The sequence below is a fragment of the Crinia signifera genome, chromosome 5, assembly GCF_055691185.1.
Source record: "Crinia signifera chromosome 5, ASM5569118v1, whole genome shotgun sequence".
In the NCBI taxonomy this organism is placed as follows: domain Eukaryota; kingdom Metazoa; phylum Chordata; class Amphibia; order Anura; family Myobatrachidae; genus Crinia; species Crinia signifera.
Genome location: NC_139221.1, coordinates 73,855,269 through 73,999,447, shown reverse-complemented (window position 1 = coordinate 73,999,447; position 144,179 = coordinate 73,855,269). Strand labels below are relative to the sequence as shown.

Sequence of the window (144,179 nt, the reverse complement as noted above, 5' to 3'; positions counted from 1 at the left end):
ACCCCTTCACGACATTGCCTTTTAAGGTAATTTTTTTTTTTTTTTCCTCCTTGCGTTCAAATAAGCGTAACTTTTTTAATTTTCCGGCTATATAGACACATGAGGGCTTTTTTTTTGCGGGACAAGTTGTACTTTGTAATGGTACCATTTACTGTACCGTATAATATTCTGGGGAATCAGGAAATAATTCAATGTGGGGTAAAAAAAAAAAAACCGCCATTGCACAATTTTGCGCTGGTTACGGTTTTTTTGGAGTTCATAGTTCGTTTAAAATGATGGGTTATCTTTATTCTATGGGTCGTTACGATTCTGGCGATACCAAACTTATATAGTTTTCGTTATGTTTTACCACTAAAAAAAAAAATCGCAACTTTTACGGTTTTTCTAATTTGCGTTGCGTCGCCATGTTCTGCGGCTTATAACTTTTTTATTTTTCCACCTACGGACCTGGGTGAGGGCTCATTTTTTGCGGGCTGAAGTGTACTTTTTAATTAATACCATTATGGGATATGGGCGACTTTCTGATCTCTTTTAGTTATTTTTTTTTGGGTACGCGATGCGACCAAAAAACGTAGTTTTGGCGTTGGGGATTATTTTCCGTTTACGCCTTTAACCGTGCGGGATAACTAATGTTATATTTTAATAGATCGGACTTTTAGGAACGCGGCGATACCAAATATGTTTATTTTTTTTATTTTTTATTTATTTTTATTTGGGAAATGGGGAAAGGGGGGTGATTTGAACTTTTAATATTTTTTTATTTTTTTTTTATTTTTAAACTTTATTTTTTTTTTTTTTTTACTTTTACTACAAGGCCCCCTAGTGTACTTGACCACTAGGGGGCGCGATCGCCTGTACTAGGTTCAGCCATAGAGCTCTATGGCTGAACGTAGTGATTTTATGCACTTCCTATTACATCCTGCCTGAGGCAGGATGTAATAGGTATGCATACACGGCCAGCACAGGGGTCTACATTAGACCCCTGGCTACCATGGCAACCGATCGGCACCCTCCGATCTCGCTGCGGGGGGCCCCGATCGGCGCCGGAGGGGGGCGCCCCCCCTCCGATCAGCTATTTAAGCACTGCGGGCGCTTTGCCCGCGGTGCTTAAAGGGTTAAACGGCCACGATCGGCGAACTCGCCGCTCGTGGCCGTGAGAGCAGGGACCTGGCTGTAATATACAGCCATTACCTGCTCTCTTTCAAGCCAGCTCACTCCGTGAGCTGGCTTGATTCCCCCGCAACGGACATATGACGTATATATACGTCATATGTCGTGAAGGGGTTAATAGGATGAGAGATTCAGAAAGTGAGAGATTTTGTGAGAAATCTCCAGTTTTTTTTAAAGCGGCAATCATTTACACTGCAACACCAGTTTGATTTTGCAGTGTAAATGATTGTCGCTTTAAAAAACCTGGAGATTTCTCACCAAATCTCTCACTTTCTGAATCTCTCATCCTATTAAATCTCACCCATGATGAGGCTGCTGCTGTTCTCCACGGGCTTGAGAAGCATGCAATGAGCTCCACCAATCAGAGCTCAGCACAAGTCTCTCAGCCTCTGACCTCTTGCGCAAAGTCTCATGGGACTTAGTCAACTCCCAGTAATGCACTGCACATTTGTGCAGTCAGTGTGCCTTGGCTCCCGATGGTCAGCAACATTAATCATTGGCACATTGGCAGATACAGTAGGTAAAGCTGCAGTACTACCCTACTGCCATTCACAAAATTGTAACACTGTAGGGGAACTGGATGCCTTTTCCTGGGGTAGAAGGCAGCAAGCAGCAGCTGAGGAATCATACAAGTCCAGTCTTTGAGGTGAAACTGGCCGCAACCAGTTTTATTAAGCAGAAAATAAACATCAAAAGAAAATACCTTGTTTGTCAAGCACTAACTAAACACAGGACATTCCTAACTGTCTCTAAACAAAACACAAAGTTGTTCAGTCACTACTGATGGCTTACTTGCAGAGGCGGAACTACTGGCGGTGCAGATGGTGCAGTGCACCGGGGCCCAAGCCATTTCATGGGGCCCCGGTTTCCATCCCTTTTTTTTTTTACTTAAAGTTCGGTGACCGGCGTATGTGCGGGGGCCAGCGAATCCCGCACGGGGAGGGGAATAGATATAGTGCATCTCAGGGGGAGGTTTGCGGATCGGATCTCTGCTGTGGATCCGATCCGCGTCATTGCTCCCCCCCAGCCGTCGGCGCTATAGAATCAGTGCTGCTGTGACGGCTATCTTATCTTCTGAGTCTGACCTCAGCTGTGATAGTGCAGCCTGCATGCGCCGAGAGTGCGCAGGCTGCAGGAAGGAGAAGAGAGACGCTGCCCACGGCAACTAACTCCATCCTGCCCGGGTCCCCTATGTGTTGGTGAGTTTTTAAGGGAACCAGTATAAGAAAAATAAAGGGCGTCATGTGGGATGTAAAAGGTGGGGGGGATTATGTGTATGTTGGGAACAGTCAGTCTAAGTAGGGTGTGTAATTGGAGTAGAGAGTAGGATTATGTGCTGGGTGGAATAGGGTGTGTGTGGCTAGGATAGAGGGTTATGGGGTGTATGTTGGGGAACAGGAACTGAAGTGCGGGATGTGTTGTGGTAACAGTATATGGATTATATGAAGGAGATAGGGGGAGTAGGGTATGTTGGAGGTATGGGGTGCATGTGGTAAGACATGGGCAGCCTAGATGCTAGGTCCTGGGGGAAGCAGCGCATGGCCACTCACCACCCATGATTCTAGGTGGTGTGCGCTCAACTCCTTGGCTGCTAAGCGGCTCAAACCAGCACTGACAGACATTTGAAATATGGCACCTGCCCACCAGCCTATCAGAGTTCACGGACCGGCAACCACAATTAGTAATTGATTGCCGGACTGCAAGCTCTAATTGGTTCACTAGCCTGCGCCATATTTCAAATGTCTGCCGGCGATTGTATGAGCTGCTCAGCAGCATAGGAGCTGAGCGCACACCACATAGGCAGTGAGTTCTCTCCTCCCCATTTATATATCACTAATATGGGAAGTTAGTAAGGGGCACTAATGTGGACATTCTTTAAGGGGCACTACTGTGGGAATTATGTGTAAGGAACATTACTGGGGGCATAATATGTAATGGACATTACGTGTGTCGCATAATGTGTAATAGGCATTATGGTGTGCGCCAATGTGTAATGGGCATTACAGTGTGCAACAATATACAATGGGCATTACGATGTGTGTGGCATAAGGTTTAATGGGCACTACAGTGTGCAGCATAATGTGTAATGGGTACTGCAGTGTGTAAGGGGCTCTTTCAGATTGATATCCCCGGTTGGATCCCATATTTTGATCCTGGGTCCTACCCTTTTGCACTAAATCCCTGTCACTCATTATACACTGGGCCACCCTGGTTTAACCCTTCTTATAACCCGGGTTGGTTGGCCTGGTGATTCAGTGTGGCGCTTTGAAATCGCAGCTTTATCCGGCAATAATCAGGGTGAAAAATGTGATCTGAAAGGGGTATCAGGGGCTCTGCCTAGAGCAATGGGCATAAGTGGTGCTACTATGTGGTGTAATGTGAATCACGGACACTATAGTACTTTGAAACTATTATGTGTCCACGCCACTTTCCCACAAGCTATGCCCTAAATTTTTGGCACGCTGTTCGTATTTTGAGTATAAGGGGGGGGGGGGGGGGGGGGCTGAAGCATATTTGTGCACCTGGGCCCACAACTCACTAGTTCCACCTCTGCTTAGTTGCATAAGAAAGCTTGTTTCTCTCACAGAAATGCTGCACTCTGCCCAGGCAGTCTGTACACACTGGTCAGTCTAGCAGCTCTATAAGGCCCTTTGCACAGCTGCAAGCTCTGATTAGCCCTCTGTGAGGCCAAACACCTGAACTGGGCCTTTACTCAGCTTTAACCAAAAAGAAACACTCTCATGGAAGTTTTCCTGTTTCTGAAATGTGTAAGACAAGAACCTGGGACAAACACTATTCCAGTGTTCTTGTCACAATATACATTAAATACATGCCGATCACAGGGGGGCCAATATAGAGGGGTGCCCGGGGGTACTGACCTCCTGAGGGCCCCCCACCCTTAAACCGGCTCTGGGGCCACTTATCGGTATCGCAAGCCTCCTAAACAGTGTGTGATTTTGGCTAACTTACAATACTATTTTTATCCTATTTTGACTATAAAGAAGTGATTCCCAAAGTTTTTTTAAATCATGGTGTCCTATGGTATAAGATTTTTTGGTACTTGTTTCCTAGCACGGCGCCCGTCGTGGTAGATCGCATACCTTAAGTTAAGGTAATTTAAGGTATGCGATCGACGCGATTTTCTGCTAATTAAGTGGCTTTATTGCCGGCAAAGAGAAAATTGCGTTGATCACGTCCATCGCATGCCATTATAATGGCATGCGATGCGACCGACGCGATCAACGCGATTTTACATAGGGCTCAATGTTAAATTACCTTTCAATGTTAAAATCGCGTTGATCGCGTCCATCACATGCCATTATAATGGCATGCGATGCGATCTACGCGATTTTACATAGGGAACATATACCTGTGAAGTTATGCGCGTGCGCTCGCCACGCTTCGGGCTCGGTGGCTCGCTGCGCTCGCCACACTTTATAAAATCAACTCCACGCCGACGTGGATAGTGGGGGTATGAAAAGGTTGGAGGACGCGCACCGCTGCCCCTCACGGGCTCGCTGCGCTCGCCACGCTTTGGGTTGGCAATTATAGTGGGGTGGCGTTAACAATGGGGGGGCATTTTAGCCATGAGGGGGGTATGCAATTAAAATTGGGGTTTCGGGGGCTTTTTACATTGGGCCCAATGTAAAATTGGGTCTCAGGGACCATTTTACATTGATTCCAATGTAAAAATCGCGTTGATCGCATCGCATGCAATTTGATTGCATGCGATGCAATCAACGCGATTTTTTTAGGTCCCGATGCTTAAGATAAAAATCGCTGGCGCCGTGCTAGGAAACAAGTACCGATTTTTTTCAAGGCACCCCTAGGTCAAGAGTTTCTTATTGAAAAATAAAAATAAAATGTAAATGAAGTAAATTGACTTTATATGTGACCCTCAGGTTCTGTTATGTGGAGATAATTCACTTTTGCGTGTCCATATATTTCATCATTGGAGGCCAGAAGCACTGGTTTTATCTGTTAATCCTTTGAGTGCCAAATTATTATGTCAAAATAGGTGTGAAAATTGACAAGCAAACATTTTTATTCAACATAATGACCTGTTTATTATTTATTTATTTATTAACAGTTTCTTATATAGCGCATACAAATTCCGCAGCGCTGTACAGAGCATAGTTATGAGCAAACACAAAACAAAATTACATTACAAGACAGTTTAGGACAAGTACATGGTTAATACAGATAGTTACATCAGGGGACAGGACACTGAAGCAATTATCAGGGTGGCAGTGGTTTATATATTCTAAGAAAGGCACATGAGGAGAGAGGGCCCTGCCCGTGAGAGCTTACATTCTAAAGGACCTGTATCCCTCATTTAGAAAATATACTATTTTTTATTGAACCTTTTTTAATTTGATTTTATATTATAAATTTGAGTGACACTGCCATTTTTAGCAAATACTTTGCACATCTCTCACAGATATGTTGGCATTCAAAGGGTTAAAATGACCATAAATAATTTTAATTGGTCCTGGACCACCATCCAAAAGGTAATCCTGCAAGTGGCCTAAGGCGGCCCAGGGTGCGTCAGACCACTCACAACTAAAGCAAACCGATTGCCAATGGAATAAAAATGCATCCTTATAACAAACAATGTAAAAAAAATACCTACTGGCTACTGACCAAAACCAAATACAACAAAAAATTCTAAATAAGCAAAGGAATACTGTATCTGAGATTATGATAACTTGTTATTTATTTCTAAATGAATAACAAATAAATTGTTACTGTGTGGTAGCTCTGGCTTGGTAACTATAGGATAATTGAAGTCAGCGGTAATAACTGCCAATTATTCTGACATCCCTTTATCAATATGGCCTATTTTCCGCTTTGTTTATCTGGATGCATAGCAAGATGTTTCTATAAATATTGTAGAGATATTATTGTTTATCTTTATCGGTTAGGGATTTTTTACTTTTTGAATGAATGGTGAAAATTTGAATGAACAATGTTGAGATTCCTGGGCTCAGTTCGGCTCTAGATGTAATTGTGTGACCTATTGTCCATGGGATGGTTTCTTGATTCTCTTTGAATTCCAATGCATTTAGTTTTAGTCTCTTAGATGCATTCCCTTTCTACTATGTAGCATAACAGCAAAGAGGAAGGCTTGTAGAATTTGTTTATGTTGCAGTAGCTCATTACTGTTGAATGAGCAACTTGTACTGTGTAATACAAGGCCCATAGATACGCACTTTTGTACTGCAAGTATGCACTTACTAAACTGAAAGACAAAAACTAAAGGGTTATACAGTATTATCTAGATTGCCATCCAGCAATAAAAGTTAAAAATATAGATTGTCATTTAGGGCCTTATTCTAGTTCACTCTTAAAGGCAAATTCCTTCTCAAATGGACAAAACCATGTGCACTGCAGGTGGGGCAGATATAACATTTGCAGAGAGAATTAGATTTGGGTGGGGTTTTTCTTAAAAGTGAGATCTATATTGCAGTGTAAAAATAAAGCAGTCAGTATTTTCCCTGCACAGAAACAAAATAACTCACCCAAATCGAATTATCTCTGCACCTGTTACATCCGCCCCCCTGCAGTGCACATGGTTTTGAGAAGGAATTTGCCTCTAAGAGTGAACTAGAATAAGGCCCTAGTAATAAAAATATATATTATAAACAATATAGTGTCATATTACTGACTAGTGAGAACACTAAAACATGTGCACGAATCATTAACAACCAAATACATCCCAAAAGGCAATAAAGGTAAATTCAATAAGAAAAAGCCACCATGGTTGGACAAAAATATAAGGACAGCAATCAACAATAAGACAAGAACATTTATATTTTAATAACGTGAATGAGGAGGAATTCAACAAATACAAATAATTAAATAAAATTTGTAAAGGGTTATCAAAGTAGCTAAAAGGGAAAATAAGGAGTGCATAGCCACTGAGAGCAAAACCAATCCCAAGAAGTTTTTCAAACACATCAATAGTAAAGGAATAATTAAAGAGAACATAGGCCCATTAACCAATACTGATGGTAAAAGCTTTACAGAGGATAAGGGAAAAGCAGAACTGTTAAATGAGATCTTCTCATCCGTGTTTACTAGGGGAGAGCAGACTGTGGAACTTACAGGTACCACAAATGGGATGAGCAAGCCAGATCTTAATATTGCTTTCACGACAGACGAGATAAAAATGCGGCTCAGCAAAATCAAATCAAACAATTCACCAGGTGGGATTCATCCTAGGGTACTAATGGAATTAAGGGAGGAATTAGCAACCCCTCTGTATTACATTTTTGATAACTCACTTTCCTCAGGTAAGGTACCAAAAGACTGGAGAATAGCAGAGGTAGTGCCAATATTCAAAAAAGGAAAAAGGGAGGACCCCGCTAATTACAGGCCTGTGAGCTTAAAATCAATAGTGGCCAAATTATTTGAGGGATTTTTAAGGGATGGTATCCAGAAATATTTAGATCTTCATAGTTTAATAAGTATCAACCACCATGGGTTTGTGAAAAATCGCTCATGCCAAACAAATTTACTAGGCTTCTATGAGGATGTCAGCAACAATCTTGATAATGGAAACACCATAGATGTGGTCTTCCTAGATTTTGCTAAGGACCTGGGACTAGGTTTAAGAATTTGTAGATGGGTAGGGAACTGGCGGTGTAATAGAGAACAGAGAATTTGTCACAAACCGCGGTGCGCAGCCCCATTTGCGACCGCGTCCCCTACCTTCCATGTGCCCCCATGGGCAGTTGGTGATGCCCCTTGCCAGTTTCATGCTGGGCCCATGCAGTATGGGCACCGCCATGACACCTGTGGTCAGCTGACTGTGTAGGCCAATCACACTGCCCACTGGCCTGAACTGTGACCTGTACACCTGTAGCAGAATGAAGGTGTACACCATGGGTCTTCAACCTGTGGCCCTCCAGATGTTGTGAAACTACATGTTCCAACATGCATTGCCACATTTTTTCCTATAAGAGCATGCCAAAAAACCTCAGGGCATGCTGGGACATGTAGTTCCACAACATCTGGAGGGCCACAGGTTGAAGACATGTGGTGTACACTGACACTTCCTGGTTCTGATTGATTCTGCGGCTTGCAGCCAATCATGAACAGACAAGGGGGATATAGTTCAGGCATTGGGCCTAACTTCCTTGTCTTGAACAATTGCTCTTATCTGTTCCCTGAGTGTACTCCTATGTCAGAGAAGTTCCCAAGGCTCCTGGCTATCCAGTCTTACCAGTGATACCATCTCCACATGCCCTGCTGCTGCTGCTACTTACCTGGTTCCATACATCTTCCAGAGACTGCAAGAAAATATACCTAGGTATCTGTAAGGGGCGCCAATATGTGTATGCTCTGTCAAGCTGCAACCTGAAAAAGGGGAGTCACACCCTTACAGAGAAAAAGAGAAATGTGGGGTGGTTGCGCTAAGCAGTTAAGTTCAATAATACATGGTTTAAAACATGGTTATTTATTAATATAAAAATAGAAAAATAAAATATCAATGAAAAGTATACAGTTACACAAGATTTTGTTGGTGCACACTTATTATGCCTACGGCTTAAAAATAGTAATTAAAGAGTATGATTGCATACTAATAACATGTAAAAACTACAAGAGATTGGTGCTGCTGTATTTTGTAAATGGGGATGAAAGTCCCAAAAAAAGTCACCTCAATTCAGTTGTGTCCTGTCCTCTTTTGGGCCCAAAAGGAAATGGTACCTTACTGTTGGGTTAGTGGTGGGATCGGATTGATATTCCACTGTATTGGCTCCATGATGGTTTTGAAACGGAGTTTCCCAAAAGATGGTTTAGGATGTGGGGTCCTGGTTCGGCAATGTTAGAGAGGTGACGTTCCTCCACAAAGGTGTTGTTGCCCGTCCTAGGGTCCCGCACTCCAGAGGGTATTTTTGTGGTAGTCCCAGTAGGGATAAGGTTTTGGAATCTCTGTCGGTCGACACTAACCGAGAAGGACAGCAGGAAACCCCTGTTTTCCAGGAATGAATGGAGAGGGGATTTAGGATTTGTGATCTTCCAGAGACTCCTGCTAATTCCACTTCTGCAGTTGAGTGAGCAAGTTATCCCCAGCAGAGGACACCGCTGGCACTGGCTAGCAATCCCTCACTAGCTTCCAGGTTAGACTCCCGTAGCTCCCAGGCCACATTGCTTTTACCATCAGTGACTTTCTCCATCTCAGTCCTGATCTGTCGACAGGCACTGTCAACATCCAGGTTGACTCTCAGCTACTGCCGTCTCCTAGTGGCCAATACCACCTGTGTCCTCTCCGACGACTATCAGTTGCTGTGCCACAGTATTTGTCGCATCCCATCTATACTGCCGACATCCCTGGTCTGCACTGATGTACTCCCAGAGACTTTACCAAACTTCCCTCTGGATACCGACATCTACACCTTCGGCTCCCAGGCCGTCCCGCAGCTCCCAGGCTGCCCACTGTCATCCCCGGCTCCCAGGCCGTCTCTCAGCTCCCAGGCTGCTCACTGTCATCTCCGGCTCCCAGGCCGCGTCAAGACATACCCTCAAGTCTCCCGTGTCCTCAGTCCCAGCCTGCGTCCAGAGGACCAGGGCAGGGGGCCGCGACCTGCTTGTCAGACGCAGCTAAGTCTATAGTTCCTTGCGGGGCTTCCTGGTGAATACTCCGTGCCCCTGCTTCTGGTCTCTGCCAACCCTCTGGTTCGCTGTGCCCTGGTTACCCATGCATGTCATATATCAAGCCTCCTGCTTTCTGCTTTCCAGCGCCCTCCACTGGTCCACCACGGTCACAGCCAGGAACACAAGAAACCCCGGTGCTGACAGAATGGTTGTGAACGGCGCAGTATCAAATATGATACCAGTACTAAGTAGAGTGCCACAGGGGTCAGTACTAGGGCCCATTTTATTTAACATATTTATTAACTATATTGAGATGGGAATACTCAGCAAAGTTTCCATCTTTGCTGATGACACAAAACTGAGCAGAGTAATTACATCAACCGAGGATGTTTCCGCGCTTCAGAACGATATTAATAAACTAGATGAGTGGGCAAAAAAAGTGGAAAATGAGATTCAATGTGGATGAATGCAAGGTTATGCAACTTGGGAGACATAACCAATGTGCTAGTTATAACCTAAGTGGGGAGGCATTGGGTAATTCAGAACCTGAAAAGGATCTATGAGTCCAAATAAATAACACACTGGGGTGAAGCACTCAATGTCATATAGCAGCAAATAAGGCAAACAGAATACTACCATGTATAAAAAGGGGTATGTACACTAGGGACTCAAAAGTAATTATACCACTGTGCAAAGCATTGGTTAGACCACATCTTGAATATGGAGTACAATTCTGGGCCCCACACTTTCAAAAGGACATCATAGAACTGAAAAAAATCCAAAGAAGAGCAACAAGGTAATAATGGGAATGGAGAATTTAAGCTATGAGGACAGATTGAACAAATTGGGATTGTTTATGCTAGAGAAGAGACGTTTACATGCTTAACATGTACAAATATTTCAGGGGCCAATTTATAGAACTATCAAGCACCCTTTTTACTGCAAGGAAGGACTCTAGGACACGTTGGCACAAGTTTAGATTAGAACAAAAAATATTTTGTTCCCTTAGAAGCTCTGGAAGAAGGAAAACTTTTTTCACAGTCAGGGCAGCCAAACTGGAACTCTCTTCCTGGTGAGTTGGTGTTGGCAGGCACAATAAGTATGTTTAAAATAAGGTTGGACAAACATTTATTGGTTAAAAACATCCAGGGGAACAAATAAGAATAATGTTTAAGCTAATAAAAGGGTTAAGCTAATAAACCAAGGTTGAACTCAATGGACACAAGTCTTTATTCAGCCTTAACTACTATGTAACTATGTAATCTCTGTTCCTCTATATTGACCTTCAGTATATGTAGAGGTCAATTTACATCACAATTTTATATTAAGAGTCTTGCAACCCTTTGGCTTTAAGGATATTATAAGGTTTATTTCAGAGTTGCCTGCCCTCCCGGAATGGCCAGGAGGCTCCTGAAAATTGGGTCCCCCTCCCGGCCCCCCGGAAAGGTGGGCAACTTTCCCATGATACCAGAGGGCCTCCCCTCCCACATCTCCTACGCGGCAGCATTAATTTACGGCAATTCACGGATTTTCAGGGTAGGACGTGGGGCTAAAGATAAAAATTGTTTCATTTATCCCCGCTCTCTCCTCAAAGACCCGCTAATTGCATGATTTCCAGTACTGGGTGGCAGGGCTTGATGAAGTCTACATCAGGCCCTGCCCCCAAAAGTGCTGCTGAAAGTCTCCTCTTTGGGCTTCTCCCGGGGAGGAGACTTTAAATGTAGGCAACCCTGGTTTTCTTCTGTAGAAGATGCTGTGTTTGCTTGTAATGTCCGGTCAAATAGTTAACAAGAGAGGGGAAAGAAGACTCTTTATTGTTGGGGCATTCTTTTGTTAAAAACAAATAGACAAAACAATAAAAAATAAAAATGTAATCCTGGTAAAATATGTCTTTATGCACCTACAAAAAGTTGTTGAGAATATGTATTTAATTTTTTTTTCATATGTTAAAAAAAAATGGTGAGATGGAATGTTGCTTTGGGCAACCAATCAGATACAATGTATTATCTTCTAGAATATGCTAAATAAATAAAAAGTAGATTGTGATTGGTTGCCCATAGCAACATCCCATGTGAAATAGATCTCCCATCTTAGTAAATTTCCCCCATATGGAGTTGATGCATCTGCACCCAACCAATAGCAGGAAATGACACACATGAATCAGGCCCAAAGTGTATGATGAGTATGTGCGAAATGACATCAGGATCAGGAAGTGTATTATAGAGAAAGCACAAAGATGTAGCCTGATTGTTAGTTGTAAGCAAGTCTCATTGGTTCCAGTTGATAAGACGAAAGTAATTAGGTAAACAGTCAATAGGTCAACGTGCACTAGGTCGACATTGACAAAAGGTCAAGACAAAGGCAATAAGTAGGTCGACATTGCAATGTTCGAGACATGAAAAGGTTTATATGGGTTTTTCATGATTTTTTTTCATCCAGCTAACTACAATTGGGAACGGTAAAGTGTGCTGAGCAAAGCAAAGCAAGGATCCACATTACACTAATTGGGGGCCATGTCAACAGATGGCAACAAACACACACACAAAAAACTTGAAAACCTCATGTAAACCATTTCTTGTGTCCACCATTTCCATGTTGACTTTCTGCTTGTGTCGACCATTTCTCCATGTCCACCTAGTGTATGTAGGCCTTTCTCATGTGTTGACCTTTTCACTGTTGACCTTTTCACCAAACTTCTTGGTGTCTATCTAATAATCCATACACAGTCCCATTACACTAGGGCCCTTATTATGATTGGCTCACAAGGCTGCAAATTTCTACTAGTCGCCACCCGCACAGCCGCCCCACCCGCCCTCGCACGGCACAAGTACCCGCAGGCATGCAAATGGATGACTTGCATAATCATCCATTTGAAGCCTTGTGGGCGGGCACAAAATCATTCGATGGTCGCCGACCATCGAATAATTTTTCAAGCGCTCACAAATCTAAGACACCTCTTTGGAGCTGCATTACCTCATATGGGAAATCACGGCGCACACAGGTACTGCTCCAGGAGTCTCGCAAGTGTCCAGCTGCTTTTATATCCAGCAGTAAGGAGTGCTATTGTGGACATCGAAACCTGCATCCCCATGCTCCTGGTGCCTCAACACACATAAAGGAACATCCACAGATACCCCACATGTGTGTAAGAGCTGATTTATACCAATTTATTATACAGCGGTAATTTGGACTCCAGTTTATGGATTAAAACATCTCTCCAAGTGGAACCGCCTTTAGAGAATTAGGTCTGGTCTGCAGTTACCCCTGGGTGGTTTGTTAAATTTTTTTTAGCTTATAATGTTTTTGAGCCATATACATATATACAGATAGCTCGTAGTCTTATTTTTAACTCTAAGTGTTGTAGTATATTTGTGATTTGTTTTTAATACATTCTAATTCTTATTAAATTGTTTCCTCATATATGCACTAAGCGCCCAATGGTATTGTTCTCTTACATCTGCGAGTGCCTGTACGGGAAGCGGGTGGGCAGTGTCAGCCACCCACACTCGCATCGTCGGGTATTTACCATGAGAACGCCCATGAGAAAAGCCCGGGCCCGGATGGATAGTATAAGCTATTATAAAACATATAGTGCTTCCCTCCTCCCCCTTCTCGTGAAGGCTTGCAATGCAGTTTCAGACAACGTAGGGTTTTTCCCCTCAATCCCTCGAAGCTCACATTACAATAATCCCCAAAAAAGGTAAGGACACTACCCAATGTGCTAGCTATAGGCCTATCTCTCTCCTAAATAATGATGTTAAACTGTCTGCCAAATTACTGTCCAATAGATTGGGTTCCCTTCTCCCTGACTTGATACACAACGACCAGGTGGGTTTTGTAAAGGGGCGGCAGGCTAAGGACAATACTTCCAAACTCATAGATCTGATCCATCATATCAAGGGAGGGAAACAACATGCAATTTTCTTGTCTACTGACGCGGAGAAGGGCTTTGATAGGATCGACTGGCAGTTTAAGGAAAGTTTTCTCCGTAGTAGTTGGACTGAGACTTCATTCTCTACATTGTATACTTGCCCTATACCTCTCCCCTTCTGCAAGAGTCTGCATTAATGGGGCTCTCTCATCTCCTTTCATAATACGCAATGCCACACATCAAGGTTGCCCTCTCTCTCCAGCTATTTCTGTCCTATGTATGGAGGCCTTAACACAGGCGATCCGAGCCAATGGGGATATTAAGGGGGTACAGGTGGGGGACCGTGAATATAAGTTAGCTTTGTTTGCTGATGACCTCCTCGCCTTGCTTACTGAACCCGTGACAACCCTCCCTGCTCTTATGCATGAGTTTCACAGATTCAGCCTTCTATCCAATTTCAAAATGAATTACTCTAAATCAATTGCCCTTAATGTTTCCACTCCTGCCAACAGTGTGGAAGGTCTCAGAGACTCTTACCAATTCCTTTGGCATCCATCCCACATAAAATATTTGGGGGTGTTGCTTTTGCCAACATTAATAACCTCTTCAAACGTAACTTTCTCCCCCTCCTAGCAAAGTTTAAAATTGATCTCCGGAAGTGGTCTTTTTTGAGACTTTCCTGGTTTGGCAGGATTAACACGGTAAAAATGAACATCCTCCTCAAGACATTGTACCTACAGTCTACAGACTCTACCAATTTCAATTCCGATCTTCTACTTCACATTGTTACAGGGCCTAATAGGGAAATTTATCTGGGGTACCAGCAAGGCCAGCCTTTCCCAAGCGACTCTAGTTCAAACCCGAACTAGGGGAGGATTACAACTCCCTCAGTTCTTAAATTATTACTATACAGTACATGGGGCTAGAATAGTCGAGATGTCCAGAATCCCTTCTACTAAACAGTGGGTTCACATCTTAAACCATGCCACTGCTGTACCTTCATACATTCTCCCCTGGATTACTAAATTACCCCATTTCTCACATCAACGCTGGGCCCTACTATTAAGTGCTGGCAGAAATGTAAACAATGTACTCTATTTAGAATTAGACTTTCACTTCCTAAACTCCTTTTTGGCAATCCTGACTTCCCTTCCCATAGCTGGAGTCTCCCGCATTTACCATTTAATGTCCAACTCAGGCTTACGTTCCTTCACAGACCTCCACCAGACATATTCCTTGCCTGCAAGGTCATTCTGGGCATACTTATAATTCCGACATTACACTCAGTCTTTTCACACTACTTCGTCTAGAAGGACCCCAACCAAATTTGTTCAGTTATGCCTAGATGACACAAAACCTAAACATCTGGTATCTATCATTTATCAACTGTGCTCAGAGGCCATATCTCCTGATCTCCCTCCCTTTGTTAAGGCATGACACTCTGAGTTGACAATTAATATACCAGATGATCAGTGGCCTACGATATTCCAATATATATTTGCCACCTCATCTTCAACTCAGATCCTTGAGACCCAATATAAAATCCTCCCCAGGTGGTGCAGGTGCCTGGTGCACATACACAGGATGTTCCCAACTATCCTTGATACATGTTGGCGATGTCAACGTTCCCAGGGCTCCCCATTACACATTTGGTGGCTGTGCCCTGAGCTGACTGACTTTTGGACGACGATTAGAAGATTATCCATGTTGATTACCGGTATTCCCTTACCACACACTCCGGAGTTCTGGCTGATCAACTACATGGATATCCCTATTTCTAAGTTCAAGAAATCTCTACTCCGACACTTAATGAATGCCGCAAGAGCAACTGTACCCTGTTTCTGGAGATCACAAACACACCCCCCGATATCCCACTGGTTCTTAAGACTTGACCACTACATGCTTATGGAGGACCTCACGTCCTCTTCCAAATTACCCTCTAATACATTTACCACCACTTGGTCCCCATGGTTGAATTTTAAAGAAAGCAACGACTATGCTTCATATGTTAATACGCCTTCACCGGTAACTGCCCCACAACCCTAACATGACACTGGGTGAACACCCCCTATTCCTTTCATTTCTATTCTCCTTCTTTCCTTTTCTCTCTACGTTCTTCTATTACTATATATATCAGTGGCGTGCAGTGGGCTGAGGCAGATGAGGCACATCCTTTCCTGTCATACTAGCGTATATGCCAGTGTTTTGAATTGATAAAGTATGTAAAAAAAAATTATAATAATTTATTTTAAAAAATCTTATTTTTATTATTCTAATAATTTTTATAGTCAAAACTGTGGAGTAAAAAGTCTATGGAAGTCGCCTGGCTATCTTTTCTGCACATCTCTTATCAAAACTCAGCAAATCTCCAGCAGTATACTGTATACTGCTGCACATGTGTATAATGCTGGCAGGTACCCCATGGCTCATATACTGTATTGTGTGCATATCTGGCTCTGATACTTGCCAGGGACACCAGGTACTGAGCTAGGAGAAGTCTCCCATATAGAACAGTGCGGCAGGGTGTCAACACTCACAGGTCTCTCATCAACAGAAAATACGATACACAGACAAGGCAGTTTTTTAGTTAAGCAACGTTTCGTGCTTTATTGCACATCCTCAGGATCACAATACAAAGATACAATGACTCACCTAAATAACCCCCCATCACCGTGCTGCGGGATTGCTGGCTGCCGTCCTCCATCCGGTCATGTCTGAAGTCACTGCTTTGCGACGCGCTCCAGCCGGAGCGCACGGACTTCCGGATGGGTAACCAAGCAACCCCTGTAAACAAAGAAGTGAAAAAACACATATTTGTAAAAGATACATGCGTTGAATGCCTGCTGAATTAATGTAAATACACTGGGTAATGCAAGTAACTTAATAAGAAAATCAGGTTATATAAACATACATAATAGACCTGAAATGTCTATGACAGAAAATGAAATGCACGTATATCCTGCAGGGTATTTACAAGAAACAAGAAAAACTACAATGCTCATTCAGGCCCAGGGGATGTACCGTGTTTAGACGGTGTATCCACCTAGTTTCCAACTGGAGTAAGAGTTTACCACGATCTCCCCCCCTGACGCTAGATGGGACTTGATCTATGATTTTGTAACGGAGTGCAGCCAAACTATGGCTATTTTCTCTGAAGTGTCGGGGGACAGGTTGTTCATTGAGTACTTTTTTGCCCTCAAGAGATTGCCTTATGGTCGACCTGTGTGTAGCCATTCTTTCCTTAAACTGTCTGGTGGTCTTCCCCACGTAGAGGAGACCACATGGACACTTTATAGTGTACACAACGTAGGTGCTTGAACAGGTTAGTACATGTTTAATGGGGATTTTTTCCCCCGAGTGGGTATGAGAAATGTAGCTTTCCATTTCTAGAAATCGACAAGTCATGCAATGAATGCACTTGTAACATCCGCATGCAAACATCTGAACGCAAAGTACAGATCTGGGCAGCGGCGCGGCACTCAGGACGGTGTAGAAATGAATCAATACGTAGCCAAACTAGATTAGTTGACGTTTCAGCCTTGCGGCTTTTATCAAAACAGCTAATATGCCTGAGTGTGGGTGTATTCATTTACTTTCTGTCAAATGCCGCCATCCCCCCATCACTGATATATACTGTATATATATATATATGTATATATATATATATATATATATGTTTTGTGTATTGTACTTACCTCAAAGTGTGTTATCTTTCCTAGTTTGTGATGTCTATACATACGTATTACTAACATTCACAGTTGGGACTGTATGTTATTGATACCTTCTTTATTCATTGTTGTCCCTATGGACCTGTTTACATTGCAATGTATATCTGTTGTTTTATCTTAATAAACACTGATTGTGTAAAAAAAAAAATTATAGACATTACAGCGTGTGGCATTATGGGGGCTATTCTGGTAGATTCGCTCGGATGCAGGAACTCTCCAACACATTCTAGGTGGAAACTCTCACTCTATCAGGGAGGCACTGAGTCATCAGTCTCCATCTCCCAGATACTCCAGCACTAGAGGGTAAACACTAGTGGGTGCGCACCCAGTGTAATGCATACACAGGAGACAGGGCACTTTTCTCTTTAATAAAATATACATGTGTCATTCTTGTGGCATATCAATAAGAGTCATGAAATATCAGTAGCCACTGATTGATTCCACCTCCAATAAACCACATACAGATGGAGCACCTCTCAGCCAGCGCAGGGAATCGCCAGCTGCACGTCTCCCTGAAGCGGAGTGGGGGTAGCTGGCGGGAGATGCAGGGGACCGGCAGCGAGCAGTGTAGGGCTCCGACAGAACGGGGCACACAAGCATCTCATGCATGAGCGCCCTTTTCCCTTGTGGATTCTATCATCAGGAGTAGCTGCAACGGGAGCTGCTCCATCTATACGTCAGTGTGCACTAGAGATAGTGGTGTCTCTGCTCTATTAACTGACTTTTGGAAATGGTTTGCGAGTCTACTTTCCTTTAATATAACTCTCACACACAGGTCTTTCAGCGTTACTGCTGATCCCTTTAAGTTACTGCTGATCCCTTTAAGTTTTACCATCCCATTTAGCAGTTTCTGGATGTTATTATATCCATGTACTTGTGCTACAGCTTCATTGATTGGTTTGCATCAATAGCCGTCATTGCAAAACACTCCTCAGTGTCCAGGACATATAGTTGGTTGCACCAGGTTGCTGAAGCAATTACAGTCCCTCTATTGTTTTGCACCATACACTGGCCGTTTGCAAAATTGACCTTTTTCCTCTAGGAAGCAGATTGCAATGAGATTACTTCCCAAATCTGGTACGAATAATACATCTTGGGTACAACTGAATACACCATCGATAGATCTCGGCCATATACTGTATGGCCATAAAGTTCTATTCTAATTTACAATCATTTGTACTTCTGAATTCAGCTATGATTTCAGCAGTAAAAAGGACTGGAAAATAGACCTAATTTTCCAGGCATATTTTGCCGACGCCTGCATGGATCAGTTAAATCTGTGCTGGCTTCTCTGTGAAAAAATAAGAAAAATAAAAAGTAACTAAAAACTGCATGGTGAGCACGGTCCTGGTTGCACAAATACGGGGGAAAACATTTGTTGTGTTCCCAATAAAGGGGTCACTTACTTTATGGAACCCTGGCCTGGGCTGAAGCCCAGGGCTGTCCCTGCGACCCCTGGGCTGTGGGTGGTGGGCTGATGTTGAAAAAAGTGTAAAAATAAAATTGGTAAAATTAGATATTGGGATCTGTAGTAGAATTACTGGGCCCAGCAAGTCTCCTCCACTTGCTGGGACTTGGAGAACCACAAGTCCCAGCATGCAGGGCATTACTGGGCCTGCTGGGTCATGTAGTCCTACTACCGAGCCAATACCCCAAGAACATATCATGGGCGTCATGGATGGTGTAATGGTTAGCATATTACTGCCTCACAGCGCTGAGGTTATGGATTTTATTCCCACCATAGCCCTAACTGTGCGGAGTTTGTATATTCTCCCCGTGCTTGCGTGGATTTACACCCGGTACTCCGGTTTCCTCCCACAATCCAAAAATATACTGGTAGGTTAGTTGGCTTCCAACAAAATTAACCCAAGAGTGAATGTGCGTTTGTGTTTACATGGGATAGGGAATATAGAATTTCACTGGGGCAGGGACTGATGTGAATGTATAAATATTCTAAAGTGCTGCGGAATATGTGTACGCTATATAAGAAAATGTTAATAAATAAACATACATACGCACCTGGAAAAATACAATTTTAATACATAATTACCTATAGGGTCCAACATAGGCCTGTCCTCTTGTCCAGTAGAATCCTCATCAGTACCTTTGAATAAAAATCATACACACCACCTCATCCAGCGAAGTGCATGTTCTCTTTGGTCCAAGTAGCATCCAGTCATAAAAACACCTCAGTCTAGCGGACCGATAGGATGCTTGTTTACACAAGCAGCCCCTCCCCGAGAATGAGAGAATTCCCAGTGATGTTTTTTTTTTTTTCAAAACAATTTTCTTTATTTTATAAATAGAAAACATCCAGCATTTACAGAATATATATGAGCATACTTATTTGGATTGAGCACATAGAAACAGAAACACAAAGGACATTGTATGAGAGTGGACAATACAGAGCATTTCCTGTGCATGTACCTCTATGACCCCCCCAATATTATCAATCAACTTGTTGGGTTGTACATAAAGTGACCAATAAACCTCTTTTAAATTGAAACAACTGAGTCTGTCGTATTATGTTATGGCTGTCATTTTCCTGGGAAAGTCATCATAGTAACACCATAAATATCAAGTATTATATTATTACTTCCCAATCGGACATTTCTATCTTTATTTGACTAACTTATTTCTAATAGACTAAACCAACACCCTCCCCCCTCCCCTCCTGCCCTCCCCAACTTGTGCTGAACGGCTCAGCATATATCCTACGTTGCCAGTGACCTATTCAGATACCAAGTTGTACCCTCGAACACCTTATAGATATGAGTTTGTGTGTCAGAATCCACCTAATCTATATACACCCCCATTTCTTATAGAATTTTCCGACCCCTTTTTCAATATCAACCAACGGTGCCTTCCTATCCATATATAGAAATTGTAACAGTGTCGCCTTTAGGGCAGATATAAACGGTGGTGTTGACGATGTCCAGCATCTTAGGATAATTTTCTTCGAGACCGTGACCATAATGGTCAGGAAGGGGGTCAATACCGTCTTTCTGCCTTGTAAATTCCAGTTAGAGAAATTAGCTAATAACATTGCTAACGGATCTTTCTGCAACTGCAGGTGACACACTTCATTAATCAGCATTGTTGTTACTTTATCCCAGAATTTACGAAGTCTCCCACAGTCCCACATATTATGGTAAAAGGAGGAAAACATGCTCTTGCATTTCAAGCATAAGCCCAAGTCTCCTGGGACAAAATATTTCCTCTGTGACTGGGATATGTAGGCCCTATGGAGCGTCTTTATGTGGACCTCCTGGAGCATTGCTGAGTGCAGTGTTTTGAGCGTCTGCTCTAAGTGTTTTGTGAGTACCTTGTGGGAGTCCACTTGTGGGATGTCTTGGGCCCATTTGGCAGCAGCTGCCGTCCAGATGGTTTCATTTGACACTGGCAGTAAATCTGGGTATAAGTATCTAAGGCGGTAGGGTCCCGTTCCACTGAGGACAAATATTGAATGCAATGGGTCTGGGGCCGCAGCCTGGGTCATAGGTGTGGGCATGGTCTGGGCATAGTGCCTAGCCTGAAGATACATAAAGAACTCCTTATTTGGTAAAGAGAACTTCTCTGCTATATCTCGGAATGTGAGTAGGGTTCCCCCGGGATCAAATATGTCTCTAATCGCTACAATCCCCTTTGTTCTCCATCACAGATACCCCGAGTTGGACAACCCTGGTTGGAACTTGGGGTTTCCCCAAAAGGTTGCGAATTTTGTGCTCTGGTGATTTCTCCCCAGTTTCATATTGATTGTTAACCATGCCTGATACGTATCTGCAAACAATACATTTCCCTGAATCTCCCTAGGGAGTGTGGCCTTTGGGACATGCATCAGGGCTGCGGGTGAATAAGGGGCAAACATATCTACCTCCATTGCTTTATGAGTGTAGAGCTCAGTCCCCTGGAACCAATCAAGAATATAACGCATAAATACAGTCTGGGTGAATGCATATAAATTGGGGATTCCCAGACCCCCTTCTGCCTTCCTAGCATACAACTTATGTCTAGCAATGCGTGGTTTCTTGCCTTGCCACAGGAATGCAAAAAACCCCTTGGTGACCCTGGCCATGTCTGTCTTGCCATCTGTATGGGAAGCATTTGAATACAGTATGACACCTTTGGGAAGGCCACAGATTGCAAGACTGCTGCCCTTCCTAACAATGAGAGGGGGAGGGTTTTCCAGGTCTCCAATTGAGTTAGCATTTTGCTCACGGCTGGGACAAAGTTGGACGAGTACAGTTTTGATAGGCTAGAAGGGATGGTCACCCCCAGGTATTTAATTGATTGAGTTTGTATTTTAAATTGTGACAGTAGGGGGCAGTCGGTGACAGACAATTGTCCCCCCTGAATCTGGAGAATCTCCGATTTTTGTGTGTTGATTTTGTAGCCAGCAAATGCACCAAATTGCTGCAAGATGTTCATTATTGCTGGGAGGGATGTCTGCATGTTTGACACAAAAAGCAACATGTCGTCGGCAAAGAGACAAATCTTTAGTGTTGTATTTCCCACTGTAATGCCCGTAAACAGACTGCTTTTCCTCAAAACTATGGCCAAGGGCTCCAGGGCAAGGGCGAATAGCAGGGTCGACAAAGGGCACCCCTGTCTTGTGCCCTTCTGAATCTCAAAAGGGGAAGATATATGGCCGTTACATGCCACCTGGGTCATTGGTTTGTTGTATAGTTTTTTAAGCAAAGCCACAAATGACTCGGGAAAGCCAAACCTCGTTAGGGTCTCAAACAGGTGGTCCCAGGTGACCAGGTCAAACGCCTTCTCAGCATCCATGGAGACGATGCCCTGGCCACCCGGGCAACCACCTCCCTCCAAAGTCTGCACCGCTGCCAAGACCTTACGTACATTTATTACAGAGTGACGCCATGGATGAACCCTGTTTGGTCTGGGTCTATTATTTTGGGCATAGCAAATTTCAGTCTGTCAGCCAGTATTTTTGTTAAAATTTTATAATCGACATTAAGAAGCGAGATGGGCCGAAAGGAGCCCGGGTCTTCTGGGTCACGACCTGGTTTAGGGAGAACTTTCACCACCGCCTAGTTAAAGTGGGGGGGGTATACCTGAGCCTGTCAACAGTTGGTTGAACACGGCTGCCAGTGGGTCGCTAATTTTTTCGACTAGGATCTTGTAGAATTCCCCTGAGTAGCCATCAGGTCCCGGGGCTTTAAAGGGGTTTAAGTTTTGCTATTGCCGATTTTATCTCCTCGGCATCTATAGGTGTCATAAGATGTTCCACAGTATTGGATGGCAATTGGGGTAGTGTTAGATCCGCCCAGAATTGGGTTTTGTAATTCCTGTCTATTGTATCCTGCGTGTATAAAGTTTTATAGTAGTTCTGGAATACCTATATAATATCCCTGCCCTTATGTACTTTAGTTCCGTTAGGCCCACTCAGAGTGGCAACAAATGCTGAGGGGCGGTTACCTCTAATTAAGTTTGATAATAGTCTGCCATTTTTGTTACCGTGGCGGTTGAATTGGAAATTTGCGTTGTTAATGTATTGGGTTGTCTGATTTTCTAAAAGCGAGTCAAAGTGTGTTTTTGCCTGGTTGTATTCTGATTTAGTGGTAGGGGATGGCGAGTTTTTGAAAGCAGCATATGCTGTTGTTAATATCGACTGTGCCGACAGGACATTGGCTGATCTGTCTTTCTTAAGTTTACTGACATAAGACATTATTTCTCCCCTTAGTACTGCTTTTGCCGTCTGCCATAGTAGGGAGGGGTTATCTGTGTGTTCTCGGTTGTCATAGGCAAATTCGACCCATCTCGCCTCCAGTGCCTGTCTAAATCTCTGTGAGTTGGCCAAATAAGCGGGGAATCTCCACTGTCTGTGTGTACCTATGTCTATGGTCGTGGTCAGTGTGCACCAGATTAGTGCATGGTCAGAGATACATATAGGTTGAATTTGGGCATCTATTAATTTAGGAAAAAGAGATTCGGCTGGGAGCAGGTAGTCTATACGTGATAACGACCCGTGAGCTGCCGAGAGGCACGTATAGTCCCTGTCAGTGGGGTGGAGAACTCTCCAGCAATCTATCAAACCAAGTTGTGCTGTTATCTGGGGAATACCTACAGTCGGCACCACAGGGGGTCGTTTATGAGTCGTGGATTTGTCCATAGCAGGCATTGCCACAATGTTAAAGTCTCCTCCCACCAGCAAGTTGGAGGCAGAGTAGGGAAATAGCCTTGAGACCCAACGTCCCATAAATCTTTGGGAGTAGTTGTTAGGGGCATAGATGTTACAGATGACATAAGTCTCTTTTAGTATGGAGATCTTGACAATGACACATCTCCCTCCCGGATCAGTATAAATCAATCAATTATTGGGGCTAATCTATTTCTGACTAGGACCGCTACCCCCCGAGCTTTTGAAGTAAAGGAGGCAGAAGCCGCCACCATATATCCCATTTGACCTAGCTTTACATGCTCTGTTTGCGTTAGGTGTGTCTCTTGGAGGAGCACGATGTCTGCCTCCTGTTTTTTCAAGTATAAGAGGATCTTTTTACGTTTTATGGGGGAGTTAATCCCTCCCACATTCCATGAGCATATCTTAACCTGTGCCATGGGTTACATACAGTATGATGACAGGATATAACATTCCCCTAAGCCGTTCACCCACCCTCCACCCCCGAACCCCCCCCCCCCTTTCCCAACTCCCCTGACCTCTCAACGGACTCAGCAGGAAGCCCTGGAGAGCCAGCAGGGAGGCCAGGAAAAACACAAAAACATAAAAACAAAACTAACAGTAAAACAGTCAGAGAACTAGCTTCTCCGAAGCAATGCATTGCTTAAACTATCAACTTCCGCTATGAAGTAGGTGTTTACCACCCACTGTGATTGTACTCCATAGGCCTCACAATCGGGTCGGCACCCCTACAATCATGATATGTCTGGTATCAGGCTGTAAGATATGGAATCAAACTTTGATCTGTGGGTAGGATCACGGGTCTTTCAGCAGGAAAGGCTCCTGCTACTATCTTGCCTTCCCCTCAGGGGTCGACTTGTCCCGCCATTTCAAAGTTACGTCGGTAGAGAGTCTGCTATCACAAGACTTAGTAGCTTTCCCCTTCAGGTCCAGCAAATCGGTAAGGCATTAAAACCCATTCCCCCCGCAATCCCCCCTCCCAAAAGCAGTCATAAACCACCTCTCACCCCCCTATTTAATGCTCAGGCCTTGTCTGGCGGCATCTCAGGTGGCAATTGGAGATAGGCCTGGGCATCTGCTGCTGAAGAGAAATCTTTGGGCATGTCCCCTTCAAAGAGGCGCAGCCGCGCCGGGTACATTAGGGCGAATTTGCGGTTATCTGCAATCAACTTGGCACAAATGGGTGAGAATTCCTTCCGGGCTCTAGTCACCTCGGCGGAATAGTCCTGGAAGAGGTGTAGCCTGTGTGATTCCCACATTATGGTTTTCTGTTTCCTGGAGGCATTCCAAATGAGCTCCTTGTGGAGATAATTTAGGCACCGGAATATGGTGACTCTGGGGCGGGCATTTTGCTCCTTGCGATCAGGGCCTATGCGATGGGCCCGTTCTATCACCATGTCGGCGCAATCTTCATCTATCTGTAATAGGCCAGGCAAAGTGTTTCTTATAAAGTGGTTTAGAGCTGCTCCTTTAACTGTCTCAGGTAGTCCCACCAGTCTCAAGTTATTTCGTCGGGATCTGTTTTCCAGATCGTCGACTTTATTGGTCAGGGAATACACTGCTTTTTGCAGAGTGACATTCTCAGCTTGCAGCACATTAACATCATGAAACACAGCCCCCATCCTAGATTCAGTCTGTGAGACCCTTGTGGTGAGTTGCGATAAGTGATCCTTTAGTTCTGTGATAGAACTTTTAAAGGTATCTGCCTGTTGCTGGAACATAGGTTCTATAGTGTCTCTGATGGCTTGTACCATCGCTTGGTACGTGCCTGTGTCCTGAGAGTGCATCTGGGTGTGTGCCAGGGGGTCTGCGGGGCTTGCAGGGGAAAGGTGACTAACCTCTGGTGTTCCTAGCAGGGAAGACTGTGTGTGCTGCGTCGGGCTTGCTGCCTTGTGAGACGCGGTCGCCATCTTGGATTTCACTGTCTGCGGCGTCTTTGCTGTTACTCCCCGGCGCTTTGACATAGGGGAGAGATAATTCTCCCTGCTGCGTGGGACGATGCCTGGGGGTCCGGTGGTGGGTCACTGCCTGGTTAGACCGCGATGCGGTGAGTCTGGGGTGCCGCCCGAATCACGCGCCATGGAGCTCTCCTAACCCCTGACTGCTCCCATGGAACCCGGAACCGGAAGTCCTCCGAATTCCCAGTGATGTTAGTCACCAAGCCTTTCCTCAGCCAATCAGGAGCGGGATCCAGGGAAGCTCCATGCCTGATGGGCTTCTATGGAGCAGCGCAGAGCCTATGTTATGAATTTAACATACAGATGGGGCCGGTTTTATCTTTGCTGGCGAACCGCCAGCAGCATGCTGCTGGCGATCCGCCAGCAACACGGCGCTCCATCTGACTGAGACGCGCGTGTGTCCCCCACGCACGCACGTCTCAGTATCCGGGCGGTGAGGCGGATGCAATACTGTCCGCCTCCCGCTCAAGGGGGCCGGGGGGGACTTCTGGCCACTGCGGGGGGGGTGCGGTCGCCCGGTGTGGGCACCGGGCGACCGAGGGCAGCACCGTCGGAAGGGGGCGCTCGCACACCTTGTGCGCGCGCGTCCCCTTCCGGCATACAGATGGCGGCGGGGCAGGGGATGGCGATGGCGATGCCATCGCCATCACCTGCAAAGATGAATCCCGCTACATCTGTAGGTGTCTATGGTGGGAACCCAGCAAGCTGACATCACTCTGTCAACCATGGTTTTGGAATATCTAAACTGTTGTGTTGACAGTGTGACTGTTAAGAAACAGATATGTTCATTTCCTAACGACAAACCTTGGATAAACGGAGAAGTTCACTCTCTCTTGGTAGAGAGGGATAATGCTTTTAGATATGGTGACCCAATTACTTTTAGGGCTGCCCGTTTAAGATGAAAAAAGGGAATTGTCAGAGCAGAAAAAGTTTTTTTCTGAAAAATTAGAAAATGTGAGATGTATGTGGAGAGGTATCCAAAATATTTGGCTCCTGCTCCATTGCTGATCGCAAAACCCTTCAGAGGGTGGTATCTGTGGCTAGTAAAATAATCGGGGTTTCCTTACCAAGTATACAACACGTATATGAAAACCAGCTTCTCAAAAAGACTAAAAGTATTTTGAGGAACCACTCCCACCCCCCTCCCACCCTAGTAGTGATTTGTTTTCCTTACTTCCTTCAAACAAGCAATATCGTTTGGTTTTGTGTAAGACTAAACGATACAGAGAGTTTCTTTCCGACAGCAATCCGTGTCTTAAACACCTAGTGGGAATACTGAATTATGCATAAATCTTGTACCCAATGCTACTTTCTTATATTGTCTTTTATTCTGTATTGTTTACACCTGAATTTCATTTAATGTTCATGTACGTGAGCATTTTATGAAAATAAAGATATTATTATTATTATTATTATTATTATTATTAACAGGAGTAGTCGGTAGTAACAGGGTACTAATGCTAAGTGCGTCAAGTCTGCAATTTAATGGTAACTGAATTGCATCCCTTTTCTTCTTGTATACATTATTAATTGGGATCTAGACACTCCCCGGAACAGCTGCTTCATGACAGCACCCTGTAGTCATTTCTAGTTTTGTGTTCCAAAGATGTACCTGCTTCACAAACTTACAACCCACACTACAGAATGTTTTTAAAAACTTAAGACTTTATTCATTTAATAACTTACAACTTTAGTCATTAATTGAATGTTGAATGATGCTCCTAAACACTTAGAAATACCATTTTATTCAAATAAAGCAAATTGATATTACTAACTTCAATTAATCCAAAATAATTGCCATGTTTTGGTAAGTATCAAAATCACATGGTATAAAACTAAGGTGGATATTTAAGGGTGTATTGTTTAATAAGACAGAAGGGTGCGTACTTCATATACAATACTCTCAGAGCATAGCTTGTATGACTGAGAGAGACACACCCAATAAGCCAAGCTACCATGAGAAACATTCACAGACGGATGGAAATGCTGTAACTCAGCACTTTCCAGGTGCTGAACCAGAGCCACCTACTCAGCATATGTCACTCACAAGCTTTCTCTAATTATATTGCCTTATAAAACAAGTTCATCTGTATTAATTCAGAATTTGAAAATGGGTTGATTGATGAATTAAGATTGAGTATAAGAACAAGTTTTAAAAATTCTCTGTATGATGCATTTATGTATAATGGAGGAAGTGATAAATGGTATTTCACTCTGATTTGCATCAATACCACAGTTGCTGATTTTGCTATCTGCCAGCATAGAAACTTAGAATTTGACGGCAGATAAGAACCACTTGGCCCATCTAGTCTGCCCCTTTTTTAAACATGTTACCTCAAACCCTATTTGATCCTTATTTTTTTGTAAGGATATCAATATGCCTATCCCAAGCATGTTTAAACTGTACTACTGTATTTGCCTCTACCACCTCTGATGGGAGGCTATTCCATTTATCTACTACTCTTTCTGTGAAGTAATTCTTCCTCAAATTTCCCCTGAATCTTCTCTAGTTTCAGTGCATGTCCTCGTGTTCTGTGTCTCCTCTTCCTGTGAAGAATGTCTCCCACCTGTACCTTGTTAAAACCCTATATATATTTGAAAGTTTCTATCATGTCCCCCCTTTCCCGTATCTGCTCTAAAGTATACATACAGTATTAAGATCTTTTAGTCTTTCCTGGTACGTTTTGTGATGTAGGCCATGCTCCATTTAAGTTGCCCTTCTTTGTACAGTCTCTAATGTATTTATATCCTTCTGGAGATATGGCCTCCAGAACTGAACACAATACTCTAGGTGAGGTCGTACCAATGACCTATACAGCGGCATTATTACTTCTTTCTTTCTACTGCTGATACCTCTCCCTATGCAACCAAGCATTTGACTTGCCTTCTTCATTGCTTTGTTACATTGCCTACCTGCTTTTAAGTCCCCTGAAATAGTGGCACCTAGATCCATCTCTTCCTCAGTAGTTTCCATTATAGTGCCATTTATACTATATTTAGTCTTTGGATTTTTGAGACCCAAGTGCATGATTTTGCATTTTTTGGCATTAAACTGTAGTTGCCATGCTCTTGACCATTCCTCTAATCTACCTAGATCATCAGTCATTTGTTTTACCCCTCCTGGTGTGTCTACCCTGTTGCATACCTTTGTGTCATCTGCATCTGTTTTCTGTCCTGCAACCATGCTCTTATCCATTCAACTATCTTAGAATCCAATCCCAAGCTTTCAAGTTTATTTAACAGTCTGCGATGTGGGACAGTGTCAAAAGCTTTACTAAAGTCTAGATAAGCTACATCTACAGCCCCACCTTGATCTATTACTCCTTCCTCAGGGCATGGACAATAGCTCCAATGGATGTAGTCATCAACAGGGACTCACTGTTTATGTCTACATCCGTTGGAGCTGTTGTCCATGCCCTGAGGAAGGATCGGAGGTTCCAAAAGTACTTGGCAATGTGGAGCTTTTGATTACAGCATTTATTGTATGTACCTGTGTGGAGTGCCTTCATTTGGAGCATTTATATATATATATATATATATATATATATATATATATATATATATAGAAGCGTGGTGAAGTGGCACTCGGGCGGATTTGTCAAAAGAAGTCAGACTACACAGGTGTACCAACGTTTCGGAGTTTAATCCGTCTTCAAGGTGAGAACAAAATAATGAATAAAACACACCTACATTTATCACCGTGGACCGGAACCGACCTGGTGATGATCTCCCCGTCAGACACTATTCAGAGCTTAGACTTCCTGGTTGTTCACGTGACTCAGACGCAGCGTCTGACGTCATTCGGGATTCCCTTGGAAGCGTCCGTCACTAGGATACAGTGTTGCTGGGTGGAATCAAGCCGCTTGGTGGACGCACATTCAAGGAACGCATTGCTCTTCATCGCACTGCCATCCGTGCGGCCCTACTCAATAAACCTGCAGAACAACCAGTAGCCAAACATTTTCTGGCTGCCAAACATAATCTGGCCAACCTGCGTTACACTATCATCAACCACGTCCCTGATGATATGCGTGGTGGAGATCGAGGCAGACGCCTACTCCAGATCGAGACACAATGGATCTACAAATTAGATACTGTGAACCACAGAGGACTGAATGAGCAGTTAACATTCAATATGTTCTTGTGATCATTGTTGTCTTGCTTTGGTGGACATGTGTCAACTGTGCCCATTGACATGTTTTCCCTTTTCTGTCCCCCTCCCCTGTCCTCGTGTGTCTTGTCTCTTGTTTATCCCCCCAGGTGACACGCATAACTGTTTTGGCTGTTTATTTGTAGGTGTTCCTAATCCGCTACCACCAAGCGGCTTGATTCTACCCAGCAGCACTGTATCCTAGCGACGGATGCTTCCAAGGGAATCCCGAATGACGTCAGACGCTGCGTCTGAGTCACGTGAACAACCAGGAAGTCTAAGCTCTGAAAAGTGTCTGACGGGGAGATCATCGCCAGGTCGGTTCCGGTCCACGGTGATAAATGTAAGTGTGTTTTATTCATTATTTTGTTCTCACCTTGAAGACGGATTAAACTCCGAAACGTCGGTACACCTGTGTAGTCTGACTTTTGACAAATCCGCCCGAGTGCCACTTCACCACGCTTCTATCTTGAAACCCTCAGTGCTGCACCACGGTCATTGTTTGCTTGCTTCTGGAGTGCCTATCAACGTACCTGCTATATATACATATATATATGTATATATATATATATATATATATATATATGTATCCAGAAGACCAGCACGATCCACAGCACCTAAGCAGATGATGGTGGCTGGGTGCCTGCACGAATGAATGGTATACTTGCTGGGGTTGGAGCGGCACTCACAGCAGAATGAAGAAACAGGTACACTTGTAACTAAAGTGTACCTGTTTCTTCATTCTACTGTGAGTGCCGCTCCAACCCCAGCAAGTATATATATATATCATACTTGCCGACTTTTCAATGTCCCTCTCTGGGAGAAGCCCGGAGAGGACAACAAAATGTGCAGGTCGAGGGACAAGGCTGACGTATCAAATCCCCGCAAGTCCGCGAGTAGGGGACAGGGCTAAAATGATGTGAAATTACGTGATTCGTGTCATTTTAGTCCCGCCTCCTGCCCCGGACCCGCGATTTACGGCACTTCTTTCCTCAGCTCCGGGGGGAATGCGGAGGTCAGGAGGGGAACACGATTTTCGGGAGACTCCCGGCCATTCCGGGAGGGTAGGCAAGTATGATATATATGTATATATCCTGGTTTAGGGCAGCACTCGCTAATACTATTTAATGCTGGGGTGTAAACTCAGGATTCCTTGTTTATCGGTATCCAAATTCAAAACACTGGGCATTCCTCTGGGAACGCAGGCGGTCAAAGCCTGCTCAGTGCGGATGGCTGATGTCACATGATGTCAAGCTAGGGAGGGGATGCAGTCGTTCGGTGGTGCGGCAGGTGGAGCTTACCTGTTTGATAGGCTGTGAGTATACACAGCCTAGCGAACAGGCCCAAATCAGGCCCCTTATCTTTTTAAGGGCGGGGTGTATTAATATACATCGCCGCCCAGCCGCCGCGATGCTACCGCATATGTACTAACATATGCAGCTAGCATTGGGGTGCGGTGATGGAGACCCCCGCGATACCTGTAATGTGGTGTGCGGGGTCTCTGTCACATCCCGGCGGCTGTCAGTGTCCCCGGCGTCTCCTCCTCCTCCCTGCAGCCGGATGTCCTCCCGGCTGTGACACCTGCTGGGGGAGGAGGAGATCGATGGAGGACGGGAGGGGGGACGCGCGGATGGCGGGCAGCGGGCGGCGATAGAAGCCCATAGGCTTCTATAGGGTATCACCACCCAGAGGTGGCGATACCCTGCCCGGCGGAGACGGGGCGGACGGGTAATGGTACATAGGAAAATGCGGTAAAACCCCTGTTTTACCGCATTTTCCCTTCAGTACATCCCGCCCTATGTGATTAAATGAACTGTTTTCAGCTGAGAAACACTCAGTCCTCTGTAATTGTTATGGGACTATACCATGCGGGATTCATATAAAACAAAGCATAATCTTATCCACAATAATAGTTGCTGGACTTCGTACCAGGTTTCTACACTAAACTTCTCTGTTTTATGATAAGAATAGTTTGTTGCCGGGTAACAATCAGACTGGTTTATGAGTCACAACATATACAGTTCACAATCTCGCTGCTCTTGTGTGACAGCCCTGTGGATTTCTGTGCATTTGGTATGTTCAGTGCTAGATTTTACAACTCACAATACAAAAGTGCTTTTTGTTGAAAGTGTGAAAGTGTCCTTAGAGAAAAGGGAGTGATCAGTGGCTCGGATCCAAGCAGAGCTAAAACAATCATTTTGAACGTCTGCCTTGTACACACCCAGTAGAAAACAGAAGCTCAGTTTGATATTTTGATCAGTGTTTTGTGTCCTTATATGTTCACAAACAGGTATACGTGCCAACATTTTTAAAGCTGGGCAGATTGCCCAAAACATGTTACACCTCATGGCTCATACGTAACAGTGTGCGAGCTGAAGGAACCAGGGCAATTTAGCCCACTGGGTTAAAGAGCCAATTAGATTGAAAATGCAAAACCAACCTGTTACATTTCCCATAACCCGCAGATTACTGTATTTGCACCCATGTCATATAGACGGACAGTGTTCTATGCCTTAAATAACATGTTATCCTGCAACAGTTTCAAATAAATCGTATACAGCTAACAAAATAAGACACAAATAGTGAGGGGGGGAATTAAGTTGCTTTTTGGGCACGAAATACATGACAGATATTTAATTGTGGTGCTTGTGTATTAGCACGGCGCCCAATTTGCATACGTACAGCACCGTAGCACAGCGTTTTTTTGCGTGCAATGCGATTTTCCTATGTAGTTTATTCACTTCTCTCTGCACCGCACGCAAAATCACATGTGATTGCATGCAATGTTATAGCTTGAGATGCCATTTACTTTACTATACACTTCTATGCGATGCAATGGGATTTAGCACCCCCCACTATCCACGCCACCCCAAAGCGTGGCGAGCGAACGCGAAACGCATCCTCCTGAACTTTTCATACCCCCCCCCCCCCCCCACTATCCACGTCGGCATGGAGTTGATTTTATATAGTGTGGCGAGTGCAGCGATCCACCGAGCCCGAAGCGTGGCGAGCGCACACGGATTGCGTTACATGTATTCCGCTGCGCTCGCCGCACTATATAAAATCAACTCCACACCGGCGTGGATAGTGGGGGTATGAAAAGTTCCGCCTCCGCTCTCCACGCTTCGGGGTGGCGTGGATAGTGGGGTGCCTAAAACTCATTGCATCTCATAGAAGTGTATAGTAAAGTAAATGGCATCGCACCCTATAAAATCGTATGCGATCGTATGCGATTTTGCATGTGGTGCGATCGCATGCATCGCACCGTCCATGGCCAGAAAGCAGTGAATAAATGACATAGGAAAATTGCATCGCATGTGATCGTGTCGCATGCAAAAAAACGAATGCGATGCGATTTTATTACGCAGAATCGCCCACTAAGCAATTTGCTTAGTGGGAGCCGTGCTAATACACAAGTACCTTAATTGTTGCCCCATTATTTCTGCCCACATGACACCTCGTATTTGCAGGTGACATGATAGCAAACAATCTTCATTAAAAGAAGTATGAATACACTTTGACATGATCAAACTTTGATTACAAGCTCAAATAATTAGATTAATTTGATTGATTGATTGATTGATTGATTGATTGGTGACTTCAATTGTTATATATTTTCACTAAATAATCATACAACTGTTTTTATGTAATCATACATGAAATATACTACACATTAAATAACAATGCACAGAAACAAAATCACTTACCGAAATCCTATGATGTGTACACACAGTGCGATTCAGGGTAATTTTCTATTAAATTAGAACTATATAGTCAGGGCCGGCGCCACCACTAGGCAGCTTTAGGCATCGGAGGGCGGTAGTTGGGAGCAGTGACCCCGCTGGATGGAAGTGAGTGGCTGTCACTCCTCTCACCCCCCCCCCCCTCCCAGTGACAAGGCAGCCGCATCGCCCCCCCCCCCCCCTGTGGAGTGAGGCGGGACGGGGTAGAACTGAGTTACACCACCTCTAATGGTGAGGTGGAACATTTTTACCCCCACATTGGCCCTGCACAGTAATTCCCACAGAAAAGCATTCCAGTTTGCAGGGGGATGCCAAAATTCCTACCACTGGCCCTGTCTCTGCCTAATGGGGGGGGGGGGGGGCAGGGGGTTATTAGGTGGCATAGAGAAAAGAGTTCCCCCACCTCTGCATGGCCACTTTATGCCCTGGTCCACGTCTTCAGTCTATTCACTGATCAACCACTTAGGGGGAAATTTACTAAGATGTGTATTCTACTTCCCATGTGATGTTGCTCTGGGCAGCCAATCAGATCCTGTCTACTATTTTCTAGAGGGTGTTAAATAAATAAGAAGTAGATTCTGATTGGTTGCCCATAGCAACATCAGATGTGAAGTAGAATACACATCTTAGTAAATGTCCCCTTTAATCTTTAGGGTTCCTTGTGCATCCTCAAGCATTAGATGACAAGTTCTAAACATATAAGTATACTTGGAACCTGCAAACTCATGTCCAACATTATTTAATATATAAAAACAACAGTTGGTGTTAGACAAACTTTAACATTGCAAAAAGCTCTTCCGTGTGTCCTTGTATGTAGTGGAAACCGTCACCTCCCAAGCCCCTCCCTCAGCACAACTTTGCTGATGAATGAGTCATTGCTGATGCAGCAATACAATGCTGCCGTGCTAGAAAGGTGCGGCCGCTCTCAGAAACTAAACCCGATGAAAGCATAGAAACAGACTGCCTCAGCTTCTAGGGAGGAAAAACAAAACAAAAACTTTGCAGTAACATGTACATTTTCACAATAAATTGTTTGGGCAGGCACAATGATTGTGAATAATATAGGATGACTATTTGTGATATCATATTATATATTTAAACTAAAAATCTTTTTTTGTATTTGTTAGGTATACTCTGTAATTGACTCCCAACCAGTGAATATGTGACATCATGTTTAGCAATTACGAGAACATATAGAACACTGCACACATTGAAATGAATGTATCATACCTTCTAAAGAGTGAAGCATTGGGCAAGTGGCAAAGGTGTCCATAGCAACAAAACAACTAATACTGTACCTATCGTTCTATAGAATATACTCATTGTAATTGCTAGCTAGAATCCAGCTGGTTGTTAGCCTTCCACTTCCCCTCTCTTAGCTCACTTTGCTCACCATGGGCCTTATTCTAGTTCACTCTTTCTGACAAAATACTTCTTAGATGGACAAAATCATGTGCACTGCAGGGGGGGCAGATGTAAAATGTACAGAGATAATTAGATTTGGGTGAGATATTTTGTTTCTGTGCAGGGTAAATACTGGTTGCTTTATTTTTACACTAGAATATAGATTTCATTTTGAAGTAAAACCCCACCCATATCTAATTCTCTCTGCACAAGTTACATCTGCCCCACCTGCAGTGCACATGGTTTTGTCCATCTAAGAAGGATTTTGTCAGAAAGAGTGAACTAGAATAAGGCCCCATGATTCAGGCTAGGTGACTCGCTCACCAGTGTATCTTATATATATTGTGCCACAGCGCCAGCTGGGCAACCTAAAGCCTGGGGGCCAGATTCTCTAAGCTTCAAAAGTGATAAAATAGAGAGTGATAAACAGCCAGCTAATCAACTCCTGCCTGACATTTTTCAAACACAGTCTTTGACATGGCAGGTAGGAGCTGATTGGCTGGCTGTTTATCACTCTCCATTGTATCAATTTTGAAGCTTAGAGAATCTGGCCCAAAGTCTCCTTCAGTTTTATAACCTTTGTTACATGCACATGGGCAGTATGACTGGTGAGTCCCTGAGCACCCATGCATGTGTGTTTGCAGCATTACAAGAGGAGCTACATGTGTATTAGCCTAGGGGACCTGGAACCTTAAATCAGTCCCTGCCCAGGACTCAGCATTTGTCTTCACTCTCCTTCTAGGCCTACCGCCAGGCTCCTATTGGTTAGTTTTCCAAGTGTCTGCACGGCTTAGAAGAGTGAGACATTTCCCAGGTCCTGCAATACAGACAGGGCTGCTTACCCCCGGAATAACCAGTCAGCACATTAAACAAATATGACTCATTCCATTAGGTACAAAGGGATAGATGTATGAAGCAGTGATAAAGAGCCTGGTACTTTATCACCGGCCAATCAGCTCCTGCCACACCAACATGTGTGATATGAATAAGATACACTATATGTCTCTGAAGTGTCTCAGTCACACCAGACATTTTACTCCATATGGCGTATAGACACAAGATGTATGAGCACAAAACTGTTTGCCTCAAGAGAGTGACTTTTATAACATCATATGCCTTGCGAAACAACCAGAATAACCCCATTGTGTAAGGCCAGTGCTATTTTTCATCAGGAACCATCATCAGGAACTGAAAATGCACTTTTCATAAGATACGTTTTATTTGAAAGTCACCTGTGAGTGCCCTTGTTTCTAAATACCATTTATACATATTGCTCGCTCGCTCTCTCTCTCTCTCTCTCTCTCTCTCTCTCTCTCTCACCTGTCCATGTCCGCTGGTGGCTGGCTTGTGTGCAGCTGCTCCCGGGGGTTGGCAGCAGGCGACAGGGGTGGCAGGCGGTAGAGGGCAGCAGAGGGAGCAAGGCGAACAGTCTAAAGGCGGATTAATATCTGGCAGCGCTGGGAAGCCGGCACCGCCATCTTTGGTTTGGGCAAAAGGGTTTTTAGGCCAGGTTAGGAGTTCTTCCTGTTCCCTGACTTTCCAGTCAATGGCATCCTTCCCCTAGGTATATAGGGGAGCTGCCTAGGCTGATCCATGTCAGTACAAAAAGTCTTCTGTGCATGCTGTGCCTCTAAGAGTGCTCCTTACTGTCCTAGTGCCTGCTGCTATCCCTAGCCTAACTATCTCATGCTTCCAGTCTTCCCTGCTACCGACTCTGTCCAACCCAGTCTACTCCTGCTGGTCCAGTCTGATTTCAGTTCCATTTCCTGAGTCTCCAGCTTCAATTCCACTTCAGTCTTCTCCATTCTTCAACTATTGGATCCAGTTGCTTCCTCTGCCAGTCACAGTTTTTTACAGTACACCGTCATCTTCTTCCTCCATCATCCCCGCAAGAACTTATTGCTTCATATTTAATTTGAACCTTCGTTTACCCGCAAAGAAGTATTTGAGTGCCTTTTTGTTTGTTTCCATTTATGAAAAAATCATTCATAAAACCTGCTCGTTTTAATCCTACCTCCTCCAACTCATCTGCTGTTCCTATGACCCACATGACACATCTAATCCATCACCCGTGACCAGTGGCAGTTTTTACCTGGTAAAATCCGCCACTGTCTCTGCCTATATTGAAGCCAGATGCAGTCTGTGAGACGGCTCTGGCTTCACTGTAACTGGCAGTGACTTCCTATTGGAAGTCTGACCTGCCAGTCACTCAAGTCATCCCATCGGGAGGTGTTCCCTCCCTCCGGGATCCCTCTCTCTACGCAAATGCGCGGCAGCCTTCAAAACGGGTTCTGGGCATGTGCAGTACCGAAGAACATACTGCGCATGCGCTGGAACCCGGGAACCCGATCAAGCCTCCGGGGGCTGCTGCAAAGGCAGCCCCCGGAGGCTTGGGCCAGCACATGCACAGGGGGTGCACGCGGCATCTGTGGGCGTCGGCAGTGACCAGGGGCAGCAGCGGAGGGGGAGCCCACAATGCGGCAGCCCCCCCTTCCATAATGGTAAGAGCCACCACTGCCTGTGACACCTATTTTTCCAGAAAAAGAGTACCATAGGCCATTATTGGGGTGCGAGCTGCATCACCCCATTTGGTGTAGGTACCCTGCAGGCTAGCGAGCAATTGCAAAGCCTCCTGGGTGCTCAGTTACTTTCTAGCAGCCGTGCTCCCTTATTGTGACATTATATGGAGAATCTCTCTTTTACTGAACATTTGTCTTAATGGAGATTTGCCCTAAGTGGTGAAAAACACATGGATCTGTGAATTAGCCAACGATTTACGTGTCTTCACCACATTGCCAGCAATGTTGCAAAGGTTTTCTATGCTTTTTAAAGCATGTCTTTTTCTTATAAAAAAAAATGAAGAGGCATTGTGGCAAAAAATGCCTTCAACAGCAGCAATAATGGGGGTTAGATTAGGCGGAAAAACAGAACTAATAGAATACCCCCTAAACCGAAAACACCAGGGAAGTTAATGACAATAATGATGTGCAAAAATACGCCAGTATACAATTGTAAAAAACACAACAAAAAAACAATGCCTGTAAAATTTAACCAGACAAAAAAAAGTTAAGTTAAGAAAATGCTGGCACAAGACAAACATTCTGTAATCCAGTCCATTTACAATAATCCATTAATCTGTCCTCTCCCTGCTCTCTCATCAAACTTTAACTTCCGCAACCCATATCAACTAATGGACAGTGCCAGTAACCAGTGCAGTGATGCCCTTGGGATATCCCCAGAATCTCTTGGATGCAGTGGCGTAACTATGGTGTGGTAGCCCCAGCTGTGGCTTGGGGGAGCCAGCAGTCTCGGGGTGCACTCAAAAATACCCGCTGTCCTGTACGATTACAGTTTGCTGTCACTCAGTAGTAGTGGGTGGCAGTGGCTGTGTACTGCAGCTGCGTACCGTATCCCTTGCCACCCTCCCCAGTCTCCTCGCCTCCTCTGCACCTGGGGGCAGCCAGTGTCATTACCCGCACACACTTCCGCTAGTATCCCCGGTCGGTCCTTGGAAGCTGAGGCTGGTGACGGAAGGTGACAGTATGTCAGCAGATAGGATGTTCTCCCTGTTATGCTGCATGGGCGAACGTCACTACTGAGGAGCTGCAGCACAGGTATCCAGTCTGCACCATTGTCATGTATTACTAAAGAGGGGGGGGGGGTGCGCCACAATTTTTTTGGCAGGGGGAGATAAATTTATAGTTACGCCACTGCCTGTAGGGCCTGTATACTGAACCTTTACATTTAAGAGTCATGAGGAAAGCATAGGCAGATATGCTTCTAGTGTGTGTTAGCACAATGACATCGGAATGTATTTAACATAAAGGGTAACTAGCCATTTCCATACGAGTGACTGACTGCAGAAAAGAGCGGGAACATGGCAGAACAAAGGCCATCGCCAGCAACAAGTGGTTTAACAGCAAACAGCTTTTATTCCCTAATTGTTTTTTTTATTCATTACCAGAAAGTGTAAAAATGTGTTTACCAGCATAAAAATTTTTCCTACATAGGCCAATATCCAATTACCACTGAAAAATTACTGCATGCCAAAATAGTGGCCCTTATTCAGATCTGATCGCAGTACAAATTTGTTCTCAAAATGGGCAAAACCATGTACACTGCAGGTGGGGCAGATGTAACATGTGCAGAGAGAGTTACATTTGGGTGGGGTGTGTTGAAACTGAAATCTAAATTGCAGTGTAAAAATAATGCAGACAGTATTTACCCTGCACAGAAACAAAATACCTCACACAAATCTAACTCTCTCTGCACATGTTACATCTGCCCCACCTGCAGTGCACATGGTTTTGCCCATTTTGAGAACAAACTTGTACTGTGATCAGATCTGAATAAGGGCCAGTATTATCGATCTTTCCAATTATTGTGTGGGAAATAACCATTTATCTGCAATGTCAAGTCAATTGCTACATCCCAAAACCGCCTGTATCTGAATAGGATGGGATCCACGGGATCCAGGATAAGTCCATGGACCTATGTGTTATCATGGGGGGAAAAACAGGTCTCGTAGGGCTGCTTATAATAATGTGTCCTGTTAAGTGCTACTTATCGGGGCTAATTGGATAGCCCCGTGCCGATCCATTAGCTGCAGTAAATTACCACAGCCAGCTACATACCGGCAGGACACTATAATAAAGTATAATACAGCAAAATAAGAAAAATGTACCTTGTGGGGAAAAATGTACTTTACAAAGCAGAATGTATGTTATCTTTGCATTGCTAAAACATTACCGAACTGGCAAGGGAGCTTGTCAAATGTAATTTCTATTAAAGCAATAAAGATTAAGGGCCCACTTCAGATCTAAACGCAGGCCTTGCCTATAAGCATACGACCAACATGTTAGGCTGTGCGCATGCAAAAGCTGTCTGTCCAAAGGCAGCCAGCAATGGCTAACTATCGCTGGCTGCTCGCAAGGTGGTTGACACCATGTGGCCTTTTGGGGCGGTAACCCTGCATTTTCTGGGCGTGCCAGGGTGCCACGGCACACAGTTTGGAAACCACTGTTCTAGTGGTTCAATTTCATAACAATATTTTAAACAAAAATCCCCATTGCACAATACATATATAAAAAATTTAGCCAGCAAATATTCCCATCTGCCCTGCCCATGGTTAAGGCACATGGCAGGATCAAAGCTGATTTGGGTCTGCACTAGGGTGGCCAATCCCGGGATCGGGATCGGCGGGATCCCGGGATTTGGCCCCAAAATTGCCTTGATTTGAATCCCGGGATTGGAGCTTCCAATCCCGGGATTAAACTAGTCTAATGCTGGGCAGCGTCTGAGCACTCGCTCAGACGCTGCCCAGCTACACCTAACTTCTGGCTGTGCACTGCAGTTCAGACGCGCAGCGTGGTCAGAGGTCATGCTGCGCGTCATGCTGTGCAGCCAACGGAACACGCCCCCCGCACCACCGCGCTCTGTACTACCTGTCCCAGAGCTCCAGTCTTCACGAAGATGTCGCCTCCTGCCACTGTGACCAGGAGTGACTGTGTGTGTCCAGGAGAGGTCAGGCGGCGAGCGAGTTGTTGTGACACCGGAGGTGGAGAGCTGCGGCCTGCACAGCGTGACCGATGTGTCACGCTGCACAGGCCGCAGCACTGAACACGCTCGCCGCCTGACTGTTCCCTGCTGCACAGTCCAGAGTGTCACTGTGACAAACCTAGGGCACCTCCGGCGTCACACCAGCAGCCTCCGTCCATTCTACTGCCACCCGCGCCGCTCAAAGTAGGACAATGTGGGAGAGACGGGGGTGGTTTTCCTATATACATAAATCTGAATGTAATACCTTCTCTTCCAAAAACGAGTCTTTGATCTATACCCAGACACTGTTGGTGAATCCTGAACTACATGTATGTTCTTCATATGTGCCTGTATAGTCCGTGTTCCTTTAGTCACTATTAGAACAAACACTCCATCAGGCTATTTACATTGTCACATAGATAAATGTGCATTCCTAATTCTATGGTGTACTAGTCCTAACTAGGGATGCCAATCCCGGGATCCCGGGAATCCCGGGATTGAGCATTTTTCAATCCCGATTCCCGGGATTGAAAAAATGCCTCAGGATTGGCATCCCTAGTCTGCACAACAGATGATTTACCCCTCATATATTAAGTTCACTAAATTCTGCAACAGTTCAAATGTCCAAACTAGAACAATGGTGATTCATGTAAACACATTATTGTGTGGTAGGCATGCATCCAACATTTGGAAGCCTTGTCAAACGTGTGGATACTTCTGGAATGTGGATGCTATTGCTTTAACCTCCAGCGACAGACAGACACATTTAGAAGCCAATGAATACACCGATATACACCAGCCCCAAAGGGTACCTTTGTAACTTTGATTTCTATGTACAGTAATATAAATTTCTTCTGCGGGCTAGATATACCTGTAATTGCCTGTTCCCAAATCATAAAATAAAGCAGTAGTGTTACTGTACCAGCCATATATGGTAAAGTTGGCCACATTTCTGTGCCTTTTAGCATTATCAAGTCTGTTAGTAAATGTTTACGTATGTTATGGACCACTATCACCAGTCTAGGGCACAGGAGAAACTCCCAATGGGCCACACCACCTGGGGGCCCACCTCCTCCTCTAAGGATCAGAACCCAGACTGGGCACTTGGATTATACAGTGTGCATACGTTACCATATACAGCACAGCACTATGGAGTATTCATATTCAGTACAGCACATTGCTGGTATTAATCTGGAACATCACCATGCATGCACTAGCATCAATGAGTAGTATATATATATATTTATATACTGTGTATATATATATATATATATCTTTATCAAGGAGCCCAGCCCATGTAATTTCTAATGATTAGCAAAACCTCTGTGGTGGATAGCACCACCCCCTCTGGCCACACCCCCAAACATGTGCCTCTACCATTGGATTTAACCAATGGGTCCTTCATTCCCCAGACCAATGCTGGCTCCTACCTATCATCATTGCATGATGACCCCATTCTTATTCAAACCCAATATGGTTAGGAGGATTATATTGTGGTCACTGTATAATTATAAAATGTACTTTTATAATAAACACATAGTTGCATACCCTCCTGCATCCTGCAGGAGACTCTCTTGCCCCTTTCCCACTGCAGCCTTAAAACGGTATGTTGCCGATTTTGGAGGGCAAAATACTGTTTAAGGCTGCAGTGGGAAAGCGCCAGAGTTGAAATACCGTTTAAAGTTAAATGGTATTTCAACCCGTTTTCAAAGCAGTGTTTTAAACGGTAATCTACCGTTTAAGAGGCAATGGGAATGCATCTTAAACGGTATTCTTAATGTAAACAGGCTACAATTCAAGCGATTGGTTGTTGCCTGTGTTGTGACACTCCCCACAACCCTAAAAAGCCCATTCAAGTCACAGGCACTCATTTGTGCTGTAAAAACGTTTTGAAGAGCTAAAACGTTTTACCTGCAATGGGAATGGTACTTAAATAGCATTTAAAACTGTAATCTGCTGCAGTGGGAATGCTAAATACCGTTTAAGATTACCTGTAACTTAAAATGGGTCTGCAGTGGGAAAGCAGCATCTGAAATAGCTGCAATCTCCCTCTCTCCCTCATTAGTCTAGCAATCTCCCTCATTTCACCTAGCCCACATTATACTGTTACATTTTGGTGGAAAAAGGAATGTAAGATAGATACATTTACATTGAATAATCAGCATAATTTCCCAGCACTTTACCAAGTATAGTAGCTCTTACTAACTGCTTTGGGGCTCATCTACATTTGGATATAAGTAATTTTAAAAGATTCCTCTTAGATGTAGCAGTACACACCCACGCTTCTAGGTGCCACGTTCACAATCTCTTTGCACATTCTCTCCATATATGGAACTAGACACGCTCTTTGGATGGAGCATGACACGCCCCCTCAATGGGGCACTGTGCAAAATTCTACTACCAACTATAATCTCCCTGAAACTAGTTTTCAAAAGTAGGCAAGTATGAATAAACATAGATACAGACTAAATATTCAACAAATATGGGTTTTACCTAACTTTTGCTTTAGATAAATTAGCATCTCTACAATATAAACTGCTTCTCATATATATGCAAAACAGATATGTTCCTGTAGGCAAATGTATGTATTCTAGGCTAGCAGCATATTAACAGAAAGTAGGCAAACATCAAGCTTGGAATCTTATCTAGTACAGTGTAGAGCATTTATACTCAGCGGTGTGTGACTACAATAGACCTGTTCTCTGCTCACTTAGGAGTAGTTTGTCTTTCCTGGGTGGAAGCATAGTTTCTCACTGTGCACAATGTTGATATTAAAGCCACACCTGTCTCCTCCCAACATTCTCCCTTGTTGTGTTCACATGCGGGTCTGTTTCCACTATGCTCAGATAATTGGCCAAGGAAGCAGACCAGTATCTGAAAATAAATGATACTGTGACACAAGTGTTTTATTGATTCCTGAGTTGTACAAACATGTAACACGGAATGAATCCTTCTTCCTATTTTCTTTTATTATGAGATTAATAAGTGCAGTAATCATTTAGTCATATGGAGGTCATATTGTGCATGTATTAAATGAAGTATGAGTCTACAAACAGCCAGAGTAATGGATAATTAAATACTTCAAAGAGAGCTTATACATTTTTATATTTATGTCCCTCAATTGATAATAAAGTAATCAGCAAATTATTATTATTATTATTATTATTATTATTATTATTATTATTATTATATTAGCATTACTATTAGCTTGTTTGCTGCCTGTTCCTGAAAAATATATCATATATTAAAATGATGCTGTACAAAGCGTGAGACAATGGTACTATTTATCCATTGTTATTTGTAGGATAATCAGTGTTTCCCGGTAATAGCCAGGGCCGTATAAACAGCATAGTAGGTTCATGCACACGCAGCACAGGGGTTCATGCACACACAGACACGTGAACCAATTATAAGGAAATTATAACATGTTCCCTACTGTGGTCCTGTGCTGTCTCTCCATATGCTTCCATACAGTGAATGGCTGCACTCTGATTGGTGGATAGCTCCAGCTATATACCAATCAGCATTCTGACAGCCATTCACTGTTTGTCTGTAGGCTGGGTGGCAGGTAGAGGATATTGCCTCGTTACTCTGATCGTGTGGCACCACCCGTGACCCACCCTGCTTGGAGGCTCCTCGAAATGTGGGAACAGAAGAGGGATCTGGTAGAGGGACCTATTGGAGCCCCTGCCCATGCACTTGTATATCCTGAAAGGAGTTAAGGCCCATACACACTGGGCGATTTTGAGCTGAAAGCAGCTCAATTTTGTCGGTTGAGCTGCTTTCAGCTCAAAAGCCGCCTAGTGTGTACAGCGTGGTGATGAGCGCTCCCACATCATCACCGGTGGCCGCCACTTATCTGCTGGTATTACCAGACCTACTACGGAAAGTCATCCACCCCGGGGGGAAATCGCTTAGACAGGTGAAAATCGCTCAGTGTTTATGTACCTCTACTAACTTGTTGCCATGAATAGTGGTGATACGTAATTATAATTACCAGGTCTAGGACAGAGTAATTAGTAAATATGCCACAAAAGGTTAAAGCCCCAGAAAAGTGATAATATGTGAACATAATGGACATATACTGTATGTTGTAAATGTTATTATGGAATTATGCGCTATTCAGTATAATCTGTGTAAATGTTGATATTGAAAGTTCTCATTTTACAGTTCTTTACAATAGGACCTGGCAGACGGCCACTGTTTTCCAGATGCCTAGAGGAAACATTGGACATTACTACTAGTTTCCCTACTGAAACAATGACACTGGGTTATGAGGGCTTAGTGCTTAGTGCTGCAGTCAGATTATTTAAATATTGATTTTCAACAATAAGACTGCAGAAACATGAAGACACATGGGCCCTTATTCTGGTTCACTCGCAAAGGCAAATTCCTTCTCAAATGGACAAAACCATAAGGCAGATGTAACATGTGCGGAGAGATTTTGATTTGGGTGAATTATTTTGTTTCTGCCCCACTGGCAGTGCACCTGGTTTTGTCCATTTCAGAAGAATTTGCCTTTGCGTGTAAACCAGAATAAGTGCCATGGGCCTCCTTTCTTTCTGCAAAGGAAGAATCGATGCTTCTCCATTTTCTAAAATATCACAGTTCAGAGGCTTAAGTTCCTCCCACTCGCCCGGAGGCAGGTTGGAGTTTGGTGCCCCCCTTATATCTAAAATACAGCTACGCTGTGTGACAATGGCCAGTGGGTTAGTCCGACTCAAGAGATTCAGCCATTTTGAATGAGTGTTCACCATCTCACAGTCCAGCAGCAGCAGAGGATGCGCTGTCGCTTGTTTCCTTAGTGCAGATGGCACACCGGTACTTGAGATGCCGCCTGGACTTAACCTTCAGGCAGCAGGAATTCATATATAAATAGGTAAGAGACCACAGATGGATATGGACAAGTGAACAAAGACTCACGCAACTAATAAAACAATATTGAGAGCTAGTCCAAAAGCCTGAATATGACTGGACCGAAGTAGGAGTGGACTCTAGTGGCACACAGAGCAGATTTCTCTGGTGTGCCCAGACCCTAAATGTGAAAGAGACTAAGGGGGTAATTCAGACTTGCTCGCTAGGCTGCATATATTCGCTGCCTAGCGAGCAGGTAAATGCCACCACACCACCTTGCCAAATGCATGCCCCTGTCACCTGACTCCCAATGCCACCTTATGAGCGGATGTGTACACTTACACATCCACTTGCATGTGTCCATACAGAGAGGAAGTCATTTGATGGTTACTCACCATGAAATGATTTCTCCTCTGACCATAAAGAATAGTAAGCTATACTTATTTTTCTCACGGATAGTTCCCAATGAATTGGGGGCATGCACTGATGTCATGTGATGTCAGCCAACCGCCCCAAGCAGGAATGGGAATTTCTGCATTCGCAAGGGAACGTCCAGCGTTTCTATGCACCCATCTTTTTCGTGGGCACACCCTTGAAACGCAGGGCATACCCCAGTGACTGCCCTCCTGGCTGCCAATCATTCTGCAAACACCCTGGCGAGTGTGAAACTCGCCCAAACCATTCACTCCAGGGGTTTGCCTATGTGCATGTGCAGTGAACATGGTTTTGTCCATTTGAGAAGGAATTTGCCAGGAGGAGTGAACTAGAATAACCCCCTAAGTTATTTCCTACTGACAAATTGTACTGTTTAAAAATCAAAGTAAAACATTGACTTTTGCACAGTAAGCTCCACCCCTTCACCTTCCCGCTGCCCTGGATATGCTCAGTGTATGAAAAACATGGCGGATTCCACACGTTAATAAGACTAGCAGCACTAGTACATTACCGCCAGTGCTGCTACCAGAGCACTGTGTCGTCTCTGCCCCCCCCCATGACACCTAAAACAGAGATCACTCAGCTACTAAGATATAATGCAGCTCAGCCTTTCTGCAAGATGTGCGCATGCGACACACACGGCCCCAGTCGGAAGCCGGACATCGCCACTGCATCCAGTTCAGCAACAGAGCCCCGGAGCTCCGTGCAGCTGTAGCAGGATGAGTGCACGCGGACCTCACTACAAATCAGAGAACCGTCTGCCCATGCCACATCCCTGCTTACAAAGCGGAGGCTGGGGACTAAGTGTTGGGGCATGCAAAGGCAGCGGGAAGAAAGGCTGCTTATACTGAATTCTTTAGCATCTCCCCGTGTGTAGGCCCCTTAAGATGATTGTTTTTGGTGATGAGTTTTGTTTGGTTATTCAAACTGGCTACAAAGGAACCGACTCTTCTTTCACCTTACTACAAACCACCAATCTTGCTATAAAATTTATTGTATTCTATTTGCATGCAAAATTTTAGCACCAGCCACCTAGTCAGAATATAATATAAATGCAACTGGAAGCCTTGCAGTAGATGGAATAAAATGCAGCAAGAACTTATCTTATGGAGGCTGGATCTCTGCCTTATAGTGAATGGACACACTGGCCCGTTGCCTAGCCCAGCCGTGTCCAACTCTTCTTATCAGCGGCCACGTCCCCCAGCACATGCATCACCGAGCGTGTGCGTCATGTGGTGTACATATTACACTTCTGAGGAAGGACTGAGGTCTGAAACACATTAAGTGTGTTCACCTTCATGTGTCCTGTGTGACCTTTGCTGCTGCTACCATTGCACAAGATCCCTCGGCCGCCTTCCGATGTGAGGACAGCCTAGCAGTATTTGCCACTGCAGTTTTGTTTCTTTCTTATTTTTACATCTCAAGATTGGAAGAGCAATTTGTGGTACTTGTGTATTATCTTGGCACCCAATTTTCTTCATCGCACCTAAAAATCGCGTTGTATCGCATCGCATACAATCATATTGCATGCGATGCTACGCGATTTGACGCGATTTTAATATTTAAAGGCACCCGGATGCCCGTTTCATATGTGAAATGGCCCCCCAGACCCCATTTTTAATTGTATACCCACCCTGATGGCTAAATGCCCCCCATTGTTAACGTCACCCCACCATCAACGGCAACCCGAAGCGGGCGAGCGCATCGTGCCTGCGAGGGGCGGCGGTACGAGTCCTCCGACCTTTTCATACACTATCCACGTCGGCGTGGAGTTGATTTTATATAGTGTGGCGAGCTAGGCGAGCCACCGAGCACAAAGCGTGGCGAGGGGACGCGAATTACATGTGAAGTAATACGCGGCCCCTCGCGGGGTGTGCTGCGCTCGCCACACTTCGGGCTTGGTGGCTCGCTGCGCTCGCCACACTATATAAAATCAGCTTCAAGCCGACGTGGATAGTGGGGGTATGAAAAGTTCGGAGGACGCGTACCACCGCCCCTCGCGGGCTCGCTGCACTCGCCACGCTTTGGGTTGGCGTTGATAGTAGGGTGGCGTTATCAATAGGGGGCATTTAGCCATCAGGGTGGGTATACAATTAAAAATGGGGTCTGGGGGGCCATTTCACATATGAAACAGGCATCTGGGTGCATGTACATATTAAATTCGCATCAAATCGCATCAAATCGCATCGCATGCAATACAATAGCATACAATGCAACGCGATTTTCTCTTCAAGGGAATTTCAAGGGAAATCGCGTCAAATCGCGTCGCATCGCATGCTTAAGGTAGTGGCATACAATTTCAACATTGGGCGCCCAGATAATACACAAGTACCCAATATGTTATTAAATTCCTTTGTGTAACTAAAGGTACTGCACCAATCCTGTGTTCTGTTTGCCGCCAATCACCTCCCTACTTTGGGGTGTGAAGACATTTCCCATTCCAGGCATAAAAGTTCCTGGTTCCATGGATGATACAATTTTTTTATCATTGGATGAATGCCTATTGCTTTAGGTTATTACTGTATAGCTACTGAGTGCCATCGCTATTAAGTGCAAAGGTGATAATGTGTTAAAAAGGTAGTGCTGTGTGTTGCACAATAACATTTTCTATTGCACATGTGTAGGCCAAAGTCTATACATGTGCACTAGGGCTTCCGCATTATACACAGGTAACACATAGCTGTTATCAGGAGACCTGTCCTTTCCATCAATAATCACAATTATTCATGCATAAGAGATGAATAAGTGACAGGCTGTATTGCCTTTACTACAGTGACACGTGACACGCGATACAAGCTCCGCATAGGGTTGCCATATTAATGTTGTTTGGATATCTTTACATTTCACAAACAAAAACCAGTGGTGGCAAATAAGGATTATTTCTTAATAAAACATTTTGGGAGACAGAATTTTTGGAAAAAATCTAAATGGAGCACTGCTACTAAATTGGGTATTTCCCACATTACCTTTTTTTTTTGCTTTTTCTGAGGATTTCTGAGGATGCTTCCCATATATACAACATAAACTGACATCCATGAACAATTGTCCATTATTTGTAAAGTTTACTATCATGCTCTTTTATTGGGTGTGGTATAATAGCCCGACACTCGGGATCCCGACAGTCATTAGCCCAACGTCGGGATCCCGACTGCCCAGACTCAGACAGCAGGGGGAGCGAAACGAAGCCCCCTATTTTATTCTCCCTCTATGGGGGGTTGTGGACCCCCACGAGGGAAAATAGCCGGTGGCCGTCGGGATCCCGAGTGTCAGGCTAATGACTGTCGGGATCCCAACTGTCGGGACCCCATCTGGCACCCCTTTTAATTACTTGCCTGGTTTTTAATAAGAAAATTCAATGTCCACATTTTAAAAAATTTACATTTACTGTAGGACGGCAATCTGCTATAATCTTATAGCATCTAAGACCACAGTCTGTGACATGTCAGATAGGAGCTGATTGGCTGGCTGTTTATCACTCTCCAATTTATCACTTTTGAAGCTTAGAGAATCTGGCCCCATGTCTTTGTACAGATTCAGATATAGGGCAACATGTACTAAGAACTGAAAAGTGATAAAATGGAGAGTGATAAACCACCAACCAATCAGCTAACTGCCATTTTTCAAACACAGCCTGTAGCATAAGTTAGGAGCTAATTGGCTGGTACTTTATCACTTTCAATTTTATCACTTTCAAGCTTAGTACATCTGGCCCATTAACACGTGTATTTGTTTTTTTAGGATCTCTTGATTACACATCATTACTAAAAACACATTAATGCAGAGCTGAGTCCTATTTATTATGGTTGTTACCAACCAGGGAGAAATGGTGTCACTAGGAAACGTGACCCAGCTTAAGAATCCACCCACGTTGTAGCTTAATATGAAAACCTAATAAATCTTTCTCACTGGACCGGTGTAATAATAGTAATTTATAATCATGAAACTGAGACTGAGCCTACCCATAGTTACAGACGATCTCACTTTCACTTGTGTTAACTTTAAATTATAACTTATACATAAGAAACTGCAGTAATAAAACTTAACATAGAGCAGCACACACTGGGTGGAGCACACAGGCAGACATCACTATACTGTATGAACCATTGCTTAAACCAGCCAATTGTTATCACGGGGCTATGGTTGGAGATCACTCTTGAAAAAGGTTGTTTCTTTCTTATTTCCCCATATAAGCAAAATACTTCAACTGCAGCAAAGGTAGTTATGGTATAAATTAGAGATGAACGGGTCCGGATCTCCGGGATCCGACAGATCCGAATATGGTGATCCGAGTCAGGATCCGAGTCGGCTTGGGAGTTCCCACCTGAATTCCGGACCGAAAATGAGGCAAAACGTCATCATCCCGCTGTCGGATTCTCGCGGGATCTGGATTCTATATAAGAAGGGTGGTTTTGCCAAAACCAATCCAGATCCAAAACCAAAACTCGAAAAAGTGCCCGCCGCTCATCTCTAGTATAAATGGGCAACAGTTTCTAGGTTGACAGTCAAAAGGGCAACACCAAATAATCAACACGCACAAGGTTGACAAAAGCAATATGTTGACATTGAAATAGTGGGTCACATGATAAGGTCAACATTATTTGGGGTGAAATTTTGTAGATGTCATTACATATATGGAGCGCCTGTCCGCCAGCGCAGGGAATCGCCAGATTCCCTTAGCTGGCGCAGGCTGGCGGAGAGGCCCCATCTGACAAGGATGCGTGAGCGGCTCACACGCACATGCGTTCCCGTCAGCGTGGTGCAGTACGGCAGCAGGGAGCGCATTCCCTGGCAGTTTCCGCTTCAGGGAGACGTGCAGGGAGTGAGCGGGGCGGCGCGGGCTGCGGGGACATGCAGGGGACTGTCACGGACACGCGCCCTTCCGTTGGCTGGTGGCAGATGGCGATTCTATCACCAGGAGCAGCTCTGACGGGAGCTGCTCCATCTGTATGTGGAATCCAGATTAGGGGTAAATTTACTAAGGTGAGAGTTCTAGAGGTAGTGGAGATGGGATGTTGCCCATAGCAACCAATCAGATTCTAGCTATTATCTTCTAGAAGGTTCAAAATAAATAATAAGTAGAATGTGATTGGTTGCTATGGGCAACATTTTTTTCTTCAACTCCCACCTTAGTAAATTTACCCCTTAGTGTACCATGTCTCCATGTATGGCTCACAATCAGAGTTCACGTGGATAGTACAGTAAGAAAAAGTCATAAAAAAAATTCTAAAAAGAATGTCAGCCTTTTCATGTGTCAACCATTCTCATGTCAATCATTTGCTTGTGTCAATCTTTTGTCTATTATAACTTTGTCCATGTTGACCATAGGTTGTTGATCTACTGACTGTCAACCTAGACACTATGGAAAAATTTAGAAATTATGGGGAAAATGCAGAATCGGTGGATCATTTGTTTTTATTTTATAATTGCCAACGTATGGGCCCCATTAGTCTATTGTAGAGATGTGCGGCGGCCACTTTTTCGGGTTTTGGTTTTGGTTTTGGATCTGGATCTCCCTTTGTGTTTTGGATCTGGATTGGTTTTGGATCTGGATTTTTATGAAAAAATGCTAAAAATGGCTAAAATAACAGAATTTGGGCCTGTTTTTGCCCGTAAAGTATTATTGACCTCAATAACATTAGTTACCACTCATTTCTAGTCAATTTTGATCACTTCACAGCTTGTTTTAATTTACTGTAGTTGGGCCAAAAGGGTATACCGAGGTAGCTGGATGACTAAGCTAAGCAACAGCAGTGGGCATTACATACATGTGGACCTTACACTTCCAACCTGGCACATCTTGGAAGCAGAGCGGCACTGCAGGGGCAGACAGGGTGGCAGTTTAATAAACTATCCCAAAAAAAAGAGAAATGCTCCAAAGAGCAAAAAATACAAAGAGGTATCGGCCTTGTCATGACTGGTGGTAGCAGCTTCAGCACTTCTATCAGGTTGCTGATCTCCCACTATTTCCTCCTCCATCATCCTCCAAAAATGTGTTTTTATTTTATTTATTACTTTTATTTATTTTTCTTACTTTACACTGGACACAGCCTGTCACACTGGACACAGCACCTTGGACACTGGACACTGCCCCTGGACACAGCCCTTGGACACTGCCCCTGGACACAGCCCGTCACCCTGGACACAGCACACAGCTCCTGTACACTGGACACAACCCCTGTATACTGGACACAGCCCCTGTACACAGCCCCTGTACACTGGACACAAACCCTGTATACTGGACACAGACCCTGTCACACTGTACACAGGCCCTGTCACACTGTACACAGGCCCTGTCACACTGGACACAAGCCCTGTCACACTGAACACAGCCCCTGTACAGCCCCTTGTACACTGGCCACTGCAGCCCCTGTACACTGGACTTGTGTACAGCAGCCCCTGCAGACCCTAATCGAGTGAGCCTCGTTTTCGGTCCGGAATTTAGGCGGGAACTCCCGAGTCGGCTCGGATCCAGACTCGGATCGCGATATTCTGATCTGTCGGATCCCGGAGATCCGGACCCGCTCATCTCTAGTCTATTGTGTAGTTTTGGTAATCATGTAGCCCAAACCATGGGTACGTGTTCAGATGTCGCAGCCCCAGCGCCGGATTGGTGGTCCAGGACAAATAGTTGAGGTGGATGAGAGCCTCTTTGTACAGAGAAAAAAAGTAATGTTGGAAGCGTGCTGCCTCAACAATGGCAGTTTGGAGGCATATCCAGAGACACCGGTGACTGTTTTGTTACGCCTGTTGACAGACGTGACGCCAGCACCCTGTGACCGCCATAAACAAATATATAGAACCGTGGACAACTATATACTCGGATTGCTGGCATGCATATAACACCGAGCAGCTGGAACAGGCAGGGTACCACCATGCACGGGTGAACCACCGCTACAATTTTGTTGATCCGGACACTGGGGTTCACACCCAAAATATTGAACGCCTTTGGGGATCATGTAAGTGGTGCAACAAAAGGCAATGGGGCACTCTCGCTCCAACGCGTTTTGCTGTCTCTAAGGGGCAGCTTTTTCAAGGACAAAGCTGCCCCTTAGAGACAGCGAAACGCATTGGTGTTCATTGGGACCTGATCTGTTTTCACTTCTTCACCTGCTCAATCATCTGGACGATTCAACGAACGAGATTCCCCATCTTTGGAGTAATTGTGGACTGCACTTCCACACATTGGAGCATGGACTGAGAACCCCTTGTGGTTATCCAGCCCCTCACTGTATGTGAGCGTCTCTAGTGGTCATCCTATCATACCGTAGAGGGAACATTGCGGAAAACATCTATCTACACCAAGTGGGACAACCACAGTGACTTCCTGGCCCACCCGGGCACATTTGGATTACAATTGGACTCCATTCCGGGAATTTGAACGGTTCAGAGCAGGTTTACCCCACCCATACCCATTCAGGTCCCAATGTTTTAATCAAATTATTGCTTTTAAAGTGTTTTGTGTTTTTATGTTATAATTAAATGCTTTTTATTGAAAATATTGCTTCATACCTTTGCTATGGAAACCGCATAATAATCTAAAAAAACAATGTGACCATTATGTGATCAGTGCATGATGGATAAACAGTTAAAATACAATACATTTGAAATCTGATCATAGGTACTGTAATCAGGGCCGTTTCTAGAGGCGGACAAGCCGTGCAGCTGCCCCGGGCGCCGCACGGCTTGTCCGCCTCTATTAAATAGCAGGGGCGCCTGGCAGCTCCCCCCTTCCTCCTCTTATAACTGTGCCGTGCCCCGCCCCCACCACAGCATATATCGTTCGGAGGGGAGGGGAGCGCATCACGCGTCTCACTCTCTCCTTCCCCTGACTTCACTCACTGACAGAACTCGCGGGCTGGCAGCCAATCAGGAGCCAGCCCGCGAGATATGATTGTCTGTCGGCACAATCACAGAGTCTGGGACGTCCGACATAGTGAAGTGAAGGGGAAGGAGAGACGCGCTGCGTGATGCGCTCCCCTCCCCTTTCCTCCCCTGGCAAGCAGCAGCGGCGATGGAGGCGGCGGGGGACCCGGAGACCTGAACTGTGCTCTCCCCGGCAGCAGCAACAACAACAACAACAACAACAGTGAGTTGTGCTGCTGCTGGGATAATATGTTCTGGCACTGGGGGCACATATATGTCTGGCACTGGGGGCGCATATATGTCTGGTACTGTGGGGGCATGTCTGTCACTGGGCATATATGTGGCACTGTGGGGGCATATATGTGGCACTGTGGGGGCATATATGTGGCACTGTGGGCATATGTGGCACTGTTGGGGTATATATGTGTGGCACTGTGGGGGCATATCTGGCACTGGGGGGCATATATGTCTGACACTGTTGGGGTATATATGTCTGGCACTGTGGGGGCATGTTTGTCACTTGGCATATATGTGGCACTGTGGGGGCATATGTAGCACTGTTGGGGTATATATGTGTGGCACTGGGGGGGCATATATCTCTGGCACTGTTGGGGCATATATGTCTGGCATGTTTATCACTGCGCATATATGTGGCACTGTGGGGGCATGTGTGTGGCACTGTGGGGGCATATATGTGGCACTGGGGGCATATATGTGGCACTGTGGGGGCATATATGTGGCACCATATATGTGTGGCACTGTGGCGGCATGTTTGTCACTGCACATATATGTGGCACTGTGGGGGCATATGTGTGGCACTGTGGGGGCATATATGTCTGGCACTGTTGGGGCATATATGTCTGGCACTGTGGCGGCATGTTTGTCACTGCCCATATATGCGGCACTGTGGGGGCATATATGCGGCACTGTGGGGGCATATGTGTGGCACTGTGGGGGCATATATGTGGCACTGTGGGGGTATATATGTGTGTCACTGTGGGAGCATATCTGGCACTGGGGGGCATACCTTGCACTATAGAGGCATATATGTGTGGCATATCTGACACTGTGGGGGCATATCTGGCACTAGTAATCGGCATCAGTTGTGGGGCATAATGTGTAATGGGCATTACGGTGTGTGGGGAGTATTGTGTAATTGCCATCACGGTGTGGGGTCTAATGGGCATCATGGTGTGCGGTATAATGCGTAATTGTCATCACGGTGTGCAGCGTAATATGTAATTGTCATCACGGTGTGCAGCGTAATATGTAATTGTCATCACGGTGTGCAGCGTAATATGTAATTGTCATCATGGTGTGCAGCGTAATGTGTAATTGTCATCATGGTGTGCGACGTAATATGTAATTGTCATCATGGTGTGCGGCGTAATATGTAATTGTCATCATGGTGTGTGGCGTAATGTGTAATTGGCATCATGGATAAACAGTGTATAATGATTTAAGTAGTCTGTCATTGTTTGGCCTTGATCTGTGAGTTGTACTAGGTCACTGTGTGGGCCTTTATATTTTTAGCCCGCCAACTTAAGTGCGGAAGGACAATGACAATTCCTGCAGTAACCAATGTCTGGTCATGCAGGTTGCAAAAGTGAGATGTAAGGTGATTGTTTTCCTGCTAGACCACACCCCTTTTTAACATTAAGCCACGCCTGTTTTGTTAAGCCCCACCCCTATTTCGCCGCGCGCAATTTATTCGCTAACATTTTCTAGGGAGGGGAGGGGGGGCGCATTTTTTTCTTCTTCGCCCTGGAAGCAAAATTGTCTAGAAACAGCCCTGACTGTAATTGTATAATCATAAAAGCTTATTAATACACAATAATATCAATAATAAATACCTTTTTTTTTTTTCAATTCTCAGTAATTTTATGAAATACTATTCCCTGCTTATTGTAGATCCCCGGCATCTAAAGATCTGCCGATTTAGCGTGCATATTACTGTAACTACAATCTGAACTGGCTTTTTTTATGATGGGCAACAGATGCCAGTTCAGATTCATCTGCGGTGTCTAGAACCGCCTTGTTTGGTACATGATTTCTGTCTATACTGTATATATATATAATTATACTGCACAACTGGTAGCACCCCATGAATTTTACGGCACACTTGGCGGCCCCTTGTCACAGTAGCCCCTTGTCACGCTGCCCTTTGTCACAGCAGCCCCTTGTTAGCAGCCCCTATTTCAAAGCAGCCTATTGTCACACAGGGGGTCAGTCTAAATCATTCAGACAGAGATAAATTTGGCCCCGTTCCGATGTTTGGGGTTGTGTGCATGCGCATGGCCTTTGTGCGCATGTGCAGCTCCCCTTTGCAAATGGCTTCGGGGACTTACAAAAAAGGAAGAAGTTAATCGCACAGGAGAGTGATTGGTATATGTATAGAAGGTGGACCCCAAGGTATTAATTCAAGGATTGGTAGAGAACCTTTAATGAGTGGGGTGTGCTACCACTGCACATACATTTTAGGCAGAGAAATTATGCAAGAGCAAATAAAGAAATGTCTCTATGTGGTGCACCTAAGAACTGATGTAATACCCATAATGCAATGTATATAGGAGTTATAGACCTATGGGGTCATGTGTTTGAGGCCCCATAGGGGCTACTGCAGATTTGATGCCTTGTAAATTCCCATAGGGAAAAATTTGAGATGATAGACATTGGAACGTGTATCATACAGTACCTTCACAGAAGGCAATTGGGACTTTTCCGGGAAAGTACAATGAAACCCCTCGTGGAGGGGAAGATGGACTGAGCCACTCGGACCAACCTGCTAGCGGACCCTTTCAAATGCCCCGTCCAAGGGGTTAACGGGGATTTGGTGAAAGCAGGGTTAAATAAAGCTTTGGGGCTCGCGCTAAAAGCGGGCAACAGTGAGCGCGAGGAGCAGGAGATATGAGAGACAGCCGTTGAAGCGTGTGGCGCAGTTGTTCCGGGGAGAGGATTGAGAGTGGAAGCTGCGCTGCTGCAGGCGGTATAACACCGTGCTGAGGAAAAAGAGTTGGAGAGCCGCTGGGACAGTGGTACCGTAGTCCATTCGGGTGGACTGGCTGGGTGACACATTCCGACGAAGTCCGGTGACGAGTGGAGGGAGGCGGCTTGCGACGTCATCGGTGAAGTCGCTTCTGTCAGGGGCTGAAGGCCGGAGGGAGGCGTCAGTGGAGAGGCGGCGCCCGGCTCTGTAACAGAAAACCAGGGAGTGGTGAGTAGTTACCCTGCCCATTACACACTCCCATAACGCCCACAGACCAGCCCCTGGGTATTTGTATAACGCAGATACGCCTCCTGTCAGCGGAATAGCTACATTTAAGCCTTCAGTCGCTACATGAGAGACAGTGTCAGCATATTCATCCCTATACCCTGTGAGGAACTATACACTGCCTAGTGAATAGGGGATAGACTGAACTCCGTAGCAGGAGAAGTGAACCCCTTAACATTATATTGGATATCGAGAAATAGACTTATACTCAAACTGGATAAAGGGCTACACCCGGCTTAAGAAGGGGCCAGGGGACGCCTGAAAGAATAGTACCAGATACTACCCGCAGTCTAGGGAGAGGGCTAAACCCGGCTCAAGAAGGGGCCAGGGGACGCCTGCAAGCCATATCTCAGTCACTACCTACAGTTGAGGGAATGGGCTAAACCCGGCTAAAGAAGGGGCCAGGGGACGCCCAGAGAAAAAAAGAGGATATAACTAGACAAATACAGGAATACAGGAATAGGTGGTACTGCAGAAAGACCGGTTATCGATACAGTAGTAAGTCCAAACGCCTGAAAAGTCAGAACTATTCTCAGCCTGCATACAGTGCAACGCAGCTAGTTACCCTGACAGGTTACTTTACCGTTTCTAACATATCACCTTGTTATCAAGGAAATCCATACGCCCGTCACTCAACACAGAGAAAGATACATTTGCCCTAGCCTAGATAAGGAGAGAGAGGGGTAAACTATCGGATGTCGTATGGAGAAAGACTAGAAAGTAGTGCTGATTAACTATACTACACTTACATTTGCCTGTGCTGTAAACATTCCGGAGTTGTCTGAGGTTTCGCTGGACTGTGGCCACAGGGTAAAACTCTGTAAGGGAATAAAAGCGCTTAGTTTAGAAAGTCAGAGATAAGAAATTAGTGTAAAATATATTATTGCGCAATAATAGGGTGGCAATAAGCTTCACCCACGTAGCCAATGTGCATAGTAAATGAAACGCTTGACTTGAGTTAATTGAAATATTCGTTTATACTTACCTTGTTTGTTGTCACTTAAGAGGTTGTGTTAACGATATCCGTTAGTTGCAGTGAATACGGTAAGGTGTTATGGTAATGTGTTAACGGGGACCCTGGCGGAAAGAGGACAGTGGGAGTCGAATGCAGGTTCCAGTGCAATAAAAGCTTTTGGTGTATTGTATTACTTACCCACTGTCATATCTTGTTCTTTTATGTATTGATGATTCTGTGATGTTATGCTTTTGAATGTATAAGAAGCTAACCCCTTTTAAATAATAAAGGAAAAAGTTGTAAACCGTCTGTGATCTCCTGTGGAAAATAAAACCTACTTACCTACTTGGAGTTCGAATCTGTCGCCGGTGCGAGGTGAAGAATCTGCAAATACCCGAAGGTTTACATTTGGCGTCATTGAACAGGATCCGATCAAGAAAATGGCGGACGAAGTGGTAGAAAATGAAAAGGCATCAGGAAGTCAGGCACAACCGGAGCAGTCAGTCGTGGCCAGCTCCTCGCCTGGCCCTTTACCCGGTCAAAGTGGTGTAACGGGTGGAAGTGTGATTACCATGCCATACTACTTTGGCACCCCTTGGTTACCGACGTTTTCAGGAGAGTACCCAAGGAAGGAAACCACCACGTTTACGGACTTCCAGAAGAAGATGCGGTTGACATTTAAAATTTATCCTCTAACAGTGGAGCAACAAATAGAGATACTGATTGGCCAGCTAAAAGGATCGGCATTACGAGAAGTACTATCATGGCCTGATACAGAGAAGGAAACCGTAGAACACATCTTCAAAAGGTTAGGCACCACCTTCGACGTTTCTACGTTGTCAGAATTAAAGTCCAGATTCTATGCCAGGAAGCAGCGGCCTCACGAGACCTTGAGAGACTTTGCTTTAAGTATATTGGAGTCATATCAAGATATTAAAGCGATTAGTAGCACAGAAATTGTGGATGTCGAGAACACCTTGATCAGTCGACTCATCGAGGGGGTCCACTGCGGTAACATCAAATCACAACTGAAATTACTGAGACTGCAAAAGACCAGAGTCTCCTTTTTGGACTTCAAAGAGGCAGCAATTAAGTTGTTCGGATCTTTACAGAAGACAGAGGCAGAGGTATCGTTCCCAGAATTACCTGGATACCAAGAACAGGACTCAGCGGGGGAAGGAGAGTATATGGGGGCAGTGGGAGTCTCCAGGAATCTGCCTACTGTGACTCAGCATGTCCAAGCACCCACCCCAGACCTCCCATCCTTATTGAAGGGACAAATGGAGGAGCTATCGTCCGAAATGGCCAACATGAGAAGGGATCTGCAAAAATTGGTGAATCAGGGGCCGTCGGGAAGACAGGAAAGTGGCTGGCGCTCCGGACCTCGCAGGTCCAGAAATGAATGGCAGAATCGGGCCCAAGGACAGGGCCGAAGAGCCTCCGACCAGTTTGATTCTCAGGGCCGGCCTATCTGCCGAGGATGTGGACGGGCTGGGCATATCGAGCGATTCTGTCGTGAAGATGAGCCTTTAAACCTGAGAACCCCGAGGACCGAGACCGACCCTCGGGGGCCATCACCCCAATAGGTCACGAACCCGACGGCTGGTGTGGAAAATATGTTGGACCATGCCCCATCATACCAGTCAAAATCGGGGAAATCGAATTCTTCGCTACATTAGATACCGGCTCCCAGGTGTCAACTATTCAACGCAGCATCTATCAACAGTGTTGGGGTACGAGCCACCCCTCTCCTCCTCCCCCAACTTGGATGAGACTACTGGCCGGCAACGGTCTCGATATCCAATGCACAGGGTATTGTGAATTCGATTTTCAAGTGGGACCGGCTACCTTTGCCAAACAGGGTTTCATCATTACAGAGGTCAGTGATGTGTCAGTCCCGGCCATCATCATTGGCATGAACATCTTAGCCCATTGTCCCGAAGCCTTGATTGAAGCATTGACCTTTGAGGTCCGGCAAGCGGCCCCAATGCTGAAGCGACCGCTACAAAAGGTCATCCGTGTCCTGCAAGCTCAACAGTGCTTTCAAAACCTGGATGGAGGAGTTGGGAGAGTCCAGACAACCGACCGAAAGGCTATCCTTTTACAGCCTAACTCCGAGACTATTGTCTGGGGGAAGACCAGATGTGGACCCGCCGGGAAACCTTATGAGGCCATTGTAGAACCCTGTCATGTCTCCAGCAGAACCGATGTGATTGTGGCACGGGCCTTAGTGACTGTACATGATGGTCGAGTTCCTGTCAGAATTCTAAATCCGCACGACTATGTGGTGCAACTACACCGAAACTATGTTCTGGCCAAGCTATCGTGGGTCACATTTCAAGACATCTACGATTCACTGACCCTGAGAATAATCCAAGCTGAACAGACCTCGTCCGGCGAGTCAACAGAGCAAAAATGGTGGGACGAAATTCACATTGGGGAGGAACAAACCCCGGTAGAACTCAAGGAAGGCATCCTGAGGGTCGTGAAAGAGAATGCCAGTACGTTCAGCCAGCACGCGACTGACTTTGGGAAGGTCGAGACAATGCGTCATCACATATCTACCGGGGATGCCCCCCCATCAAGGAACGATATCGTCCCATAGCACCCACTCTGTATCAGCCTGTTCGAAAGTTGCTGGAAGAGATGAAGGCCGCGGGCGTGGTGCGTGAGAGTCATAGTCCGTGGGCCGCGCCCATTGTAATAGTAAAAAAGAAGGACGGGAATTTGAGGTTCTGCGTGGACTACCGCAAATTAAATCAAATTACCCATAAGGACGCATATCCGTTACCCCGTATTGAGGAGGCCCTTACAGCCCTGAAGGCAGCCGCTTATTTCTCGACATTGGATCTTACGTCGGGTTACTGGCAAATACAAATGGCCGAGGGCGACAGAGAAAAGACAGCTTTCACTACGCCCATGGGGCTATACAAATTTGATAGGATGCCCTTTGGCTTATGTAATGCCCTGGGGACATTTCAGAGAGCAATGGAACATTGCCTGGGATACCGAAATTTCGATATGGTCTTACTTTATCTGGATGACATCATCGTTTTTTCAGAGACATATCACGAGCACTTGGCCCATCTAGACGAAGTCTTTAAACGCCTCGCCACCTACGGATTGAAAGTTAAACCCTCCAAGTGCCATTTATTGAAGGAGAGCGTAAAGTACTTAGGGCATGTCGTGAGTGCGACCGGAGTTGTCCCAGATCCAGAGAAAATTGAGGCCATTCAAAATTGGCCGGTGCCCACAAATGTGAAAGAAGTCCGTAGTTTCCTGGGGTTTGTGGGCTACTATCGTAGATTCATACAGAACTTTGCCCAGGTAGTGAACCCTATTCACGAGCTGCTGCGTGGAGTCAGCAAAAAGGTTAGCGGCAAGAACTCCTCGATACAGTGGACCGAGCGTCAACAGAAGGCCTTCGAAACATTAAAGAAGCTCATGACCGAAACCCCGGTGCTAGCCTATCCCGACTTTAGTCAGCCATTTCAATTATACACTGACGCCAGCTATTTCAGATTAGGGGCTGTGTTATCGCAACGACAGCATGGACAAGAACGAATCATTGCCTGTGCGAGTAGGAGCTTGAAAAAGACCGAAAGAAACGACGCTAATTATAGCGCTTTTAAATTAGAACTGTTGGCGCTAGTGTGGGCCGTTACCGAGAAATTCAAACATTATCTCGCCTCAACGCCATTTGTGGCCTACACTGACAATAATCCTGTCGCACACTTGTCCACCGCACAGCTTGGGGCATTAGAGCAGCGCTGGTGCTCCCGGCTAGCTAATTATGACTTTACCATTAAATACCGCAGTGGGAGGAGTAACAGCAATGCCGATGCCTTGTCCCGACTCGCTGAGAGACAGGGCTTAGCGGAAAGAGAGGAAGACCTCTGGGAGGATCTGGAAATGCCAGCCTTCTATACCTTACTCACCTGTCGTCGCGATCCACGGCCTTGCCGACAGTTGACCTGCTCTAAAAACAGAGTCCCTGGTGATGAGCCCGGTTCAGAGACTAAGTGGGAACAAATTCAACATGGTAGCCCCGTGCTAAGAGAATTAAAGACACTGCTATCCTCTCCACAGGGCTGGGGCAAAGAGGAACGTCAGAAAGCAGAGCCTGAGCTGACCAAGTTGTGGCGACAACGTGATAAACTCCGGTACAAAAATGGGCTGCTCGTCCGTGCCACCATCAACGCGAAAACCCATCTACCCGTACTACAAATTGTCATACCTCGTCAAGAAAGGGGTGACCTGCTTCGTGCGTACCACGATTGTTCCGGGCATTTCGGTACCGACAAAATGGAGGCCATTATCCGTCGACGGTTCTATTGGGTCGGCATGAGACAAGACATAGGGGAATGGTGTCTCCAATGCCCTACCTGTGCCATAAAGAGGCAACCCTCGGGGACACAGAAGGCCCCCCTTCATTCAATCCACAGTGGTCAGCCATTGGAACTGGTCTCAATTGACCATGTTAAGCTGGAGCCTAGCCCAAGTGGCTACCAATATGCGGTGACAATTATCGATCATTTCACTAAGTATGCGGTAGCCTTGCCTGTAAAGAACTTAGCAGCTGAAACTACCGCTGAGATTGTTTGGAGAGCCTTTGTCCGGCCTTACGGCTACCCACAACGGATTCTGACGGATCAAGGACCTGCCTTTGAGTCCAGACTCTTTCAGGAGCTATGCCGACTCTACGGATGTAAAAAGTTACGCACTACAGCATATCATCCGCAGGGGAATGGAGCCTGCGAGAGAATGAACCGATCCTTAATCAGTATCCTGCGAGCTCTACCCGATGTAGAGAGGAAGAATTGGCCCACCCTGTTGCTGGAAATAACCTTCATTTATAACAACACTGAACACAGCACCACTGGGTTCACCCCTTACTACCTGCTTTTCGGCCGAGAAGGAAAATTGCCTGCCGATCTTCAGTTGGACGTTCCTTGTGAATCGAATTCGGAAGAATTACCAAGGAGTGACTGGGTGCTGGAACATCAGAAAAGGTTACAAGCCGCCTATAAAATCGTGGAACAGTCAACCAAACAATCACAACACCAACAGACCAAATACTATAATGAGACCGCCAAAGCAGACCCCCTGGAGGCCGGTGACTTAGTATGGAAGAGAAATAATCGACGCCACAGTAAATTGGACTCCTTCTGGGAAAAAACTCCATACCAAATCATAGACAGTTTAAAAGCTGACGTAGATGTCTATCGAGTGCTCCGAGTGGGCGAAACTACGGCTAGTAATGTTCATCGAAATCAACTTAAGAAATGCTATCAGTCCGATTCCGATGCGCCAAGAAGTTCACCAGCAGTCAGCGAGAGTTCGGCATCCACCAAAACCAATGAGAGTCAACAATTCTTTCATGAAATGCTGAAAATGTTCTGGCCTATCCATGGGAACTTGCTCGTAACTTATCCAAAGGCTAGTTCAGAGCCTGTGGTTGAAGTGGTCGATGTGAATACATGCGGAGAAGCTGTGGTGCCCCTGAATGAGTCTGCTGTCTTGTCTTCCGGACCCGAAGCGGATCAGATAAGGGGACCCGAGGATGAGACAGTCGACAAACCAGTTGAGTTAAGAAAGTCCATTCGAACCACCAAGGGGGTTCTGCCCCGTCGGTACTGTGATTAATCATACAGTGTATATGTGTGTATATAATAGATTTTATATGTAACGTTTATAAGTAATGTTGTAATTCTTGTGGTGTGCACAAGTGTGCTGGAGGACCAGCAAAATTTAGCGGGGGAATGTGTAATACCCATAATGCAATGTATATAGGAGTTATAGACCTATGGGTTCATGTGTTTGAGGCCCCATAGGGGCTACTGCAGATTTGATGCCTTGTAAATTCCCATAGGGAAAAATTAGAGATGATAGACATTGGAACGTGTATCATACAGTACCTTCACAGAAGGCAATTGGGACTTTTCCGGGAAAGTACAATGAAACCCCTTGTGGAGGGGAAGATGGACTGAGCCACTCGGACCAACCTGCTAGCGGACCCTTTCAAATGCCCCGTCCAAGGGGTTAACGGGGATTTGGTGAAAGCACGGTTAAATAAAGCTTTGGGGCTCGCGCTAAAAGTGGGCAACAGTGAGCGCGAGGAGCAGGAGATATGAGAGACAGCCGTTGAAGCGTGTGGCGCAGTTGTTCCGGGGAGAGGATTGAGAGTGGAAGCTGCGCTGCTGCGGGCGGTATAACACCGTGCTGAGGAAAAAGAAATAGGATTACCGGAAGAGTTGGAGAGCCGCTGGAAAAGTGGTACCGTAGTCCATTCGGGTGGACTGGCTGGGTGACACATTCCGACGAAGTCCGGTGACGAGTGGAGGGAGGCGGCTTGCGACGTCATCGGTGAAGTCGCTTCTGTCAGGGGCTGAAGGCCGGAGGGAGGCGTCAGTGGAGAGGCGGCGCCCGGCTCTGTAACAGAAAACCAGGGAGTGGTGAGTAGTTACCCTGCCCATTACACACTCCCATAACGCCCACAGACCAGCCCCTGGGTATTTGTATAACGCAGATACGCCTCCTGTCAGCGGAATAGCTACATTTAAGCCTTCAGTCGCTACATGAGAGACAGTGTCAGCATATTCATCCCTATACCCTGTGAGGAACTATACACTGCCTAGTGAATAGGGGATAGACTGAACTCCGTAGCAGGAGAAGTGAACCCCTTAACATTATATCGGATATCGAGAAATAGACTTATACTCAAACTGGATAAAGGGCTACACCCGGCTTAAGAAGGGGCCAGGGGACGCCTGAAAGAATAGTACCAGATACTACCCGCAGTCTAGGGAGAGGGCTAAACCCGGCTCAAGAAGGGGCCAGGGGACGCCTGCAAGCCATATCTCAGTCACTACCTACAGTTGAGGGAACGGGCTAAACCCGGCTAAAGAAGGGGCCAGGGGACGCCCAGAGAAAAAAAGAGGATATAACTAGACAAATACAGGAATACAGGAATAGGTGGTACTGCAGAAAGACCGGTTGTCGATACAGTAGTAAGTCCAAACGCCTGAAAAGTCAGAACTATTCTCAGCCTGCATACAGTGCAACGCAGCTAGTTACCCTGACAGGTTACTTTACCGTTTCTAACGTATCACCTTGTTATCAAGGAAATCCATACGCCCGTCACTCAACACAGAGAAAGATACATTTGCCCTAGCCTAGATAAGGAGAGAGAGGGGTAAACTATCGGATGTCGTATGGAGAAAGACTAGAAAGTAGTGCTGATTAACTATACTACACTTACATTTGCCTATGCTGTAAACATTCCGGAGTTGTCTGAGGTTTCGCTGGACTGTGGCCACGGGGTAAAACTCTGTAAGGGAATAAAAGCGCTTAGTTTAGAAAGTTAGAGATAAGAAATTAGTGTAAAATATATTATTGCGCAATAATAGGGTGGCAATAAGCTTCACCCAAGTAGCCAATGTGCATGGTAAATGAAACGCTTGACTTGAGTTAATTGAAATATTCGTTTATACTTACCTTGTTTGTTGTCACTTAAGAGGTTGTGTTAACCATATCCGTTAGTTGCAGTGAATACGGTAAGGTGTTATGGTAATGTGTTAACGGGGACCCTGGCGGAAAGAGGACCGTGGGAGTCGAATGCAGGTTCCAGTGCAATAAAAGCTTTTGGTGTATTGTATTACTTACCCACTGTCATATCTTGTTCTTTTATGTATTGATGATTCTGTGATGTTATGCTTTTGAATGTATAAGAAGCTAACCCCTTTTAAATAATAAAGGAAAAAGTTGTAAACCGTCTGTGATCTCCTGTGGAAAATAAAACCTACTTACCTACTTGGAGTTCGAATCTGACGCCGGTGCGAGGTGAAGAATCTGCAAATACCCGAAGGTTTACACTGACACATTAATACGTAACTTTTAATTATATTTGTATTAAAACTTTAGCGAAATAAAATACACAAGGTACATACAAAACATTCAGACACTGACATATTTTTAAAAAGGATAATGTATCCTCACAACGTGGGGCTCCAAACCCAAATATATTTATTCAGAGTTATTTATATTAGTGTAAATATAATGCTTTTTGACTATAGTGATCACAATAAACTTCCCACAGGTGGTGTATTCTCCTACATGTTGCAGAGTCAAATCGGATATGATGTCCGATATTTCAGCTGTTATTAGAATGGCAGGTTGGTAGATTGGAGCGATCTTCTAGTAAATCAAGATAAGAATATGCGTATGTTGCATATAATGGAGACCCTTCATGTGTCAGTACTAATAACTCTGACCCGACCCGCTAAGTGTAGCGTGAGTACGGGAGAGCCGGCAGCTCTGGGTAGCAGTGTCACTCGCTGCGCCCGGGGGGGTTGCTGATTGTGGCTACTTGTGGTGCTACACATGCACCCGCTTGTCCGGGGCTGAATAGTCACGGTGTGTTTGATAGCACACCGTGATTGCTAGCGGCAGGACTCACAGATTATGAGCCTGCCGGAACGCACCTCTGCTGAAATAGAAAGTTTTTACACTAAACAGATCAAAATGCATAGATATGTGGGGAGGGGATGGAGCACACACACGAGGTGTACGGTCTTTATTTGCTCGTGCATAATTTCCCGGCTTCGGGGACTTGCATAGTCGCCGAGCCATTCGCAAGGTTCAGTGTGGGATGGGGGCAGATGGTGGCGGGGACGAGGGTCGGCCATGGGAACACCCAGCGTTTTATGGGCGTCCCCATTAAAACTCTGGGCATTCCCTTGGCTAGGAGGGTGGTCTGATTTGTGCTGGGGGTGGGTGGCTGACATCACAGGACATCAGACGTCCCCCTGTCTTTGTCCTGGTACATGCAAATAAAAGCATTTCTCTACTGACTTTTATTTGCGAAGCCGGGAGAAATCATTCGATGGCTGGTGACCATCGAATAATTTCTTGTGCAGCCGAAACATGCGTGGGGATGTGTCTTTGGTACACATCCCCTCGCATAGTAGTGAGGGGAATCGGCAGTAGGGAAGGGGGCAGATTTTCGGTGTGGCGGGCTATATGGCACTTGGTAAGCTTCAATCAGAATGAGGCCGACAACACGTTGTCACAGCAGCCCCTTGTCACACTGCCGCTTGTCATAGCAGCCCCCACAGCAGAGACAGCATGGACACATCTGTGCTGTCTGAAATCCACAGCCGTAATTAAGATGGCTCAAATCACCAGAATTTATATAGAGTTTAAGTCTCCTGAGAATCCAACAGCAGGATGATGACATTTGGCCTCATTCTGGATCTGGAAAACGGTGCAGGTTTTGTGGGTTTGGTACTCTCAGAACTGAAACAGCTCATCGCTAAGCAGCAAACATCTAGGGGGAAATTTACTAAGAATACGAATACGATATTTCATATTCGTATTCTTAATACGAATGAATAAGAATGCATACGGCTGAAACAGCCGTATTCAAATTCGTGTTCTGACGTGTAATTTACAAAGCAGTCAAATACGACTGCGTGGTAAACCTCCGATGGCGTATTCACTCGTATTAGCGCCCGTATATACGGCTGCTAATACGAATTTGTCTAGGCAGTCTGCACAGATCAGTCAGATCCGTGCAGGCTGCAGTGTGTAAAAAAAAAATAGAAAAATAAATAAATAAATGAAAACGGCGTGGGGTCCCCCCCCCCACAGCCGTAACCAGCACCAGGCTGAAAGAGCCAGGGCTGGTATTAAAAAAATCATGAAACCATTCAAGTAGGGCTTCGCTGTATTTTTTAAAACCAGCCCCAGGGCCGGGGCTGGTTCCCAAAATATGGGGGACAAAATGACTAGGGGTCCCCCGTATTTTAAGAACCAGCCCCAGGTCCAACCAGCCAGCAGGGTAATGCCACAGCCTGGGGGAGACTTTTTATACAAGTCCCCCCGACCAAAGCATTCAGCCCTACCAACCGGTCAGCCTGGTCAGGGGTCCTGGGGAGTGAGACCGGACAATAAAATAAAAGATTAATATGGGCAAAAGAACACAGACAATGGACAGAGGAAGATTGGAAAAGTTTAAGGTGTATGGATCACACAGAAGAACATTTGTGAGACGCAGAACAAGTGGTAAGATGCAGGAAGAGTGCCTGACACCATGGTGGAGGTAATGTGATGGTCTGGGCCTGCTTTGGTGCTGGTAAAGTGGGAGATTTGTACAAGGTAAAAGAAAGGCTATAATTCCATTTTGCAATACTATACCATACCCTGTGAAGTGTGCACAGCACTTGATTGGAGCCAGTTTCCACCTCCAACAGGACAATGACCCAAAGCACACCTCCAAATTATGCAAGAACTATTTAGGGAAGAAGCAGGCAGCTGGTATTCCAGCACAGTCACCAGATCTCAACTCCATCGAGCTGTTGTTGGAGCAGTATGGTGCTTCAGGAAGCATGGGATGAAATTTCTTCAGATCGCCCCAACAATTTAACAGCTAGAATGCCAAAGTTCTGCAATGCTGTAATTGCTGCAAAAGGAGCATTCTTTGGCAAAAGCAAAGTCTGAAGAACAACATTTTTATTTAAAATAAAAATCATTATTTCTAACCTTGCCAATGTCTTGATTATATGTTCTATTCATTTTGCAACTCATTTGGTAAACTCATTTGATAAATATAAGTCAGTTTTCCTGTAATAAATGGAATAAAGGTGCACCTGATGGTGTACCTGCATGTACCTGGGTTGCCGCTGAAGCTTCATCCACTTACTTTTCACAAACTCTCCTCCCCCTTATGGAGTCGAGCGCACGGTACTCCACTGACGGCGCACTCCAGGCAGACGCAGTGTCACTGATGCTGCCTACCCGGAAGTAGCGCTAGCTCAGGGTGTAGCACCGTGGAACAACAGCCACCAGTGCTGCATTGCCTGCAGATCCTGGCAGAAGAATCGGGACGGAAGCGCTGAGGGACGGTCGTAGAGGAAGCTCAGCGGGAACCCAGGTACGTGCAGGTGCACCATCAGAGGATAGGGACGCCAGCCTCTGGTGCCACCCGTGCACCACCACCCATTATTGACTTTTACTTGAGACCCCCCCTTCCCCCTACATTACCATCTGCTCACCTTTCAACCCATTCGCCCTTGCAACCATTTGCAGTACACTGAGGGCGGGATGTTGTAACATCCGCGGCCCCCGGTTACCGCAATTTTAATACTGGCATATGCTGTAACATATGCCGTTATTAATGCAAGGGACAGCTCTTGCGATAAGAGCTGTCCCTTGCGATACGGTGCCTGCACTGGACTTCCGGGTCTGTGACCCGGGAGTCCATCTGCGCATGCGCAGACCCCGGCGCCGGCCGCAGGGCACGCTGGGAGGGATCTGTGACGGATCCCTCAAACAGCGCTGCGGTAAGAAGCCCATAGGCTTCTGCAGGGAATCGCCAGCTTTTGCTGGCGATTCCCTCCGCAGCGCTAACACTGCGGTGGGCTAATACAGCATACAGAAATGCGGTAAAAACCCAGATAACGGGGTTTTTACCGCATTTCTGTGTTACAGATTCGCCCCCTGAGTGCCCAATACACGAGCGGATATCCTGTTTAATACTGCTTACCACGTGCATGCACGGATGGGGGAATTGTGAAGAGATACAGACTCAAGCGCTGGCTGGTACCCACAACATACGGTACCCACCCAGCACACCACAGAATTAGACCGCAGACATCCTTTTGGTGCAGCGGTAACTGTGAGACTTCTATCATTTCCCTTTTTTTTTGCAATTTCACTTGTACTTTACTGACATTGTGACCAATAAAGTTTTTTTGCACTAAGACATTATTGTCCTACATCCATTGTAGCCTATAGATTCTGATAGTGTTATACTATCACACACACAAATGTCCATCAAGTGCAGGTCTCCAGGTTTTTAAGCATAAAAACTCGCAACTCGTACCCTGCTTTTCAGCAGTGTGGTCTAGAATATTACATGATATTAAAGATCATCCACCGTCGGCCCGCTGCTCAGGTGCCACTGCCGACAAGAACGGGACCTCCTTCAGTCACCACCTTGTCAAGGTATATAAGGTAAGTTGTTTTATTTCACCATGAACACCTGATAAAGGGGTTTGTTAACCCCAAAATGTTGGACACTTTGGGGGAAATTTACTAAGATGTCTACGTCACATGTGATGTTGCTATGAGCAACCAATATCAGATATATATATATCAGATTGTTATCATCCCGTTAATCTCGCTCAAAGTCATGTAGTGATACTTTCTCATCAACAGGGTTCCACTGGGCCTTAGTCTCTGTGATGGGATGGATCAGTGGCTGCAGTAGCTCTCCTGGATGCAAGCTTCGGTATTATCTGGTCTCCAGCTCAGGTGATGCATCAACTGCTGACACTTGTTAATGGTATGTCATGTAACTAGTTCCTGTGGCAATGGGAAGTAACGGCCTAGGATTAACAGTTAAGGTGGTCTGGAGGTCACTGCAGCTATGACCTTTAAGAGCCGGCCTTGGGCTGTCAGGGGTAAGTACACCCGGGGGCACTCCTGAACATTGCCATGGATACACAACACCCTGACAAGAGGCAGGACCTGGTCAACTCTCAGAGGAACCACATTGGCAAAGACAATGGTAAGCTGACTGCCGATGTCGACTAGGGTCCAAATCTCCTTGCCTTCCAGCTGTACCATGACATGAAATAGGGTGGACTATGCATGGTATGTGTCCCCAGCAACCATGCTGACCACTAGCCGATCTGTTTTTGCCACACTGCAATCCATCGGCTCTCCCTGTTTTGGCAGTCCCACCGTACATGACCAGGCTTGCCACATTCAAAGCACACAGTGCGAGGCAGAGCCTTTGACTTGACAACTGTGAACTGGGTTCTGGGCTTTGGTATTTGGTCAAATCCTGGCCTGGCTGTATTTATTTTCCCACTCATTCAACACTGGCTCAATCACCACTACCAACTCCTCAAAAGTTCAAGGGTCAGCCTGAAGGGCCCACTGTTGCAGCGTGTGGTCTGACACCCATAATAGCCTGGTTCAGTGTGACCATTTCCACAATTTGTGCTGCAGAGTTTTTATGCGGCTGCTACCAGGCTTTAAGGCTTTAGCAAACCAGGCTAGTTTGGTCAGCTGAAACCTTAGAGGCATCCAGCCATCAGTCATGAACTTCTTGGGCTTTGCTGGAGCCCGTCCTGATGAGTATCGGCAACCATCGAATGATTTCTCCTGCAGCGGTGGCATGTGTCTTCATTATACATCTCTGTGCATGATTGCGAGGGGAAAAGATGGCGAGGGGCCGGGGAGGCAGGCCGTGCTCTCTGGTGCTTGGTAAGCTGTGATCTTCGCAGCTTCCAGAGCCAACCAGAATCAGGCCCTGTATGCACAGGATCTGTAACATGTTACATCTGTAACAAGAAAAAATAAAAATAAAACAGCTACATAAACATAAGTAATAACTTATGTTTTTATTATGTTTTTATTAATTTGTTCATTTTATACTTTTTACTTGCTAAAGATGCTGCAAAGTTCTCAAATTTCACAGTGCCTGGACCAAAAGCAAGGCCACACACACAGATAAACAAAGAGACACAGAGGAAAAAGGGAATTTGTATTTATTATATTTATTATGTAGAAAATTATGTATAAAAAATGTATTACTATGTATTAGTTGTAAAATATCTATTTCAGAATGCCTGTCATCTCTGTGCCTCTGTCATTGGTCATTGCTGCAAGGATCTACCCGCATGCCTAACAACTGCATCCACCACCAGCACTCCACCCCCCCCCCCCCACACACGGAATCGGGACATCTGTCAGAATGAACTTAGGTCTACAGTCATTAGGTCGACCCCACTAGGTCGACTGGCAGGAAGGTCGACCTGACTTAAGGTTGACATGGGCCAAGGTCGACATGACTTAAGGTCGAATTTGCATAATACGACAGGAAAATACACCCTGATGTTCCTGTCGTATTTGGCTTAAGCCTGCATGGATCAGTCAGATCCGTGCAGACTTTAGTGTAAAAAAAAATAGAAAAATTAATTAAATTAAAAAAAAAACAGTAGGAAATCCTACTCACCTGGTCCTGTGCTGAAGAAGTCTTGTCTTGGTCCGACGTAGTCCAGGTAATCTTCGTGCTGTCGCTGGTCCCCGCACTCTCTGCATCGCACTGAGGAGAGATGCAGAGATATTTCATACTCGGCGCCTCTCCTCAGAATGATTCCATTGGCCGCCTAGCGGCCAATCAGGAGCCGACTTTCTTGGCTCCTGATTGGCTGCTAGGTGGCCAATAGAAGTCATCCTGAGGAGAGGCGCCGAGTATGAAATATCTCTGCATCTCTCTTCAGTGCGATGCGGAGAGTGCGGGGACCTGCGACAGCTTCAAGATTACCTGGACTACGTCGGACCAAGACAAGACTTCTTCAGCACAGGACCAGGTGAGTAGGATTTCCTTCCACAGCTCCAACATGGATTTCTTCGGACCCGGACACCGCCATGGACCTGGAGGACGACACGGACCGCCGACATGGACCTGGAGGACGACACAGGACACCAGGACAGAGGGCTACCTACGGGATCAAGAAAGGTAAGTATCAGTGTGTGTGTAATGGATGTATTAAACTTTTATTTTTCAGGTGTCAGTGTGTATTTATTTCACTATTTTTTTACTGTGGAACTACAAGACCCAGCGGGCCCTTTAATGCCCCACAGGCTGGGACATGTGGTTCTCCAAGTCCCAGCTTGCAGGGGAGGCTTGCTGGGACTCATAATTCCACAGTTTAAAACAATAGTTTATTCATCTTTTTTTTTACACCAAGATCAGCCCGGTGACCACAGCCTAGGGTCACCGGGGACAGCACCAGGCTTCAGCCTGGTCAGGTAAGTCCTGGAGGGGGGGGGACCCCTTATTGGGTGGGTCCCCACTCCCCCAGGGCCCCTGGCCAGGCTGACCGGTCAGGGGGTTAATGTTTTGGCCGCGGGACCTTATATCATAAGTGTCCCCCGGCTGTGACATTACCCTGCTGGTTGGTTGTGCCTGGGGCTGGTTCTTAAAATACGGGGGACCCCTATTCATTTTGTCCCCCATATTTTGGGAACCAGCCCCGGACCTGGAGCCTGGGGCTGGTTGTTAAAAAATCAGGGAACCCCTATTTGTCGGGTTCCCTGATTTTTAATTACCGGCTCTTTCAGCCTGGTGCTGGTTACAGCTGTGGGGGGGACCCCACGCTGTTTTTTTTATTTAGTAAATAGTTTTTCATATTAGTAAATTTCCCCCTTTATCTCATTCACAGGTGAGATGGTCGTTGGGGACAAAAAGTTGAGATGCCCTAAAACACTCATTTTATGCTTACTGTAATATGATACACATGTTCTGATGGATTTGTACATTTGTCATAATACATTTCTTGGGATGGTTTCATAGCAGTAAGATGCAAGGTGTGTCTGAATAGTCAATTATCCAGCTACAATAATGATGTTGTCATGTGTTTCAGGTGAGACCAGCCCAATATTATGGGTGGAGAAAAGGACTGTGGAGTACAGCATCTTCGCTCATCCCTCAGAGGAAGAAAGACACCTCTAACATCTACCTGCAAGTGCAGCCAGGAACAAGCATTCCTGTAGCCCAACTGTGAAGGTGGGGAAGGAGCTATAGGGACTGTGCCTGTTAGCACAGGAACAAGACACAATGGACTGGAAATTGTGTGTACAGATTGGTGTCTTCCTTATTTTACTGGTAAGTATAATTTTATGCAGAAAGAATTGTATTCTGCAACAGATTATAATCTAGAAGAAAGTGTGCAATTATTGAATATACAGAATTGGAGTACAATATAATGCCTTACATTCGTAGACAATTACTAAATTCTGTTAAACTTTTGAGATTTTTTTTAAATATACATCTTGTTGAGAAATTGTGAGTCCATTGGATCTTTAAATTTTAATTTGAGTTCTATATTTTTATTTTATTATTTACTTTACATTTTGTTTATACTGCAGTTTGTGTATGCTTTGTTCTGATTTGGCTGTAGACCTTTGTTTTATGTTTGCTATGGAACATGCAGCATTTCTACACAACAGGTTGTCCCATGTACTACTCTTGTCTGGTTAGTACTCATAGCACCTCATAGTGCTGTATGCTTTTTAGTTATTTCGGTATATGACTTATTATAATATACAAAGGGACCATTCAATTACTTTATATTAATAGCTTACAGAGATCGACAATGCTTTTGGAAACCTGATACCATACTACATTGTTTAAATGAGATGCTATGTTATATTGTACTGCTTTCAATGTTTCTGCTACTTTACCTCTAGCCTTGGTCCAGAGCCATCCTACCCTTACCTCCTTATCTATAGTCTGGTGAGGCAACAATACCTTATTACTGTGGTTAATATTGCACATGACCAACACTGCAGCATGTGATGGTTGGTTATGAAATTATAATTGTGCCATGTGTGTGTTTGGAATTTCTATGAACTATGAACATGTTTCTTGGATTACTATCCACTGTTCTAACTATTGCTTAAGGGCCCAGCTCTGGGTCAAGCGAAAAAAGACAATTTGGAGTAGAATTGTATATTGGGCCTTTTTATATACAATATTCTACTCAGATGTTTCATCTCATGATAAACCGCTCTGTGATGCTATACAGCAATGGATATAGGGTCATATATATTGGTTTAAGGCAGGGGTGGCCAAACCAGTCATTGAGATCTACCAACAGTTCATGTATCCAAACAACCGGTGGATCTGTAGAATGTGTGGGTTAGGAATTAATTCAGAACATGTTTTAAAATGTGAGTTGGTAATGACTACTCCTGTGCACCAGCTAGGAGGTCTGGGAAACATGAACCGAGGACCGGATTGGTAGGCACTGGTTTAAGGCCTCAATCTGATGAATCCTTATCAACCATGTGCAAACATTTTGGCAGACAGGAAAGGGATTTATTTTTCCAATAATTCAAATGATGCAAATAAAAATTTACTCGGCCACACAATATGTTTTTTTTGTAAGAATCAGCTTCCCTTTCTGGAGACATTTAGCACTTGTGGAAGCATTTGCAGGAATGATATTTGCTTTCTCATTTTCTGTTCCACAAAAATCTAGAATAAAATAAAGTAAAACTCTTCAGCCTCCACATTTAGGACCATAATCCATAGAATGCGGTTTTGCTTCTCATATAACTGCAGTAGCTAAATCATGTGAGAGATGTCTATTACCAACTATGAACTAGACATAACTCATATGTACTGATTCTTACCTTCATGGAGCGAATAAAAGTACATTGTTGTTTTTAAACTTAAAATATAAATGTTGTTTAGAACATCACAATAGTATCATCTAATACGTCAGGGATACACAGTAACTAATCGGTTTGCAAAGCGAAACAATGTTTAAAAAAGACATTCTGCTTGGAAAACAATTGATTACAAAATGCAATGCAATTAATGGGCATGTTAAGAACTGATTTGAGTTACACCCAAGATATACAGCATAATTGCAGTTCAGATTGATTTACAAGGCTCACCAAGAAGAGGATGACGATACTGTATGTCCACAAATCTGGAATCGGTGGGTCTCATGGCCCATATGACGTTTGTCTGCATTGACACATTAGATGCTATGACAATTAATCACGAGTGATCCCTTTCATTAGAAGCATTCTTACATGGTTTCCCTGTCCCAGTTTTCCTACGTACACGCATTGCAACGATATGCGTACTTGACAGATAGGGATTAAAATTAATAGTCTCTAAAAATTCTTATGTGTCATAGCTTTGTCAGTGAAGACAATTCACAATTTATATGTTAACAGTTTTCTAAAAAGTGCAGCAAATTCCATTGCGCTTCACAATTGGAAACAGTGATGGAACAACCTGGGTATTTATTTACAGACAGTCCAAAAGGTAGGAGGGCCCTGCTCGCAAGGTTATAATCTATGTATATTTGCATACATGTTGGAAAAGTGATCTCTCCTATGTTATCAACAGCAATGACGGTAGTATCTTACATAGGAATATGTATTTAGGGATATTACCTAGGTTTAGCTCCTCTGCTTAAAAGGAAGCAATCTTGGGCATTTAGGGGGTTATTTAGATCCCATTGCAACTGCTATGAGATGCGCAAAGTACCAATTATTGGTACTTTGTGCATGCGAAGGACATGTTCTTCCTGTGTCCAATCAGGTCCTGATGATGGAAGCAGGTTGGCAGCAGACTGACAGTGACTGACAGTCAACTGGTGTTTGTGGGGCGGGGAGTGGGTGGCACTTAAAGTGGCCAGGGATCTCCATCAATGGATGAAGGTTTCCTGGCCTTTGCAATGGGCCATGGGTGCCGCAAGCTGCCCGATGGTGAATGATAGATCTGATGCAGGTTGGATCACTACTGCATGGGGAGGCATCTGTTTATCATAGATGCCTCCTCCTGCATTACCATACAGCACTATCAATGCCACTTCCAATAAAAGCAGCAGTGATAGCAACTCCAGGCACATCTAAATAAGGCCTTTAGATCTTAAAATATAATACAAATATCTTTATAGACAATACATATCTCAATACGGATTCAGTATGAAATCTCGGCGGTCGGGATCCCGGCGTTCAAAATCCCGACGCCGGAATCCCGACCGCCGAAATCCCAACAAGGGGGGGACGTGGATCGCCCCCCGCCTTGCAGGCTCGCTGCGCTCGCCACACAGCGGGCCCGGTGCCTCCCTACGCTCGTCACGCTAATTTATTCTCCCTCCACGGAGGGAGAAACTGTCGTGATTTCTGCGGTCGGGATTCTGAACGCCGGGATCCCGACCGCCGGGATTTAAACTGCATCCCCTCAATACTACTGAATAGTTTAGAAGCACAAACTAAAAATAGAAAAAAAGGTAACACTGGGACAATATGTCCTCAAACATACTCAGCCTGACAACTGTAATTAGTTCTAAAGAGGACACAAAGGAAGGCACATTCTCTCTACATTCCATCAATTTGTCATGTGTTGTTTGAAGACATTTCTAATTTATATTTACCTGCAAACACATGCCTTGGTTTTATTCCAGCTAGTATTAAATACGGTGGAGGCAGAAGAGCATTACATAGTTTCTAGATGTGCTCTAAACCAGGGCCAGATATGGTAACATAGGGCCTTATTCTAGTTCACTCTTTCTGACAAAATCCTTCTTAGATGGACAAAACCATGTGCACTGCAGTGGGGCTTATGTAAAATGAGCAGAGAGAATTAGATTTGGGTGAGTTATTTTGTTTCTGTGCAGGGTAAATACTGGCTACTTTATTTGTACACTACAATATAGATCTCACTTTGAAGTAAAACCCCACCGAAATCTAATTCTCTCTGCACAAGTAACATTTACCCCACCTGCAGTGCACATGGTTTTGTCCATCTAAGAAGGATTTTGTCAGAAAGAGTGAACTAGAATAAGGCCCATAGTAACATAGTAGTGAAATAGTAATTAAGGTTGAAAAAAGAAGTTAGTCCATCGAGTTTGCCACCTTGGCAGATCCTGTCACTGTGCGCCAGGATGGTTTTACAGCCAAACACAGAAAGACATACTGTACAAATAAAAATGATCATAATCACCATAATCTAGTTGTAAGATGCCACCGATTTTGCCAGGAACATAACATAAAATTAAACATGACCATAAAATAGAGCAAGCATAAATAATTACAATAAAATCATACAAAGTTAAAAAAATTACGCTGAATGCAGAGGGGGAATGATTGGTTCAGCAAGTGCAGTGGACTGGGGGCCCTGAGGACTAGGGGCCTACTGCTGCCCATGTTATGCACTGTTTTTCCGGTCACACTCTGCCTTCCCTGCCTCTCCCTATGACCCATTGTTGTTACATATTGTGAACTTGGGTTGGGGTGGAGGAGAGGGGCCCAAATGATAGTTTTGCAGCACCTGGGATCACCACCCACACGTTCTGACACTGACTGGATGGGTACAAACAAGGTAGACAAACAGGTGCAGACATGCGACAGAAGGAAGAGAGGGCCTTGCTCATGAGAGCTTACAGTATACAGAGAGGATTCACATCTGATGCCCGCGATTTCCCATTGAAACCCATGTTAAACATGGAAATCGTGTCGGTCGCGCCACGCAGCGAGCCACCGAGCCCGAAGCGTGGCGAGCGCAGCGAGCCCCGCGAGGGGACGCGGATACCTTCACAGTTATACGCGTCCCCTCGCGGGCTTCACAGGTGTCCATGGCGACGCCGACACCTGTGAAGCCCGCGAGGGGACGCGTCTACCTGTGAAGGTATCCGCGTCCCCTCGCGGGGCTCGCTGCGCTCGCCACGCTTCGGGCTCGGTGGCTCGCTGCGCTCGCCACACTATTATATTCTCACTCCACGCCCTAGTGGATAGTAGGGCATGAAAAGGTCGGAGGACGCGTACCGCCGCCCCTCGCGGGCTCGCTGCGCTCGCCACGCTTCGGGTTCGCGTGGATCGTGGGGTGGCGTTAAAAATTGGGGGGGACATTTAAGGGTTAATTGTGCTTATTTGGGCTCTGTGGCCCATTTAACATTGATTCCTAGGGCCAAATCGGGTCCATTGAGGCATTTAACAGTCAAATCGCGGTCAATCAGCCTTTTTAACATTGTTCCCTATGGGAAAATCGCGGTCGATGACCGCGATGACCGCGATTTTTACCCCCGACGACCGCGATTTCAATCGCTGGCGCCCTTCTAGGTAAAGAGTACCATGTTCCCTTGTTCAGGCGCCAGAACCCAAGTCTGCAGCCGCTGGCACCCATAGCAGTGTGCGGAGCTGAAACATGACTTTTTCTATATTTATATTTTTTGGCAAGGTCATTTCTCTCTGGGTTTGGCCACACCCCCATCCCCCATAACTGGAATCTTATTATGCTAAGGCATCAACAGGCATAAAAAACAAACCACCTAATTATGCAAATTCTGTGACTTCCATTTAACAATGTATACCCTTCTTACAGCTTTATTCAATTACTGTACCTGTAAATCACTTTATTGCCAGATCTCAATCTAGCAAGATGGTGTCCCATAAATACTGTACCAATGGCCAGAACCACAGTGAGAATTAGCCCTCGTACAGGAAGTCTATGCGCAAAGGCAGCAAAGGTTTAGAGGTCTCTCTTTTCCTATTTTTATCTTAAAAGCAACAGTGATAAATGAACCATGGGGATGAAAAATAACTACGTTCATCTAGCGTGGAATAATGTCACTGTTTCTGCAACATGGCCAACATTATTACTGTAGGATTTCGTTCAGATTACCAAATATGGTTTAACTTGACAATGGTTGTTTGACTACAGTCTCTGCTAATTCCAATCTGGCCATGTCTGTTGTAAAGATGGAATAATTGCAATAGTAAATGAATCAATATTCTAGTGACGTGTATCGGAATTTTCCCTCTGTAAGAAAATAAGCAACACCATAAATACAGGCAGGGTCATACTTTAGAACTTTGTGGGCCCTATAGCAACATTAGAAGATGCCCCAGAAAGCTTGTAGAGGCCTATTTATCATTGCGCTATATGCACCCAAAAATGGACACTCGTAAACATTAAGAGATTTCACATATTGTATTCAGAATCCTTCCCAGCAATGGCTGCCACACATGCGAGGTCAGTAGACCATGCAGAACCACAAAGAAGTGAAATAATTGCATTAGTAATAATTTCACTTTTTACACACTGCAGGGACAGGCTTCTTTCAGAGCCACTGACCCTGTATGTAAAGAATAATACATTTGACCAATGCATAATTCCTTATTGCTGAAAATAGCAGCAATAACAAAGTGTAATTATCAACAGGGGAGCATCAATAATACATCTAGATACTTCTATATAAAAAAAATCCATTTCAATATATTTCATTTCAGGTTTAATTTTTTAAATGTATATAGACATAGACAGAGTAAGGTTAACTGGCAAGCCTTACAAAAAAGACTGCTGTAGTCAAGATGGATGATGAAGAAATGGACAATGACCTTCATGTTCTCTTGTGTGAGGGAAAGAGATGTTCTGGAGAACTTGTGCAGGAGGAAGCAGCAGGACTTGGAGATTTACTGTAATTCAAAATAAAGCAAAACTGGAGGGAATGATGCTGTCATATTTTTTATAGAGATATCATTCAGAAGTTTGGATAGAGGAATTATCCTGTCTCACCTAATGTTTATCCCACCTATATTTCTGAATACTCCACAATATCTCTCTGTGCTCCTCCAGTAAAACTGCATCCACCATACTAAAGGATCCATTAAATGTTGACTGCATGAAACAACAACAGCTGTGGTATCCTCCCATTGGACATACAGCACATGCAAAAGAACGCGTCAATGAATGATGAGAAGGAACAACAGCTGGAGCATACACACTATACAATGTGTATGATATATCATTCCATTACGCACACTAAAGATCTATTATACAATATAATGTACTATGTAAAAGGGAGGTGTGGGAAAAAACCTGCAATGAAAGTATAATTTTAACAATACAAGGATTGAAAGTTTATTTTTTATCAATTAACAAAATGCAAAAATGAGTGTACAGAAGATAATCTTAATTAAATCAATATTTGGTGTTACCACAATTTGCCTTCAAAACAGATGAAACTAAGCAGATGTCTCCCTGGTGATATTGCATAATGGAAAAGAACCTGTCTGTATTTCTCGGCATTGAGGACCATTAATCCTGACCAAATCACCAACTGCTGAAAAGCAGCCCCAACTTGCAAGGAACTCTACTATGATTTATTGTTACCTGAAGACACTCATTATTGTACTGATCTTCAGTCCTTCTGCAAAAAACTGCCTTCTGTTACAGCTAAATATTTAAAATTTTGACTCATCAGTCCAGAGCACCTGCTGCTTTTTTTCTGAACCCCAGTTCCTAGGTTTTTGTGCATAGTTGTCACTTGGCCTTGTTACCATTTTGAAGGTATGACTTCCATGAAGACTACTTCTAGCCAGACTTTTGCGAACAATAGATGAGTGTGTCTGGGTCCCAAAAGTTCCTGCCAATTCTGGGCTGATGACACTTCTGGACATCTTACAATTATGAAGGCAAAGTAAGCATGATGTGTCTTTCATCAAGGCGTCGTTAAGTACTCAACGTTTCACATTTCTTTGTGCTTCTTCAAAAGAGCTTGATCGGAACATCTTGAAACCCCTGGCTGCTTTGAAAACTTTTCCTGGGAGAGACCTTGCTGATGCAGTATAACTGCCTTGTGTCTTGTTGCTGTGATCAGCCTACATGGCTGTTTCTGTTCAGAATTTATGCTGTGTTGAAGGCAAAGGGTGGTCACACCAAATATTGATTTTAATTAGATTTCTCTTTTGTTAATTCACTTTGAAGTTTGTTAATTGATAAAAATACATTATTCTATTTTTGGAAGCATTCTTACTTTGCTGTATTTTTACCACACCAGCTACAACTTTTGCAGAGTATTGTATGGTATAGTGTGTACTCAGCTTCACAAAAGTAAAATTTGACAGCCTGTGGACTTTTAAAGTGCAGAGAATTCGGTAATCTAACCACAAGTTTGGTAGCAGAATTTTCTTTCAAATATGCCTATCCAAACTGTTTTTTTTTTTTAAGAATTGACCATGTACTTTATATCACAAATCTCTGTACTTTACAAAATCTGTATAATAATACATACTGTGTGTCAATGAATGTCAACTTTAAATATAGTGCAACTCTCCCACCAGTATAGACCATGAATGGTTTTTGCACCATATGCCATCAAAGAAACAAAATGCTTCCATACTCTAGGGGGAATTTAATCAGCAGTAGTAAGTTGCCACAGGCTAATTGATCCCCTGAGGCTATACAATTAGCTCCGAAGCACTGCTGGACTTATATACATTTAAATAGCCTGGAAAAAATGAAAAACTGGATAAATTGCAGCTAATTTAAATCCCCCATCTGTGTCAGGCCATGTATAAAGTCAGGACCACTATAATGCATTATTGGGCACAGGCAGAGGTAACATCATTGGGTCCACAAACTCACTTGGTAAGATAAAAGTGGAGAAGTATTAGGGTGAGATAGTTTTTGAGCTTTGGTGAGGCTTTTGTCATGGATTTGACTTGAATTTGGGCTTGGCCTAAACTAGGGTTAATAATTAAGTAGCTTCAGGTTTAGGATATTTATTGAATGTAAACCTACTGTAAGTGTTATTATTAAAACTATTATGTTAATTCTGAGAGTAGTTCAATTACTGGAAATATGAGGCTATTCCTTCTACCTAAAAGATAAAGGCTATTTTAAAGTTTATGAACACTAATAACTTACTAATTGTGCGATAGTAACATAAAAGTTCAAAAACTCTTTATAGGTATATATAGGTTAAATAAAGAGCTAGCTAAAAAAACATAATACCTATACTTTCACAGAAACTGAGATTGGTATTTGAGATTGTCTTTCTATTTACATTTCTTCTGTAACTAAGGCCCTTATTCTGGTTGACTCGCAAGGCAGCGAATTTCGACCAAACGCCGCCCGCCGACCCCCCATTGCATGCCGCAATCCCCCGCATGGCTGTGAATGGCTGTTTAGCATAAACATCCATTAGCGGGGGGAGAAATCATTTGATGCTCAGAGACCATTAAATGATTTGTCCAGCGCTCGCAGATGTAAGACACCTCTCAGACAGACAGCTGACATCCACTGACGTCAGCTGCCCGCCCCCCGAAAGCCCCGTCACCGGACCATTTTCACACGAACGCCCAGCATTTTTATTTAAATGCCCATGAAACACTGGGCGTTCCCATGGGCTCTGCCCCCCCCCCCCCACCTAGCAGTGGGGGGGGGGGGGGGGCACTGCTAGGTACAAACAGGTTGGCAAACAGGCAGCTCGCTGTATGTGCGTACATCGCTCCCCTGCGTATACATGCAGCGATTGCTTTTAAATCAGAATAGGGACCTAAGTGTAGATAGTTTACTCTGTTATCAGCTTTTTTCCCTAAAAGGAAATGAACATTACAAATACATGTGCTGTATGCATTGTGATTTGAACAGTCAGCTATTTTTCCTTAGATTAACTTGGCTGCAAATAACTATTGCCAACAATGCTGCCAATCCAGTTCTTCATCTGATGAGCATGGGCAAAGGCAGAGGGGGTTTCTGGTTGCCCGGAAACCCCCCTTCTCTCGGCAAGTGCCTTACATTGTGACAACAATAGCTGGCATATGATATGATCAATAGAGCTGCCGCCACATCATGCAGTGTAAGGGACAGAGCCATAGGTGTGCGCACATTGAGTGTTAGGGGTGCACAGGCAACCCCTAATGCTGTGCCCACCCTTATGAACACCTCTGCCGCTAGCAACACCAGCAATACCTTTAACCAAATACTTTTTAGAACTGTATTTCATTTAAAGAAGCACTCATCAATCAATTATGTGTGTTTGCATTGTTAAATGTACTAGACCATTGTCATATCACTACATACCTGCGTCATTTATATATGTTTATGACTGTATTTGCATGAACTTTTACGCAGAGTAAATAGAATATTAAACCTGAAATAGGCAGGAGATTATGGTGTGGCTGAGAGACTTTTTATATTGTAGTGAGTGCCAATAGATGGTGGTAGACACGCCTGATTGGCAGTGTTAGACACACCCAGAAGGTGGAGGTATGCACACCCCTTTGACGTTGCACCCCCCAATAAAATATGCTGCACACGCCTATGGACAGAGCAGAGCTGCAGCACATATTTTACCTTTACCTTAATTATCAATACTGTATGCCATTCAGTATCCATTGTATAAAAGACCAATTTTCGGGGCTGTTACCACTCCCCCAGACTCGCGTTCTTGCTCCAATGCCCTGCAGAGTGTGAGATTTTGGATTACATTTGGAAAAGCCCCCTCTAAAAATCCTGCATTTGGCACTGATGTGGGTCATGCAAAAGTGTATCCTTCACATAAATAGTGGATGGGAGTTTACACTTTATCGGAAAGCTAACATCCACACAATTACCACTATGGCTCTTATTCAGATCTGGTCACAATACAAATTTGTTCTCAAAATGGGCAAAACCATGTGTACTGCAGGTGGGGCAGATGTGCAGAGATTTAGATTTGGGTGATTTATTTTGTTTCTGTGCAGGGTAAAATACTGGCTGCATTATTTTTACACTGCAATTTAGATTTCAATTTCAACATGACCCACCCAAATTTAACTCTCTCTGCACATCTCCCCCACCTGCGGTGCACATGGTTTTGCCCATTTTGAGAACAAATTTGTACTGCGACCAGATCTGAATAAGGGCCTATATCTTCTATATCTTCCATTGTAATAGCTTTTACACATCAGTGTGGATAATAAGGACATCTTGTTTTCTAGGTTTATTTTAAACTCTCTTCAATAAAATATCTTTATACAAAGTAATAAAAGTTATCTTTTTATAAGTGGGCACAATTAAGTAAGTGAGCACAATAGAACAAATTACTTGGGATCTGGAGCTAGAGAAGGTGAAGGACGTTCTAAAAGTTTTGAACCATATGTTCAGGAAGTTCTAATGCTGTGTACACACGGTACAATTTGACACTTGATTTTGACTATAGTCAAAATCGAATCAGAATCGCAAAGACATCGAATGGAAATAAAACATGTTTTTAAGCTTTCTATCCCGATTGGATGCCGATGCACGCTCCCGTTCAGCTGACATCGAAAAGCCAAATAGACAGTGCAGCAATGACTATATAGTGCAAATCGAATGTAGATAGCATGAATTGTATGTTAACATGAGTTAGCAAAGATTGCATAGCAATCAAATCTAATGGTGTGTAGGCAAGGAGAGATTCCCTTGCTATTCGACTTAAGATTCGAGTGCTATGCAATCTTTGCTAACTCTGTACCTTTTACATACAAGTCATACAATCTGCACTATATAGTCATTGCTGCCCTGTCTATCTGGGTTTCGATTTGTGCTGTCACGGGAGCGTGCATTGGGATCGCAAGGTAAAAAAACCTGTGCGATCTGCATACGATCTGCTTACGATCTGCTTGTGATCTGCATGCGATTTTGACTATATAGTCAAAATCTTATGTTGGATTGTACCGTGTGTACACAGCATAAGATTCAAGTGCTATGCAATCTTTGCTAACTCTGTACTATTTACATACAATTTATGCTACAGTATTAGATTTGCACTATATAGTCATTGCTGCCCTGTCTATCTGGGTTTTGATTTGTGCTGGATCGCAAGGTAAAAAACCTGTCCGAATACGATCTGCATGCGATTTTGACTATATAGTCAAAATCTAATGTCAAACCTCACCGTTTATACACAGCATTAGCCGAATGGCAAAGCAATCTCACCGTATATCAGCTTAAAACCATGTTCTATCTCCATTCGATGTCTATGTGTTCTTGCTTTGATTTTGACTATATAGTCAAAATCGAATGTCAAATTTTACTGTGTGTACACAGCATACACAGAGGGAATGAGTGGTTTCTCTTGGTATATGTAAAGGGATTTGGATGATAGGTCACACTGACTAGATCGACAGTCAATTGGTCAACCATATGGTTGACATTGACAATGTTGGCATAGGTAAAATGTCGACATAATGTCAACATGGCAATGGTCAAAACATGAGTTTTGTAGGAGTTTTTGGAACTTTTTCATACTCTACCATTTACCACTTGGATGGTAAAGTGTGCTGAGCGCAAACATAGCAGAGCAAGGCACCTCGCCCAAGTCATTGTGTGCAAAGCGAGCCACGCAAGGGGACGTGGTATTCTAAGTTGGGGTTCATATTGACCTCAATAAAACGTGAAAAACCCATGTCTACCTTGTGCCTGTTGACCTTTTGGTGTTGACCTAGACATCATGGACCTATTCATTGCTGACATAATATACCACACCCATATGTAAATATCAGATTTATTGGTCCCATGCCTAACAATGTACGAAGAACTAAGACTCAGGCATGCCATTCCGATATCCTCATCAGGCTTTGTTTCCAGGAATGTATATGTCGAACACATATTTTTCAAGATAACATACAATACTGTACAAATAGAACTTTAGTCCATGGCAATAAAAAGAGACTAAGGGGTTCATGGTGGTTGGATCGCTACGCAACTGGGCATGCGCCCACCCCCTGTGCGAGCATCACGCTGACTATGCAAGTTGGCAAAGGCACCCGCACAGAAGCCCTGCACATATGAGAATATGTGCATGCGCAGAGCTTAAACATCGGTCACCCATGCAAACACGCCGGGAACCGTATAAACTCGAATGAGGGCCTGCGCTTTTACAGCAATAAAATATGATTGTTGATTGGAGGGATGATGGTGGAGAAAGATGTATTTCTGGTCCCACCCTCTCTCTCCCACCATGACGATGCTCAACTTTGCGCATCCTTAGCTGATCACTGTCAACGGCAGTAATCAACTGCTAATGCAAGTGGTGTACAAAATTAACATTTGATGGCTTCTGTACACATCTATACACGTTTCAGCTATATTGGGAATGTCTTCAGCAATTTCATTTATTCATTGTTATATTAATTATTATATTCACATATATATACACAATTGTCATCCACCCCAGTGGATTTTATTGAAAGGCATAGCTGTTAATCAGCATTCATTATGATGATGGGAGTGGTGGGTGGGACCCACACCTTACTCACCATCATGAAACTCCCGTGTAATTAATCATTGATGAAAGCACAACGCTAATAAATGTAGGCTCAGCACAAAGTCATGCAAACTTGGTTAAGTATCTGTTACACTTCTGCTTCTTATAAATGTGACTAATTGACCTCTCATCTTTTGAGAGATGACCAAACTGAACCTTCAGAAGCATTGCCAACATCCCATTCATTCTATGAAATCTTACAAGTACTGTATGCAGATGTCCATGTGTGCCAGTTTTCAAAAGGAAAGTCTCAATATTGGCCAAAATCAGGCCTGATCATCGGGCTAGAGGATTTTGCAGCCCAGCAATCAAGTAAACACCACCCCGACCGCATTCAATAATCGGTAGGGCTGCATTTTTACAGCTCTGCAGGGCAACCTGAATCAGTCCCATTATCTCAAGGAACCTGTGAATGTTACACAATTGATGGGCTACAGGATTTCGGAGCCCAGCGATCAGCTAAACGCCGCCCTGACCGCATACCCACCACCCCTGATGGCATCAGCGGCCCTCCCTCCCAATAGCTGATGGAACACCTGCATTTTCAAGGACACTTCCAGAAAACACTGAGTTTCTACCCCCAAACGCCTGCAGGGTGTCAATCACCCTGCGGGTAGCCTGCGATCGCTAGCCATCATAAGCGGACCTTTTTCATGCGTGGTCATTCAATAATCGGTAGAGCTGCGTTTCAGCCTAGGTAGAATTTTAAGCAGCCATCAATGATTTCTAGTGTCACCATGGAAACACAGTTAGTACCTGATTTGTCTGGCAACATAAGATAACATAATGGGGTAAATTTAGTAAGATGGGAGTTCAATTGAATATGGGGCCTTGCCCATAGTAACCAATTGGATCCTACTTCTTATTTCTTTAGGGCCTTCTAGAACAAAATAGATGGAATTTGATTGGTTGCTCCAGGCAATAAAACTCCCATCTTAGTACATGTACCCCAATGAGTTTGGATTAACCAATTTGTAGACTCTTAAGAGCAATACAAGGAGTTGATGAGTCAACTCTATTACTTGTAATAGCATTCATTTATAGCAGGTGACATTAATGGTAACCACTGGCTTTACTTTTACCACTAGCAAATAGAGAGCAATTTGTTGCGAATCCAGATATATCTCATGTGAAACGATGTAGCATGAATTGCGGTACTAGACCATAAGGTGTGTGGCTAAAATATTTATTTCCCTCTATTGCTGTCTCTGTCACACACCCACAGCTTATAAACTGACAGGTTACAGCATAAAGCTCTTATGCACAAATGTAGGGCTGGTAAAAATGGGTGGTGTGCGATAGCTGCCTCCAGGCTCTTGTGTGACTCATGGCACAAGGGTGTGTATCGCTTTTTGTTGTGTGCACTACAAATACAGAGCCAGAAGTTTTCCTCATCTAAACAATCTCTCCGGAAGCCTTTCCATCAGCTCTCAATGGCATTTATATTTTAAAAACATATTCTATAGATGTATTTGTGAACACTTTTTGAATTATTTTGGTAATTTTATCTCATAGTTGTTTACCCTCCTGCATTCTGCAGGAGACTCTCTGAAATAGCAGCAATCTCCCTCTCTCCCTTATTAGTCTAGCAATCTCCCTTATTTCATCTAGCCCACATTACACTGTTACATTTTGAGGGGGGGGGGGGGAGGAATGAGATAGGTACATTTACATTGAATCATCAACGCCATTTCCCAGCACTTTAGCAAGTATAGTATCTCTTACTAACTGCTTTGGGGCTCATCTACATTTGGATATCAGTAATGTTAAAAGATTCCTCTCAGATGTAGCAGTACAGACCCACACTTCTAGGTGCCAAGTTCACAATCTCTTTTCACAATCTCTTTTCACAAACTCTCCATATATGGAATTAGACATGCCCTGTGGGTGGAGCATGACACTCCCCCTCAATGGGGCGTTATGCAAAATGCTGCTACCAACTATAATCTCCCTGAAACTAGTTTTCAAAAGTAGGCAAGTATGTTTTATTTGAATATGGCATTTGAATATGTCTATTAAAAGAGCAGGAGGAGAATATTGGTCATAGAATAGTATTTCCAGACTATGGGCCAGATGCACTAAGCTTCCAAAGTGATACAGTGGAGAGTAATAAACAACCAGCCAATCAGCTCCTGTCTGACATTTTTCAAACACAGTCTTTGACACGGCAGGTAGGAGCTGATTGGCTGGCTGTTTATCACTCTCCATTTTCTCACTTTTGAAGCTTAGTGCATCTGGGCCTATGTTCTTTCCTATTAATGCACATGTTTGGTTTGGTATTTGACTTTTCCAAGGTGCATATGGGCAATGAAATTATATACTTTCTGTTATGATATAATACATTCTAACCACACTTGTTGATCAGGGCTGTATATGAAACTGTGGGACTGGTTAGGATATACATCATATTTGATACTGTGGACCTGTTAGTAATTTTAAATCACAATCAAAGCCAAGATATCACAAGTGGCTTTATCAATCTTTGTATATTTACAGAAAACATGTTCATTTTCCATACTTGAAGAACAATGCATTACCAGAAACTGATTTAAAGAAATCTTATATATAAAAAAAAAAAATGTAATAAGGTTTGAGAATGAGAAAGTCAGAGGTTGATTTTGCCATATAATAGATTGCCACTGGGAAAAATCTCCCAAAATCTCTTACTTTCTAATTCTCATACCCTATTATATTTGGCCCAATATGTACTGGCAGCACTACAATGTGGAATATTATGAACTAGGTCACTCTTTTGCACCATAAAATGAACAACTACAACAGAGAGAGGTTCCTCGCTATAAAGCAATAGGTTGGGGGCTCCTACCAAGTGTTGCTATGGTGCTCACAAAGTTTAGTTATGCCCCTGTCAAAGTTTTAAGTATTAAGGGGGATATTCAATCTCCCGCCGCTATTCCCGATGGGGGAAATAGCGGCAGGGCCCTATTCAATGCTGTCTTCCCCGACAGCATCAAACAGAGATCTCGGCAGAACGTGCCCGACTTCACAAGCTGTCGGGCTCGTTCTGCCGAGTATGGCCGGCTATTGACAAGCTCCCGGCCGCAGCTTGACAATTTTCGCCGCTTCTCAAGCTCGTGTCGAGCCGGCTGAGAACAGGACAGGGTCACGGCTGTCGGGCCAGCCCAACAGTCGTGACCCTACATTGAATATCTCCCTTAGCCTAAAAACCAAGTGAAGCATGATGTACAGTAAAGTCACTTCTACAGTCTCATGAATATTGTTTGAGTGGGATGTAATAGTTTCCAGCTTGCGTGCGAGATGCCGGCCAAACTAGGACTTTTTTTTGTAAAGTGGCAATTATTTACAAGGCATGGATTTGCCTTGTAAGTGATTGTCCCTTTAAAAAAAAAGTCCAAGCTTTGCCGGCATCCAGCACAGTTCTGAACTCAGATGCAATTACATCCCATCCTATAAGTGGGGGCTATCTCCCCATTATCTCAAGCATAATCCATGATAATTAGCTCTTCAGTGCCATGAAAACTCATGGATTACTTATCCCAGATCCTATGGGCTATCGCACTTTTTCATTAAAAAAATAATGGGGTTTAATCGGATAGTCCAATAGAATAGTAATATTAACCGTGCTCTGGGGGCAAACAAAATGAAAGGGTCTATAAGGATACCCCCAATGAGTAATGAGTGCAATATGAAATACTTTATTTTCATTGGTGTTCTGTGAATTGTAAAAGACCTTAACAGACCTTTAAATTTGTGAGTAATTTATGAAGACACCATTTCATACCAGAAAATTGGGATTAATAAGGTATGAGGTCTATATTGTTATAGTAGTAGACACCCTTTCATACCACAAATTTGGGATTAATACAGTATGAGGTCTATATTGTTATAGTAGTATAGTAGTATTGTTATAGTAGTAGTATTATAAGCAAGAGGAATAGTTAGTCACTCGTCCATTTTATAGAATGTTCTAGATAAATGGTTTCTACTGTCAGGGGTGAATTCAGGGGTCATGGTACCCATAGGCCAATGGTTCCCAAACTTTTTTGAATCGTGGAACTCTAGAGTATTATAATTTATTTCACGGCATCCCTAGGTAACTGAGATATTAATATAAAATTAAGTAACTTATCATCCTTAGGTTCAATTATGTGGTAATGGACAGGATTCACTTCTCTTTGTCCACATATTTTATGATTTTATGCTTTGCAACCACAAGCACTGGATTCGCCTGTTAGACTGACCATAAATAATAAGAATTGGTCCTGGACCACCAATCCAAGGCACTTTGCAAGTGCTCCGATGCATCCCAGGGTGCAACGGCACACAGACTAGGAACCCTAGGGCCAAGGCACAACAGTAGCAGCTGCACACCACCACAATTCATTTCATTTTTTTCATTGATTGTTTAGTAGCCCTCTAATTGTCAATTGAATAAAACAATAATATAGCCATAACCTATGATTTTTTAATATATATATTTTATAAAGAACACACACTAATTGTACTTACTTTTCTCTTTATATAGATATCTTTGCAATGTAGCTGTAACTGGAAATTGAAGGTAATGTACAGTATATATATATTTATTTCATGTGAGTTATGTGCCGTATTATTAACATTGCTGCTATGTTTCAATGTCATAAAAGCGGTGCGGTATCAGATCACGAGGGCCCAAGTATGAAACATAACTTTCTAAAGATTAATTAAAATATGTTACGTATTGCAAATTGTACAGAACATCATGTGGAATCATATAGAGGCCCTCATTCTGATCCTTTTGCTCCCCTGCGGGTTCACACATGGGAGCGATGGTTAGCAACTGCGCATGTGCATAAAACTTTTATGCGCATGTACAGTCGCTTGCATTGAATGTTTTTACCCCCGCATGCAAGGCTGCGAATCGATGTTTATGCTAAACATCCACTCGCATGCGTGCTAAGAAATCGATGATTCAGTCAGGGATTCAGTCATGCAGGCGGTGTTTCATTCATGTGGGCGGCAGGTGGCGTTTATTTTGCAGCTTTGCGGGTCAATCAGAATGACCTCCAAAGTCCATTTATTATAGTATTACTGCTTTAAGCATGAAAGGTTCACTTGGAGAGAATTCCAATTTGTGGCAAATCACACATTGTCGTATTCAGAACACACAATATAGTAACTAGCAGGCAAGGTGGAATTAACCCTTTGAGTGCCGACATCTCTGTGAGAGATGTGCAAAATAGCTGCTAAAAATTCCAGCGTCGCTCACATTTGTTATATAAATTAAAATTAAAAATGATTCCTATATATGTAAACGTTACAGGTCATTATGATGAATAAAAATGTTTGCTTGCCAATTTTCACATCTATTTTGACAAATTCGCTATGCACTCAAAGGGTTAAGCCTGGAATATCAAATGTTAAGCTTATTTTTTTTATTATTATTATTATTATTATTATTATTATTATACATTGTCTGCTTATAGATACGTACAGTTTAGATTTATCTTACACTTAAACGTTAAATAAAATATATTATCCACATATAATATAGTTAGTTTGTTACCTTTCATGCGACGAATAACATCACACAATTTAAAAATCAATTTTCATTTGCAATATGCTGATTTAATTACATTTTTACTTGCAGGTCAATAAAAAGAAAGATGCAAAAGGACAGATATTATGGGAAGACATCAATTTAAAACGTCAAAAACGTGAATGGATTATACCCCCTGTGTATTTAAGGGAAGAGGAAGACAACAGACCCAGAAATCCACTAGCCAAGGTAACAAAATAACAGTAGTAAAGGTATAGTAACAAAATGTTGCTCAGGGCTTTCGGTGTCCTATGCTAAGTAATACCCCTTTCACACTGCAGCTCTAAAACAGTAAATTGCCGTTTTTTTAGCCTTTTTAAACGGTTAGAGCTGAAGTGTGAAATCTCCAGGGTACTTTAACCGTTTAACAAATACCGGTATTTGTTAAACGGTTAAAAAATGGTTAGCAGGATCACATCATTTCTGAGTGACATTTTTAATGATCCAAAGATGGCACTAATTATTTCCCTTCTGTAATGAGAGCTAGCAAATGTGCTCTGAGAAATATTTGGGAACCATTTGTATATATAGTTGAACAGCCCTTGTATTATTTGTATTATCATTGCAGTTGATTTGTAAACTGACACTGTGCACTGATTTCAATATACATCAATCACTTTAAATGATACATTGTCAGGATTGTAATTATTAGTGATTTATGATGTCACAAAAGTAAAATGAATAGTGATGTTTTTTTCTTTTTTATTATTATGATTATTATTATTATTATTATTATTATTATTATTATTATTGTTTATTTATATGGTGCCTCAAAGGTTCAGCAGCGCCTGACAATAAATATACAGTATGAGCAAAAAAACTGAAAATAACTAATTACAGTACAATGTAATTTAGGACAAGTATATAGTAAATAAAGACAGTTCCATCTGGGGACAGGATGCTGAGGCAAATATCAGGCAGGGATATATTATAAGAAAAGCACATGAGGAGAGAAGGCCCTGCACGAGAGCTTACATTCTGATGGGAAGGGGCAGGCAGACTGGGGTGACACAAATGGGATAAGTTACTTAGCTTAGCATTGCACATAAATGTCTTGAATGCTAAAAAAAATCTTTCTATACTAACAGGTCCATTCTGACATTGCGGTGAAGAAAGGTACCGTATTATACAGAGTGACAGGACAAGGTGTGGATCAGCCCCCATACAACCTCTTTATAATGGATGCTAAAACTGGCTACCTGAATGTGACTAATGTTATAATAGATCGGGAAGAAATATCAATTTTATATGTAAGTGAATCTGCTTTGTGTCTGTTTTGAGTCATATTGAAGGTAAATATGTCATTTATAATATGCAAACAATTATTTTCAAACTTTCCAAATATTTTTTTAGAAGAGAACTTTTTTTAGGGAAAAGCAAACATCCTATAAAACAGCTGCTTTATGTGTTATCGGTTTGTCCAGAAAATATGTAAATAAAGGGGAGGCCTAAGCAGGGCCAGTTTGTGGCTTTTCAGCACCCTAGGCACAACTTCAATCTACTGCCCCCCCCCCCCCCCATACTGCCACCAATACCCACTGTCCAACCCCTTAAGGCATACTTGCCTAACATTTCCAAATGGCAGGGAGGCTCCCAAAAAATTGGGTGGTCCTCCCAGCCCCCCAGGAAGGTGGGCAAGTCTCCTGTTTTCCCTAGAGCCCCCTGCACTCTCCCCTTTGTCGCCCACAACAGAGTACAAGGAGGAGTGGGCAACAAAGTAGGGAAGTATGCCTCAAGGGAAAGTATGGAGTTGAGGTCTTAGAAGTTCCACAGCAGCCACCTACAACAGGGATCCTCATAGACATCCTTTGTTTTTTGCTAGGTAGACTTGGTGGTGTCCCCCTCCCCCCAGATTCTGGTGCCCTAGGCAGCTGCCTAAAGCTGCCTAATGGTAGAGCCGGCCCTGGGCCTAAGTGCTGTAAGACAATGACAGACGGCATGTCAAAATCTGTGAGTCAATATCACAAGCATGGGTTAAAGTGGGGGAAGGTTCCACCTATAATGGGGAGGTGGAACTAGTTCAACCTCCACTTTGGCCCTGCACATTAATTCTAACAGAAAAGCATTACAGTTTGCTGGGTGATGCCAAATACCCTACAACTGGCCCTGGCTCTGCCTAAAATAGGGAGGGAAGTGGGGAAAATTAGGTGGCAGAGGGAAATAAGTTCCACCACCTCTCCAGGACCACTTTAAGCCCTGATCCTAGGGACTCATGAACAGGACCAGCCCAACCATTAAGCTACTTTAGACAGCTGTCTAGGGGCTCTAGAATCTAGGGTGGTTCCCTTAAGTCTATCATAAAATTAAGGATGATTTTCAGACAGGCATCCTTGTTGGACACAATGCAAATGGCAGGCATTGAACTTCTCACACCACCTCCACACTTTCACATGAGGTTCTGGGAAGTCGGTACTGGTTTGCAGGTAGTGGTGGGAGCAGTAAGCTGTAAGTTGAAGCTTTGCCTAGGTGGCCGAAAAAACTTGCACTGACCGTGCTCATGTGACAAGGCAAAATGTAATGTATGTTTCTTTGATAACAAGGTTTTTGTCATTGACATTAATGCAATTGATTTTATTGAGACATGTACTGATTTTTGTTCCTTTAGATTACTGTGCATGCTGTGACCACTACTGGTGTAGAGGTAGAAAAGCCCCTGGAGATGCGTGTCAAAGTTATGGACATCAATGACAACCCACCAATATTTTCACAGAGTGTTTTTGTTGGTGCGATAGAAGAGAGGAGCAAAGCAAGTAAGCTCAATATACTTTTATTTAAAATTTACATATTTTTGGGATTGGATGAAAATATCAGAAATTTAATGTTAAATGATAAGTTTTATAAAGTAAATAGGATAAGTAACTGCATTCAGTACTATCTTAGTAGATTCTATACCGTACTACTTTTTTTTCTTCATTATTTTCATCTGTTAGATTCCCTGGTAATGCAGATTCTTGCTAGTGATGCGGATGAGGAAAACACTGTGAATTCTCAAATCGCTTACAGAATATTGGCCCAGAATCCTTCGGATCCTCAAATGTTCATTATGAATCAATACACCGGCCAAGTCTTCGTCATGTCCAGTGAGCTTGACAGAGAGGTTTGTTCCTTTATTTCAAACCAGACTGGAGTAACACTTACAGGGGTATTCAATCTTGGACACTATTTACGACGGGGGGAATATCAGCGAACGCCTATTCAATGCTGTCTTTCCCGACAGCATTGAAGAGGCAGATCGACAGAATGGGCCCGACTTTAAAAGCAGTCGGGCCCGTTTTGTCGATTTAAGATGTGAATTGTCGCGATTGCGGACGAATATCGACAATCCACAGCCATATACGTGGACACGCCCCCTTTTCACCGATCGCGAAGTGGGACATTGAATTGCGCCTGGCGATCTGCGGTCGAACAAAATGAAAATGGGCCAGAGTCACGGCTGTCAGGCCGGATCGACAGGATTGAATACCCCCCATAGTATGAGTTGCTCCAGTACTTCCTATTGAAAATGGATGTAAGTCATTATTAGACTGTATGCTCCTTGGAGCAGGGCCCTCTTCCCTCCAGTTCTCACAGCCCTTTTCTCTTGCACATCAATTACAGCTCTCTTACTCACCTACCATCTATACCCGCATCTCTTCTCACCTGTGTTCATTCATCTCTGCCAATGGCAACATGTCCCTGGTAACCTGCAGACTGCTCCTTTGCTTCAGTAAATCTCTGCTGTATTGTGTACTAAAAATTGTGCTTCTAATTAGTACATGTGATCTGCTTCAGTTCTTCAATTACTGTTATGTTTACTCCTGTGTACCCTGTATTGTTCTAATGTATGCTATATGTACGGCGCTGCGTACCACTTGTGGCGCCTTATAAATAAAACGTAATAATAATAATTAGGAACCTTCTTTGGGAAGCAGAATGTAACAAATATCAACGCACTAAATACAAATGAGATTATATTGATAGTTTATAACTATTATCTATCATAGATTTCTTATTATATTTATTTTATATTTTTGTTCTGTATTTTAGTCGGTTAGTGGTTACAGCCTGATAGTTAGTGGATCTGACTTGAACGGAGGTGCTGGTGCCATGTCTGGACAATGCGGGGCTGATATCAATATTCTCGATGTGAATGACAACTTTCCAATGTTGGAGTTTGATTCAGTAAGTAAATTAGTCTAATTTTAAAGAAAATATTAGGAAGGTACTTGATATTTTATAAGTAATAGTTTCATAAAATCATTTGAACAAAGAGCTTAAACCTTCTTATGCCTTATTTTACTAATTCATGATTTTAGCATAACATGACATCACATTTCATATGTATATTACAGATGGAGCGCCTCTCAGCCAGCGCGGGCCATGCCAGAACGCCGGGTGGCGGGGGACGCAAACCTTACCCATCTCCACTTCAGGGAGATGGGCAGGGTTAGGGGGGGGGGCAGGGAGGTGGATCACGTGGCAGGGACCGGCGGCGAGGACTTGCGGGAAGCTCCGTTTTAACGGGACACGTGCGGCTCTCGTGCCTGCGCGTCCTCTTCCGGCAGCTGGCAGTTTGCGATCCGACCGCCAGACCTCACTGGATGGGTGAAATTTAATAGGATGAGATATTCAGAAAGTGAGAGATTTGGTAAGAAATCTCCAGGTTTTTTTACAGTCTGATTTTGTAGTGTAAATGATTGCCGCTTTAAAAAAAACTGTTGATTTCTTACCAAATCTCTCACTTTCTGAATCTCTCATCCTATTACATTTCACCCATCCAGTGAGGTCTGGCGGTCGGATCGCAAACTGTGAGCTGCCGGAAGGGGACGCGTAGGCACGAGACCCGCACGTGTCACGTTAAAACGGAGCTTCCCGCAAGTCCTCGCCGCCGGTCCCTTCACCCGATATTTGTAATATGTGCAGAGAAAGTTGGATTTGGGTGGAATTTGTACTTTAAACTGATATCTCTATTGCAGTGTTAAAATAAAGCAGCCAGTATTTACTTTTTTTGCACAGAAACAAAATAACTCACCCAAATATAACTCTCTCTGCATATGTTACATCTGCCCCACCTGCAGTGCATATGGTTTTGTCCATAAGCAAGCCAAATGTGCTTTGCGAGTGAACCTGAATCACCCCCTTTGTACATTACATTCCTATTATTAACCTGGAAAAATATCATGCATGCACTAGCAGTATCATCTTTATATACAGTTGTGAGCATAAGTTTACACACCCTAGCAGAATTTGTGATTTTCTGGCGATTTGTCAGAGAATATGAATGATAACACAAACTTTTCTTTCACCCATGGTTAGTAATTGGGTGAAGCCATTTATTGTCAAATAACTGTGTTTACTCTTTTTAAATCATAATGACAACAGAATCTACCCAAATGACCCTGATCAAAAGTTTACATACCCCAGTTCTTAATACCGTGTATTGCCCCCTTTAACATCAATGACAGCTTGAAGTCTTTTGTGGTAGTTGTGGATGAGGCTCTTTATTTTCTCAGATGGTAAAGCTGCCCATTCCTCTTGGCAAAAAGCCTCCAGTTCCTGTAAATTCTTGGGCTGTCTTGCATGAACTGCACGTTTGAGATCTCCGAAGAGTGTCTCAATGATATTGAGGTCAGAAGACTGAGATGGCCACTCCAGAACCTTCACTTTATTCTGCTGTAGCCAATGACAAGTCAACTTGGCCTTGTGTTTTGGATCATTGTCATGTTGGAACGTCCAAGTACATCCCATGCGCAGCTTCCAGGCTGATGAGTGTAAATTTTCCTCCAGTATTTTCTGATAACATGCTACATTCATCTTGCCATTTTAACCAACTTTCCAGTGTCTTTGTAGCTGACATTTCCCCAAAACATCAGTGATCCACCTCCATGTTTCACAGTAGGAATGGTGTACCTTTCATCATAGGCCTTGTTGACTCCTCTCCAATTGTAAAGTTTATGGTTGTGGTCAAAAAGTTTAATTTTGGTCTCATCACTCCAATTGACTTTGTTCCAGAAGTTTTGAGGCTTGTCTCTGTGTTGTTTGGAGTATTGTAAGCAGGATGCTTTGTGGCATTTGCTTAGTAATGGCTTTCTTCTGGCGACTTGACCATGCAGCCCATTTTTCTTCAAATACTTCCTTATTGTGCATCTTGAAACAACCACACCACTTTTTTTCAGAGTCCTGTATTTCAGCTGAAGTTATTTGTGGATTTTTCTTTGCATCCTGAACAATTTTCCTGGTAGTTGTGGCTGAAATTTTTGTTGGTCTACCTGAACGTGATTTGGTTTCCACAGAATCCCTCATTTTACACTTCTTAATTAGAGTTTGAACACTGCTGATTGGCATCTACTACAGCTGAGGAAGTCCGCTCCCTCATCTCATCCTCTCCCCCCTCTACCTGTCCCTTGGACCCTCTCCCCTCCCGTCTCCTCAGTTCCCTCTCCCCCACTGGCTGCTCCCACCTTGCTCACCTCTTTAACCTATCTCTTTCTACTGGCATCTTTCCCTCACCCTTCAAACACGCTCTGGTCTCGCCTATTCTTAAAAAACCTAACCTGGACCCTTTATCTCCCACAAGCTACCGCCCTATCTCTCTTCTCCCATTTGCCTCTAAAATACTAGAACGGCTGGTCTACAGGCGTCTCACCAGCTACCTGTCTGACCACTCCATCCTAGATCCCCTTCAATCTGGCTTTCGCCCACTTCACTCCACTGAGACTGCCCTAGTGAAAGTCACCAATGACCTGCTGTCAGCCAAATCCAAGGGTCACTTCTCCCTGCTTATCCTTTTGGACCTATCTGCTGCCTTTGACACTGTGGATCACCCTCTCCTCCTCCACACACTCCAAAACATTGGCCTCTCTGGTACAGTCTTCAACTGGTTTTCCTCTTACCTCTTCAACCGTTCCTTCTCAGTCTCTGCCTCTGGCTCTACCTCACCACCTTCTATCCTTCCTGTCGGGGTCCCTCAGGGTTCCGTCCTTGGCCCCATTCTGTTCTCTCTGTACACCTCCTCTCTGGGTGCACTCATTAACTCCTTTGGCTTCCAATATCACCTCTATGCAGATGACACCCAAATCTACCTCTCCTCTCCTGATCTGTCCCCCACTGTTTTCTCTCAAGTTTCCAACTGCCTCTCTGCCATCTCTACCTGGATGTCTGAGCGATTTCTGAAGCTGAATATGGACAAAACCGAACTTATTATCTTTCCCCCACCCAGAGCTATGCCCCCTACTAATATCTCTATCACTGTTAACAACACCATCATCTCCCCTGTTCCCCAACTCCGCTGCCTGGGTGTCACTCTTGACTCCTCTCTCTCCTTTGCACCCCACATCCAAGCCCTGGCCCATTCTTGCCGGTTCCAGTTACGCAACATTGCTCGCATCAGGCCCTTTCTCTCACAGAGTGCAACTAAGCTGATCATCCACTCATTAGTCATCTCACGGCTTGACTACTGTAATGCTCTTCTCACTGGCCTCGCTCAATCCCAACTAGCTCCTCTCCAATCTGTCCTCAATGCTGCAGCCAGGCTTATCTTCCTCTCCCGCCGCTCTAACTCTGCTACTCCCCTTCAACAAAATCTGCACTGGCTTCCATTCCCCTACAGAATCCTCTTCAAACACCTCACACTCACATACAGGGCCATCTCTAATTCCATTGCTCCATATATCTCTAACCTCATCTCCATTCATACACCCTCCCGCCCTCTACGGTCAGCTGACGACTGTCGTCTCTCCTCCACCCTGATCACTGCTTCCCATGCTAGAGTACAGGACTTTGCCCGTGCTGCACCCCTTCAGTGGAACGCACTCCCTCGCTCCATTAGACTCTCCCCGACCTTGCAAAGCTTCAAACGGGCACTGAAAATTCACCTATTCATCAAAGCGTACCCTTCCACTGCATAAACCAGCTGGTTTTCCGACCCCTTGCCTGTTTACATCCTGGTATCTAACCACCACCCCCTCGCTTGCACCTCTTGTAATCTGTCTGTCTCCCCTTCCTACTAGATTGTAAGCTCCTCCGAGTAGGGCCCTCTTCCCTCCTGTTGTCAAAGCCCACTTCTCTTCACATTTCACTCACAGCTCTCCTTTACTCCAACACTCAGTGACCATCTTCATACTCATCTCCATCATTGGCCTCAAGCCTCTAGTTGTATGTTGATTGGGTCCTCACTACTTACATTTAAGCTGTAATGTGTATTGAACTGTGGTGCTCTTTATTTGTACTGTATTTTTGTTATTTATTCAATGTTATGCCAAGTTTTGTCTCCCTGTATTGTTCCTTTGTACGGCGCTGCGAAACACTTGTGGCGCCTTATAAATAAAATAATAATAATAATAATAATTCTCAATTGCTTGGATGCCCTTTAACAGTATATCCCTTTCCTGTTTTATACAGTTCAATTACCTTTTTACACAGATCCTTTGACAATTATTTTGCTTTCCCCATGACTCAGAATCCAGACACGTCAGTGCAGCACTGGATGAAAAATGCAAGGGTCTTTCAGGAGACCAGAAACTCACTGACCTTTTATACACACACACTGATTACAAGCAAACAGATCACAGGTGAGGATGGTTACCTTTAGTAGCCATTCAAACCTGTTTGTGTCAACTTGTGTGCATGTTATCAGGCCAAAACTTTTGATCAGGGTCATTTGAGTAGTTTCTGTTGTCATTATAATTTAAAAAGAGTAAACACAGTTGTTTGACAATAATACCACTTTCATACTGCCTAAACGTTTTAAAAAACTGTATTTTAAAATGGTATTTAAAACGGGTCTGAGCCTTGACATTGCAGTAGATTACCGTATTAAATACCATTTAAATATCATTCACATCAGTCAACCCGTTTTAATCCCCTCAACACGTTTCAAGGCCGAATGCAGGGGACAGCCTATCACAGGTCTGTAATCTGTTGTTTTCTGCTAAATACCGTTTCAGAGCCATTCTCACGGCTCTGAAACGTCTAGGACTCGCTTTTTAAATGTTTTAAAATACCGGTTATCTTTAACCGGTAAATCAACTCTGGAGCTTTCCCACTGCAGCCTTAAACGTGTTGAAATGTGAAAAAAACAGCAATATACCGTTTAACAAGTGCGGTGTGAAAGAGGTATAAATGGCTTCACCCAACCACTAACCATGAGTGAAAGAAAAGTTTGTGAGTTATCATTCATAGTCTCCAAAACACTGCCATCTGCTGGCAGAGAGTGAAACAACATATCTTTCTCACACACACACACACACACATATATATATATATATATATCAATGCTCCTAGGCATGGACCCCTCCTTCCTCTGCATTCCCTGGTGGGCCCTTATTGCCCCAGTCTGACACTGGGTGCACTTAACCACTAAGCCACTTCACTCTAAAATTTATATTACACTTCATTCTTAGGAAACATTCTCCCGGAAACACAAAGAAAAATGTATTTAAACTAAAAAATGTTTCTTCTTTTCAGTACTCAGTTCAAGTAATGGAAAATATGATTGGTTTAACCAACCTAAGGATGAAAGTTTTTGACGCAGATGAAATGTACTCTGATAACTGGGCTGCCAAGTTTGAGATAGTGTCAGGCAATGAAGGCGGATGGTTTGTGATCGATACAGATGCTCAAACTAATGAAGGTGTCTTAAGAGTTGTTAAGGTAAAAAATCATTAGCACATAAAATTAATATTTGTGATATCACTAACAGATGTTATGAACAGATTTTTTATCCAAAAACATAAGCAATCCCAACATCAAGAAATTCTCTGGAGCCAGTAGGGGAACATGTTTCTTTTAAGACACACCTATGATTGAATTTTGGGAGAAAACCACAACAATGTACACAAATAATTAATATTTAAGTATTATGTAAGGTCTACTGTTTTTACAGTTAAGGTGTGCCCACACCTTAAATTGATCACTAACCTATTCCTTATTTTCTATAACATTGACAGAAAAAAAAATTAGGATGGTTTTTATACATGTTTCGCCTATGCAGTTTAACTTCATTAACGGAACATGACTACAAAAAAAAGCCAAAGCAGCCGCAATTTCAACAAAAGCACATGGCGAGTAATTTGCCAATCCAAGTGTTTTTTGACTGTGCCAGATTTATTCGACAGTTGAAAAACCATCACTTTCATCCTGGCATTTTGGCCTAAAATTTGGCCAAAAAGATTTGAATCCTGGGATTGAAACTTCCAATCCCAGGATTCCGGGATTTATACCCCCGTGCAAAATTCACTTTTTTTTAAGCCGAGCAGCGCTGAGCACCTTAGTATATGGCTCAGATTCTGCCCATCTGACTGCTACTGACCCCTTGCGGTGCTGCTGACATCACGTCATGCTGCACTTCCTAGCCGCCACCATGCCTGTCAGCACAGCACACTGTCCTGGACGCCCGGCCACACGCATGATGTGCCACTCCAAGCCACCCGCCAGCTAGAGATAGTAGGATGGTACTGCTGCTGCCTGTCACCACTACCGCTGTAAGTGTCAGTGAAGGGCAGGGGGATGGGGAGGATTGGCAGGGGGCGGGCTTAGTCGGACTTTATAGTGACATTTTGGTGGCGGGGTCAATTGTTTTTTTTATTAAGGAAGCCAATCCCTATGCAAAAATGCCCTGGGATTGGCATCCTACCTAGCAGGTATTAATTATTTGGGAGTATGTAAGAGGGCACTAAGGGAATATGGGCAAAATAAGGTTTTCCTGGTACTTATATATGTAATATCTGGGCTCCCGCTTTTCTTATGAGACCGCGTGCGCTCGCCATGCTTCGGGCACGGTGGCTCGCTGCGCTCGCCACACTATAGGAAATCAACTCCATGCGTAGTTGGATAGTAGGGGTATTAAAAAATGGGGTGCATTTAACATGGGAGTCCAGATAATACATAAGTACCGGTTTCCTCTAGCTATCTGTTCATAAAGACCAAAGTCTGCATGAACCAACCAGAAATATAGAGAAAATTAGTGGTGGAAGCTAAGGTCCTTATACTGGTTGACTCACAAGGCTAAGAAATTCGCAGTCCACCAAATGCCGGCATGTGAATGGATGATTTGCATATTCATCCATTCGCAGCCTTGGGTGCAGGGGAGAAATCATTCGATGGGCGGCAACCATTAAATGATTTCTTCAGCGCTCGCAGATATGAGACACCTCTATGGTGTCTCAGACCTGCGAGCAGGAAGCAGGCGGGCAACTGACATCCGCTGACATCATCTGACCGTCCCCCGCACCCGCATCATCTGGGAATTTCTGGGCGTTCCCGTAGGCAAATTCCCCGGGCCTTGGCCTCACTTTTGGGGTTATTCTAATTCAATCGGTCCCCCTCGTGTTCGCACGAGGAACCAAATGTTCATGACTGTGCATGCGTTGTTATGCGCATGTGCAGCCGCTGGGTGCGCCCACAGTGCTTGCACACAGAAGTCCGGGCAGAGGCAAGGAGGGGTCCTTGCCTCCGCCCGGACTTCTGTGTGCAAACACTGTGGGCGCTCGCATGCGAACACGAGGGGGACCGATTGAATTAGAATAACACCAAAAGTCTGGTATGGCAAAGCCTCTACAGTCTTTAGGTAACTTAGGCTTAGCAAATTCTACCAGAGTAGAATAGAAGGAGGTTTAGATCTTATGTATATTTAGAAGCATGCCACTCAAACTACAGGCATGTGTTCAAGCTCATCTTCACTTTCAGCATGTTCTTCTCTAAATCGGAGCCTATGACAAATTCAAGATCACCAGATGAACCAAAAACCAAAAAGTTATCTACAGTATATTTCAGGTTGAAAATGTAAAAATACATATATATTTGTAACGTTTATCATAACAATGTATTATCATTTATTATCCTTCCAGAAGTATCTGCGATTCTTACTTTCTGTTTGTTTCCTAGGAGCTGGATTATGAATCTATGACGATGGCAAACCTGGCTATTCTAGTTACTAACCAGGCTGCCTTCCATCAATCTATCATTTCTGAATATCAAGCAAAAGCGACTTCCATAAACGTTCAAGTGCAAAATGTGAAGGAGGCACCAGTGTTTGTTCCCAGCTCATATAATGTAAAGATCCCATCAGGATTAAGCGTGCAGCAATTGTTACAGCTTGTACTGGCAAAGGTTCAGCTTTATGACATGGAGACTGGAGGCCCGGCCACTAACATTGTGTAAGTCGTATTTTATATATGTAAAGTATTTGCCCACTGACAATATAGTGTATGTTGGTGCTCTGCATTTATAAAGTTATCCTGTTAAGCAGATCTTAAACCTATGTTTTACACATGTATGCCTATTACCACGCCAGAAGTCTTGTGTTAATTAAGCTTGAATGTCAATCATATTCTATAGTGATATTCAGAGGTGGCTGCAGCGACGACCAGGAAATGCAGGGGGGATCACAGAGCACATATATACATGCATGTTATCATGCACGTACTGTAATATATGTGCTGGATCGATCACCAGGAGATCCCCAGCGCTGCCCGGGAATCAGCATAAGCTATTGCAGTGTTAAGCCGGCCCCCCAGCCAATAGGAGTCCATGGAGCTGGCTCAATACTGAACTGGTTTATGCTGATTGCCTGGTGACAATTTGACCTATTAAGTTAAAGTGATGATTAGTCTCCTAGGAAAAAAAAATGTCGTAATTGCAGGCGTTTTTGCCTGTTTTTTCTTAAGTTTTCAATGATGCAGTTTCGACCTCCAAAAAAGTGATACTGCATTGGTGAAAAAGGACTTAAAATCAGACAATTTAATACATTGGGATCGAAAATGTCCTGTTTTTTTTCTGCAAGATGAGAATATGGGAGGAATTGAATACGCCCATATAATTTTGCAGTTATCAATGAACACAATAAAGATTAGTATGGCAACTGAGACAAATGTGTGCAACGTATCATTTCATATACATAACACAAATGTTAATACTGTCATTGTAAACAGGTATCAGTTGTCACAGAATGTGAGCAAATTCCTGATTATTGATTCTAATACTGGTGAGATCAAAATGACTTACGAAATGGCAAACAACTATTACAATCTACCAAACGATACGACGGCTACAATTTTTGCTACTGGGAATGGTAAGGAGATCTACCGTTCCGTAATATGTCCTCTTTATTTGTACAAGCAAGTTCATTTGGTTGCCTTTTTTTGCTAACTGTTTTCTTACTCTTTGTTTATATAGGGGAACCCAATCGGACTTCTTCAATTGTTGTAGCGGCAAACAATGGAAGCATCAGCACAGGTACAGCTACCCCAACTCAAGGCTGTCCTGTGATTACTCAAGAGCCCCGAGTAGCTTGTCTGAACACGAAGCAAGTTATTCTCAATGCCTCTCCAGCAGCGAATGCACCTTTGAGGATAACCCTTGGCCAAGGAACTGATTGGTCTGTGAAGCCACTTAATGGTAAGTTCTGGACAAGTGTGGTAGATTACACCAGATAAAAAATCAAGCAAAACTTGTAGACATATGCAATTCTCAGATTTATGAAACTCTCATTCCTTCTATTCGTCAAGGGTATGGAAATAAATGGTGGTTTGGGGCAGCCTGAAACGGAAAGTCTAGGTCACATAACGGAACATAATAGAATGTATAGAAAATGATTGTATGTAGGAATGTTGTGTATGTATGGAATAAACATACCGTACACAATAATATAAAGCTTTACTTCTTTGATGGCCTCAGTGTCATGCACATTTAATGATACCCATGGGTGTCACTAACTCTGCTATACAAAGATTGATCATTCTGTTCTCTGTACAGGTTTAGGGGCAAGGAAATAATGGAACCTCTTTTCATTTTAGATACGGCTGTGACTTTACAAGGAGGGCCATCAATAACTGCTTATAATTATACGGTCCTGGTATACGTTACGGACAAAAATAATCAGTCCTGCCCAAATCCATTCCGTGTTGTTATACAAGTCTGTGAGTGTACTCAGTCTGGCTACTGTGATGCTTCAAAGCTGGCGGGCAAGAATGTGTCCCTTGGTCCAGCAGCAATTGGTCTCATGGTTTTGGGATTTCTAGCTCTTTTATGTAAGTAATCCAAAACAACCCTTGTCTATCTCAATTGTAAAATTTATGCTGTGCAATACTATTAATTGTAATACACAAAACAATATTGCTTTTTTCAATTTATACTTCATATCTTAAATCCATGGTGACTGTAATACAGTGACGGCTCTTACCATTTAGGAGGAGGGGGGCTGATGCAATGCGTGCAAGACACACATCCCTGCTGCCATTGTGCCCGCTGCGATCCCCGCACCGTCCTTCATGCCGTCCCAGCCGCCGCTCCCCTGCACGGGGCCAGCGCATGCGCAGTAACTTTCATACATGCGCTGACCCAAGCCTCCATGGGCTGCCTTTGCAGCAGCCCCCGGAGGCTTAATCAGATTTGGGGGCTGCCACGAATTTGCGCACAGAGAGGCATCCCAGAGGGAGGTTACACCTCCCAATGGGAACTGCCTTGAGTGACTGGCAGGTTGGACTTCCAATAGGAAGTTACTTCCAGTCACATTGAAGCAAGAGCAGTCTCACAGACTGCATCTGGCTTCACTTTAGGCAGAGACAGTGGTGGATTTTATCTGGGGGTGCTGCAGCCCTGATGCCCATAGGTCAACGCCGCCACTACTGTAATATGTCATATAGTATTATAAAAACTATCAACTATTTAAAAACACAGATATGGCAGGGGAATATATCAAACCTTAGAGAGAGATAAATTAGTAGACACTCAGATTTTGAGACGTTATTATTGTCTGGTACCTCATCTCTCTCCCCTGTATAACTGTCACCAAGGTAAATCTGCCTTATGTGGCATTACTGTAGACGATGTGCACCCATGCTATTAAAATATCTGTATGTACATCTCTCTCACGCATGCACAAACTCCGAAGGTAGCAGTTTAGCTTTCAATGCTTTTGCTTTGAGTGGGCTTACTAGTATATATATATAAAAGACGACAGGACATGTCGACGTGTCAACGTTTCAGTGCTTTATCCGGCACTATCTTCAGGAGATAGTGCCGAATAAAGCACTCTAATAAAGACTCTAGTTTCGTGCCACAGATCTTATGAATATTTTACCTGGGCTGCCTGGCTTACAATTTCCCCTGTTGGATAGGGGAAGGATAGGATATGGATAGCAATTGTCAGATGGCGCCCTTTGTGATGACCTTAAGGATTAGATCAATGAAGCCTTTGAATGAATCTTAAATTTTCTAAAACAAATAAAGTCCATAAATTTCCAAAATGTATTAAAAGTCTCTTTCTCCATTCAGTGTATTTCAGACCGTTAAAGGGTTCAGGTATTTAAACATAGCAAACAAGTATCCCCAACGCGTTTCGTCCATACATGGGACTTCATCAGGGGTTCGACTGTCACTCAGACTATTTTCATTCGGTAGTTGAGTCCATGAATGAGCCTCTCAATTTTCATAAAAGGTCTTTCCTTAAAAGGTTAAAGGTCTACTGACAGCTCCATTTCTTAGGTTAGATCAGACAAACCATTTCCCTATACTGTAGGTATTTTTAATGGAATGTGCTGTCTATGCTTGATTAAAATACAGATATATTCCGCACAGAGTCTGAATAGCTCAGGATGCAATTCCCACTTGCAGGAGATGTGCGCTAGTGAAGGGCTCTGTCAGAATGAGGTGCTCGGTCGGTAGACGTTTAACCTTTTAAGGTAAGACCTTTTATGAAAATTGAGAGGCTCATACATGGACTCAACTACCGAATGAAAATAGTGACAGTCGAACCCCTGATGAAGTCCCATGTAGGGACGAAACGTGTTGGGAATACTTGTTTGCTATGTTGAAATGCAGAGTGGGGTTTGGAACCGCACTGACTTCTAGTGTTTGTTTATCAATTTTTGAAGAACCAACATTGAGACTATAATGAGTAGATTCTAATAGTCTTATGGTTGGTGGTGCACCCACGATTTCAGTGAACACAAGAAAGAAAAAGGCTTTGTGGGCGCACTCTTATTTATGTATTTATGAAGTTAGTTAAAACTTAACATTTATTTTGATCTATTAATATAAGATAGCCAAGGTTTAAAAGATTTTAAGGAAAGGAGTATAGGGGGTGAAAAGATATAAATAGATATTTAAGCACCAATTGTAAGAGGCATACAATGCATAAAATGTTGTGTAATGGTGCTTTTTGCTTTTCACACCTTACTCTCCATTCGGCGCATCACGTCCTTATCAACATTGATATGTGGACAATGCGATTATGGGCGAAAATGAATGGTTTGGGTCCCCAGTCGGTTTAAATAACCTGTAGGGATATATGTTGCCCCAGCAACTGTTTTAATGGTATTATCACAGCTTGTATTGCTCATGCAGTAGGCGTGTCCAGTACAATTTACTTAGGGATACCTCTATTGATACCACACCAGGGGTTCTTCAGGAGTCACCCACAAGAATACTATTCTGGCCCGTCACTGATTAGCTTCCAAGTTCGGGAAGTTTTTGGGCAGTTCCAGTGAGGTATGGTGGTATTTTATTGAGGATTAATTCCCAAAATTTCAATTGCCTGGTTAACTGCGGTTAGAGCATTAATAGCTGACTGGATACCTGATTTGTGTTGACCATCATTAGGTTTACAGCTGAATATATATTTTCAATATTACTGAAATGTTTAACATAACACTGTGAAAAATAAGAGGGGGGGGTTTTGGGTGAGGGTGGGGGGGAAATGGGGAGTCACAGGCTTGGGAAAAGAGGGCAGAGAGAGGGAGAGAGGGAAACAGGAGGGGGAATAGAAGCAATTGATGATCTGTGAGGCTCAATCAACCGATATCGTCGGTAGATATGGACAACGTTAGCACTTGGAAATTCCCTATATTTCTGGAATCAGAGCCTGAGAAATTGGGTATTCATAGGGTTAAATGTCCATATGCTGGAATTGGCTGGCCTGCGTGATCTGGTGATGGGTGATTATTGGGGTTTATCCAGTGTCTACAGTGGTATCCACAATGCTGCTAACTCTACTTATAGCTCAGTTCCAATACTGGCTTTTGCAAAAAACTTGCTAACAGAGATAGTGCCAATTACATGCCTTGATCAGTTCCAATATTGGCTATTGTACAAAGCTTGCTGACAAAGTAACAGTTACTGCTGATTTGCAGTGTAACACATCAGTGTTAGTAGCAATTCTGTCCAATGAGGAAGTCTCACCCCACTGCAAGTCACAGATGGAGGAGACTTGTACCTGGGACACAGTCGCCAATGTTGGCTGTTGCACACAATTAGCTGATGAAGCAACAGTTGCCATTTGTTACAATAGGAAATGTAAATGCTTTGTGGCAGTTCTTTAGCATGTAAGGAAGTGTCACTCCACTGCAGGACGCAGAAGGAGGACACTTGTACCTGGGACGCCGCCGCCGGGCGTCAGTGCTTAGGGTCTGGATAGAGTCAAAGTGTGGGGGGTCTCCAGTACTGGTCACGCCGCTGCTGTAGTCACTGGGGTGTCCGCTAAACACGTGTTTCCCTGGGATCGGCTTCTTCAGTAAGCGCCATCTTGGTTAAGGGCAGTTTGCCCTTTATATGTCGTCCGTCCAATCACTGTGTTTCCTTTATGATTGACGCCTTGACTCACCTATGGGGAGGCGCCTCTCTCTGGTTGGTCCAGAGTTACTGTTCTGTTTGAATGCCGTTTTGTATAGCACATTAAACTTGTTTTTTAAAAAGCATTGAATTAGCTAATATAGTTTATTATTGCCTCCGGAGGATTAGCTACTGGGATTGAGTGTTTGTATAGATTTGCATACTCTCCATTACATTTTCAATTGCCCATATGTTTTATAGGGTTCATTGTATTCAGTTGCTGGTTGTCTTGCCTGATGCATCCGTGCTCAGGTATGTGCCTTAGCCATGTCTGGCAATTGCTGGATTTCTGTAAAAGTTTTGTATGGGGATGATTGGCAAATCAAGTCCCTAATAAATTGTGTGCCGTTGGGCATGGTTTTTAGATTCATGGTTTTTTTAATTTGTTTAAATTTTTTATTTTTAAATTTTTTTAAAAATTAATTCATTTGGTAATGGTGAGTACCGGTTTGGTTCCCTTCTAGGGTGGTTTGACTTATAGTGTTTTATTATGTTATATCAATAATGTGCAATTTTAAATGTGGTTTTGCGTGGGTAAATCCGTGAGGAGTGAGAAATGCAGGGTTATGTGGGAACACAGTGAGAAAACTTAAACCGTGCAAAAATATAAATAAAGATAAAAATCGGGAGGTGACCGTGATACATTTGCTTTTCACATGAGATAAGGTCATGCGGTGCTCTTACATTAGTGGGGAATGGTTGCGGGATTGCTTGTGGTGCTTGTTTTTGAAGTGGTATGTTTGAGGCGTGGATTAAATAGTGTGTAATTCTGGTTACCATACCAGCTGGGAATTCATCTTTGGTGACTAGTTGATGTTGTGATATTGGTGAGGTGGGGGTGGGCGTTCAATAGCCAGGTGTGATTTAAAAGGTGAACTTATTGTGGTGTTCAAACCAAAGGTTTTAGTTTAAAGGAGACCCATGTTTTGTATCATCTTTGGGGCCATGGGTGTTGTGAATCCCGAAGGGACAGTCCAAATGTAATCTTTGGTCAGATATAGTTTCCACAGGGGGACTTGCAATTTTTCAGTTGTAGTGACATACGGTGTGTGGTATTGGGTAGTTTTATTCGAGGAATGCCCCATATTTTATATCTTCATTAAGGCCATTGGGTGCTAGGGATCCCAACCTAAAGATCCATTTTCCTTCTTTCTAGAGCAGTGTCTGGTTGAGGTCCCCACCTCTGAGACCAAGGTGTATCTGTTCGAGGCCAAAGATTTTGAAGTTGGTAGATTTTCCTGCATGTTTCTGATGGAAGTGTCTTGCTACCGTGGTTAGCTGTTTCATCTTTTTGGTGGCGACTTGTCATTCCAACATATAGGATATCACAGTCACAAGTGATGCAGTATATCAAGTTCTTGCTTTTACAATTGAAGTATCCTTTGATGGGGATCAGTTGTCCAAATTTATCCTTCATTGTGGTTGTTTTTTTGATGTGTTGACATATTTTGCATCCTCCACAAGGGAAACTACCATCTGGAAAAGTGTTCTTTGTTCTTGGTCCAGAGAAATGACTGTGTACTAGTTTATCCTTGAGACTGGGTGCTCTTCTCCAGCTCATGTTAACTTTGTTATCCAGTTTCATAGCTAAGTCATTGTCGCTCAGAATGATGGGCCAATGCTTTTGTATGATGCTCTTGATTTCACGCCATTCTGCACAGAAATTCCCAACAAATCGAATTGTGGTATCGTCTTTTTTAGTTGCGGGTTTGTCGTTTTTTAAGAGGATTTGTGATCTTTCTATCCCAGCCACCGTTTGTTGTGCCTTCTTGATAGATCTTCTAGAGTATCCCCTCTCCCTCAGTCTATTACTGAGGTCATTGCAATTTCGTTGGTATACTTCTTCATTGGAACAGTTCCTCCGGAGCCTTAAGAATTCTCCCTTGGGGATATTAGTGATTGTAGGTGGAAAGTGTGCACTTGAGTTGTATAACAGACTGTTGGTTGAGGTTGACTTCCAAAAGAGTTCTGTATTCACCATGTTTCCTTCACCTCTGGATATCTTGAGATCCAGAAAGCTTATGCTTGTCCGACTGCATTCGGATGTTAATCTCAAGTTGAGTTCATTGTTGTTTAGGTGTTCCAGGAATTGGTGTAGCTGTGCTTCGGTACCTCTCCAAATCATCAGAATGTCATCTATGTATCGCATCCAAATGGTAATGCATTCTTCATAGATGTAATTGTTCTCATGAAAAATGAACTCCCACTCCCACCATCCAAGGAAGAGGTTGGCATATGTGGGGGCACAGGCCGCCCCTATAGCTGTGCCCCTCCCCTGGATGTAGAAGCGGTTGTTGAAAGTAAAATAATTTTTGGGCAACACAAAATCCATAAGTCGAATGAGGAAATCCTGAAAATCCCCAGATACTTCCATTTGAAGAAAGTATTTAACCACCTCTAGGCCCAGGTCGTGTCTTATGCAGGTGTATAATGCCTCCACATCTAGACTTACTAGGATCTCAGTTTCATCCAGGCAGATGTCATGAAGTTTCCTTAGGACATCGGCTGTGTACTGTACATAGGAAAAGAGGGCCATGACATGCTGTCGTAGATGTGTATCTAAGAAGATACAGGCTTTTTCAATGAGTGCTCCATTGCCTGACACTATTGGGCGTCCTGGCGGTTCAGTTATGTTTTTGTGGACCTTTGGCAGTAGATAAAAGGTCGCAGTGCGGGGGTTTGGGTTGACTAGAAATTGGTGTTCAGTTTTGGTGATGGTCCCATTCATTACTGCATTATTGTTGATTGTCTCATATTGTGCTTTGAAATTTGAAGTCGGGTCGAAAAGGGTCTTGGTGTAGCATGAAGTATCTTCTAACTGTCGGTTGACTTCCTGCAGATATAGAGAGGTTGGCCACAGAACTATGTTCCCGCCTTTGTCGGAAGGTTTAATTTCCACATCGGTCCATTACTTGATTTCTCGGATGGCTTGGTTCTCTTCTTTGCTAATATTTCTGCCATGTCTGATGTATTTCTTCTTCCGGTGTAATGTGTCCAGGTCTCTTGAGACCAAATTAGTAAACACCTTTACCTCTGGGCATATGTTTAGTGGCGGGAAAAAGCTGGATTGCTTCTTACACAGGGGTCTGGTGGTTGCTTCAGGGGGTTCAATATTTCCCTCCAGTTCTTCTAGTGCCCTGATGGCTTCTTGTTCCTGTTCAGACCAGGGGTCCATTGGTGGGGACCCTTCTTTTTTGGCATAAAATTTTGTAAGTAAGAGCTTTCGACTGAAAAGTTGAAGATTGGTTTCCCATTGAAAACGGTCGAAATTGCTGGTGGGACAAAAGGTCAAACCTTTCTGTAGTACATTCTTCTGTGCATCTGTAATTTGGATAATTCGGATTCTCTGCTTCCCTGGCCCTCAATGGGTAGTGGTTTGGCGTTCGTGGTTCCCATCTGGTGAAGTCCCTTCTTCTTCTTCTTTTTGGCACGTCTTGTTTTTCTTTTGGACCCCTGTTTCCACGGCCAAAGTCTAAAAAATGGCCAGAGGCTGAGTAGCTTGTGGATTGATGGTATTGTCCCTGATCACTGGGTGGCCTTGGTGTTGATCCTTCTCCCCGATGGGAGTTGTCGTCACTCTGATCGTCTGTGCTTGAGAGATCTGTTTCAGATGTTGATGGTGGATATCTTAGCGTTCCCCGGTTGTAGTTTCTTCTGCCCCAGTGGAAGATGTGTCCCGTCTGGAAATCTGTCTGATCTCTGTAGAATTTGCTCTTCTTCCGTTCTATAATAGTTTTTTCGTACTCCTCCAGATCTGCTATGTTGAAATACCTGAACCTTTTAACGGTCTGAAATAACCACCAACACTGAGTGGAGAAAGAGACTTTTAATACATTTTTTAAATGTATGGACTTTACTTTATTTGTTTTAGAAAATTTAAGATTCATTCAAAGGCTTCATTTATCTAATCCTTAAGGTCATCACAAAGGGCGCCATCTTACAATTGCTATTTATCTATCTATATATATATATATATATATATATATGCAAGCCAAATCGATGGTACACGCTGGACTTGTTCAAAAAGGTAACAGTCAAAGTCACGTGTGTTTGTGTGTATTTACAGTACGCACTGGTACACCATTGATTTTCCAGAACCCTTGGTTCCAACACTGAAGACAGGGTGGGCGGCTGACATCCTGTGACGTCTGCCACCCGCCCCCGGCACACCTCGTTTCGTATGCAATCCCATGGTAATGCACAGCGTTTTCATGGGGATGCCAATGAAACACTAGGCTTTCCCATGTCTGTGCTCCACCACCGCCCCCTTCCACCCCCATCCCGCTCTCGGCCCCCTTCCCCGCTGTGAACAACCCGGCAACATTGTAAATCGGCAAAGCCGTTTAGAGTGGGGGTTTCCACCTGTGCAGAAATGCCCATACACAAACCCCGACCAGCGGGGCAGAGGCCGAATTCAGTTCCCTGCGAGTGGATCTCTGTGCGGTGAAGCAGGAATGATAACCATTATCCCATCTTTAAAAATCAAAAGGAAAATGTAAAACAAAACATATTTATTAACTGAACATAGATTCTTGTGTTTCTTCTGAGTTGCTCACAAATAACACGGTTTTCTATTTTACTTAACAGTGGCTCTGCTGTTGTTGCCCCTCTGCGTATGTGGTGCCGGGGCTGCAGGGGGTAAGTTTGTTCCAGTTGCATCTGGGTATGATGGAGCATGTCATCAATGGGGAACAGAAGGTGGAAAGCCTGAAGATGTGGTTAGTTACCCCTAAAACATTTTATTTATATGATACCAATTGAATTGATTTGGGGTATGGGTCCTATGGTCGACTATAAGAAGATCGACCACTATGGTTTGATAGGCCATAGGTCGACATATGAAAAAGGTTGACACTTCTTAGGTTGAAAGGGCTGAAATGTCGACACAAGCAATAGGTCGATGTGGAAAAGGTCGACTTGAAAAAGGTAGACATGCGATTTTCAGGTTTCTTTTGTACCTATGTCGACATGGTGTCTAGGTCGACTGCACCCCCTGGCATGGCTCGCTTCTCTTGGCAGGCTTCAGGCACAGTGCCTTGCTATGATCGATATTATGTTCTCCCTCTATGTCTACTTGGATAGTAAAGTATGAATAAACACCTTTTTTTGTAAAGAAAATGTGAAAAACTCATGTCAATTTTTTTTATGTTGACCTTTCCCATGTAGATCTATTGTATGTGTTTACCTTTTTCATGTGTCGGCCTGTCAACCAATAGTGGTTTACCTATTGACTGTATTTATTTATTTATTTTTGAACTGCCAACTGCATCCCCTTGATTGTATATTGGCTGTATCACTTTCATCAAATACACTTCAACTGAGAAAGAACAGCCAATCAGCCTCATTATACTGCGCGATTTCCTACATTATGATTCATTCATAATGAGATAGATAACTTTTACACTATGCATCAATCTCAAACGTGTATTCTTTTTTCTTACACAGGATATGACAAGTATGCTTATAAGCTCAAGTGGCCCTGCTTACTCTGGTAAGTTAAAAACTGTAAAGGACAAGAGCAAATATATTTCACAACTTTATTTTATTGTGTCCTATAGTCTTTTTATCTGGTCTTATTTATTTATTTATTAACAGTTTCTTATATAGCGCACACATATTCCGCAGCGCTTTACAGAGAATATTTGAACATTCACATCAGTCCCTGCCCCAGTGGAGCTTACAATCTATATTCCCTACCACATGCACACACACACCGACATTCTATTGGGAGCCAATTAGCTTACTAGTATATTTTTGGATTGTGGGAGGAAACCGGAGTACCCGGAGGAAACCCACGCAAGCACGGGGAGAATATACAAACTCTGCCCAGTAAGAGCCATGGTGGGAATTGAACCCATGACCTCAGCACTGTGAGGCAGTAATGCTAACCATTACACCATCCGTACTGCCCGATCTTACTATATATTTAGGTATGTGGAAGTGTAGACTATTCGCATACATTAGTTATGGTATCCAATATCTGATGTGAGTTGATTAAAGTATATTTGAGGTTACTAACAATGTTTTTATGACAAGTTTGGAATTGTGAGCGGTATTACACCACCCATTCTATTATTTCGATTATTTTTGATTTATATTTATATTATTTGTTTTAGATGTTCACACAAGTAATACCATGGGTGCACTGGGTGCAGGTATAGGAAGCGGACTGGGAGCTGTAGCTGCAGGTGGCCTGGTAAATGCTTCCGGTAATGGTTTTGAAACAAACACTCTCCAAGGACACGGCGGCCAATTCTTTGAATCTGGCCTTAGAGGAGAGAGTAACATGGCTGGTTCTCTACCACCGCCATACAAAGAAACCGGCGCTGTGAGCATGGCTTACGTGGAGAACTATTTTGCGGAGGTAAGACATGAATGCATATTACTATACTCTTAATTCGAAAAGGTATTTTTTTTCATAGATACAAATGTAAAAAGAATACATGTGGGCGTTGTAGAAGGACTAGTGATCATATGTCTGCCTGCTTGTCTAGCCTTAGGACTGGCATGTTTATTCCAAGCATGTCTATAGTACATTTCTTTACAAATGTATCTGCTCAAAGTTTAATCTTAAGGATCTACTAGTCATTTAGTAATAAAGTTATAAAGTCATTGTATAAAAAGAATAAGGGGCCTCAGATGCGGATGTGATAATATTGTACCAATATCCCAATGCGATAATTTATTACATCGCACAGATGTATCGATAATTGCATGTAGAGACAGAGCTTGTGAGAAAGCTCTGTCCCTGCAATAGCAGTCCGCAGCATTGTCCTGTGCCGCGCACACGCCTCTGCCACTGCCACTAGCACCCCCTCCTTGCCCGTGGTCAGAGAAGGCTTTGCCTGGGTAGGGAATTCACAGTTAGCCCTGTGATTCACTAGCAAAAGTTGGCGTTATTGTCACAGGGCCTACTGTGTTTTTTTTGTTTTTTTCACATTTTTTTTGGTGTGAATTTGGTCAGATCGCATTTCCCATTATAAATATGGAAAATGTGATCTGGTTACTCAAATAATAGTGAATTAAAGAGTTTAGAGCAGTTTTTTCATGAAAACTGCTCCAAAAGCCCTTAAATGCATTAGTGATACTAAAATAATGCGAAAATTGTGTGAAAATAACCTTTTCTTTAATATATTAGTAGTTAATAAGCAAACAAAATATGTGAACACATAAGGATACGAGCCTAATAACTAGCTAATAGCGTATAATTTAAATGCTATTAGTAAACTTACAAACATTATAAGGGTTTTCTTAACTTATTTTAAAATCCCCAACTGTTTACATTGTAAGTTGGCTGGGGTTACCCACAAAGGGTCCGTACCCTCACCAGACACTCAATGTATCATGGCCCACTTGCAGCACTTTGGGAACTTGTTGTCTATCCTCTGTAATAATCTGCATGCTGAGGGACAGAGACATCTGTCTAAAAATGACAGCCAGCTCCTAATTGGAAAAGCACTGGGGACATCCAAGCACAATCTATCTGCTATTTCTAGCGATCAGGTGAATTACTGAAATTTCAAGAGTCCAAAGAGACAAGTGCCACCAAAGCTCCAATGTGCACAAAAGGGGTATTTAAAAAAAAAATCTATGAAGCCTATTCTTGTTTATTGCATAAGTATTGCAGAATAATGATATTACCAGTTGCATTTACTAGGGAATGGTATGATTTGTATTATTTTAGAAAGCAGAATCTTATGCCAATGAAGATGAGAATCGCCCATCAAATGATTGTCTTCTCATTTACGATAATGAAGGCGTTGGAAGCCCAGCTGGTTCTGTAGGGTGCTGCAGTTTTATTGCTGATGACTTGGATGATGCCTTCTTGGATACACTGGGACCAAAATTTAAAACACTGGCAGAAATCTGCACTGGTTCTGATATCGATCCTATTCCAAGTGGTGATGAGCCAAGATTATTTGCTAATGTTCCAATAATAGAAACTGACACAAGTTATATGTTTGATGATTCTACTGTGAATGTTCATGGAAACCAATCCATGCCTGTTAGCAATTCTACACATGTAACTAGCCGCTCATATTCATCTGCCAACCTTCAACCAGCTAGGCCTATGTCAGAATCTTTCATTCCAGGCAATGTAGTTGTAACTGAGACTTACACTACTTCTGGGGGAAATATGAGACCAGTTGTACGTAGTGTAGAGCCCAACATGCCAACTAATATTCTGGTAACAGAACGGATGGTTGGGTCAACCTCTGCACCACATACAGTATATTCCAATATACCTGATGGATCCATGCCAACTAATATCCTGGTAACAGAACGGATGGTTGGGTCAAACTCCACACCCCGTGCAGTATTTTCCAATATACCCGATGGATCCATGCCAACTAATATCCTGGTAACAGAACGGATGGTTGGGTCAAACTCTGCACCACATGCAATGTTTTCCGATATACCTGATGGATCCAATATCATTGTGACCGAGAGGGTAGTCCGCCCAGCATCTGGTGTTCATAACATTATAGAATTGCCAAATATGTCAAACTATTCAGATGGGTCGAATGTTGTACTAAGAGAACGAGTTGTTGCACCCAGAGATTCAAGGCTGTCTAATACATTCAACATCCAAGATTTGGGTGATGCACAGAATGTTGTGGTCACTGAAAGGATGATACAGCCGATGTCCAATGTTCAAGGAAATTTAACCATTCGTCCCGAGATGGGTAGTTCTCAAAATATATATGTCACAGAAAAAACTGTACGGTCTAGTCCAGCCGTAAAAACGCATATGTTGAGTGCAGAACCTTTGCTAACACAATCGGTAGGCTCTACTTCTCCCAGTCTAACCCGCAGCACTGTAACAAAGTACAGCACAGTCCAATATACTAAATAATAAATGTTTCAGTTCTTAAGCAGTGGACTCCAACTTACGGTATAGGAATCCATTAATCGTTGCACAAACCAGTAAACAGTAACATAATTAGACATTTGCACTTAAGTCCCAGAATCTGGCCTCGTGTGACAAGAATTATTCTCATTTTGTTTCATAAAAGGGGTATTTAAGGGTGGGAAGCAGGGGCAGTAGCTATGTGCGCGGGCAATTGGGAAGTGGTGGGGTGATACCACATTTTGGAAAAAATGGTTGAGATACAATTAAGAACTATAACCAAAAATTAACAATGTAGAAGACACAATGAGCCTGACAATGAAACAGGCACGGTTAAATGAAGGTGCAAAGATTTCTAGTTACACCTGGGTTCCTTCATAGGGGTACATTTACTAAGATGGGATTCCATCAATCAGATTATATCTATTGTCTTTTAGAATGTGTTTAATAAATAAGACGTAGAATCTGATTGGTTGCTATGGGCAAAATCCCATCTTCCATAGAACTCCCATTTTAGTAAATTTACCCCATAGACTTCATAGTGGTCAATGTCTTTATATGTGTTTCTGTTACTATACAACAATTTTTACTCTGATTTTATTCATGTTCCCCAAAGTGTTTAGAGACCCCCAAACTGCAATTAAAGTTATGTAATATATGTAAATTGAAATTGTGATACTATGCTGTAAATATAAATAAAGGTCCATGTGGGTTTCCCATTTGATAGATCACTGATACACTTTGGATTTACATTAACTACATGTGACCTAAGTTTTTGCATTGTATATCTTCTTTTAACAGAACTGACAGCAGTGCTGATAAGGTTACTTGCTGTTTGTTCAGAAAATAAAATTACAATTGTCACTTATGGTGCATACAAATCTTCATTTTGATTAATTTCTTTCATTAATACATAATTGAACATTTCAATTTAGACAATTAAATGAGGGCAGCATGGATGGTGTAATGGTCAGTGTTTACACTGCACTGTGTCTTCAGTTTGATTCCCACCACAGCCCCATTCTTGCGTGAATTTTCCCTGGGTGCTCTGGTTTCCTCCCACACTCCAAAGATATACACATAGGTCAATTGCCCCCCCCCCCCCACACACACACACACACCCCCCCCCACACACCCCCTCCACAAAAAAACAATAACAAACCTAGTGTACCTAGATTGTAAGCTCCACTGGGGGCAAGGACTGATGTGAATGGCCAAATACAGTACTCTCTGTAAAGCGCTGCAGAATGTGTGTGCACTATATAGGTAACTGGTAATACATTTTTATTTTGGTAGTGGTGCAGCTGAAAAATGCACAAGATGTGGTTGGAAGTGCGTCCTGTGCCACAAAGTACTATTGTCGGTATTTTGTGGATGTGTAAGACCCTTTCCATGCTTGCGTAACTAGGTCCTGCGACACAGGACAGCAGCAGAATGTCAAAGAAAGCAGCAGTCATAGCAACTTCAACCACATCTGAATCGGTCACATCAGATTGGCCCATTGGGGTGTAGAAGAATATGCAGGGGGTCCCACTGCCTTATGGACCACCCCTACATCTAGGGAATAGGTTCAAGACTTTGCACTTGAATTATACATGTTACATATGTCACACTATATTGCACAGGGCTATGGGGTATTTTCTAAAGTGCAGTGCTATTATTAATCTGATACATTAGTCTAGCCGCACCCCAAAACATAGGCCCTTGATGCCTTAGTCTGTCACTGACTCTCCATATTTGCTCATTTTGCTCTGTGACCGCTTTGTGTCCAGGCAATTATACTGGTTCTGTGACCAAACCAGGTGCATCATGTGTGAATCAGTAGGAACTGAACCAAACACACACACACACACACACACCCTGGAACAATGCCATTATATACATTTGGAACAAACGCTCATAAAGGTTTCATGTAAATGGAATATTCGCACTTAAATATTTAATGAGTGTCAGCTTCAAGCCACTAGATAACAGTCTTACTTAACCCTTCCTAGCAGGTTGACTGTGGTTCCCAAAATTATTAATATGCAGATTCCAGGAGTATTTATTGCACTTGAGTGTGTGTGAGGCAAGGGGCCAGATGTACTAAGCTTCAAAAGTGATCAAATGGAGAGTGATAAACCACCAACCAATCAGCTCCTACTTGCCATGTTTGAAAAATGATAGGTAGGAGCTGATTGGCTGGTGGTTTATCACTCTCCACTTTATCACTTTTGAAGCTTAATACATCTGGCCCAAGGTGTTAAATATACCTGATAGGTCAGGCATGCCATCTTAGCAAGATAGGCATGAATAGATGACATATCACAGTGCCCAGAATTTTGCCAGTTAGGTTAGAGAAGTTTATGTGACTGCTTCTTGAAGTCAAACATCCCTTTTACAAACCTCTGGTGGTGGTCTAATAAACAGCAGTTATTTGCTCACAGTTTTTCTTTAAACTCCAAGGCATGTACATATGCATTAGGTAGCTAAGCAAGCTTGCTAGATGTCTTATGGTTGGCCATGCTATAAGGCCAATCAGATATTGATATTGGGGCAGATGTACCAAACTTAAAAAAATCATAAAGTGAAGAGTGATAAACTACCAGCCAATCAGCTCCTTGCTGCCTTGTTACAGGCTCAGTTTTAAAAATGACAGTTAGCAGCTGGTTGTTTATCACTCTCCACTTTATCACTTTTTGAAGCTTGGCCCATTGGGTGTTAGGTGGTGCAGTATAATGAAGGGCAGTACGACTTCATTACATTGCATTACATTGTGATCGGGAAATCTCAGATGGTCCAGGACAAAAGGAATTTATCTAGGACATCAAGCAGGTTCCCGCCATTCTAATGTCTACCTGGCCTAAGTCTACAAGAACAGTGTTAAGGGATTTAGTTTTAGCAGATCTAGTGCTGACAATACATTTGTATTTGGGTGCACATTGTAAATAGAAATTTTTAAAATTGTAATATAAAAAAAAACAGATTTTCTTCAGCCTCAGGCATGCTTAACTATAGATTATGCTTTCAGTAGTCTGCATCACCCTGATTTATTTTTATATAAAAGCAATGGATTATATGTGATTTATGTGTGTTTTTTATGAGGCTTTTAAAAAGGCCAAATGTAACAGTCTGCTGGTTGCAGGAAGTGTCAATGTTTCATCAATTTAGCCACAAGATATATATACTGTACATTGTACAGTACAGATGTATATATATATATTAGTGCTGGGCACGTTAACGCGTTAATATCGCGTTAACGCGCCAGCACATTAACGGCGATTAAATTTATTATCGCTGTTAACGCGTGGGGGGGGCACGCGGAGGGATGGGGGCGCTGCCATGGCAGGGATTGGGAGATGGGGCTGCCGGGCACGGGGAAACGGACCAGTCTTCACCGCAGGGGTGCAGAGTCTCTGTCCACATGCTGACGGAGACCCTGCGCCCCTCCAAATATGGCCGCCGCTGTGAAGGAGACAGACGCTAGAGGTGCTCCTTTACCTCTAGCGTCTGTCAGGGATGTGCAGAGTGACCAGCGCTACCCGGAAGTGCGGATTCCGGGAGCGCTGTGGACCCTGCAACCCCTGGCAATGAGCAAGGAAACACCCCCTCCCCCTGGAAGGAAGCAAAAAAAAACCCACCCCCCTGTCATTGGGCAAATAACCCACCACCCCCCTGGCAATGAGCAAGGAACCCCCACCCCTGGCAACGAGCAAGGAACCCACCAACCCCCTGGAAGGAAGCAAGCAACCCACCACCCCACTGGCATGGAGCAAGGAACCCACCACCCCCCTGGAAGGAAGCAAGCAACCCACCACACCCCTGGCATGGAGCAAGGAACCCACCACCCCCTGGCAACGAGCAAGGAACCCACCTTCCCCCTGGCATGGAGCAAGCAACCCACCACCCCCCTGGCATGGAGCAAGTAACCCCCCCCCCCCCCGGCATGGAGCCCGGTGAAAACGTTTTCACCTTGACAAAGGGGCTAGTCCCCGAAACGTTGGAGATATTTTTGCACTAATAAAAAATTCCTATTGGAGTGCCGCCGCCTGCCTGCTACCTTCTTGCTACCTATCTGATCCGGAGGGCACCCAGGTATTTGCATCGGAACGCCGGAGGGCCGATCCGCCACCAAAACTTTATATATATATATATATATATATATATATGTATATATATATATATATATATATATATATATATATATATTGTACAGTATATTTTTAATGGCTAAATCAATGTGATTTTGCACACAAAAATGGTGCTTCAAATCTTGTAGCTCCATTCCTAAAAATATTCACAACCCGCAGACTTACATTTGGGGCAATAATATGTTTTAATGTGAAGCCCATCAACCTAATGCTCCGTCTGTTGTTTCAGTTTGCGATTACAGATGGAGCACCTCTTATTCAGCGCTGGGGATCACCAGAATGTCCCTGCTGGCAATCTGAATGGGATGCGCAAGCGTCTCACACACACACGCATCCCGGTTTTTCGGCAGCAGGGGACAGAATCCCTGCCCGTCTCCACTTCAGGGAGAAGGGCAGGGTTAGGGAGGGGTGGGGGGCTGCGGGCACTGACAGGGATGCGGCATGGAGGCGGAGGAGGGCTCAGTCACAAGGGGACGCGCAAGCATCTCGTGCACGTGCATCCCCGTCCGGCGGCTGGCGGGGGCTGGTGGTTGGCGATCCGTATTTGGTGATTATTTATTTTAGACCCTATTAGCCTCAGAATGCTAAACACTTTCAAACAACCCATAACGATGTTTAGGGTTATTTACTAAGCCCTTGAGAGAGATACAATTGCAATTACATTCACCTGTTTGGCTATCAATATTTATTTGAAAATGATCAGCAGGAAATAAGACTGCATATTTTTTTACTTGGAATACATGTCCTTTGATGTCTACTTCAATATGTATTTACCATTGAGGTGCAGTGAGGTCAATGGCTGGAGAGGCACTGGCTAATATCAGAGCCAGATTTACATACACATATATGATACGCAGGGCAGCCGAGAGGAATGACGGGCGCCGGTAAAATTTTGGGGGCGTGGCCTAAGTGTGGGAGGTGAGGGCACCTCCAGCACTTAGGCCATGCCCCAAAATGTTTAGAGGAGGGAGAAAGAAAACTCTAAAAACTGTAATCTCAGCAGCAGCACACACCTACAGCATGTGTTGGGCTCACAGCAGGCTCAGCATGACCTCTCACGCTGTCAGTGAGACACTCATGCTGAGCCTGCTGTCATCACAGCACATGCTGTAGAAGTGTGTGCTGCTGTTGCTACCCGGGAGGGAAGGAGGGGGAAGGGAGGGGTCGGACCAGGGCCCCTGTGGGGCCCCTCCAGCAAGCCTGAGCCCGGGTAATTAGTACCCGCTCCCCCCCCCCCCCCCCCCTCTCGGCTGCCCTGATGATACGATGGAGAGTTTTGACTACAACAATGATTAAAAATAATACAAAGATTATATGAATAATACAAACATATTTATAAATTATTAATATATTTGTATTATTATTATTTGTATTATTGTAATATTTTTGTTTTATTGTATTTATTTGTCTTTGTTTTTTTGCACTTTGTTATAGCTTCATGCTTTTTATGTTTTGATAGCCGCTGTTTCTGCAAATTTAAGTTTTATTTTTATAGTTATCTATAATGTCGTTGTAACAATATTTGTCTGTGCAGAGATAAAAAAAATTAAGATAATGTCCAAATTAATTATCATCATAATTCAATGATTTCTGATTAGACGAACATTAAAAATTACATTTCACTTCTCTCCATTTAACGTGCAAATTTATACTGGAAGGGCCCCCAAAAAATAGTAAATTAACATTGTATTTTTGATAATGGGATGAAATATACTTTATATACAGTAAATTTATTTAAGATTGAAAATTATTGAGAATTAACTTTTTTGGTAAGTAATATACAATCACTGGAATAAGCTTAATGTAGTTTAAAATTAAATGTTCCCGACCCTAGGGAAAAATAAAACAAATCGCCTTACATGATGTTTGTGTCACTGTTCCCAATTGCAGTCCCAGAAGGGCGAGGTTTGGCCTTAAGCAAATGGGGTGTAGTTGGGTGATGGGGACAGGGTTATTTTGTCTGGAGTTGGCGCTTTTAAATGTTGAAAAGCTTTCATGAAGAGCTGAATGCACTGGTGTCGTATTGTGTCCTTGGACAGTTTTGTTGTTGTTTCTTTTTTTAAATATATAGGCCCAGAGGCCTATTTTCCACAAGGCAACCTAGGCGCACCGCTAGGGCCCATCGGGTCCCAAGGGGCCCCATAAAGACATCTTGGCCATCCAAAACATTCCCAAAGAAGCATTGTGCAACTAACACGTGACATCACGTGGACTTGACCACACTCCCAAAGACTTTTTACAGTTCTTTGATAGGATAAAAAATATGTGGACACACAAAATGGTTTCATTCACTGTATGTGGGTAGTCAGGTTACTTACTGATATCTTGCCTAGGGCCCCATGAGGTCTAACTATGCCTCTATATAGACCCATATGTGTCATAGGGTATTGGCGGGTACATTAAAGGCATACATAAAGGACCTTATTCAGGTCGATTCGCAATTGCAAAGGCATGTGCAGCCTTGCAAGTCCACCAAACCCCACCTTGCGAATGGTGGCTAGGTGCCACCCATTCGCAAGTCAAAATCGCAAGCAGAGCATGCGAATGGATATTACACAGTAACATCCATTCGCAGCCTGTTGGGATCCGCCCCATCATTCGATGATCGCCGACCATCAAATGATGGTGAAGGCTCACGCATCTGTAAGGTTGCCTCAGAGCAACCTTACAAATGCGTGACTACTCGGGGGGAAGTAGGGGGGCAGCTGACATCTGGTGATGTCAACCCCCCCCCGCGCCTGTCCGTCATGCCTCATTACTATGAGAACGCCCAATGTTCTCATGGGAATGCCCATGAAACACTGGGCTTTCCCTTATTCCCACAATCAGTTCGCCATGGCCATATGCAACCGCATGCGCAACAAACAAACATCGGTCCCCGTGCGAATGAGGGGACCTTGCGAATGGTCCTGAATTAGGTCCATTGTTGCTAAACTACTTTACCCATAATTAACAGGTGGATTGGGGGAAATTCAGATCAGCAGTGTCTAAGTTTGCCCAAGCCCTGTGTTAGTAGAATAGTGCCTTGAAAGTGTTATTATTATAATTATAATTATTAATAATCAACAATAATTTTTATATCCTTGAGGTTGATATAGCAAGCAGTGAAAAGCGTAGAGATGTGGACCAATGGGGAAGTTGCCCATAGCTTTGAGGAAGCATTTATCAAGTATAATCTATAACATGATTGCATACCCTCCAACATGACCCATTCCATTAGGTACAAAATGCTCTGTTCCTGGACTTCCCTGCCAGTGGCAGTTACAGAGGTTGGACTCCAGCACAGTCCAAAATTCAAAGAGGGGGTCACGTCTACTGTCAGTGAGTCCAGGACAGTGATGTGTCGGTTGGCAGTAGGTGTAGCTCCCCTTTTTGAATATTGGACTGTGCTGCAGGCTCACATCTGCAACTGCCACTGGCAGGGAAGTCCAGCAACAGAGCATTTTGTACCTAATGGAATGGGTCATGTTGGAGGGTATGTGATTGGTAGATGCCAATTGGTTACTATGGCAACCCTTAGTTTTGAAAGAAGTATTTAAACATTTAGGACATCACCTCATGCATACATGTTTCTTTTTAGTGACGACACTAACATTTGGTCTACAAGATATCAATCAATTTTGTCAGTAAGATAACAAAATATTACAGTTGTCAGTTTGTCTGCCAAATATTTCCAGTCTGTCTTTAAAAGTTGTTACTGTGTATTTTACAACAGGACCTGCATTTTTGTGTATGAACCTTTATGCAATATTTTTGTATTTTCCAGACGATATTAATAAAGCACTTTTAAATAAATCTGAAGTCTTTAGTTTATTTATTTATAAGATCCATCCCTTAAACACCACAACACTGACATTTCGGGGATTATTTATACAAATTAGTGATCCATCGTATATTATCCATACAGCATTAGAATAACTTGCGCAAACTTTGTCAGTCTTTTTTCCTCTACTACAAATCTTGGCTTTCAGACACCCCATAAATGTTTATGCCTGTATTGTGACCTCTGTGTGACCACAAAAAGAATGCTAATTCTATACTGCATTCCCAAAGCATAAAATGCAAGACACTCATTTGAAACCTGGATGTAAGCAGAACTGTCTAACATGTAGTCAGGAACCGGAATGTGACCCTCTATGGTGTTTTTGAGGCTGCTATTTCCCAGAGAACATGTAAAGCATTTTCTGCATGACTAGTTAATATGACTACAATCAGCAAACCCATAGAAACGCCCTACAGAAAACAGCCAGTATAGCCATCACAAAGAGAAGCATATTCAGCAGGGAGAAGGGGTTTACTGCAGTATTCCTTTATCTAGTCCAGTGGTTCTCAAACTCGGTCCTCAGGACCCCACACAGTTCACTTTTCCAGGTCACCCGGCAGGTGCACAGGTGCATTCATTACTCATTGATACATTTATTTAATATTTTAAAAGATCCACAGGTGGGACTAATTATTTCACTGCAAAACATGCACTGTTTGGGGTCCTGAGCACCGAGTTTGAGAACCTGTGGTCTAGTCTTTAACAGATTTACCATTTCCCTCTTATCGTGCACAATTAAATAACACCACATTTGATACTGTAAAAATAAACCCTTGTAATTAATATTGAAACACTGCCATCTGCTGGCAGCGAGTGAAACTACATCTGTTTCACACATACAGAAACACAGAGGCAATCACAAGGTAGCAGACTAGCTTTTGCTTCGAGCAGGCTTAGCTAGTCGAATATATTTAACATTCATATATATATATATGGTACTTCTGTGTCTGGAGGCTTGCATTACCACAAAGGGGACATGACCTTACCTGAATGGGGTATGGCTTCTGGTAGAAGGGTGTGGCCTTACAATACGTGCCCCCTCCCCCTTTCCATCATTTTCAGCACTCCCTGAGCAGTTGGGCAGCACCTAGGCTTGTCAACCTGCGCTGTTTAAATCCAGCAGCAGTGTTCAAAGTATCTTAACATCCCCCCAGTCTGCTTGCGTGACGCTGTGACCCATGGGAGGGGCAGCTGGACACTGTCCAAATAGTGGGACTGTCCTGCTGTAATTGAGACTGCCATGTTATAGGCTGTGTTTGAAAAATGACCAGTAGGAGCTGATTGGCTGGTGGTTTATTACTCTCCACTTTGTTGAAGCTTGATACATCTGGCCCACAGTGTATAAAAAGAATATTGAATTGCAGATCCAAATATAGGCAAAACAGGGTGTAGGCAGGGTGTAGGCAGGGTGTAGGCAGGGTGCTTTAAGGGGGTCCGTGTGCAGCCTTCTCCATCCGAGCCTCCTCCGCTATGCCAGCAGCAGCATCAGGCCACACAGTGCAATGGGGTCTGAGCATTAAAGCGCTTAGACTTTACTGCGCATGCAACCATTGTTCCAGTGATTCTGCAGTGCTGTGCCTTCATTGCTGGACTCCGAAGGGGTGAGTATGAACAAAAGGGTGCTGTGTGTGTGGTGTGGCCCCCCTGGGACTCAGAGCCCTGTATGCACCGTACACATTGCGCCATTAGAATTACACCACTGAATGTAGGCCAATACCCAGGAGCATGGGGTAGAGTAATGTGGGTGCAGTTGCAGGATGGTGAGAGGCCCTACTATTGACAGCTTATATCCTAGCAGTGATGTACAGTATGTGCCACTGAGTCCAAGAAGGCCCACACCTTACACCCTTGATTTTCAGTATTACCTCTCTAGAGTCCTGTGACAGAAATGGTAGAATTGCTCGAATTACAGAGAAAATGACCGGCACACATGCACAATGGAAAACCCACTGGGAACATGGCGTACAATTCATGTTCTGGGTTACCCGCACCTTTGCAGTAGGCTCTGGCACATTGCCAGAATACACTCACTTGTACCATCGGCTAGAGAGGAGGGGGCCCATACAGTTACTTCACACAGGTCCCCTCCTCTCTTGGTACGCCCCTGCATCCTATAAAGAAGATGTAGATGCAAATAGGATGGTGCTAAGGTAGATAGAGTTGAATGAAGAGGTGAGGGCACGTTTGAAGCCTCAGAGACAAAGGGCTAATTCAGTAGGACATGGGAGTTTTCATAGAAACAATAGACTTTAAAGATCATAAAGTATTTTTAAATGAATGATTTTCACAGTATAATAGATAGAGGTAATACAAGTAGTACTACACGCGTACATTTCCATGTTATTTTTAATCCTTTTTTTTTTACTTTTTAGTTTTATAGTTTTAGGCCCTCAGACCATAATGTTACTCTTCTAAACCATAGTTGTAATGTGCTTGTTGTATTTGCTATGCCTTAGAATGTGGACACCAGTATTTTAACTTGCCGAAACTATTTGCCGTTTTCTCTATTAGAAAGTGAATCTGATTCTCTTTCATAACAAAAAACTATGTTAATAGCCACATGAAGCAATACTGTAACAGTGGTGGGGATTACAGAAGATTATAGGCAAGCAGCAGATCTGGTTTGGGTTCAAGTAATGACTCGGCAATGGCAAAACAGTGAAAGAAGAGTAGGAATGACCTTGATGGTGGCCATGAGCTTAGTGTTTGTAAGTATGAGCGTACAGCACAGAGGTATGAGCATTTCCTTTTAAAAAAAAGTAGCGCAATATTTATATCTATATTATTAGTAGTAGCGCAAGTCTAATCTTTCATTCCCCTAAACAGATGGACCACACGCAGCCAGAAGCACAATGAATTGCCGGTAAGCTAATTGTTATATTTTACGTCACTTAAAACTTTAAATCCGCTTCTTTAATGGGGCCTACACACAGGACGATTTCAGCCCACTTTCAAAGCGATCTGACTAGATCACTTAGAAAATGAGCCTACGTTGCTCCGTGTGTAGGGGCTGTAGCGATAGGGATGCATGGCCCCGCGCATCACTATCACCAGATGATTAATCTAGTCAGATCGCCAGTCAGGGGAACACTGGCCCTAACAGATTGCTCATCACTGTGCAGCGATGTGTGCTGAGTGATCTTGCTGAGCGTTCTACACTGCTCAGATCGCTCAGCACAGTCACCCTGTGTGTGGGCCCATTAATTTATGTAACAATTGCTTGATGTTTTTCTGTGTAACAGACATACACTACAGTATAAAATGATGTACCAACATAGGGCCTAAATTCAGACCAGATCGCACAGCTGCTTATTTTCAGAGCCCTGCAGTCAGGTGTACACTGCCCAGCCAGAGTGAAATCTCACCCTGTGCAAGGCTGGGAAATTGCTTAGCAGGGTTGGCGAAAAGTAGCAGAATCGGGAATGTGCCTGTAAATCTATTCCGCTCAGCATCAAATGATTTTCCCTGTGTGTGCAGTCTGTGAGTAACTCCGGACTTATTTAGTGGCTGCGATAGAAGCGGTCAGTTCAGGGCCGGAGCTGATGTCACTCCCCTCAAACATCTGGGCATGCCTGCATTTTTCCCGACACTCCTAGAAAATGGCCAATTAACAACCTCCAATTACCGGCTTCCTGTCAATCACTTTGCGAACAGACAGAGATTCATCGCAGGAAGGCCTCGCGCATGCGTACTACGGGTTATATGCATGCGCAACCTATCGATAATTGCCCGGCATGAGAATTCACAGCTGTGCAATCAGGTCTGAATAAGGCTCATAGGCCCTAATTTAGCATGGATATCTAATTAGAGAATTTGCAAAAAGAGCAATTACCGAATGACTACGCAATGCATGACTAAACACATCGTATGTGCAAGGGGAAATATCAACTGAAAATTCATATAGATTGTAAAAGCAAAGTGGGCGGAGCTTGACTAACAGGAAGTAGGCATTTGGGGGTGGAAACCGTCCGTTTTCTGGGTGTGGTTGAAAAACGTTAGTGTGACCAGGCATTTTTGAGGAGGATCTGTGATGTCAGAAATGACCATGGCCACCCTGTCTCAGTCACTCAGACCAGCTCACATTTGCAAAGTTTCTCCGATGTGTTGGGGATGAACTTGCGAGTGGATTACAATTAGTGATCCAGTCGCACTTCTCTCACAATTTTTCAAGAGGCGTATTTTCTTTTTGTCTGGCTTTCTTCTCACGGTTCACTGCAAATTCTCTGAATAGCGAACCACTCTGAATTAGGCCCATAACAAGAATCTCTACCGGAGTTGCCTCTGTTGCCTCAGTAGTAATGGTATATACATACAAACGCACACATACAAATGTAACATAAAAGCATTATTAACCTTAAAAATCCTATTCCTTTTAACATTGTATGTTGATCCGAGGGTTTTCATTGTGGAATCATTTGTTAAACTGGTTTTACAGAACAGATATCTGTAGGTTTTTGCAGCCTTGACAGAATAATCCTTTAGTCTGGTATGTGATTCAGTTGGCTGGAACGGTTGAAGTAGACCATGAATATCTGCGCTGAGAGAAAAGAAAAATGATTTCTGACCTTTCCGGTTGCACAGTACAACTATAGAAGTAAAACACTTTTATATATTGGATGTACTGTATAGCAGGGATGTGCAGCCAGGAGAGGCAGGATTAATGATTGACATAATAAATAATAATACAAAGAAAATACTTATGACATATATTATGTGTCATAAGTTTATGCTTAATAATTTTTACGCCCTTTTTTTTTAAATTGGTTTCGGAGGCACCAAGAGCAGTGCCTCCCGCTGTCATAATAAAGTACCAGAAATCAGGGACAGACAGTGGGCGGGGCCAAGCAGCAGGCTGTAAAACTCCATTCAAAAAGGTCTATAAGCAGCACATATAGAAGTGCCTCAGTGATAGGGACATGCTTTCTATATAGATGAAAGCATGCCCCTGTCACTGAGGCAGATGTGATTGGCGGAGCAATGGGCAGACCCCGTGGCGGCTTGATGGAGCCACCGTCAACAGGGTTTGCGAGCAGAACTGGGTCCAGGTTGCATCTGTGCTGATAGACAGACCCGCACCTGCCTGTCAGCGCAGAAGCAACCACGACTCAGCGCTCCCCACAGAGCCCATCAGTGGTGGCCCCACCCAGCCAGTGCCTCACCAACTACTAATGTCATCATACGCCACTGCTGTATAGTCTTCTGTAGATTTAGTCAAACTCTACAGGGATAAGTACTAGTATTCATTTGTTCTTCTTTATAAACTTAACAAAAATTCCTGTGATTTTACACCTGGTTCTGCTCTTGGTCACCCAGTCTACTTTAAATGTAGCAGATGACCACCACAGAGTGTTAAGATCAGCTCCAATTGAGCAGAAGGTGGACGACTGGTCCTGCCCTGGCCACTTAAATAAGCAGATAAATGGATGTCTCATCTACTGATGATGCGATCACTGCAAAGATTACATGCTAGTCCAGGATTGCAGATGCACTGGCCACTTTGCATAGGTGCATATTTTTTTTGATAGACTCTTTAAGTTCAACTTTTTCTTTGCCATCCTTCAGAATACCATTCCTTTTGCAGATTTGCATTCTATGGCATTTACGGTCTATGCATAGAGAATAAGCCAAACAGTAGTTTTGAACATATCAGCTATTTCCAGTTTTTACCCAGCAGTTATCAGAAAGTTTGTTTCTAAAGCTGTGACAGTAATCAGTGCTTACATGGTGGGAATTGTGACAATGATTTTTCGTTGGACATGTTATCACATATACATGTAAACGGTTTGGACGCAAGTTCCTTCATTTCTCGTAACAATTTTAAGAGCTGAAGTGCATGAAATATTAGCAGTACAGCTCTACCCAATGACTGAAGCCCTTTTTTATCAACACACATCATTGTATTCAGAATCAACCAGGCTGATGTCAGCAAAACCATCGCTCTTGTCTACAGGGGTTAAAGTGAGGGGGGACGGGGTGGAACTGAGTTCCACACCTCTAATGGTGAGGTGGAACATTTTAACCTCCACATTGGCCCTTCACAGCAATTCTCACAGAAAAGCATTCTAGTTTGCAGGGGGATGCCAAAAACCCTACCACTGGCCAAATGGGGGTAGGGGAGGGGGCATAGAGAATAGAGAAATTAGTTCCCCCACCTCTGCATGACCAATTTAAGCCCTGCTTTTCTATGAAAACTTTGCTGAAGAATATACATTCTATACTTACTGTTGTGTTGCGAAAAAGATCAAATGGGAATAGGTCTTTAAAAGACACGAGCTTCGAAAAACTGGGCCAGCATGTTCCCTAGATGTGGGAAGGGCACAAAGATGTTTTTCAAATATCAAGATCTTTCAAACACAATTATCTGTTATCATATTATAGAATGTGTGCACTGTGGAGGTTTTATGATTGTAGCAAAAGAGGATAGAGGCTTGTACAGTGCATACGGCACATTGTAGGGATTTATTCTGTCATTGTGGAATGTACGATGATCTTGAGAAAATGCATCAAGCCTGTTTGAAAGATGCTTTCAACAGCCCAGCTTGAACAACTGACTGAACCAGCTAAGTGACTTTAAAGGGCGTGTTTGGTGTCTGTCAGGCAAGGGTGTGGTAGTATCAGCTTTCTTTTAGGTTGGCTACTTGCCAGTTTCCAAAATTTACAGACTGGCAGACTAGGTCAGGGTATTCCTCACGGTAGGATGCCACTAGCCACTGACTGCATTATTTACTTATGTATGTTCAATTTACAAACTGTGTATTATTAATAGCAAATCAAATGCTAAACATTACAATGATATATAGATTCTTAACAATATCTGATCTATGAAGGTTGGATGAAAGATGCAAGCAGTTACATTATTACCACACGAGATCTGGTGGTATATTTAAGTGCACCTTCAGAATTTAGGGCCTTATTCTGGTTCACTCTCAGGGGCAAATTCCTCCTCAAATAGACAAAACCACGTGCACTGCAGGGAGGGCAGGTGTAACATGTGCAGAGAGAATTAGATTTGGGGGAGTTATTTTGTTTCTGTGCAAGGAAAATACTGACTGCTTTATTTCTACACTGCAATATAGATCTCACTTTGAAGAAAAACCCCACCCAAATGTAACTCTCTCTGCACATGTTACATCTGCCCCACCTGCAGTGCACATGGTTTTCTCCATTAGAGAAGGAATTTGCATCTGAGAGTGAACCAGAATAAGGCCCTTCATTTGTTACTTATCAACAAGCTGATGTGCGCCATTAACTGGGCAAAAGTTTGCTAAGCAGGTTTTTTTCCCCCGTTTACCACCTTAGGAGTCGATTTTCGAAAATCCCTGCTTAGTGGGTGGCTGCAAATAACTGTCACAGTTTCCGAACCAACCAGAAGGTCCCATGATTCAGGTCACCTAGCAGATGCACAGGGAGCATTCACCAACAGTAATCTTTTCCAGAGCACAACAGTGGCTGCACATCTGCATAAAAGTTTATGCGTATGCGCAGTCGCAAAACATCGCTCCCCCGTGCGAAAGCGCAGGGGAGCATGTCAATCAAAACCAGGCCCTTAGCTTGAAACGTGATTAAAGGGAGAGTGATAAACTACTAGCCAATCAGCTCCTAGCTGTCATGTCACAGGATGTGTTTTATGTGCTGGTCGGTTAATGATTTATCACTCTCCAATTTATTACTTTTTAAGGCTTATTGCAACTCGGCCCAAGACCTTTCATTTGGTATATGAAGCCCTGCGCCCTGCTCTGGCAACAGCAACATAGAAATATGTCACTCATGAAAGTCGTCACGCTGCTATATATATATAATTTCTCATTTGAAGTTTGGTTATGAATAATAATGGTTGTATCATATGAATCTTGTCATTCTCACGCTCTTGTGTGAAATATCTGACTTGATACAGACTGCCACTCCCACATTTAACATTGGGCTGTTAGCATGACAGGCAAAAACATGTTCATACAAAGCATGTTATACAGAATATAATCCTATTACGTGGAAGATGCATTACAATTATATTTACCACTTGGTTATACCTGTTAATCTAACGCATAGTACTGTAGGTGAAATTGTTTTATTCTGTTCCATAGCAATGTTACAGCAGCCAGGGCAAAGATTATAATATGAAATTGTTTATTTTCATAGCACCATTATAATACTCAGCTTTTCCCAGAGAGTACAAGATCATTCACATCAGCCCCACTGGAGCATATTAAACAAACCTAGGGTCCTGATTCAGAGTGGATTGCTAATTGGAGAATTAGCATATCAAGCGAATATCGAATGACTGCCTGAATCGACTATCGAATATCGACTGAAAATGCCTATGTGTCGCAAACACAGAGCTTGACTGACAGGAAGTTGCCATTTAGGGGTAGTACGGTCAGTTTTCTGGGAGTGTCAGAAAAAAGGGCAGGCGTACCCAAGCATTTTAAGTTTGTGATTTCAGCACTGGCTTCGATTAGCTTGTCTCTGTCGATTAGTGGAAGGGTCAGAACTGCTCAGATTTTCACAGACTGCAAAAAAATTGCGTGTGGCTTTATGAGTTGATGCCCGTTAGCAATCCATTTGAAATTCACTCGCAAATTTACACGGGGCAGGTTTTCTCGCCTCCCCCCCCTCCCCGCCGGCCTCCCCACCCCGGCCATCGCCGCAGGCTTACCTGTCTGCGCGTCCCGGCTCACCTCCTGGCTTCAATTAATAATTCTATGCAGATGGACCACGATAAAATGGCTGCCCCCATACCGCAGACAGTTTCAGAGAACTCTCTGTTTTATGGGGTGGCCATTTTATCGTGGTCCGTCTCCATAGATTTGATTGAACCCAGGAGGGGAGCCTGGACGCGCAGGCAGGTAAGCCTGCGGGGAATGGGGGGCGGGGGCATTACTATAGCACCGCAGCCCCCCCCCCCCCGGTGCCCCCACATGCACAGCGCCTCCCCCCCCCCCGCAACCGCGGGGGCTGCGGTGCTATAGTTACGCCACTGCGCAAGGCCATCCTGTGATGAAGTCCTGCTATTTTTTCTATTTGCACATCATTCACAAGGTGATTGACAGGAAGTAGGTGCCTGGGGGTGGAAACCGGCCATTAAGTGGAAGTGCTGAGAAAGCTGGAAGTGTCAGGGAAAACGCTAAGCATGCCTGAGCATTTTATGGGAGTGTCCGATATGCAGGCCGGATAATGCCTGTTTCCAAAGAACCACCATGTAAGTCTCTGGCTACTCTGAGGCTGCGACGATGTGTGGCCAGTGTAAAAATCAGTCAATGTTAGGGTGACCAACTCATCCCTTTAATCCGGGACACATATTTATTACACAGGTTCTGTGGCTGGCTTTCACCTGGTTTTAAACTGCCACACCTCAAGACTCCATTTCACCTGGTTTTAAACTGCCACAGAACCTGTGTAATTAATATGTGTCCCGGATTAAAGGGATGAGTTGGTCACCCTAGTCAATGTTGAACCTTTTGAGATGGGATTTGGACATATTCGATCGGCTGAGAATTGATTTGCAAGGCGGGATTTCACTATAGCGGGGCGGGCGGTGACTTATTTGAACGCTGACCGCTGCGAATTCGCCTCAGAACCAGGCCCTTTATCTGTATTATGCTGTGTATATTCATTACTAGAATTTTGCATGCTGTGCAGAAATATTTTAAATATAACTCAATGCAGTAAAATACAGTAGTTTGTTTTTCAGCATTTGACATATTTTTGTACTGTTCAGACACTTTTGTAACTAACGCTTTTTTTTATTTTCCCTCTAGCTACAAAGTAAAGATTACGAAGGAAAACAGTCTGGTTTCCATGGGGACGCCGTGACTCAGGGCCACACCTGTGATTATAATATCTGCAGGTTAGCGCAACACATCTATGTTCTGTGTTCAGGCCTTTCTCCTGCTTTATATTGCAGCACAAAGGTTCTTTTTATTTGCTCGCTGTATGCTAGATGCTTTGTTGAAGCGACAAACTATATTATACAATATACACATAGACCAGGGGTGGGGAACTTCAGGCCCGAAGGCGGTATGTGGCCCCCGTAGCCGGTCTGAGTGGCCTACTCGCCGGCGCCCGGCAGCTTTGCCGGGAGTCAAGTACAGGGGAATTCTCACGCGAGGTTGGTAGTTCTCGTGAGATTCCTCTTAATCCACAGCAGCCGGAGACTGTCAGTCCTATTCAGCGGCAGCCGCCAGAGCGTGGGGCGGCTGCAGCAGGACAATTTTTTTTTTTAAATTTTATCTTTATTTCATTTTTACTCTATAAAAAAAGGTACATAAACAAGACATTAACATACGTACAATTGTTACAATATTTGACCTGAATATTGACCTGGAGATGGCCCTTGACCATATACTAGTATTTGCCGGTTTACAATACTTACAAATCTATATGCTAATATTCAACAGGGATTATCCCTAAATAGAGAGAGTATTAATCGATCCGTCGACAAGGAGAAAAAAAAAATATATAATGCTCATGGGCCAAGGAGTTCAAAACTGGCACAATTTTATTCCTGATTCCACAGTAGAGTAAGTATTAGTCCCCTTTCTCCTACTTCCTCGCTTATATACCCTCCCACCGGACCTCATTCAACCTCAATAAAGTGTTGCTAGGACGAATCCTAGCCCTAAACCCTACCTCTGTTTCTAATACTTTCGCCATTTCTTCTATTTCTTCACCATTTTAAAGTGACAAAAGAGAAATTTTTACATATGGCCCCCAAAGGATTTTTTTCCCCCATACAAACGGCCCTTGGCACAAAAAAGGTTCCCCACCCCTGACATAGACTCATTGGGTGAGATTTAATAGGATGAGAGAATCAGAAAGAGAGAGATTTGGGAAGAAATCTCTAGTTTTTTTTTAAAGCGGCAATCATTTACACTGCAAGACCAGTTTGATTTTGAAGTGTAAATGATTGCTGCTTTAAAAAAACTGGAGATTTCTTCCCAAATCTCTCACTTTCTGAACTTCTCATCCTATTAAATCTCACCCTATATATCTTAATCTAGGATAGAGGTATCTACATATAAATGAAGGGAAGACAATTTCATTGCAGGGCTTGTAGCTTCTTCAAAGGAAATGTTTAGCCTAAAAAATTACATAAATAGCTGTAATATGAATAATCAATAAATGTAGTAAAATAAATAAAGAAATAAAAATAACATTGGCCCTTATTCTGATCGGTGCGGATATATCCGCGTGCGTTCGGGCCGCCGATGTTTTGTGTCTGCGCATGTGCAGAGGCGTCTCTGCGCATGTGCGAGCGGGGCGTACGGCCAAATCCCGCATGATATGTGTACACTACGAACAGGGGCTGGAGAGGCGCATTAAGGGCTATTTGGGCTCATTACCATATGCATACGCCCCGCGTTTCATGGGAGTTCCCATGAAAACGCTGGGCGTACGTATGGTAATGCGGCCGTGACGCACGTGTTGGGGGCGGACATATGACATCGCCGGATGTCAGCTGCCCACCCAGATCCCTGCTTTTGCACGGAAAAATGTCCGTGTGGCCTGAGGTTGCGGGTGCTGGTGGAGCATTCGGTCCTGCATTCGATGGTCTGCGACCATCGAATGATGGGGGAGGTTCCCTTAGATGGAGGAGGCGTATTCCGTGAAAAATACACGTGCGGTCCGTTCGGCCAGCTTCTTACCGCATACGGACGGAGTTGGCGATCCGTATGGAAGGCGGGGTTTCGCACGCACGGTCCTGGCCGCATAATCGGCTCCGGCCGCACCGATCAGAATAAGGGCCATTATTCATCCATAGCGAATTAACATTCAGCCTAAAAGTATTCTTTACCAAGTGCCCTCCTAAATGCATCAGATCAGATCGGATGTCATACACTTGCAATTTGGGCCGATTTCATCCGATCTTTTGGCCCGATCTCCCAGAATCGGGTGAAATCAGGCCCAATTGCGTAGTCTATGGGCCTTAGGCACACTCCGCACCACCCTACTTATGGTTCTGCAAAATGCATTCCGAAAAGATTTTTAGTGCAGAACGGTGTCGGTCCCTATATTCATTTTACCATCCTTTATGCTAATTTGATTACTGTACCATTGCTATTATTTCTTTGTTTATAATATTTTGGGGGCACATGTGCATGGACTAAATACATTTGGGCAAATGGGTATAATGAGAAAATTTTTTATTTAATACTTGTGTATTCTGTAGTTGTCTGGGAGTTAGACTGTGAGTGGTCTTCGGAGAGAGATCGTGGAGTTTCTGAAGATGAGTCAGGCAGAAGGAATTTCTCACTGAGGCACCTCTGACATCACACTGAGTTATCAGACAATAAGGTGCGGAACTTGTGCACAGTTTCAGACTTGTTTGGAGAGCAGAATGCAACGGTAGCAATATTAAACTATAGCAATGTTTTGGAAAAGCTACGACACAAACATTTATTTAAAATATATTTATTCTTTTGTTTTCTATGTTTCAGTTTATTGATTAATAAACTTGTTTGTGTATTTCACTACTTAATAATGCTAACAAATTTACTGGGCATTTCCTAAGCAATCTGACTAGATCACTCCGTGTAGGGACTATAGCGATAGTGATGTGTGGCCCCATGCATCTCTATTGCCCGGCGATTAATATCCAGCATGCTAGATAAATTGACTTAATAGCCGGTCAGGGCCAGTGTTCTCACTGCCAGATCGCTCAGCACACAGCGCTGACACATCGTTGTACAGTGCTGTGCGATGTTGCTGAGCGATCTACCATCGTTCAGATCGCATAGCAAAATCTCCCCGTGTGTAGACCCCTTAAGGCCAGAAAATGTGCTAAATACAGGTTGCATGGTATCTTATTGCTTTTATTACATAAGGTGCCCATAAACGTTACAATTATTGTACACAATATTCTATACAATATCGCATCTCATCGCATCTCGGTTTTGCGATGAGATGAGATGAGATCTAGTACAAAAAGTATGTGCTGCACACACATACGCAAAACCGGGATGCGATATTGTATAGAATATGTATACAATATTTGTAACGTGTTTGGGCACCTTTAGAGTATAGCATCTAAAAAGCAACAGACGGAATTGGTACAAATAATACATTTGCAGAGAGCATAGACAACATGGTAACCCTACTCTGTAGAGCATGGGCGTGTGCCAACCCCTGAGTGAACGCCTCACTGGGGCATTCGCTTCAGTATGGGAGGGCAGGGGACGAAAGCAGTGGAACGCCCCCCCGTGTTTACATGCCTGGTGATGCCTGCTTGGGGTGGGCGGCTAATATCACATGACGTCAGCGCCAGCCATGAATCCGTCCATCTCCGTCCAAGATAAAAGTCAGTTTGGGAAAAAACATAATTCAATAGTGAGTGACCATCGAATGATTTTTCTCCTGGGCGGCCGCATGCAAGTGGATGTGTACATGCGCATGTGTACGTGCGCACGGTGGGGGATGCCCCATGTTCGGCGGGACGGCAGGCAGCATTTACCTGCTCGCTAGGCTGTGAATATATAAAAAGGTCTGAATCAGTTCCATAGTGCGTACGCACTGTGTAATCCTTCAAATAACCAAACTATATATCTTACATCATTTGGCCATTTGATCATTAACAATAGGTATCTGTTAAATTGTGGGTGGAGCCTCAGACAACCAGCGCAGGTAGAGGTGCAGTGGTTGGAGACACCCAGCATGTGTGGAGAGAAACATTTCTGCTGTTGTCACAGTGGGGGGAGCGGTTATAATGACATGTATCTCAGCGTAGCTGTTTCCTCAGCTAATAATCTGAGAAACGCATCAATATAGCCCGCTCACCACAGTGACGGCATCACAAATGTTTTCTCTCCACACATCCCGGGGGTCATTCATTTTATTTCCCTTTATTTAGTATATCTTTTTTTGCCAGTACCAGTTTCTACTTTTCACTATTAAAAATAATAAGAATAATTCTGGCCATCCCTCTAAGCCAGGATCAATAATTTTCTTTTAAATTTCCTTTTGTGTTAAATCATGTTTATTTGAGATGCAGCTCACAGAGAGATAAAGCACTGGATGACTATCCCTTGCATGTAATATATAAACAGCTAACGTATTCCATCAGAGGCCAATGGCCATCCCTACACTGGCCTCTCACAAACCTCTCTATGATGCTCCTGAAAAGAAGCAGTGGAAACAAATGGGAAAACAAACAGACTGCTGGGTCAATAGTAAATAGTCAATAGTAACTAGAAAAGATAGGACTTTTAGCAATTAGCAAACAGAAATCACTTTGCAGTGAATTGCTTGGTTCCTCGGTAAGCTGCGAAGCTCACAGCTTACCGGGAACCAGAGACGCCTGCCGAATACCCACCACCACCGATTCCCATCGGTACCATGTGAGGGGATGTATAACGAAGACACATATCCTCGTATCACTCCGCTGCAGAAGAAATAATTCAATGCTTCATCGAATAATTTCTCTTGCCTTTGCAAATAGAAGTCAGTGGAAACTGACTTATATTGGCGTGCGGCGGGCCGAAGATGGGGTGGTCGGCTGACGTCTTGTGACATCAGCCACTCACCTTTGGTAGACATTGTCCCGCCCACGTAGCCATGGGAATGCCCAGCGTTTTCATTAGCATGCCTATAAAACGCTGGGCGTTCCCATGGACATCCCCAACCCACATACCCGCCCCCCGCCCGACCCTTGCGAACGGTTCGGCGGCTATGCAAGTTGCCTAAGCTGTTCGCAAAGGGGAGCTGTACATGGGCATAATAGTCCATAGTTACAGTGGCGTAACTAGCTTTTGGGCACCCCCCCGCCGTTAAAGGGCACCCCACCGCACCACCCACCCACGCACCCCGCCGCACCAACCCTCGCCCGCCGCACCAACCCTCGCCCGCCCCGCCGCACCAACCCCCGCCTCGCCGCCCATGCAATCCCCCCCATCCCCCGCAGTCTTACCTACGCTCAGTACGTGCTGGTCCCGGCTCCCTTCTTCTGCTATGAGGACCACCACAAAATGTCTGCCCCCATGCAGCAGACAGTTTCAGAGAACTTTCTGCTACATGGGGGCGGACATTTTGTTGTGGTCCTCATAGCAGAAGAAGGGAGCCGGGACCAGCGCGTACTGAAGACTGACAGGTAAAGACTGTTGGGGATGGCGGCGGGGCGGCGGGGTGTAACTATAGCACTGCAGCCCCCGGTGCCTGCACATGCACAGTGCCCCCCCGCGGTCACGGGGGCTGCGGTGCTATAGTTACGCCCCTGCATAGTTACATAGTTACATAGTAGTTAAGGCTGAATAAAGACTTTGGTCCATTGAGTTCAACCTTTAGCGAGCATGATCTATTAGCTTCATCCCTTGTTATACGTAGTGTATTCTGATATCTTTAAAGACAGATTATGATTATTGTTTGTACCCCTGGATGTTTTTAACCAATAGATGTTTGTCCAACCTTATTTTAAACATATTTATTGTGTCTGCCGACACCACCTCTCCAAAAAGAGCCCCAAACATCGAGACGGGGACAAATTTGCCCCGTTATGAGTAAATCAGAATCACCCCCTTAATACTGACTGCCATCTGACATTGAATTTTTGTTAAAAAATGCAACAACCTGCTAAACACATATATACAGTACTACATGCATTTGTGCATGTGTCTACTACAGTATATGGTTCCAATGCTGTAAATACGTAGGCAGTGGATAAAATACACTGGACATAAGTAACATGCATTTGCAAATACATCAATTTAGATGAGTGATAGGTGACCCGAGTTTAATGTGAAAGTGCTAAACCTGGGTTGGAGCCGGGTCGACCCAATGCATAATGACCGTATCCCGCCTTGTAGCCCAGACACACATTTCCATCATTCCAGGGCACCAAGAGATGTGGGCTGCCCCTGGAGACCAGTCACTATGTATACAGTGCTGGCTTCTACACTGTGATAAGAGCCAGTGATGCGCGTAATGTTCCAGTGCAGTACCCGGCTCCTTTCACTGAGCAGAAGTTAACACTTTGGTGTCACTCCTTGTCACCCCTCACTCCCTAGTGACACCTCTGCAGAAGTTAGCAGTGTGGGCAAGGGTTGTGCCCATGGAAACACCCAGCATTTCATGGGCGTTCCCATGGAATTTCGGCTGTGACAAGGGTAGGGGGGGGGGGGGGATCTTCAGCTGACGTCAGCTGACTGCCTGCTTCCCGTAGAGGGGCCTGCAGGTCTAATACACCAGAAAGGTGTCTTAGATCTGTGCTTGCAAATCGAATGTTTTTGCCCCCACAAGGCAGCAAATGGATGTTTATAATAAACATCCATTCGCATACGTGCATGAAATCGGCATGTGGGGGGCGGGGGGGGGCGAGCGTTTGTGTGGGCGGCGTTTAAATGACTCGCAAAGCTGCAATTTGCAGCTTTGCTAGTCAACCAGACTAACCCCCTCTGCACACTGCATACTGGTCACCAGAAGCTCTGTGCAGTGCACACTGGAATGAGGCTCCATGCACTGCATACAGAACATCTGAATGTAGATCTGTGTGCTGTATACTGGTTGGGGTCTGTGCCCTACATACAGGTACCAGAATGGAGCACTGTGCACTGCACACTGAACACTGGAATGTGGCTCTGTGAGCTGTATACTGTTTGGGGCTCTGTGCACTACATACTGGTAACCAGAATAGAGCTCTGTCGGCTATTTTCCCTCGTGGGGGTCCACGACCGCCCATAGAGGGAGAATAGAATAGGTGGCTAGCGTAGGGAGCCACCATGCCCACAGCATGGCGAGCACAGTGAGCCCGCAAGGGGCTTTGTTGCACTCGCCATGCTGTCTGGGTCCGGCCATTTGGGATCCCTATACCACACCCGCCAGAATGGGGCTCTGTGCACTACATACTGGTCACTGGTCACCAGAATAAGGGCTCCATACATGGCATACTGGTTACCAGAATGGGGCTTTGCACACTACATATTGGTCACTGGATACTGGTCACCAGAATGGGGCTCTGTGCACTACATACTGGTCACCAGAATGGGGCTCTGTGCATGGCATACTGGTCACCAGAATGGGGCTCTGTGCATGGCATACTGGTCACCAGAATGGGGCTCTGTGCATGGCATACTGGTTGCCAGAATGGGGCTCTGCACACTACATATTGGTCACTGGCTACTGGTCACCAAATTTTGGCTTTGTGAACCATGTAAGGGAAGTAAAGATATTTTAAATCTGAACTTGCAAAGACTTGTAAAGTTTCAACTTGCCCAGGGTTAGTGGCCCAGGACCAATTCAAATAAAAGAAAAAATTGAGTTTGTGGTCTCCCATCATAAAATACTTGGACAAGCAGAATCAAATCTTGGCCCTCACCTCATATCTGACCCTAAAGATCCATACACATTAGGCAAACCCTGTACATAAACACTTGCCGATGCTGGCTGGTGGGAGTGATGATGGGGATGGCAAGGGGGAGATCTAAGGGTGAAGGTACTCCCTCGTCTGTACTGCTAAATGAGGGAAGGGGTCGTTAATGATGTGTGGCATTGGTAACAATATTGAGTGTGCACACTAGGGGCCTTATTCTAGTTCACTCTTTCTGACAAAATCCTTCTTAGATGGACAAAACCATATGCACTGCAGGGGGGCAGCACTAGTTGTAACCAGGGAATTTAGGCTATGTGAAAGGGGTATTATTAGTCCCCTGTGAGTGCACCATCCGGTGCATACTTACTGAGGGCAAAATAATATGTTGCATTTTATTGCAGTATTTGTCAGATCACCAACATTTTATTCTTGGCTCTCTTCTTCTCTATCTCTACATGTCCTCTCTGGGTGAGCTTATTTGCTCACTTAACTTCCACTATCACCTCTATGCTGATAATACTCAAATCTACCGATCCTTTCCTGATCTCTCTCCCTCTATCCTCACTCATATCTCCAACTGTCTCTCTGCTGTCTACTCTTGGATGACCCAGCACTTTTTTAG

General features: G+C 43.9%; 1 protein-coding gene across 1 annotated transcript; it reads left to right on the top strand.

Annotated features, from left to right (window-relative positions):
• The first annotated feature begins 79,613 nt into the window (after positions 1-79,613).
• LOC146005707 (desmoglein-3-like) lies at positions 79,614-118,317 on the top strand. The gene is made up of 18 exons (XM_083145132.1): positions 79,614-79,720; positions 88,683-88,746; positions 90,822-90,857; positions 91,926-92,063; positions 92,963-93,124; positions 94,480-94,624; positions 94,805-94,971; positions 95,901-96,035; positions 101,319-101,504; positions 103,737-104,008; positions 104,783-104,922; positions 105,027-105,248; positions 105,647-105,880; positions 114,048-114,178; positions 114,906-114,951; positions 115,577-115,824; positions 117,145-117,685; positions 117,857-118,317. Exons 1-18 carry the CDS (start codon positions 79,614-79,616, stop codon positions 118,315-118,317), a joined length of 3,435 nt encoding a protein of 1,144 aa, XP_083001258.1.
• Positions 118,318-144,179: the final 25,862 nt, after the last annotated feature.

Coding starts and splice junctions, on each gene's coding strand:
- LOC146005707 (XM_083145132.1), top strand. CDS start 79,614: ATGGATGATGAAGAAATGGACAATGACCTTCATGTTCTCTTGTGTGAG. Junction 90,858..91,925: donor GCTGTAACTGGAAATTGAAG/GTAATGTACAGT, acceptor TTTTACTTGCAG/GTCAATAAAAAGAAAGATGC. Junction 115,825..117,144: donor TGGAGAACTATTTTGCGGAG/GTAAGACATGAA, acceptor GTATTATTTTAG/AAAGCAGAATCTTATGCCAA.